This window comes from Amphiura filiformis, chromosome 2, assembly GCF_039555335.1.
Source record: "Amphiura filiformis chromosome 2, Afil_fr2py, whole genome shotgun sequence".
Lineage (NCBI taxonomy): Eukaryota > Metazoa > Echinodermata > Ophiuroidea > Amphilepidida > Amphiuridae > Amphiura > Amphiura filiformis.
This window is the reverse complement of record NC_092629.1, coordinates 31,838,229-31,982,407: the sequence shown is the minus strand read 5'-3', so window position 1 is coordinate 31,982,407 and position 144,179 is coordinate 31,838,229. Positions and strand designations below refer to the sequence as shown.

The 144,179-nt window shown below is 38.0% G+C and overlaps 2 protein-coding genes and 1 long non-coding RNA gene across 4 annotated transcripts; 1 reads left to right on the top strand and 2 right to left on the bottom strand.

Moving 5' to 3' along the window:
* The first annotated feature begins 20,403 nt into the window (after positions 1-20,403).
* Positions 20,404-26,715, top strand: LOC140135914 (allatostatin-A receptor-like). The gene is given in 5 exon segments (XM_072157591.1): positions 20,404-20,832; positions 24,057-24,110; positions 24,113-24,357; positions 25,957-26,122; positions 26,125-26,715. Coding segments are annotated over 5 exon segments (1,197 nt in total). The 5' UTR covers positions 20,404-20,492; the 3' UTR covers positions 26,517-26,715.
* A 32,926-nt stretch (positions 26,716-59,641) lies between these two features.
* LOC140146093 (arginine-binding periplasmic protein-like) lies at positions 59,642-128,604 on the bottom strand. Of its 2 annotated transcripts, XM_072167845.1 has the most exons (9): positions 128,035-128,604; positions 127,373-127,695; positions 118,703-118,793; positions 113,788-113,840; positions 111,385-111,513; positions 110,235-110,431; positions 64,086-64,163; positions 62,999-63,209; positions 59,642-61,073 (listed from the first exon to the last, which is right to left on the bottom strand). In XM_072167845.1, exons 2-9 carry the CDS (start codon positions 127,521-127,523, stop codon positions 61,027-61,029), a joined length of 957 nt encoding a protein of 318 aa, XP_072023946.1. In that variant the 5' UTR covers positions 127,524-127,695; positions 128,035-128,604; the 3' UTR covers positions 59,642-61,026. The 2 variants fall into 2 exon arrangements, with proteins under 2 accessions (XP_072023946.1, XP_072023947.1); XM_072167846.1 differs by lacking the exon at positions 128,035-128,604 and having other exon boundaries at positions 127,373-127,709.
* LOC140146091 (uncharacterized) lies at positions 96,360-110,022 on the bottom strand. Its single transcript, XR_011858186.1, has 3 exons — positions 109,767-110,022; positions 98,019-98,116; positions 96,360-96,930 (listed from the first exon to the last, which is right to left on the bottom strand). It is a non-coding gene; the product is annotated as an uncharacterized lncRNA (long non-coding RNA).
* Positions 128,605-144,179: the final 15,575 nt, after the last annotated feature.

Here is a 144,179-nt window from a genome sequence, read left to right as displayed (position 1 = left end):
GCGAATGACCGGAAGGATTAACATGGGAGGAAAAAAAATAACGGGGTTGATGAATCCAACCGAGCCACAAGATGCAGCTACTATGGGTTCCGTGACCAGCCTAACCTCATGGTTAAACGACAGAAAAGTTTCGAAGGATGGCGACTCGATGACCGGCGAACTCGCTATGAGCGGCAATAGAGTCACGGGTCTCGAACTCCCACGGACAACGAGGACGCTGTGACGAAAGAGTACGTAGACCAGCAAATTGGACACGAGCACGATACCAGCTTGCATGTTTTGGGGAGATTCATGGTATGGATGAACGAAGACGGAACGCACTATGTTTCCATCCGAGCCAAAAAAAACATCGACTTGGAGAGAGACAAGTTGATCGAAATTAAAAACGGAATGAACAACACTTTCAACGCTAGGCCTATGCAAATTGGCATCACTGCTGGGTTTACGAATTTGCCGAATCCCGGAAAAGATTTGACCCCATGCGACTCACTAGACCTTTAGAAATTTTCTTCAACAACCCACATTTTATTGCTCAGCCTTGGAACCTCTCTTTTTCGGGAAAATCGGGAGTGAACCCGCCGAACGCCCCAGCGAACGCTTGTTCTTTGACGTTTCAGTCTAATCAGAATTTCTTCATGTACCTAAATATTACTTGGACCGACGACTCGATATCGTTCAAAGTGTTAAATAACGCGCGGCAAACCTTCTTTTCCACATCCGTTCAAACGGACACTACGATTATGCATCATGTCTCGATCGAGTACGTTGAAAATAAGCTTTGCTTTTGGATCAACGGGTTTCAGCAGATGTCTACAGAACTCAAGCCCTGGTAAGTCTCCTTGGAATCAACATGAATTTTGAGCAACTGGGAATACTTAGCTTCTACGAAAAAATTTAACCAAGCAAGAAATCATACAGCATTTCGTTGAAAATCACATCTCGAATTTTACGGAGCACGAAGTTTTGCTGGACTAACGTGATATAAATAAATAAGCATGAAGAAACCTAACGCACTGCCACTTTATCCCGATCTTCCTCAGGAAAGCGAAGATCGAGGAGTTGAATTCCGACTAAAAATATCGAAGAGATTAGGAATTTCTTGGACAACGAGGTTAACGAGAGGGAGAAATTGAGGAGAAAATACAAGGCAGCGTGGAACATGTTCTACAACACGGCTCAAGTTTCCGGGCTCATCGCGGTCGGATCTGGAACAGGGGCTGTGGGGACGCTGGCCAGTGGAATTGGCGCGATCGTGAGCATTCCACTCGGTGGAATCGCCATCGCTGGTGGTCTAGTTAGCGCGGCATGCGTAGCTCTTGGAAAGGCTACCATGAAAAAATTGGAAAAGCACGAAAGCGTAAAACGAACGGCTGAGTCCAGTTTGAATACGGTAAATGATCTGGTGTCCAAAGCCCTCGAAGACGGACGGGTCAGCAACGAAGACTTCCACCACATTCGGCGAGAGTTGGAAAACTACAGAGGTCACAAGGCTGGAATCAAGCACAGAACCAGAGCGGATCTAATTGAACTTACGGCTGATAGAGAACGTGAAATTCGCACAAAGGCAGAACAGGCTGGATTGGAAATTTGTAAAAAAGAAGCTTTGGAGAGTCTCCGAAGTACATTGAATCCGTAGAAAATAAAAAATTAGAAATCAAACTTGTTTTGTATAAATAAAAAAGAAATGGATATTCCATATTTAACGGATGACAACTTTGTTGAGGACCTAAAAGCGTATGGAGAGTATCGAAAAGAAATGTGGGACGATAAAGGAAAACCACACGGCGTTTGGAGATGGTACCATGACAAAGAAAAAACAAAAATGAAGGCTAAGATAGTGTTTGATGACAACATTCCCACGTATATAACAAGTTGGCGCAAAGACGGATTAGTAGAAGCAGAAGGTAAATACAATGAAGATGGTGTACCAGCTTTTACTCTTTTCGGTCATAAAACATGGTGGGACTCTTGTACTGAGTGTGACCCTTGATTGTTGTATTAACTGCATTTATAGCAGGGTACGGTGCTACATCCATTGCTACATCCTTTATGAAATGGAAGTGGTAAACTATGGCAAAAAAAACCTCTTGTGATTATTAATCACAAGAGGTTTTTTATTTTTTGTACTCATTCTGCCTAAGATAGAATTTAAGTTCGTTTTGTACAAATAACCACGTTTAAATAAAATGGATCTTCCAAATCTAACGGCTGACAACTGGGTTGAGAACCTGAAAGCGTACGGAGAGTATCGGAAAGAAATGTGGGATAATGAAGGAAAACCATGCGGCGTTTGGAGATGGTACTATGACGAGGAAAAAACAAAAATGAAGGCTGAGATGGTGTTTGATGACAATTATCCTGTGTATATAACATGTTGGTACAAAAACGGGTTAGTAAAAGCAGAAGGTAGATACAAAGATGGTGTACCTAGAGAACCGTGGGAATTTTGTGCTGGACGGGATCCTTTAGTTACTGGATACGTCGCATTTGTAGTCACCTACTTGATTACAACCATTTTAAACTTGGTGTGGTAAACTACGAAAAAAAAAAAAAAAAAAAAAAAAAATCCCGTGGCACTTAATTGTGCCACGGATTTTTATTTTAGTTTAAAAAAAAATATTGTAAATAAAAGTATGGAAACTCAACAAATGCTGTACGAACGTTTGGATGGAACTGAAAGGAGGTGGTACAAAAATGGTCAACTGATGAGTGAAAAATTGCCGGATGGAACCACGAGGGAATGGTACGAGAACGGTCAACTGGAGTTTGAAATATTTCCTGATAAAGCATCAAGGAGATGGTACGAGAACGGTCAACTGGTGTTTGAAACATTTCCTGATAAAGCATCAAGGAGATGGTACGAAAACGGCCAACTGAAAAGTGAACGTTTGCCTGATGGAACTATCAAAAGTTGGTATAAATCTGATTAACTGTGCAAAAAAAAATCATTTGTAGCAGCCTACTTGATTACAACCATTTTAAACTGGGTGTGGTAAACTACAACAAAAAACCTCTTGTGATTAATAATCACAAGAGGTTTTTTTATTTCTGCACGACCTACTCATTCTGTCTTTTAGCATCGTTGTAGGCTTTTAAAATTTCTGTCATGCGTTTGGCTTCCATCCTGATTCTTCTCTCGGGAGAATCCAAAAGAGCGCTCGTAAGAATCCAAAATGCTACGATCATCTTTTTATTTCATGAAATTTATTCACAAAACCAAATTTGTCTCGATAATTTTTTAACGCAATCGTGTCTTTTTTCCCAATTGGTAGTTCATTCATAACAAAATCTATTAACTTTTCCAATATTTCTATTTCTTCGGTTCTCTCGGGAAAAATCCATGGTGGTCTCATACACAATCTCATCCTATATCTATCTTTGTACCAATTGACAAAACACAACATTAAGTTAACGGCTTGATGTCTAATCTTTTCTCCGTTGTACCCGCTTGCCGCGACAAATAAGTTTCCAAGACTAGTCCCATTCCACATGAAAAAATTTCCCTTAGACGCATCTTCTAATTGTTGAAATATTTCATCATCGGAGCATTCAAAATATAGAGAATCAGCCATTTATTTTTTGATAATACAGGACGTGGTCAAGAATTGGTAGTGCTCCATTCTTTGCAAAGTCTGACTATGTTTTCGCGTCCACTCAACGCTGCACTTTCTATCGCGCCGTCAAGATCGGTAGCGCCAGATTCTTTGCAGAGTATGACAATATTTTCGTATCCACCGAATGCGGCACCCCTCATCGCGCTGTCAAGATCGGTGGCACCGAACTCTATACAGAGCTTGACGATGTTTTCGTGCCCGCAGTATGCGGCACATTCCATCGCTCTGTCAAAATCGGTAGCGCCCCATTTTATACAGAGTCTGACTATGTTTTCGTGTCCGCCGTACGCGGCATAATACATCGCGCATTCAAAATCCGTGGCACCGAATGCTTTACAGAGTCTGACAGAGTTTTCATTACCGATTATCGCAGCACCTATCATCCCAAGGTCAAAATAAGTAGCTCCCGATTCTTTACAGACTTTATCTATGTATTTATAACCCTTTGATAAGACGTAAACTGTTTCATCATTATCATTCTTTACAAGGCATCATAACCCCTGGCTAAGTGACTCCGGTGACCGATGAACGTTTTCATCCATGAGTTTTGTAATCCCAGCTAGTGTTTGTAATTGATCCATTTTGTTTTTTATTAATTGGGATTTTCTTAAACCAAAAATTATTTTTTATTAATCGGGGAAAAAATTAAAATAATTTTAGGATGATTGTTCATACCTTACCATACACACAAGTAGATTTTTGATAGCCAATGCATTGGCTGCTACTTCCGGTGTAGACATGTAACCTTTGACAGCCACTGCATCGGCTGCTACTTCCAATACACACAAGTAGATTTTTGATAGCCAATGCATTGGCTGCTACTTCCGGTGTAGACATGTAACCTTTGACAGCCACTGCATCGGCTGCTAGCTGATTAAAAATATTACCCATGATGCTTTCAGGATGAATAATCATACCCATCCTTAAACATAAAATGTAAATGCCTCCAGGCTATAGGTTTGGAGTTAGATAAACATTCTGCCTATAGTAAACAAAACAAACTGGATTCTTCCCGCTTAGCATAAAACCACTTTGTCTCACTTCCTGCAACTCAACAGTGTACATAAGTGTGCTAGTCAAGGATTTGTGAGTTGCCTCCAGGCTAGGTTTCCGGTTAGACAAATTGATTGTTCCCCTACTTGGGTCAGCTCAAGGTCATAATAGTTGAAGACAGGATATGAGATACAGGGGGATTTTTTTTGTGTGTAGAATATCAATTTTTTTTGATTTGAGATGCAGGGGAATTTTTTTCCCTGCATTTTTTTTTTTTTCGGATAAGTTGAAATGCAGGGGAATTTTTCCGTGTAATTTGGATTGGGGTGAATTAAAAATGCAAGGATGTTTTTCTGTGTAATCCTGTGTACACGGCAGTTACACAGGTTTTTGCGATTTTACTGTGTATTTGGTGGTTGAGTCGATTTACACGGAAAATGACTGGTTTATGTGATTTTACTGTGTATTTGATGGTTGGGGCGATTTACACGGCAGTTACACAGGTTTTTGTGATTTTACTGTGTATTTGATGGTTGGGGCGATTTACACGGGTTTTTGTGATTTTATGTGTATTTGATGGTTGGGGGCGATTTACACGGGAAAATACACAAATGTGCTAGAATCGGCAAATTCCCCCTACTCTTTAAAAGAAACTTGTTGAATCATGTCCGTTAAATAGGATCTAAACCACTTAACAGTGTTCTCGGTAGAACCAATGTCGTGCAATTTATTTAACAAGATATCATGATTGACCGTGTCGAAAGCCTTACGAAGATCTATAAAGACGATTCCAGTCAGTTTACCAGAGTTCATATTAACAAGCCAACCATCAATCATATCAGTGAGAGAAGTTTCAGTGGAGTGAAATGGCCTAAAACTCGATTGATGATGATTAATTAGGTTATATGCTCACTGAGATAAGAGTAAACGTGCTTATGAACTGTCTTTTCAATTATCTTACTAACACATGATAAAATGGAAATTGGCCGATAGTTGTTGGTGTTATTCAAATCGCCCTTTATGAAGTGGCACAACTTTTTCAGCCTTCCAAGCATTTGGAAAAATACCTGTACACAAAGACATGTTCATATAAGTTTGACTGTCTACAATGACAGGCCTGGCAAGTTTAAGTAATTTACAACTAATATCATCAAAACCAGTTGCCTTCTTAGTACTCATACTAAGGATTTTATTGTTAACGAACTCACGAGTAATATATGGTAAATTGAGTTTAGGTATTATTACATCAATTCATCACCACCGTTTGAAATATCATCATTACAATTAGGAACATCATCAATATTATTAACACAATAATTTGCATTAATACATCTTTAACTTCAACATTTATAGGTTAATGAACGCGTATTACTTGTTGGAAGAGAAATTAGACAAAATAATGCACTTGCGCTGATGTTGATGCGTCTAATGCACGAGCCCCAAAGGCCAAAGGGGGGAGTGCATTAGACGCATCAACATCAGCACAAGTGCATTATTTTGTCTAATTTCTCGAGCAACAAGTAATACAAGTTCATTAACCTATAAATGTTGAAATATCCTTGCCCGCTGTGTACCCTTGCATGCAAGTATATGGTCAGACATGTGTGCAGTGCGATTCCTGTGATGAATGGTATCACACAGAATGCATGAATATGGATACCATTTCTTTCCAAGAGGTTGACAGATCGGGATAACTGTGGATTTGTCACAGTTGTGGCGGGCCAAATTACTCCACCTTTAGTTTAGGCTGCGGTAGCCCTTTCGAGCTCAGCAACAGTTTTAGTAGCCTATCATCAATGGGCACGAGTGAGTTTGCACCATTTGATAAATCATCACCTAAAAGTCATAACAATCCAAAATTGCAAAAACCAGAAGGTAACCAGAAGACCTAACGGGCCTTTAAGGACATTGGTTGTAAACTGCCAAAGTAGCTCAAAGTGTAAGAGGCAGGAAAGAGGGGTTTGCCACATGTATTGAATCCCACAACGCCCATATTGTGATTGGTACGGAATCCTGATTAAACGGCAACATTTCCAGTAGCGAGGTTTTCCCTGATAACTTTACAAGATTCAGGAAGGACCGTGACTCGAGTGTTGGAGGTGGCAGCGTTTTCATCGCGGTGAGGAATGATCTAATAGGTACGCATGAAGTCGACATGGACACGGATAGTGAAACCATATGGGTTCGAATCCAGTTGATTGGATGTAAAAGCATGCTATTTGGAGTATTCTACCAACAACCGAATGAAAAAGATCCCAGATACCTGAACCAGTTGAGATTAGCGATGGATAGAGTGAAGGCGGATAGTGGTACGGTGATATGTCTTGGTGGAGATTTCAACTTGCCGGACATCGCATGGGACACATTATCGTTGAAACCTGAGTGTAAAAACCCACGGGTCTCTCAGAGGATGCTTGATATGGTGAGCGACTTTGGTCTTGAACAGTTGGTTAAGAAGCCTACAAGGAAGAAGAACATCTTTGACTTGTTTCTAACGTCAAACCCTTCGCTTGTAGAGCACTCAACAGTAGCTCCTGGCATTTCAGATCATGATGGAATACCGATAATTGACATGTCAACCAAACCTAAGATCAACAAAACCAAACCCCGTACCATTTACCAGTACCACAAGGCAGATACTGAGAACATCAAGAAGGACTTAGTGACAGAATGATAAACAGAGATAACTCAAATAAAACCACAGAGGAGCTGTGGCAGGAGCTGAAATCTGGCATCACCAAGGCGATGGATGATCACATTCCTACCAAAAACATCACAAAGAAACATCAATCTCCGTGGATCAACAGAGAGATAAGAAGTAAACTTCGGAAGAAACATCGTGCCTACAATAGGGCAAGGGAGTCGCAAAAAGATGGTGACTGGGAGAAGTTTAGAGAAATTAGGAAAGATGTGAACAAAAGCACAAAGAGATGTTATCTTGATTATGTGCGCAACAAATGCCTTGAGTCTGAGAAACAATTTTACAGCTTTATCAAGAAACTCAAAACTGAAACAGTTGGCATACAAAGCCTGAAAGAGAATGGACATGATGGAAGGCTCACATCGGATAGTAAAGGAAAGGCAGACATACTAAATAGACAACTTGAGTCCGTATTCACTAACGAGGATCCAATTGACAGGGTGAAAAACATCACCACACACTCATACCCAGCTATGCCTGACATGGTGATCAACAGTGACGGAGTAGAAAAACTACTAAAGGAGCTGAAGCCAAACAAGGCAGTTGGACCCGATGGAGTTTCAGGGAGAATATTACAAATGGCAGCACAAGAGCTTGCCCCAGGACTCACACTGGTGTTTAACAAATCTTTATCTACTGGTAACCTGCCTCAGGATTGGTTAACAGCTAATATAACACCCATATACAAAAAAGGTAACAAAACAACACCAGCTAATTATAGACCAGTGTCAATCACATTAATACCATGTAAAATCTTAGAACACATCATCCACAGCAATGCAATGAAACATCTGGACAGACACTCAATACTAACGAGTTGCCAGCACGGTTTTAGGGCTAAACATTCATGTGAGACACAATTACTCCAAACAATGCATGATTTCTCTACTTCACTTGACAAAAACACACAAACAGATGCAATAATAATCGATTTTAGCAAACCCTTCGACTCGGTACCCCACAATAGGCTATTGCTGAAGATGGACAGATATGGAATAACCGGAAGTACGCATACTTGGGTAAAAAATTTCTTGACAAAACGTAAACAGAGGGTGGTTGTTGACGGAGAGCATTCAAATTATGTTGACGTGCGTTCGGGCGTGCCACAGGGCACCGTGTTAGGCCCATTACTCTTCCTGCTCTTTATCAACGACCTCCCTCTGAACACAAAGCCAACAATCAGACTTTTTGTTGACGATTGCGTGATGTATAGGAACATTAAAAATGACACAGACGCACAAACACTCCAGAATGATCTTGGCACCCTTTCTGTATGGCAAGACAACTGGCCACTCACGTTCAACCCTGACAAATGTTATGTGCTTAAGTTATCCTGTTCAAAGAAACCAAAGACTCATCAATATAAATTAGGTAACACCATATTAGAACAAACATCATCACACATGTACCTAGGTGTTGAGATATCTGAAGACCTTAAGTGGAATAATCATACCAACAAGATTACCGCTAAGTCTAGTAGGGCTCTCGGTTTCATCAAAAGAAACCTGAGATATTGTCCAAGCAATTTAAGATCAAAAGCTTTCCAGACACTGGTCCGTCCTCACTTAGAATATTGCTCAACAGTTTGGAATCCTCATACCAAAGAGTTGATTGATAAAATTGAAACCATCCAGAGAAGAGGAGCAAGATTCGTATTCAGTGATTACAGACGTACCAGCAGCGTTACCACCATGCTGGAGAAACTAGACTGGAAACCACTCCACCTGCGGAGGAAAGTCGCATGTGTCTCCATGTTCCACAAGATAGTCAACAATCAGGTAGCCATCCCGGCACCCGAATTCGTGCAGCCGGTCCAAACGCGCAAATCTTCACGCCCTGGCCACACTCAATCATACAGCAGACTAACTGATCAATACATGAACTCCTATTTCTCACTTACAACCAAGAGTTGGAACAACCTACCGCAACAAATAGTGGACATTAAACTAACTACACAATTCAAGACAGCCGTAGCTGAATTCATCTACAGCCAGGAAGAAAGCACGCAACGAGATTAAGAAACCGAAAGCACCCCACATCATCCTCTCGTCTGACCTCCGAAAGAGGTGTTGAGAGTACCTATCAGATTCAGATTCAATCAATTCATCACCACAGTTTGAAATATCATCATTACAATTAGAAACATCATCAATATTATTAACACAATTGGCATTTACATCCTTAACTTCAACATTATCAATCAATTCATTAGCAATACTGGCAATTAAAACCATTACACATGTCATCATTAGAAGACAAAACTTTACCATCTACAACAATAGATGGCGGGTTTGCAGATGATTTAGATGGAAGGATATCATTCAATGCTTTCCACAGTTTATTAGAATTTCCAGCACCATGACTTACAGCATGATTAAAATACTGCTTTTTTAAAGATCTTAACATTGCAGTTACTTTATTACGGTAAGCCTTATATGCATCCCAGTCTGATTTTTCACCAGACCGTACAGCATTTCGATGTAAAAAGTCACGTGTCGACATGTGCTTTCTGCGAGGGAGTAGCTCGAACCCGCTTTCTTTGCCATGTGTTTGTCAACCTCATTAAGGGGACTCGATCTTTTGTGCATAATTATAGAGGGCCAGGGGATTCACTCTATCATTAAAAAAATTATTTGAAGAAGTCAAAGAGCCCTAGGAATAAAAACTGTGGTGTAATTCACGCCAGATACAATTTCTTTATACGACAAAAATTAATTTTTGTAATCGATCAAAAAACAAATGTTTTATATCAATTTCAAATTTAGCCTGAATCCGTAAATATGGTACCTCTCGCCCTTTTTTAGGTCAAGGCTATTTTTACCATTATGCAGCGAACCATGGTTGAAGCTATTCCACATACATGCACAAAACATTATAGAGAAAGAATGAGGACATATAGTGTTGAAATATCTTTTGTTGATTTCGAATGATAATGTCAAGAAGTCGTAAATTTTAAGGTCAAATTCCTAAAACCAAAACAAAACATTGCGACGCAGATAATTACCGACTTACGCAATTTCATCATCACATCAGTGTCTTTATTATTTGTTTGAAACCTTTCCCAAACGTTCGTGCTATTTATGCATAAAACGGCTAATCTATCTTTACAAAAAGCGTCTTTTTTTAGTAAACAAAAGGCTAAAGATGGCATTATGAGATTTATCTTTTATCATTACACTCATCCTCTCAACTGCCACGGTGGCCGAGCGGTAAAGCGCTAGACGCGTAATCGAAGGAAGTTTATAATCGCTGGTTCGAGTCCCAACGAAGCCTGTGGAAACTTTTTTTTCTTCAAAATTCATGATCGCATTCCGAAATGAGTCACTTGTCGGTAAATCATGTATCGTATCCTTAAACATATATTGTCACAAATCTAAAGCAACATTATCACAATTCTCAATATGGAACATTTAATAGATCATTAATGAAAACATTCTCCTCAAAACCTTTGTAGGAACGATACTCCATTGTTCTGTGAACACCTTTTATCGGTTTGACTTTTCTAATTCCATATCATAAAATGATCACTTTAGTAGCTGTTTGGATTACGCCGCAATTAGTACAATTCAGGTTTGGAAGTGAATAACAGATCAATTATTGTACTACTATGATCAGTAACCCTGGTTGGAAGATCAATCATCTGCTGCAATAATTGATGCATATCAGAAACAAATTTCAACTCATTTACTTCTCTAGAATTAACATTAATAGTAAAATCACAGTTAAAATCACCAAGGAGAACAATTTCATTGTCTCCTGAAGAAACATTAGATAACATAACAGATAACTTATTAATAAACTTAAAGGAGTATTTAGTGATCCTAGCATCCTCTTTTTATGACATTTTTCAGTACATATCCACGAAAAAGGCATATTCCTAAAATTTCAGTTGATTCCGATTTTGTGTTTGCGAGTTATGCATGATTATGTGTATTACACTGCTCCATAGACAATGCATTGTAATTTCGTTCTGGTGCACCAGAACGAAATTCAAATTTCGCGGTATCTTTGCTAAACGAATTAATCTGCAAGAAATATATTGTACATAAACATTATGTAGCCAGAGTATTCCAGTGATATCAAAAATCTCAACTTTTTTTGAGAACAGTGGGGGGATGAGGCTGTGGATCACGAAATGCCCTTTTAATATCTTTCCCATTTGGATTATATACGGCACAAATTATACTACGTCTATTTATAGGAGGTGATAATTCAACACAAATACATTCAATATCTTTATCAATACATAAATTATCTCTCCTTGTAAAATTAAAAACATCATTAATATACAAAGCAACCCCTCCACCACTCTGTACCTGTCCCGCCACAGCAAATTATAACCAGGTAGGTGGAAGGAATCCTCATTTCAAATATATAGTTTTGGTTTCTCTTTTTGTTCAGAAACCAAAAATCAAGGGATTAAAAAGTAGAGCTGATCTGATCTGCAATCATAACACTATTATGCTGGGAGGACACAGTATAGGGTATATAACCAGAAGTATACAATAGCCTATTGTGCTAACATAATTATTATCATGATTGATATCGGAAATCTATCCCGCGGACGACAGTTGATGCTCTCTGTCGAAGGTAGGTGGCATATTACACTCACGAGTTCTAGGCCTAGAAATCATATACATGCGCGTATACTGAAGGATGGGGTGGGGTGGGGGTATTTGTTTGTTTGTATGAAACATAAACGATGCATGGAGATGATTTGATTATGAATTAGTTTATTATCCCCGGGAAGCACAACCCATACCTCTTTAAGAGGGGGCTCCCCTCCCTATATAACCACCTCTTTCCTAAATTACCCCTTTCCCCCTCCTCCTCCCCTACATTCGATATCTTCATCTCGAGCTCTCCTCCCCTTCTCTTTCACTTCCAATGCTCTCTCTCATATGTTTCTCTCTCTCCCGGCCCATATCCCCTTGCCCTTCAACCCCCCCCCCCACACACACACACACACCCCAATCTTCTCCCTCTATCTTCTACTTTTGCAGTAAAAATTGCTTCAGTAAAAGTCATTAGGTTATTAGAGGTCATATAATGGCCTTCCATCGATTCTGGTACATGGGATTAAGGACATGAATCGATTTTGTTTATAGCACCTATACAATTCAGTATCGAAGTTACGTAATGTTACTATGTCAACGGGATCACGCGCTTGAGTTATGAACCACGATCGAAACAATCACCACACAAAGTATATGGCACTTGAAGGCATATCAAAATAGCGTGATCCGGTAACCAAGAGAATTACGTAACCACTTCGATGCTGAATTACAGTAGTGGCCCTTTTGTAATGTCGAATGCAAATATTTCGATGGTCTATATATTTTCACAGTGAAATCAGCTTAGGCTATTTCGTAGTCTCAAGCCAATGCTTTCAAACTAAATCAATGCTTTCAAATGTAGACTGTTTTGTTCGACTTCTCTGCTCGTGAATATTGCACTGCGAAATTTAAACATTTCTTTTGTATACTTAGATCAGGTAACTCGAAAATCCTGTAATTTTATTCGTCACACCACTTATAAGAAACTGAAACCAAAACCGAAACTACCTGTCACAAATGTTTAGTTTTAAACAAAAGGTAGAAACAAAGAGATCGATATCTTGTGATTCAAGTGGTTAGGCAGGACAATAGGAAACCACGTGACCAAAACCAAAACCAAAACTAAAACTATATATTTGAAATGAGGCAATGCCTCATTTCAAATATATAGTTTTGGTTTCTCTATTGTTCAGAAACCAAAAATCAAGGGATTAAAATGTGGAGATGAACTGGTATGCAATCATAACACTATTGTGCTGGGAGGACACAAGAGGGTATTGTGATGTGCCCTGAGTAATTTAATTTGATGATTTATCTTTGTTTACAAAGTTACATGAGTGATGACATTTTAGGGGAATTCCCCTCTCAAGTTGAGCAAAACAAGTTGAATCATATCTAATTTGGAATATTTGGAAACCCCCTTCAGATTGTAAAGAGATGACATCATATATGGATTCCCCTCAGGAAGTGATGTAATGGGATTTCACGTTAGGAAGTGATGTCATGTGAAAGGTTAATGTTATAATTAAGACTTTGGAATTTCCCAGATTGAGCATAATGTGAAGGTAGTAAATGGCCCATAATAGAATGGGGTTTTTCCCATGCTTGATATATAAGAAATGTAAACACAATTATTGTCACAGTTGATAGTGTTGATCTGGGCTATGCTTACAGTCCAATTCCTTGAAAGAAAGGAAATTACAAACCAGAAATATTTTATGTAGTCAAAGTACTACTATTTACCAGTGTTGTCGGAGAAGATCTAAAATACGTCAAAGAACGTTATTCTTCCAAGAAAGGAAATATATTCTTCTGTCGACTTGCTGAAGTCTGGTATTTTGATTCAACGCAACTGTCAAAATAAGTGGGGACAACTGCATCGTAGTCCTGCTTCCTGAAGATATTGTGTGAAAGGTGGAAATAGCACCAAGTTTGGAGAAAGCAGTGCAAGGAGTCAAATTTGGAGAACTGCGCAAGGAGTTTAGCATAGGAGAACGGCGCAAGGAGTTTAGCATAGGAGAACGGCGCAAGGAGTGTAGCATAGGAGAACGGCGCAAGGAGTTTAGCATAGGAGGACGGCGCAAGGAGTTTAGTATAGGAGAATTGCGCAAGGAGTTGTAAACGTGTTTGGAGAACACCATTTTCGTGTAAGGATTTTATACACAAGGAGTTATCAATGCAAGTGTACAAAGGACTTCGCTGATTGTCGCAGGACAAGTGAATAGGGATATATTACATCAGTCGTCCAGAACATTACAAGAACTTTATGATCACCAAGAAGAAGAATGCTGGCTAAGTACAAAATAGATAAAGAGTGATTATATTTGATTAATGTATATGTGCATTTGTAGTCATTATATTGTACCAAACGAAACTTGCTTTCAATTAAAGACTTAGATTTTGTTAGCTTAAACGAACAGTGTATTTGTGTTGTGCATTCGTGTGAGTTCGGGTAAAAGGTGATTTTGGCCTTGAGTCAAGTACGACTCGTAACAGTATATATAATCAAAAGTATAATGGCCTATAACCATACGTAGCCTATTGTGCTAACATTTTCATTATCGATATCTATCAACGCGGGCGACTTTTGATGCTCTCTGCCGTAGGTGGCACACTTCCATGACACCATAAAATTACACCCGAGTTCCGAAATTCGTTTGGTAAGTTATGCATAGACATCGTTGAGACATAAAGGATGGATATATACGAGGCCTAGGCCTACATGTAGAAATCATGTGCATATATTGAGGGGTGGGGGGGGGGTGTTTTGTTTACTTGTCTGAAATATAAACGATACATGATGATGTAGATGATTTGATTATGAATTAGATTATTTCCCGGAAAGCACAACCCATACCTCTTACCTATGTTCCCTCCGCCACCTATATATAACCTCCTCCCTCCCCCTCCCCACACTCGATATCAACTCTTCCCTATTATTCCACTCCACTCTTGAGCTCCCCTCTCCCCCTCCTTCCCTTCCCACTTCCAATGCTCTCTCCCCTCTGTTTCTCTTTCTCCCTTACCCTTACCCCCCTCCACCCTCACACACACACACCCCCACACCCTCTTTCCCTGTCGATCTCTTTTCTCTCTCTCTCTCTCTCTCTCTCTCTCTCTCCCAAATAAATAAATTGAATAAAAGTCAGTTTAAACCAGCTTTCTATGATATTGATCTTCCGTCATGCGACATGCACATAAATAGAGTTGTGTATAATAGTGTTTATATCACTGAAGTCATAATCTGTCAAGTGTCTATTGTAATGTCTGTGGAAATATTTCGATGGTCTTTATATTTTCACAGTGAAATCAGCTTAGGCTATTTCGTAGTCTCAAGTCAATGCTTTCAAACTAAATCAATGCTTTCAAATGTAGACTGCTTTGTTCGACTTCTCTGCTCGTGAATATTGCACTGCGAAATTTAAACATTTCTTTTGTATACTTTGATCAGGTAACTCGAAAATCCTGTAATTTTATTCGTCACACCACTTATAAGAAACTGAAACCAAAACCCAAACTACCTGTCACAAATGTTTAGTTTTAAACAAAAGGTAGAAACAATGAGTTCGATATCTTGTGATTCAAGTGGTTAGGCAGGATAATAGGAAAACAACGTGACCAAAACCAAAACCAAAACTAAAACTCAATATTTGAAATGAGGCAATGTCACTTATTGTATATATTATCACACAAGGTCGGACATATTATATCAAAAACATCTGTACACATGTGACGGAATTCGTCAATCTTACCAATCAGGCTATTGATGTTGATATGCCCAAATTTGAATAGTCCAAGCTTGTATGTGAGACGATGCTCGGTACTTGTAAATATATTTTTCGTTAATGTTGATATAAATATTGCATAAAGAATTGTTGCATAAAGATTTCCAGCTGGCTTAAAAATTTCTCACACACATTAATGTTTTTGGAATATTTCTAAGAAATTGTAATGTAAAGTTTAAATCTTTTAAAACCTCAACATTAATGTTGCATGGTATCAAAATCACATCACACGTAAAGCTGTAAGCACTTGATCATTGTCATTCTTGGCTCAAAAATGTTCTCTGGAAAGTTAAAATATAACATATTTGCACAACCTAAAGCAGTAAAGTTGGAAAGCTTCCAATTGCAGAAACCAAAGTTTTCTCGGACAACATGTTATTCATCTTCAGTAAAAGCATGAATAACATAACACCGTCGGATTATAAAATAGATAATGTGGACTAAATTTAATGAGATACACAGACTTTAAGAAGCGGTGAGCGAGTATAAATAGCGCATGTTGATCAAACTTCATTATTACTTCGCGCATTATGTAATCGTTAATTTCTTCGCAACCAGTCAACCAAATCACATAAAATTTTCGTATGTGATGCACAATAAAATCGGCTATGCGCTACATTTTAATTTTTTTAAATTATAAAGTCTATATTTCGACTTACATCCAACTTTATTCACTCGGTAATTTTTCTGGGACACCCTGTATATCTGATATTTGAATTCTTCTACACACTCGCTATGAAATGATCAATGCAATTTTTGCCAAAGCTTACTACCATTCGCAAGATGCTGTGAACTACCAAATTGCAACCGTTTTAAAATAGTTGCTGTAGTGATTTCTACTCTTATTCTTTTTCGAGTAAAGTCAGTCCCTTACCTTGAAAGAGTAGTTTCCACTCTTTTAAGAGTGATTTTAACTCTTTTTGCTAGTAGGTTTGTGGCTCTTATTCGTCAAGATATAGCACCAGTTTTCGTTATGTGATACGGCACACAATTCAAATTCAAGCACCATCATTATTTTCTCAAAACAATGCACTTTATAATAGGCTTATTATACCTATATACCATTTAATACACGCAATTAGGCTATGCAAAAATTATATGTTGTATTTTGCATATGTTTGGCGCAAAATGTATTATACTTATCATATAAAAAGGCAACGAATGAGCCAAGCAGCGTTCGAAATAGGGCCGGTCAGCCGGCCATTGGCCTGTAACGTTTTGGCCGGGCCGGTTACTTTCATGATTTGTTGTCTAGTTGCCGGCCAGGCTGGCCGGGAACTTTGTAAAGCTCAAAGTTTTAGTTTTTAAACATGATTCGTGAATAATGCATCGTCTATCTCTCATTATTTATTAAATCACATACGAAGAACGGTACAAAATAAATAGTTTCAATTCGAAAAAAAAAATCAGTCCCGATCTTGCATGAAACATTTCAACGGTTCAACCACCGTTTCTATGTTTATTCTGTGCATTTTATATTATAACGAGATGCCCGTTTTGAACAGCCTTAATCGGACTCTACAGTCTATGACATCAGTAATATGGATCATAATTTAATTATGTAAGAAGTTTACGGTGGAGGGGGCGTACTTGAATTACATTTTGACAGAGCGTGCCGCTGGAACTCTGAAACTTCTACAGTGTTTACGGATTTTTCAACCTAAAAAATGCGGCTGATTCGACCGTTTTTGACCATCTTATTTCCCAAATCTGGACCCATGTTTGATTTTTTACCTAAAAATCGGCTGATTAAACAGTTTTTGACAAAATTTTCTCAAATCAGGACCCTGCATGTTTAGGGATTTTTTTCTCAAATCGGGACCCATGTTTAAGTTCAGACTCCCAAACTAGCCGTAGTAGCGTACACGTCCCTAAAATACCTATTCAGAATTATAATTATACAATTCATTTTAAATATCATGACAAATAATTCCTTGGTTTAAAACGTCACTACCCAGCAAATACAAAACGTTTTGGACATCATTCGCATAAGGTTAGAATAGGTTGCCAGAAAGCGTTTAAATGTCGAGTTATATAAAGGATATACCTTTTCATGACATTCATAAACATTTTTTGATAACTTGTTTGCAGAAAATATTTCCAATAACATTTTGAAAACATTGTAAAAATATTTTTGTTGTATGTTTTAAAACGTTTCCATGGACTTTATATAACCAATATTTAATGTTATTAAAACGTTTTTACCCAAAACCAAAATATAACCTGTTTAAAACGTTTTAAAAACGTTTTTGTGTTTGTTGTGTACTGAACTTGCTATAACTTGACGGAAATATGTTGAAATGTGTCCGGTGGACTCCGGTCCCAGCTTATAATTTCCCGTTTCAAAGCTCTAAAAAGTTTTGGCCGGTAACTTTTCACCCGGGTCTGTCACTTTTCAGAGTTACAGAGCCGGCTGGCCTGTAACTTTTCGAGGCATATTTCGAACACTGGAGCCAAGTAGACCATTAAACAATTAGACCACTGGATTGCATAACGGATTGATGTAAATCCATTTAATGATCAAATTGATGGGGAAATCCTACTAATTAATTTGATTAGAATCATCAAATTGACAATCTGATAGAAATTATCATTTTCACCTTTTACCTTGACTTGGGTTTAAGAAAAAGATTTATTGCAAGTATTATTAATCATGTTAATTGGAATTTCACAGACTTATGATGTTATTGTAAATATTATACAGAACTTAACTGATCATTCATTCATTCATTCATTCATTCATTCATTCATTCATTCATTCATTCATTCATTCTTTCATTCATTTATTCATTTCAACAATTCACATAAAAATACAAAATACGCACTAAAATATCATTACATCAAAATACCATCAAAGAATCATGGAGGAGATGGCAGAAAGGCCAGTAAGGCCAGAGGTAGCCACCCCCTTTTACAGAAAAGTTACCAAACAGAACTAACGCAAAAGCAAATGATAAAAATTAAAACAACAAACAAACATACAAACAAGAACAAAAAAAACTACAATGCTCGTCAATTAATCATATTTTGAAATTAAAGTGTCTTTTGTACACGTTCCGGAAATGTTTCATTGAATAAGACGCTCTTAAAGATTTTTGTAATGAGTTCCATATAGGACCAGCTGTACCATGTGTACGGACAGCGTGATCGGTGAAAACCCTGGTTTAGTTTAATAATAATTAGCGTTTCTTGTTTGGTAATCATGAATATTAGATCGTAGGGTAATTGGGTAAATAAGCTGTCAAATAAGCTCGGTAATTTCTTTAAAGGGCAGGTCTATTGCAAAAACATCATCATATTATTGGCAAGCTAATATTATGAGGACAATGAAAATGACTTCTTTTTTGAGAAAATAAGACGTTTAAAATTGATATTCCGCAAAACCAACTTAAGCGGTGAGTTCCTTCGAACGAGACAGATTTGGGCTAGAAAAAAGTGACGTCATGAAATGAGACGTGCGTGCCTGCTTTGAGAAAAGGGACTATAAACTCTCTCAATGGACAGAACGTACCGGTATACTGTTGTTGTTCACAGAAAAAAACTCCAAATTAAGTATAACAAATTTAATGGTTTTTAAACATATGGATAAAATCAGCCGCTTCTTTTTATATATATATTTTTGTAAATTGTGATATTATAATTTATATGTATATCAATATCATGAGAAATATTGGGCCTAAAAAATAAATACATAATTTGAGCTTAGAATTTCATCTGAGACTAGCATATAAACCGTTTTAAGTCCACAAACTCATGTATCTGATTTCCCTGTATATTGCACTGCTATAGTTATTATAGTTTCAGTTGGATGAAATATTACAAAGCAAACGCATAGTAACAATACTGTGTGAGCTTTGTTCCCGAAATGAGAACAATAGTTGTTATTGTTATGCAGCATTGTTATGGTAAATGATAGTACAACTCATTGTTGCTAATGTCAAACTTGTCAAAGTGATTGTGATTTTGATTGTATGACGAGAACATGATTATTATAGTGTCCGCTTCATTTACCTACGTCATCAGCCAAACGGGGGGAGAACACGTACGCTTAAAACGGAGGAAGAACACGTACGAGGCTGAACTTCACCCACACAATTTCTCCTTTTTCAGGAGAAATACGCATAAAAAAATTGCAGCAAGTGTCAAATTGTAATGTAATAATTATTCTCTTCGCATAGAGATAAACTTGTTTTTGCAATAGACCTGCCCTTTAATACTGTACTTATACATAAAAACTCCCAATTATTTATAGGTGTCATTGTTTGCTTAAATGTTATATTTGGCAAACAAGGGGGCTGTATGACTTCTGTAATGACTATTGGCTACTGTCAGTATCGCCAATTTTTGGAGTTTCACAATTTTATCCAAATATGTTTTGCACGTGATTCCCCAAATCAATATTCCATAGTTCAAATAAGGTTGAATAAAGGTACAATATATGTGCAATGCAATGATACACTGTACACATGTCACCTACTTATTCTGTGACATTAGAAAGTCCAATTTAAAAATCTAAAATTCAAAAAGAAAGCTAAATATACAGCACTTTAATTCAAAACAATGCCACCAATAGTAATGCTATTCATACCTAAAACAATTCCCATTTCCCGGTATAGATCATTCTGGGACACCCTGTATTTCTGCTATGCCGTTTGTTACATGAGCTATCGCACAAAGGCGTATCAATTATTTTCAATCACAATGAATATTAATTAGTTATATCCGATCATATAACCAGGGAAATGATATAACAATGTAAGGTTCAGTTGAATAGATCGTTATAAAAGTTGTGATAGGCACTGGAAAGAGTCATAAGATCAGAGTCCTATTGTGCAACGTTATCATGGCATTAGCAACAACTGATTTCAAACATCTTTCGACTAGTGCCAAAAATACTCCGACTACAACTACAGATTTTTCTGAAAATGAAGTGGTTTCCACCGTCTCAATTTTTGACAAGATCTTGGTTGATGACAAAGATTCATTTTCAACCATCACATCTTCAACTGGTTTTGGTGATTCTGATATAAAGATTGCCTGGAATAATGTGGAATTTGAGGTGCCGTTTCTTCTTGCCGTTGCGATCTTGGGAGTTCTTGGCAATGCTCTGGTGTTGGCTGTTTATTTGCAAAAGCGAAATCGGAAATCCAATGCCGCACTTTACATCATCAACTTAGCCATAGGTATGTGAACAAGGTTCTTATAATATTTGTTTCTTTTCCCTTTTTTCCCTTCCCAGGTTGGGTATTATGCCTACTATTCAGCATCGAAGTGGTTACGTAATTCTCTTGGTTACCGGATCACGCTATTTTGATATGCCTTCAAGTGCCATATACTTTGTGTGGTGATTGTTTCGATCGTGGTTCATAACTCAAGCGCGTGATCCCGTTGACATAGTAACATTACGTAACTTCGATACTGAATTAGAAGCTGACTATAGTAGGAATTCCAATTGAATGAACGCAGCTTTCAACAGTTGTACTCGATCCAAACGCGATTGTGCATCGCGTATTTCGAACTACAACGCGAACGCACGACCTTGGATACAATGCTAACCAATCACGAGCATGGCTGGATTCACTTCCGCGCACAGTCGCACACGCTGGCGTATATCGCACAGTGTACGTAAATGTTCGTCACGCTATTGAAAGCTGCGCATAGTGCACTTACGTCCACGGCGAATTCACCCAGAGAAAATAAAGGTAGAGAAGCGACACTCCGTACAATTAACGTGCAGACGGCCTATACCGATGTGAGGACAGAAAATGTGACTCTCCTGCTAGTCTCGGGCGCGGGCCAGACTGTATGCGGTATGAACAAAAACATAATTAACTGGTTGTGTAGGAGACTAGCAGGAGAGTCACATTTTTCTGTCCTCTGCTGTCCTCCGGAGTGTCGCGGTCCTGATTCACCGTGACCTTTCCAGCCATAAACCGCTTAGGCCTATTGAAGATTAAACCGATATATGCAGTACTAAACCATTATATAGTAATCTATTGTCCAATGCAAATTTATTCCCACCTGATAATATTGATCCAATGAGCGACCGAATTGTCCGCTACGGACGACTAATCCAATCGATAATGACTCTATTGACATGTAGGCCTATACGTGCGTATCTCCACTGACCGAGTTTTGGGATATTTTTCACTGGTTTGCAGCTGTTTGCTGTCATTTACTCATCAAGGCGGACCACCGTTATTATAAGGACTATGCCAATTATTTAAAGATTGACATGTAGAGAATAAGCCATAGGCCTAATTGATTGACAGAAAGTACTAAATTTGTACCTATGACGGTTTTATGACACCAATCTTCAAAATACGATCAAAAAATGGCTGCCCGGTGAAGTAAAATGTGCATTGGAATAACACGGCGAGTTTGGATAGATGGTAGGATTTCTTTTTAATAAAAATGTATGTTCCCCGTTATTAAAGCTTGTACCGGGTTGAAGATTCAGATATTTGGAAAAGAATAAGTAATTGAAACATAGAGAAAGTACTAAAATCATAGCTTTTATACTTTTTGATATATGATACTAACTAGTTCAACCCGTATAGCTACAACACAGCGCTACCAGTAGGGTTCAATTGCCTATTGTGAGTGCCCCTGTGTTGTGTGCATACATATAGTTAACAATAACTGCATGATGGTTCATTCAATTGGAATTCCCACTAGTGTTGTCATGTCTTAGAGAGTTATATATAGGTTCATACATACACGCTATATAACAGGGCGCGTGATTGGTCGAGAGCCGGATGCCCGGTGTCCCGGATGCGTTATTTCTTTCTGCAACCATAATGGGCCGCAATGCGATAACACATAGTACATACATGTAATTAATAGGCCTATGAGGCTAGATATAACACGAGTTTATTACCATTATTATTTCCTCTTACTTAATAAAATAAAAAGAAATCGATAGAATTAAAATTCTATAACGGTTTACCTGGGGTTCGAACCCACAACCTTTGTATCCATAGTCTAATGCCTACACGACTGTGCTATGATTCGTTGTGCCAGAAAGGTGTTTGTTTATGATACTTGTTGATTACGGAATAAACTGCATACACTATTACTAGTATAATAAATACGAATATAATCCTAACCCTAACCCTAATCCCTAACCCTAACCCTTACCCTAACCCTAACCCCTAACCCTAAACCCTAAACCCTAACCCTAACCCTAACCCTAACCCTAACCATAAGACCCTAACCCTAAGACCCTAACCCTGACAATAATGAACCTTGCCTCGGACTATGCGGTTAGTGATATATTGCGGCCCATTATGGTTGCAGAAAGAAATTACGCGTCCCGGATGTGAAATCGCCGGTTTTTTTTAAAAAACAATGTTACATGTAATTTTTTGTTATTATTTTGATGAAATAAGAATCACAAAATGTTCTGGTATGTATGAACGGGCGAGCGGCCCCTCAGGCATAAACAACCGTTTAGCTAATAATTACCAACGACTAGGCTAATTGGTATTTTCTGTGCTGAGAAAATGCACTCATAGAAATGACTTGTTCGCCTTGTTGGCGCAATTCAAAAGGAGTAAGTTTGGACAACTCAAAAATAGTGTAAAGTTGCCAAAACAAAATTCATTTTAGTTATCCGAACTTAAAAAATGCTGAAAAAGCTCAAAACGTTCCGTCAACTAATCAACTTTGTTGGCATTACTTAGAAAGTTGATGTAAGTCGTTGCGTCAACTTTTTAAGTAATGCCAACTTCTGAATTCAAGTTCAGGGAACTTTAAAAAAATAAACACGGTTCAAAGAACCAATTAGTTGAGTTATTGTAACTCAACATGTAAGTTGATGTAACTCGTTCATATTAAGTTACTGGTACTTATTGTTTTGAGTTATTCCAATTTGGTACTTTGTTACTTAATTCACGTAATTGGATCATTTTCTGCACAATTAGCAGTATTCAAATATTTATTTTTGTAATCAGTGCAAATTTTTGTATACTATAGCACACATCTAGAAAATTATGCTAGGCTAGTTTCATTTTCTGTGTTGTAACAACTTAATAAAGTAAGTGCAAATGAGCCTCGGTGCGACCAACATAATGATATCGAGTCAGCGTTACGCAAAATTGTACGCGCGTTGGCATTACTCGGAAAGTTGACGCAACGACTTACATCAACTTACTGAGTAATGCCAACGAACAATTTCTATGAGTGTGGACTTGAACTGAAAGGCCCTGTACAAACCAATAGGGATTTCGCCGCGAGGGTGTCCCCTTTGACAGACGTGAGAAGTGGGTAAGTGCAAAAGATGGAACAACCCCGACCGAAAGAATACTTTCCCCCTCTCTCGGAGTCGAACAGTTTGCAAATGTTTTGTCAAAATCTCTTAAAAGTTGTTATTTCACATTTTCTCTTTATGATTCTGTGTTGTTAGGTGATCTCTTCATATTACTCGTCGTCGTTGTAATGCACATCACAGAATTCTTCCCCAGACGTGGCCTTATCTTTGGCGTTATCATGCCCAGTGTTGGCTTCACAGATTTGCAAGATTTCTAGGCTTTAACAGCACTATCTTTACTAGTGTTGCTATTGCTTATGATAGATTTCTTGCCGTTGTAAGACCACTGGAGTTCAGGAGTAAATACATGTACGCCACCAAACGCACCGTACGCATCATTATCATTGTATGGATCGCCGCATTTCTTGCTGCTATTCCATGTGCTTGGAATTTTCGAGTAAGTGCTAACATCAAAATCACTTTTTCTTTAATAAAGGTGCTATATATAATTACCAAATTTGGTGTGTAGGACATTTGGGTCAATAAAATGAAAAAAAAATCACCTAATTTGCCTATTTAATTAGCGGCCATCTTGGATTTGAAGATGTCAAATTTCAAAATAGTCTTTGGAACCACAAAAATGAGCTAGAAACTTGGTTTTTATTTTAGATGAAAGAGAATAGTCATGTTGAAAAAATGGTGGAGTCAGTTTTTAAAAAAACCAACAACTTTATTTTGGTCAAAAATGGCAAAAAAACACAAAACACTAAAAAAAAGGACTTTTTTGGATAAAAATGGCCTAAGATAAAAAACATTGGGGGAAAATCAGGAAATCTGACTCCAACATTTTTTGACAATTGGCCGGACGTATATTCTGGGCAAATTTCGTAAAAATACATTAAAAAATGGGGTCCACTGACTATTTTAAGGTTAAAAATCTTCATTTTGGGAAAAGTGCATTTATATCTTGAAACACCTTTTTATTTTTTTATGCAAATTAGATGAAAACTTATTTGTACATGCAACATGTAAAAAAGCAGGCAGGCACTTAATGTATGACAATTTGTTGTGAAGATAACATGATAAAAGTTTATTTGCTTTTTGAGATACAGATTTTTTACTGTAAAATTGTTATAATATCGCCACTTGAAAAACAATAAAATACATAATAAATATCACTGCTTGAAAAACAATAAAATACACAAATAGTATAATACATTTTATTGCGCAAGATGCTTCACTTCAAATTTCTCGGGAACCGTAATTGCGATTTTTGTGGAATAAAAAGTATGTGAAAGAAAAAAGTTACTGGAAGGACAATGAAATACGACTATAAATGGGTGTTTTTGATGAGGGTCTTTCCCTTTAATTAGGTCAAGTAAAATAAAAAACATGTTTCACGTCCGGGTTTTTGAAAAAAAGGAGGAAGAGGGGGCTTTTTATTTTTTATTTTTTATCGCAAAATAGGTGTAAATACCCATAATTAGAGCTGTTTTATCGTATACAATAATGCCTGGAAAAAGGAGGAGGCCTCTTTTTATTTGTTGTTCTGAGAGATAGGCGCCTCTAACTATCACAAAACCTTATAAAAAGTGTTTCTTGTATATTAGCAAGGCTATAGAAAGCATCTCTACTTCCTAGACATATTTTTTGAAAAGTTATAACTGAATTTCAAAAATTAAAAATAAAATTGAAGAAACCTCAAAAAGGGGGACGTGAAACATGTTTTATTTTTTATTTGACCTTAACTATTTCAGTGCAATATCAACGTCATTATGATAACAAAGTTGTGATATTCCAAAAGTACCACGATGTCTTTTTGAAAAACAGTTATTGTCAGCTGAGTGATGTTTGGTTTTGAGTGCATAATAGATTTCAGCCCAGATTTCAGCCCATGATAGGGGGTCATAAAAATTGACTCCGGTCCCGATATATTCATGACTCCCCTTCCGAAGAAACTGACAGTCCCTAAGTATAGGTCCCTTGAACTCCATCTTTCTCTTAAAGGATCATTCTGAATATCTCATTTCCTCATTACACGCTTTATCTTTTACAGGCAAAATACGTAGATGATTACTACGAGAATTACCATGGTAAATTACCCTTCGCTTGCTGGCTAGTCGATCTCGGCAAAGTTTTCAACGATTTCAAGATGGTCTACATATCTATTCTGTTATTCTGCGTGCCACTCGCCATCACCTTCATCTTCTATACTCTAATAATTGGTTTATATGGCGAAATAACACGCAAATGAAAGCTAAGACGACTGTGGAGAAGATTAGGCGTACCCATTGGCAAACAGCACGTACCTTACTGATAGTCTTCATCGCATACGTTTCATGTTACATCCTATTTGCAACCTACACTATAGCCAGCGCCCGGGCCACCATAGCTCAGCAACTGTTTCTTAAACCAATGGTGAAAAACGTAGGTTTACTTATGCCGTATGTGAACAGTTGCCTAAACCCAATCGTCTATTCGGTCATGCATGGCCCCTTCCGTTCTGCCGTCAAACAAATGTTTTGTCAGACTGTTGTACAAGATAAGAACAGTAAAGGTAATGACCCAAATAAGGTCCAAGTCCAAGAAACATTAGGAGCAAAGTCGTCAAAATAATGATAAGGAAGCACTTAAGACTGATGGTTGCCAGGTTTAAGGTCATACGATCATATGCAATGCTCAGTTAAGTTCATGTGCGCTGGCTGCTCTGGGGAAATATTACATTTTGTTCATCCTACCAACGCAGTGAACTAAGTATAATAACTTTCATTAGTATCTGATGTCAGACACATTATTGGGCACCCATGTACAGGAAAAACAACATAGGTATCTGATGTCAGACACATTATTGGGCACCCATGTACAGGAAAACAACATTAGTATCTGATGTCAGACACATATTGGCAACCATTTTCAGGAAAACAACCTAAGTGTCTGATGTCAGACATATTATTGGGCATCCATGTGCAGGAAAAACAACATTAGTATCTGATATCAGACACATTATTTGGCACCCATGTACAGGAAAACAACATTAGTATCTGATGTCAGATACATTATTGGGCACCCATGTACAGGAAAAACAACATTAGTATCTGATGTCAGACACATTGAGCACCCATGTACAGGAAAAACAACATTAGGCCTAGTATCTGATATCAGACACATTATTGGGCACCCATGTACAGGAAAAACAACATTAGTATCTGATATCAGACATAATTATTGGGCACCCATGTACAGGGAAAACAACATTAGTATCTGATATCAGACACATTATTGGGCATCCATTTTCAGGTAAAAACCTTAAGTGTCTGATGTCAAACACATTATTGGGCATCCATGTACAGGAAAAATAACATTAGTATCTGATATCAGACACATTATTGGGCATCCATGTACAGGAAAAACAACATTAGTGTCCGATGTCAGACACACTATTTCGCACCCATGTACAGGAAAAACAACATTAGTATCTGATATCAGACATAATTATTGGGCACCCATGTACAGGGAAAACAACATTAGTATCTGATATCAGACACATTATTGGGCACCCATGTACAAGAAAACAACATTAGTATCTGATATCAGACATAATTATTAGGCACCCGTGTACAGGAAAAACAACATTAGTATCTGATATCAGACACATTATTGGGCACCCATGTACAGGAAAAACAACATTAGTATCTGATGTCAGACACATTGAGCACCCATGTACAGGATAAACAACATTAGTATCTGATATCAGACACATTATTGGGCACCCATGTACAGGAAAAACAACATTAGTATCTGATATCAGACATAATTATTGGGCACCCATGTACAGGGAAAACAACATTAGTATCTGATATCAGACACATTATTGGGCATCCATTTTCAGGAAAAAACCTTAAGTGTCTGATGTCAAACACATTATGGGCATCCATGTACAGGAAAAATAACATTAGTATCTGATATCAGACACATTATTGGGCATCCATTTTCAGGAAAAAACCTTAAGTGTCTGATGTCAAACACATTATTGGGCATCCATGTACAGGAAAAATAACATTAGTATCTGATGTCAGACACATTATTGGGCATCCATGTACAGAAAAAAAAACATTAGTATCTGATGTCAGACACATTATTGGGCATCCATGTACAGGAAAAACAACATTAGTGTCTGATGTCAGACACACTATTTCGCACCCATGTACAGGAAAAACAACATTAGTATCTGATGTCAGACACACTATTTGGCACCCATGTACAGGAAAAACAACATTAGTATCCGATGTCAGACACACTTGGCACCCATGTACAGGAAAAACAACATTAGTATCCGATGTCAGCACACTATTTGGCACCCATGTACAGGAAAAACAACATTAGTATCCGATGTCAGCACACTATTTGGCACCCATGTACAGGAAAAACAACATTAGTATCCGATGTCAGACACACTATTTGGCATCCATGTACAGGAAAAACAACATTAGTATCCGATGTCAGACACACTATTTGGCACCCATGTACAGGAAAAACAACATTAGTATCTGATGTCAGACACACTATTTCGCACCCATGTACAGGAAAAACAACATTAGTATCTGATGTCAGCACACTATTTGGCATCCATGTACAGGAAAAACAACATTAGTATCTGATGTCAGAAACACTATTTGGCACCCATGTACAGGAAAAACAACATTAGTATCTGATGTCAGACACATTATTGAGCACCCATGTACAGGAAAAACAACATTAGTACCGATGTCAGACACACTATTTGGCATCCATGTACAGGAAAAACAACATTAGTATCCGATGTCAGCACACTATTTGGCATCCATGTACAGGAAAAACAACATTAGTATCCGATGTCAGACACACTATTTGGCACCCATGTACAGGAAAAACAACATTAGTATCCGATGTCAGACACACTATTTGGCATCCATGTACAGGAAAAACAACATTAGTATCCGATGTCAGACACACTATTTGGCACCCATGTACAGGAAAAACAACATTAGTATCTGATGTCAGAAACACTATTTGGCACCCATGTACAGGAAAAACAACATTAGTATCTGATGTCAGAAACACTATTTGGCACCCATGTACAGGAAAAACAACATTATAGATCTGATGTCAGACACACTATTTGGCACCCATGTACAGGAAAAACAACATTAGTATCCGATGTCAGCACACTATTTGGCACCCATGTACAGGAAAAACAACATTAGTATCTGATGTCAGACACATTATTGAGCACCCATGTACAGGAAAAACAACATTAGTATCCGATGTCAGCACACTATTTGGCACCCATATACAGGAAAAACAACATTTATAGTATCCGATGTCAGACACACTATTTGGCATCCATGTACAGGAAAAACAACATTAGTATCCGATGTCAGACACACTATTTGGCACCCATGTACAGGAAAAACAACATTAGTATCTGATGTCAAACACACTATTTGGCACCCATGTACAGGAAAAACAACATTAGTATCTGATGTCAAACACACTATTTGGCACCCATGTACAGGAAAAACAACATTAGTTAGAGAATAAATGATAGGATTTTGTCTTTTGCCTATCAATATCGTGTCATAATGGATGGGCTGGCCAATATTTTGAGTAGTGGATGCCGGCGCAGCCGTATCCACTACGATAAAATATTGGCCAGCCTATCCATTATGACACGATATTGAATAGGCAAAAGACAAAATCTATCATTTATTCTCATTCTTATTCAGTTTTAATGTAATTTTGCGAGAAAAACTGCCTTTTTCAAAAAAATAAAGTTACTTTTGTGAGGACATCCCCGTTGTTTTAAATGAACGAAACCATCACGAACATCTAAGCCGCCGAATCGCGTTCTTAGTGGTCGCACGTGTATACGCGAACGCATTATCGCGCGATCATTGAGGAGCAACAAGCGTGCCGCCGTTGCGTGGCGGCGCGCGCCCTGACAAATATCACTATCAACTATTGTGAGATATTATACACCCGAAAACCAATCAAATTACGTGAATTCTTTACAAGACGCACCCATTGAATAAGAATATCCGATGTCAGACACACTATTTGGCACCCATGTACAGGAAAAACAACATTAGTATCTGATGTCAGACACACTATTTGGCATCCATGTACAGGAAAAACAACATTAGTATCCGATGTCAGACACACTATTTGGCACCCATGTACAGGAAAAACAACATTAGTATCTGATGTCAAACACATTATTGGACATCAATGTGCAAGAAAAACTACATTAGTATCCGATGTCAGACCACAGAATCAGAGTCGGACACATTATCGGGCACCCATGTTATGTACAGGAAAAACAACATTAGTATCTGATATCAGACACATTATCGGGCACCCATGTTATGTACAGGAAAAACAACATTAGTATCTGATATCAGACACACATTATTAGGCATTAATGTATATAGAGGAAAAACGACATTAGTATCTGATGTCAGACACGCTTCTTTTTTATGATACCTATGATCTTGAACTAAGTACTATTATGTATAAACATTTTACCAATCAACTTCTAGAAGCCTTTAAAATAATTATTATTTGATATGCAGAGTACTCTGCACAAGTACCACACGGGAAATAATGAAGCTAATCACCCGGGGACCCCAAAAAGTATGTACAAAACAGTCACAATAAGCACTGTTACCAAGGAAACCAAGAGGATATTATTTCTTAAGGCGTTGAATACGTTGTTCGGTGTCCTTCCGAACCTCATCAGGACTACTGCACTGGGCAACACCAGTAACATTAATACCATCTTTAGTATGATTGTGAGTGAAATGTTGAGCAATTGGAAGGCCAGGCATTTTCAATCTAATAGAGCGCAAGTGTTCTTTAAAGCGATCAGCCATTCTCATCTTGGTTTCCCCGATGTAGGCCTAAATCAGATTATATTTGGTACATTTTTTTGCGTATTTTTACGACGTCCGTGTTTTGTAGATATATATTTCGCATTTTGTTCTTTTTTTTTTAGACAAATGGAACACGGGTGTTCGATGTGGCCCCGATTGGTTTCCCTAGCCCCTTGAATTTTACTTTTGATCTTATCAGCAGGGTATCCACGTCTTAAGTGATCTTAGTTGGGCCCCAGAGTCTCAGAGCATATTCTCCTGATCCGTAATGCCTGGCTGTAAATAATACTGCCAAAGGTATGAGGAGGATGACACGATGTAGGGTGCAAATATAACTATAGGAGTCAGTGGGTTTGCAAAAGAGACTGGTGGCCAATTGATGGTTTTCTAGGTATACCATAAAGTATAGGATGGGACTTGTGTCTTGGATTCTTCAAAGGTGAATTTTATTGTTTCATGGTAAGAGTTGAGATGATTCTGAAATTTAATGAGCGATTCCTCGTTGTTTTGCCATATGAAAATAATATAATTAATTGCAGCTTGAGGGTCTTGGGGGCTGCCATGAGCATTATAGTCCATGAAGATAATGGCGAATGGAGGTGCGGTGGCCATTCCCATCGCCGTAGAAAAGAAAAAAAAGAAAAGTTAAAATGGATCAGGAGAATATGCTCTAATCCCCAAGACTCTGAGGCCCAACTAGATCCTTATAGAAGGTCACTTTGAAAGACGTGGATAGGCTAGGGAAACCAATTGGGCCGATCTTCTTCAATATAAGACCAAGAAATCGAACACTCGTGTTCCCTGTGTCAGTACATATTCCCCCCTTCTCAAAACCGTTGAGTCTATCTTTCACAAACACCTCCACATTCTCCATAACTTTGTTCCAATCACATCCAACCTCAAATGAAAATGCTCCTGACTCATTTATTTAATAACGTGCAATAGATGCAAGAAGCAGTATACGTGTCGGCAAGACCAAAGAGCTTTTAATAGAAATAGAGTCGCAATAGATTATATAATGCTTTGTTCGTTTGATGCCGATTAGAAGTTGCGACAGGCTATTCATAAAAGTGGTACCATCGTTTCGAACAAAGGGGTTCCGCCATTAAATTGGTCACTGATCCGGCATCATATTAACGCTCTACACAACAGGCGAGTATCAATAAGTGACCACAATACAGTCATGTGTAAGGGCTGTCATGTGTAAAGTGTTCCCACGTATCCCAAATGTGTGCTTGTGTGGGTCTGAAGTCTATAAGGCTGCGTTCACATATAGAAGTATACTATTCGGGTATACGGTGCACGTTTTGCAGGTGCACGCGTATAGCTCAAATCGAGCAAGGCAATTTCATAGTACCGGGTCACATAAGGCTACGATCGCATAGAAGTATACTATTCGGGTATACGATGCACGTTTTGCCGGTGCACGCGTATAGCTTAAATCGAGCAAGGTAATTTCATAGTACCGGGCATAAGAGCTATTCGAAAAGGCCGTATACCTGCGTATAGTTTAGTATAGTGGGAATCGTGCGTGTTCGATTTTAGTGCTGCGTATACCGTCCTAATTTTAAAAACCTAAACCATATTTGGGTAAATTCATTTTTTTAATAGATGCACTATCTAATTCTGCACATTATGACACCTCATTGAATGCAATGTGACCTCAAGAAGTAAAGTTACAAGCATTTGATAAGACGAAGAAAATGGGTAAACTGACATACTCGCTATCCGCTATACGAAATACGCTCATTCGATCAGGCTGAGTTCACATAGTATACTCCTATATGAACTCAGCCTGATCGAATGAGCGTATTTCGTATAGCGAATACCGTATACCGTATACTTCTATGTGAACTCAGCCTAAAGGAGCCTTTAGCTGTCGATGCAATCATCTTTACCACCCGCCTGACTTTAGGCGCTTCATTTAAATAAATTGAATGCTCTTGCTGATCGATTAGGCCTACACATTAGAATGTATGAAGGCTGCCATTTCCACATATATATTACACTATAATGGTAATCGCTATACGTAATACATGTAAGTATACATGTAAGCATAAGTATAGGCCTATAAAGGTTGTTTTAAAGAAATTTCCATTTAATTTTATTTTAAGAAGGAGATTGGTATAGAAATAGTGGCGTACCCAATGAGGGGAGGGGGATTGGGAAGGGGCAGATTCACCCCTGTGAGAAGTTTTGGGAGGGAAAGAGGGGCGGAGGGGATATGGATATTAATGAGAGAGGACTGGAGGAAGGGAGAAATGAAAAGATATAATAAAGACAAGTAGATAAATAGAAATATAAGGAAAATGATGGGAATGAGAGAGAGACGGTGAAAGGGAACAAGGAGAGCGAGGGAGTGATAAAGTGTAGGCCTAGGAAAGAATAAGTACAGAGAAGGGAAAAGAAAGGAATGATGAATACATTTAATAATAATTATTATGCCTAACTATTATAATAACTAAACACATAACAGCACTGGGCAGCCATTCGATGATGTCAATGCCTTTATTCGTTACGTAATTAAAACCCTCAGTCAGATGTATTTCACACCTGCCAAACACAAGTCACCCAATTTCGAAAACTGGACGTTGAATGTACACTCTCATGAATATTGATTGGCAACATTTTCCAATATGTCAGCGCTCTAATCGGAAACAATAGAACAAAAGACCCTGCAGAGCGTTGGGCAAGACAACCACATCTCTATACACCAGGTTCAACAACACAGGCTCAGAAATTAAACACAACTCCAAAGGCGGCAAAAGTCTTCCCTATGTACGTCACCCACTTCAAATCCGGTCAACACTCCGTGCACAAAGGCGGCGATTTTTTTTTACATCCGATACTATTACCGACGTAATTTAAGTCCGGTAATAAGTGATTTATGTCCGACTGTGTGAACACGACTATAGTCAGGAATAATGAATGACAATGTATTCAAATTGGGCCGTACCTCGAGAATCCTTGGCCGTACTTGCTTATAGTCGTGTTCACACTGACGGACTTAAGTCACTTAATACCGGTAATAAGTCACTATTACCGGTTATAAGTTGATTATTACCGGTAACATAGAGAGATTGTGATTTCCAAACGTACGTATCGAACGTACGTGGAATCTATTCAAAATCACTCTCCTGTGACGGGATTTAGAATAGATTCCACGTACGTTCGATGCTACGTTTGGAAATCGCAATCTCTCTAGTAACTCACCGTGTAAAAAGACCGTGTAAAAGTGCTCTGGTTATTCGCTGGCGTAGTGCACGTTAGAATATGACCGTTGTCAGGTCAACGGGCTCACGCTTTCTTTGTTACAAACCACTGATCGAAATGATACAACACAACGCCTATGGCATATCATAATACGGAACAGGTGTACTATGAGCACAGGCTTGAACCAGCAACAAATGGTTACTATAGCGAATACAACGTGGCTATATAGTCGTTAAAAATTCTTTTGTGGTGATTTTTATGTGAAATTGTTGCTGCAAAATAGCTTTGAAGCGTTTGTGCATCAATCAATATGTTAACAAATGAGGCTCACGACGTGGATACGGTCTGGTCATGGATGATAATGACATCTTGTTGCGTAACTCTATTTCTGTATGAAGTTACGCTGAAATCGTTGGCAGTTCTACTCCCTACTTTGAAGGACCAGTTTCAAACTTATACCTGGGTAATCGGCACCATGATATCACTCATGATCTCTGCACGAGACTTAACAGGTAACTAACTGCATGCTTTTTCAAGATTCTCTGTGGAAATATTTGCATTCGCATTCGAATTTCGAATCCCTATCTCTCTACTATTTTAACAAGAATTAACAAGTTCACGGATCAGGTGTATAGTACATGTACTTTGAGCTACTTTGGTCTAACATTTAATATTCATATCTAACCTACTCTGCACTTATTCGACAATAAATAAGTGATATGAGGCTTAATAATGATACCTGCGTCTTGACTCTGGAAAACAATATTTTTTAAAAACCTGATTTTGCATTTTTAAAGCCACCTCGCGAGCCACCTATCAGGATCTCATTTTTGCATTTAGGTTTTTATTGCGTTGCAAAGTAGCAAAACTTTCTTTACAATTTATATGGCCCAATTCGTGCCTGGAAAAGGCTATCCCCTCTTACAACCTATCGACAGGTCTGATTTCTATAATGAGGTGTCACCGGGTTTGCAAGAGATAATAATACCAAATCTAAACACCATGAAATTCACCACATCACGACCAAGCTCACATTGAGCGCCCCATTCCTTGTTAAAGGAATTTTTATTAATATTAAACCACCTACAAAAACAAATTTGGCTATAACTACGAAGAAAATTGTATTCAAGATGCCTTATCACTAAAGTAAACAAATTACACAGCCATTTGCTCTTGTTAGCTTTTGTCAGGGTCATGGATATTTATGAACACCAATATTATACAGGTTTATACACATGGGTTATTATAATTATACAAGAGTCAATAAACATTCAATTAACTAGTATATTATAATGGACTTATAGTTTTGTGCAATGTAGTTATATTGAACTTTTTCTGAAGTAAATCGCCTGCTGCATAGTTTACTTTGTGATTAGGCCTGGCCATGACCTGCTAGTTTTGATTAACCAATCAGTTATGTGTATTGTCAGCATGTGATAGCTATAAGCCAATTGCAAACATGTTTATAAAAAGGCAAAAAATCCTACACTAAACAGACTCTTTGTTAGGTTTAAGGGCTAAATAGCAAGTTGTCATGTGGGGCAAGATTAGATAAAGGCATACAAACTAGGGTATGAGATATTAGGAATTATTTCCTAGCCTCTTAACCACAGGGTTGGTGGGCTATATAGCTATTCAAGACACATGATATGTAAGGGATTAACTGTGCATATGAGATGTGGGGGCAAGTGGCATCATTTCACTGCCGTGAAAAAATATGCTTGTTATTATCGAAGCCCAGTAGGGGAGAACGGGGAGTGTTTTCTGACCAGCCTAGCGTTAGGAAGGATTAGCCCATGTGAAAGCCCTATTTCTTGGCTATATGCAACCACAGTCTCAGAACTATAGGCCTTACAATAGCAACAGAGTAAAGGAAACAAAAACATTTTGCAAAGTGGCGAACACGCCCCATTTTGGGGCAGGTTCGCCCCAGTTGTAGTAACGTTTGAGGACTTGTTCTCAAGTTGTAGAAGGTGCCATAGGGTGTCTTCAGTGTTAATTGTTTTCATTATAAATGTCGCAAAATATCAATATTGACAATAATTAACAACATGTTTCACCTTTCCATGAATTTATACATTGCTCATGTGTTTTTATATCATATTTTGTGGTGAAAATTATTAGAAATGTGTAATTTGCAATCATTTTTGGAGCAACGATTTCTTCGCACCGACGGCTATAGTGTGTATGTGAATGCACAATAAACACATATACTGCGCCGATAAAGTATCCTTACTCTTGGAAAAATAATCACAAATTCCAAACTGAACAATATTGGGGTAAATTTGTTTTTTTAAATAGATGAACTATTTAATCCTGCACATTATGACACCACATTGAATCCAATGTGACCTGAAGAAGTAAAGTTACAAGCAATTGAATAGACGAATATCAAGTGACAAACTGGCCTATACAAGGCGCAAAAAGATTCCAACAAGCGCAACACAGAGACAATACAGTTTCTTCAATGAAGCGTTATTTAAAGCAGTTTTAACTTCAGTTTTTACTTCTCTGTACTATTCCTAACTTTCATTTTATTTGTCAGTTCTTTTGTTTCAGCTTTCTTTTGTTCCTTTTGTTTTAAATTAAAGCCAAACGCATAATTTAGCCATTCGCCACTCTCAAACCAGATGTCTAGTCTTTGAAGTTTTGAATAGGCCAGTTTGTCACTTTTAAAACGGGACCTTCGTCTAATCAAATGCTTAACTTTGCTTCTTGAAGTCACATTGGATTCAATGTGGTGTCATAATGTGCAGGATTAAACAGTGCATCTATTAAGGGGGTACTACACCCCTGCCCAATTTTGTGCCTATTTTTGCATTTTTCTCAAAATTTATAGCGCATTGGGGACATGTAAGATATGTATATTATAGGGGCAAGGACTACAACTACTGCACTGGTAATTTTATTTCAGCACAGACAACAGTAGTGTAGTTACAGTCAAAAATGAGAGAAAACCAATATTTGATCAATAAATCAATAACTACTTGCTTTGAGTTGCTGAATTTTCAGTGCAGTAGTTGTAATACTTGCCCCTATCATATGCATATCTTACTTGTCACCAATATGGTATAATTTTTGAGACAAATGCAAAAATAGACACAAAATTGGCCAGGGGTGTAGTACCCCCTTAACACAACAAATTTACCCCAATATTGTTCAGTTTGGAATTTGTGATTATTTTTCCCAAGTGTAAGGATACTTTATTGGCGCAGTATATAAACACATACACAACACCTGTTGGAACTCCCGGTCGGAGCCGGTAGCAGGCGGCTGACACTGAAAAATGTGCATGGAAAAATGACCCGTCTCCTCCGCAGCCAATTTGGTTCCGCTCCATCGAAATCAAGCCGGTCACGGAGGAGACTACCCTCCTTTGTGTTTGTTCATTTGTGTATGGAGAGCCCTTTTTGGAGTCCGGAATGACTTAGGCTACGCTCTCAGCTAGAGTCCGACGCTGCATTGCACTAGAAATACCTTTTCTGTGAAATCGCTATAGAGCCAACCGGGAGCACGTATTCGTTTTGAAAATATAGCATTAAAATTAGTATCACCCTTGTGGCCACCGTGCAGTGGAAAACCTTAATTCTTTCATTAAAAGGAAATGAAAATTAAAAAAAACACGGATCTACTTGTGCACCAATAAAATTGGCACAGCAATTTGTCTCAAATATGAATGAATGTTAAGAAACATACGGGGTATGATGAACATTGACCTGACGCCATGATAGTAGGATCTATTAGTCGTTTTATATACAATGTATATACCGTATTGTCATAATACCAATATTTGTCATTATATATAATGAGTAATATCTAGCAACGTAAATGTGCAGTTCATATGCACAAACGAATACTGATCTTTATGATATTCAGGTTTTGTACATCACATATAACATGTCACATAGGAGGTCATACGTGTTGACCTTCATCTATTGTATTTGTTCATCTGTGTATGGAGAGGATTAGCGCCATTAAACGCCATTAAAACGCCATCAGTATTAGGGCGTAGTTCAGTGAACTCACCGGATTGCTATTCCAAGTACTTTGATAATACAGATAATATGTATTAATGGGTCGAGGCGATTGCATTGAAAAACCTAATAAATTATTCATAACAGTTACGTAATCAATCGATAGTGCGGACACTTTTTATTTGCAAACCACCAAAATTCGTGATCTTTTAGCGTTGAAAAAGAAACCACGTGAATAGAGTGCCCTCTCAAGAATATCAACTCTCTGCCGGTAGTTTCAATTATTGGAACTGGGTCCGCCCATATTATGGTGAGGTAAGTTCACCCTAATCAAAAAAGGTTAAAATATTGGATAACAATAACATATTCAATGCAAACATTTAGCAAGAGTATATAGGGCATTAATTCTCTTCCGGAGAGTTACTAAATTTATTGGAGGGGTCGGGGTCAGGGTACAGAGCAGGGATTTAAGAGAACAGGCCCTGTCAGCATTGTTCGAAAATTCGAACTTGAACAACCGATACGAGGGGCGGTCAATAAGTTCGTACAACAAGTTACTTGAAAGAGTACTACACTCAGAGAAATATTCACACGTTATGTAAAAAAAACACGATGTAAATTAAATTATACACAGTATATGTAAAAGTTTGTCAAAAACTTTTACCATGCCAGTTTGTAAATGCTTCAAATACATATTTGAACTGTAACGAAGCTAGTTTACCTAGTTTGTGTAATCATTGCATTAAATGAAGTAAAATGTCAGCCCAAAATACTTCGCTGATTGGAGAAAATCTACCTAACGTGTTATGTACTTCGACACACATGTAGTTTTTACCTATTTCATGTAAGAAATTCCGCAAACCGAAAGCAATGGCGGACACGATGTGTGTGTGATCGTGTAGCGCATACCTGCTGAAACTTCAAATATGTAGGTTTCGGAGTCGTTAAGCTTGAACCAAACTGGAGATTCGTTCGATAAGTTATGCATGGATTTCTTTGATACTTTAAAATGGCTATTTATGGGTTCATTTTGCTAGATTGATCAACATTAGAATTGACATGCACCGGGACATTGCAGCGATCATGTGCTACGAGTAGGACAACCATTACAGTACAATACTGTAATGTATACTGCGCCCGGATACTGCGTGTATCTAGCAATGTGTGTACGTGTTGAGATAGATCACAAATACCACAGAAGATCTTCTCTGGTAATACGGACAGTGTAGCCGTGATATGCATTGAAATGACTTCGATGTAGCCTAGTGTACCAAGTGTCACGAATTATAGGCTTGAAGCCTTGAAGTGACAATGCATTAGTGTACTATAGCATTGTATCGTACATGTACACGCGCGAGAGAAACGCTTGTAAACATTGAACATTAACTAGATAGCGGGTTACCATTTACAACAACTGTACATTGTTAAAGTTCATTTGAATTTTCACTACTGTCGGGAGAAATTTCCATGATGTCCCTGTATTCACTTCTGGCAGTACCTGTGAATTCATGGAGGTAGGCTTCCTCTGAAGAGTGCCCTGCCCATATACAGTGATGCAAAAATCTAATATCTTTGTAGTAATGTTTTGAAGGAACAAGCTTTCAAATGAGACCAAATTCAATACCGTGCGACAAAGTAGCATACCGAGTTCTACGAACTTTATGACAGCCCCTCGTAGCTTCTATCCACACAGTAACTGTCGCACACCGACATCGCCTGGCTAATAATTACTTTCTCTGCAGATATACTAAAATCAATACCCGGGATCGATACACATGAATGTCCTATGCACGAGTTTGATATGAGACGAAAATCTTTGGATACCGGGGTAGAAAATGATGAATAACTCCCGTAAATGATTTCGTATAAAGAAACCAGATCTGGTTCCTTGCACATGAATATATATTTTGAACAGATATGATAGTCGTTAGCTTGCGTCTTGAGAAAGAACCGTGCGTCTTGAGTAAAAAACAATAATTCCGGGCAATAATTCTGATTTATATGTGCCGAATTATATAGCGCAGTGTACAGGCCAATCGTTGAGGTAGTCTAAAAGAATATGACCTATGGCGTACAATGCACGACAGGCACACAGCGAGGTCAGTCACCGGGTTAATCGGGGCTATTGTCAGTAGCCTTAGTCAGATGTCCTTCGGCCCATATGCGACTCAAAATTATTAAACAGGTCGATACAAAATGGCCATGCGTGGCGGTGGATTCAACCTACCATGGCGATTTCTGCATGAAGATATCGGGGCGATGACACGACATGTCGTGGATAGTAGATAGATTTCTCGATCAATATCAGCAAAGTTGCCTGGGGCCAGCAGAGAGGTGGATCCAGGGCTTCAAGTTCCACTTGAAAAATTGGAAAACGGATCAAAATTTCAGGGTAGTTGCCCTGGTATTAGATTACTTTTCCAGCGTTTTTTACTACATAAACAGAAAGTACGTCAGCAAGTAAAATTTCAGGGAAATAATAATCATGATAATGTATTGTTGTCGTCAATTTCATATGAAAAGATGATTTGAAAAACACATTCACAACTTCGTAACGATCATCCTCTGGGACGTTGCAACACACAGTTAATAGGGTTTACAAAAAGAAACTTCGCAGTCAGGAAATGTTCGATCACTCAACTTTTAAGCGAATCATTTTTTGATCATCATCAATTATACTAGAAAGTTAAAAGTTTCGTTATAAATTCATAAATATCATTATGATAATTTTCGATTGCACGGGCAAGCCTTACAAATAAAACTTCCTAAGCTTTTACATTTTTATGGTTACTTTTGATATTAAACTTTTAATTACTTCATTGATTTTTTTATCATAAACTTTTAATGAATTGGTTGACATAAGGGAATTTCAACGTTTCGTTATAACATCATAAAATATTATTTTATTAAGTATGAAGAAAGAACATTAAAATTAACAATTGCAATTATTACCATGAAAATTAAAAAAAAAAAAAAATACGTACGTTTTATATTTTGATGGTTATGTGCATGGAAAAATGACCAAACCAAAATAATATAAAGCTGAATTTATACTCAATCGCTTTTGCAGAAAAGCGATTCTCTCGCATGCTCAGTATTTACTTATATACATTTGCAGAGCGTCGAGCCGATCAATCGATTGAAATCGCTGAGGCAAAAACGACGTCACTTTGCGAGTTGAAGAAATCTCAACTTCCCAGCGATATCGCTTGGCACGTGACACTGACGTGAATGCATCAACCAATCATTTCCAATCAACTGGATCTATTATTTTGCTAATTAATTTCTTTCTCGATTATTAACTTTCGGTGATGAATTAATTCAAGGCAATAATTATTGACAGTAATGGATGTTCTAAAAATGTATTTTGTGACATTTAGAACATTTTAACCCTATTCTATTACCCCCACAAAAGTGGTATAGACGAATCCAATTTGACGCATTCCTACACCTCTATGGCAGCCATAGCTGGGTCCCCGCTGAGTATATTCCACCAGAAATGTGAAATGATACGTCCTTGGCGGGAATTTTAAGCTGCATTTCATCACCCGTGTTACACGTAGACAAAAGAATGCTGAAAGTTTACAACAGAATACAACATAACATCGATTTTTAAGCGGCTTTGCAGTCACAACACCAGTTTGGTGCGCCGGGCACCCAGTCATGGCCGACTAATTTCTGACCATCACTTGGCTCGTTAGATTCGTCTATATTTGAGTGGTGTGGAGGCATGTGCGTATTTTTTTTTTTTGGGGGGGGGGGCTTTGGGGACGCCAGCCCCGGGGTAAAAGCAGGGGCGGCCAAAACGAAGGGGCGGCGGAAGAAGAAGGGGCGGCAAACGAAGGGGCGGCGGAAGAAGAAGGGGCGGCAAAAAGAATTAGTATAAAGAAAAAAGGGCGGCAAATTTTGATAAGTAAAACAAATTTTTTTTTGCTCTTCACTTTTTCAAACGACCGGAAAAAAATTGGGTCAACCTTTTCGGGCTGTTGAGGAAGGGCGGCAAAATTGAATTTCCTTCAGCCCCCAGGGTAGGAGCGGTAGTTATATTAGGAATAAAAGGGGTCGTTATATTAGGGGTAGTTATATTAGGAATAAAAGGTTTTTGTTGATAGAGAAGTGATAAATATTATCAAAAACTGTTCAAAAGACCTTATTTGTGTAAATATTTTTTTACATGCATTATTAAGCCATTTCTGCCATATGTCACGAAATTGATGGGGGTAATAGAATAGGGTTTTAATTGTCGTCTGCAATCACTATCGCCGTGGTAAATATAGATATAATACAAAAGCGACGAACGATGCATCGCAAAATTCGGCGATTGCCTATCGCTTTCCAAAAGCGGTGCATCGCAATCGCTCGGCGATCGAGTATAAATTCAGCTTTATGATCATGATGATGAAAGAAGTGAGTTTGGGTGAAAATTACTGAATGAATTAGATTAAACCCGACAATATGCAGCGTCATTCATATTTTGTAAAGAGAGCATGGCTGCAGAGGGATGTTTAAATACTTGTTTGCAATTATACAATATTTATACACGCCTAGTAATTTACTAACGTTTGCTCTGATTGGTTCTCACTATAGATAGTGAAAGGATGCATTTATTTGTTTATTATGACATCAGGGGGGAAACCCAGATGAATGCAATAACAACATCATTTATGAAGACTATTTATGTCAAGGGGAAAAATCCCCTGAGACAGATTGTGAAATGGACATAATAGTGGGAAAAACCCACAGGAAGTGATGTAAGGTGAAATGTTAATGTCTATTATTAGAACATTGGGAAAATCCCAGATTTGCTACAAAACATCATGTTTGCAATAATTCTAGGCAGACCTGTATCGATGTGATTGTAATAATATATGGTTGGTGTAGTTACCTCTCAAAGATGAGAGCAATAATAATTAAGCTGGGTACTCAGAGAGTATTACCAAGTGTGGCCATGGAGAATTCCTACAGTGCTACAAGTTCAGCCTTAACTGAAATTATGATTATTATTTCGGAGCTACGAAAATGGACCAAAGTAAGACATAGGGTCTACTGCGGATGGCGTCGGACTTTATGGAAAAGGTTACAATTATTATCATCTGGATACGGATCTGACAGGCTGCAATAGCCTTTATCATTGAGACAGTTTGTAGTGTTGATCTGGGCTAGCTAGCAAATGTGCTTACAGTCCAATTCCTTCAAAGAAAGGAAATTGCGAACCAGAATTAATTTAAGTAGTCAATGCACTACTACCTGCCAGTGTTGTCGGAGAAGATCTAGAATACGTCAAAGAACGTACTTCTTCCAAGAAAGGAATATAAATTCTTCTGTCGACTCGCTGAAGTCTGGTTCATGCATAGATGACCCAAATATGATGATCTATGGTTTTTGATACAACACAGCTGTCAAAATAAGTGGGGACAACTGCATCGCAGTCCTGCTTCCTGAAGATATTGTGTGAAAGGTGGAAATAGCACCAAGTTTAGAGAAAGCAGCGCAAGGAGATAACGGCAAGGAGAAAGCAACACCATTTTTGTGTGAGGATTTCATACGCAAGGATATTTATAAACTCAAGTGTACACTGGACTTCGCTGATTTTCGCAGGACAAGTGAATAAGGATATATTACATCAGTCGTCCAGAACATTGCAAGAACTTAATATGATCACCAAGAAGAAGAATGCTGGCTAAGTACTAAATAGATAAAGAGTGATTATATTTGATCATTGTGTATGTGCAGTTGTTGTCATATATTGTACCAATCATAACGTGCTTTCAATTAAAGACTTAGATTTTGTTAGCTTAATTAAACAGTGTATTTGTGTTGTGCATTCGTGTGAGTTCGGGTAAAAGGTGATTTTGGCCTTGAGTCAAGTACGACTCGTAACAGTTCTCACTATCTTAGAGTGTATGAATTTATATTTTACTTGCAATATCCAAATTTTTAGTGACAATTTTTTTTCTCATGTATGAAATTGGTTAATACATCTCAGTAAGCGTGCATTATTATGCCTATAAATGCAGAATGCGGAATAACGATATCTTTCAATTCTTATGTTGACTTTTTATCCCAGCACCAGTTGTTGGAATACTTGCAAGTAACTTCAACAACCGTGTTCTTGGAATGCTCGGTGGCATCGTTATTGGAGTTTCAACTGTGTGTACGTCATTTGGATACAGTGTTTATGTACTGCTGCTTCTTTTGTCAATTATAAACGGTAAGGACAACAATATGATGATAAGGATAATGAACTGAGTGCAATGCATTAGTCAAGATAATCGCACGCGCCGTGGAGTTATTGCATTTAGCTCGAGAGCCGATAGGCTCGAGAGCTAAATGCAATAAATCCATGGCAAGTGCGATTATCTTGACGAATGTATTTGCACGAGTACATTATCCGTCATATACTTTGAGTGTATTAAAACAATAGGCAATATTAATTGCTGCATTCATTATATTAGTTTGAATATTAGGTAAAATATCTTAAATTTTAAAAACACCGTCAGGTCATTGACCAGGTAGCATTTACTAGTAACTGGTCAAGAAAATCAATCACTGTATAAGTTAGCTATCAATGGTATCGATTGCGCCATACATCATAGGCCTACTTTAGTAACTTATTCACGCATGGTTTGTAACCAATTGACTTTATGTTGTGATCGTTTAATATCGTGGTTCCGAACACAGAGAGCACTGAAGCAGTTGACCTGGAAACAATCGATTTTGACGTCCCATCTACATGTAGTACTACGGTGAATGGAGATGAGAGAATAAACTTATATATCAATATCAACTGGACCTTATAGTTCTACAATTTGAACTTTAAAATCTACTAATATTGTTAAAACACACGACAGTGGAGTTTTTCAATTTGTTCATGATATTATGCGCTAGTGTGTGTTTCCCGGGCGTGTTTATGTATATTTATGTAGATATAGGCCTACAGGTAATTCATTTGTAAAATGCTGAATATTTTGTAATGGTGTCATCTTGTATAATTATGGTCCACCTGTTTTTAGCCCTTTTTAATTAATAGAAGCTCGATTATTCTCATTTGATGTTTGATTTATTTGAGTTCATTAATCATAATTTATGGCAATGATAGTTGCAAAATAGAACAGTTTGTAACCTAACTTTGTAACCGTGCGCATGAAAAAATACCATACCCTATAACTATTTTAACACCACAGAATGTATATTCGTACTTTTTTGGTGGTATATATATCGAACATACAAGTTATATAGTTATGTGAAAGTAGTATTTCTAGTATTTGAGCGTGCACGTATTATCTAAAATCTATTGTTTAGCGTGCAGGTTTTAGATAATGTATTGTTTATAGCGTGCAGGTTTATATAAACCTGCACGCGAAGAAGTTCGCGAAAATAATGCACGGAAGAAGAATACATAATGATGAATAGAAACGGGCACTAGAAGTATATCATGAAATAACTCTATTTTCATTAGCAAGTAGTGCAGATTATTTTTCCATTACAATCCCAATATGCTGATGCTGCGTATGACGTATAACGTGGTTTCTGAACTTATTTTTACTTTATTGATGTATTGCTATGTCGACAAATTGTCGATGTCGGATCTTGAGATTTGACAATAATCGTCGACAATGGAAGTACTACTCGATAACGGTATGCATATGTTCTAGTTCTAGTCGGTAACGACTCAACACCCCTACACTGCAAAAACTCCGGTGTTGAATATATGCAACACCTAGCTGGTGTTGAAGTTTCTGGTGTTAATTTACGGTGTTAATTGGTTAAATCTTAAATGTGCACTGCTTGGACCTTTTTGTAGATCTAAGTGATCTATTATTTGGGTGGAAACCAACAGAAGCAACAGAAACAATTCACGCTCATTGATTAAGATGTTAACAATGATTAAAGATGATAATTTCAACACCCGTACCAGTGTCATTTCTACACCAAAGAGTGTGGACCTCTCAGAACACCGCCGCAGTGTTAAATATGTTCCATGAACACCCAGTGGTGTTAAATTTACACCACAGTGGTGTTGAATATAGTCTCTCGCATTTATTAACCTATTTCATACATGAGAAAAAAATATAGTTATGAGTGCATGTCCATCTTAATAATAAGTCGGTTCGTACTTTTCATTAACTACTTTTTGAATCATAACTTTCGTGACCGAGGATATCTTGCAACTACGTGAAGCTTGTCATGCAAATTCTAGAAATGAATAAATTCGCTTCACGTAATGAGTAAGTCGTATTTGATTGGTCAGTTTTACCTCCGCGTAATGAAAAACACTAACATGATTGGTCAATTTGGCTCCGCGGAGCAAAAAGTAAGCTACGCGTAGCAGCTCAACGTTGTGGCGGTTGCGGCCTACCATATGTTCAGGAATCACGTGGCAACATTTTAAGATTTCAGGCTTGTTTACTAGTTAATTGCCATTTTTACTCTTTATTATTTATCTTTAAAATGCTGATAAATCGTGGTTGGCTGCCCATGATATCTGTTAAATTCAATTTTGTTTAATGAATATAATTCTACTACGCAGAGGGAGTCACGCAGCAGATTTCACACCACCTGACTTAGCTAGATTTCGAAGCTCTGCTCTTCAAATTCACGTAAATTACAAAGTTTATACACTTAATAGGCCTATATTTAATATGATACTAATTTTTTGTTATGACCAACTGGTACACGAAATATACTACTGTCTGTTCAATTAGCTTAGATTCTTGAATTTTTAAGATATTTGAAAAAATTAAAATTGTGGTTAAAGTCATCAAAGAAAAGTGTTAGCACAGCCTTAGACCTAACGTGATTTATACTTTTCAAATGCTAAAGTTCAATTTAAAGCCCCATTTCTTTTCAATTTTGGTATTTTCCCGCGATATTTTTATAAAAAGTCGTAGAACGTCGGGTACCATAAACTTTTTTGAATCAATCCATTTAGAGCAATGGGGACGAATGTCACAATGCGCAGATAGAGATAGTATTTATTCGACCATCCGCATCAGGAAGTATTGTCCAACAACATATTTGCCAGTATGCCTTATTTGTGTTGAAACCCTACTGTTGAAACATTACGTTATTATTTATGAACTTAGGTTTTCTAAAATAGGCCCAGCTTATATAAATACATTCCTTGCGTATTTATTTGTTATTTTGTTTATTTATTTATTTATTTATTTATTTATTTATTTATTTATTTATTTATTTATTTATTTATTTATTTATTTATTTATTTATTTATTTATTTATTTATTTATTTACGGGTCTGAGAATGGGTCTGAGAAGGTGTAGGCCTATAATAGGCCTATTATAAATCTACACATCTACACGTTAGGAAATCCAACGCAGCGCCAGAAAGCATTTCGTTAGGTGTGAAGAGGCACGCTTGTTAGGGTCTGAAAAGCTATAGAGTATAAACAGGCCCATAGCCAGGATTTTTTGGGGGGAGGGGGGTGATGATTTTGACAAAAGTGGACTTTTTTCCAGGGGGTGGGGGGAAATTTTGTGAAAAATTTTTTTGACCAAAAATTCTGGGACTTTTAATATACCTTTACATTGGGGGGGGTGCGTCGCACCGCTACGGCTCTGAGTATAAATTCAGCCAAATACGATGAACTTGTTCAGGTGGCACACCACTAAATAATCGTCCAATTGAAATACACGTGAAAATACAATAAAGTTGAGAAAGTTTCGTATGAATTTTCTTAAAGTATAATGTCTGAAATTTAATAAAAATTTAGGTTTTTTTTTACCAATCTAGTCGAACTTTTGAGCTACGGGCCCTCACGATTTTGAACCGACAATCGCACCTAATTACCACTTCCGGCCTTCAAATTATTCTGTCACTAATTCACAAGCGATTTGAAATATTTGTGAACAGATTTTTAATGCTGAGGTCCTTTCTACTCTATTGTTTTCATTTAAAAAAACAAAACAACAACAACAACAACAACAACAAAATAGTACCCTCGAGAGGCTGATATATTTCGCCCAGGCGCAATTTTTAACCGGGACTGTACGGGGTTACACTAAATGCGGAAGGATTTAGTGTTGTGCCCCCTTCATACAATTACATGTTGACCTCCTATATTATTTTGATTGTTATTAATATTGGCATTATTTCCTTCTTTTAATTGTTTTTCACAGGGATTTCATTCGCTCTCTTACTGGTTCCAGGTTATGCTCTTTTGGCTCAGTATTTTGAAAGACACTATTCCTTAGCAATTGGCATTGTTTATGCAAGTTCTTCATTTGGGTTAATGGTAGCTGCACCCGTTGCTCAGTTTCTCCTTGACACCTATGGATGGCGAGGAACGCTACTTATTCTCGGTGGCATTAATTTCCATCTACTATTTAGCGGTAGCTTATTACGTCACCAAGCAGTGTATCAACAAAAAGCCGATGCAACCATTAAGACAAAACTTGCAAAGAACTTGCAAAATGCATATTCGTCACTGTGTCAAAATTTGGACGATGTCGATCAAAATGTAGCCTTTGGTTGGCAAAGCAAATCATTAAAATCTTCTAAATTCAATAGAATAGATGCATTTATGAAGTTTTCTGGTTTGGATCTATTTGCAAATTTGTCTTTCTTGGCATGTAGTGTTATTACTACCAGTGTGACCGCCATTTTTACAGGTTGGATTGTATACTTTATACCACATTGTTTGGTTAAAGGACTTACCCCTTTCGAGGCTGCATTCTTGGCAACCGCTTCTGGATTTTGTAACTTAATTGGACATGTTATCTATGTACCTCTGTTATCAAACAATCTAATAAGTCTTCGAGGGGGTTTATCCCGGTGTTGTCACTTAACATTGACTATGTGTACGCATGATCGTTCCCAATTTCGCGAAAAAAGGGGTTATTTTTAAACTATGTTCGCGAACATTTTATGTTCGTGATATTTAAAAAATAGGGTTGTTTTTGACGACGGTGTACTCGAAATTAAAAAATAGGGTACATATTTCTGTGAATCATCATCATCATAATGTTGAAATCCCAAGAAATCTTACCATTTCTCGCTCAATTTACTCCCCGATTTCACTTTTGTGAAACTTTTGCCTTCCTAATATCCCGACCTAAATATTCAGCAACACGCTCGACTCGGTTTTATTTGTTTCATGGTTTGTTTACACCGATTACGTCACTGGGGACTTACCCAGTTTGGCCGCTGATTCCATGAGACTTTTTCATTGGCTTTATTAATGACGCACCCGGCCTCCGGAGCCTTGACAAACTGGGTACCCACAAACCGAGCCACAAACTCTTCAAAATGGCACCTGATCATAAAGGAATTGTTCCTTCTCAACCTTTTGAAGTTGTGGTCAGCAGGGCGAAAACCGCAAATCGCTCACTATTTGGTGACCAGCAAGCTAGAGGTTTTTCTTGAAAATATCTAAAGATGGTGCTGATATAGTGGTTTGAGATGTTGAGTGAGGGAATTCGTGGCAAATGCCAGAGTTCGTAATTTTTGTCAGTCAGTTTATGTATTGGTCACATTCAAGCTTTATTTTGCAAAAAAAAAAAAACGGGAGGAAAGATTACATTGTTGATAACTGTATCATAAAAAACACATGATGCATCCTATTGGATGTATTTGTATATATTTTTCTGTTATTTTCCTTATATATTAAAAGGACAACGGAGTAAAACAATGAATCAGAACAAGTGTTTTTGTGTGTGTTCTTGAAATGTTAAAAAAGGGATACTTTTGTAAAAGTGTACTTGAAATGCAAAAAATAGGGGTATTTCTTAAGGCTAATTTGTACGCGTTTTCGTGTAAAATAGGGGTAAAAAATGACGCAAATGTTCTTGAAACCGCGCAAAATAGGGGGGTATTTTTGACTTAGGGAACGATCATGTGTTACGCCTTTGAATGTTAAGTGACAACACCGGGGGGTTTATATTCTTCAGGCATTATTGCAACAATTGCGCTCTTGGCAGATAGATATACATCGACTGTTACTACCATTTTCGCCAGCCCATTCGGGGCTGGTACCTGTTTCAGGTTTGGGGTCAGTTTACTCAAGAGATTATATTTTAGTGGTATTGGAATGATTTTTTTTTTTTACTTTTTGTGGTTACATTTTTTTAAAAATATTTTAATTCGATTTGTTAGGAAAAGTAAGTATGTTTTGCCGTTTCAACGAACGAAAACGAGTGAGTATTACCAAAGTTATGTTTGAACTAATTAATTATGACTTTAAAAGTTTAAAGGCCTAAATGTAACAATAATAGTTAATATATATAGCATCATATGGTCAGCAGAAGAAAATCTGACATCACCTATGATGTCATATCAGTGTCCTTGACCGGGGGTCCTTACTCCTTGACCACTGAACAGCGTGATATCATGTCGATAACAGATCTATAGAATCAAAATCTTCATCATATCCTCGGATCATATCACAGATTCTCAACAATCTGTGATCATATGGACCATATTGATGTGAAAGTAGTTATCTATCATATCCTGTGTCGTTTTATGGATAAAAATGACTCAAAATGTTATTGATGAAATGGTTGCTATCATAAACATCAGTTTTGTCTTTTCAACGGGAAAAATCCGATGCAAAATAAAGTTTTTAGGGCCTAGCTATAATATGGGCATAATTTATGCATATAGTATTGAACAATGTACCCCATTTGACATGCACTTATAGATAAATAAATTGTCTTACTTTATTAATTTAATAACTTCTTTATTATAAATAAAATGACACATAACTATTTGATTCATAAAATTACATTCAACAAAATGATTGAAGAGAAAACACACAAGGCACTAGGCAGACTGTTATAGAATGGAGTATGTAAGATGCCATGTCCATAGCTTCGCAGGAGTTTCCGACTAGCAATCAACATGATCAGCACATTCAGAAAAACACAGTTTAAGAGTGAAGATTGTAGTGAGTAACCAGTCCTTTATAAATGTGCTGGCCACTATCTATTATAATATAGTAGGCTTAAACTATACATTGCGAATTAATTAAGTTATTTTAAAATAAAATGTACATGTAAGTTAACTCAAACCGGCAGTGTATATATCGAAAGCAGTGAAATCGGACATTCCTAAGCGAAGATATTGAGTTCGTAAGTTCTGGTATTACAAAATTGGAAATTGAGATATCGTGGGTAAAAAGCTGAAAAGACAAAAAAACCAACGACAACAACAACAACAACAACAACAAAACAAACAGACCAGAACAATTTGGAGTACATGTAATGAATTAAAAGAGTTGACATGAGATTAGGAATTAATGTTTTCTGCTGTTTCAGTGTGCATGTTCTCATCGTTGATGGTTTGGTGGACTGTCATGTAGATGTAAGCGTGATCATAAAAAAGACAAACACATTGACCAAAACTAATTGCAAGACCACTCCTACAGAGAGGCTGGCTTTCCCTTTTAAAGGGAAATTTTATTATATCGAATATCATTTTGCTGTTGGCAATAGGCATAGAATACCCACTATGTGATATTTATTTGAGGTCCGTCGTGGAGTCAAATTCGTTGGCGAAAGCACACGGATGGCGAATGGGAATGTCGGGAGTAATTAGAATAATACCTGGATTCGCGCTTGGTAAGCATAATTCTGTCAAGATAATCACCCACCGCACCGTTAGAACACTGTTTAAAATTTTGCTGTTTAAAAGAATGTTGTTCAGAAAAGTAAACAGAGTTGTTCAAAATCAAAAAATTGGAGCTTGATTGTTTTAAACAACAACAAATGAAAAGGCAAAATAATCAATTTAAACAGAGTTGTTTAAAAAATGCTAATTTACCTCCAAATCGGCATTTTAAACATCGAGTTGTTTAATATTATTTGCATAATCCAAGATGGCCGTTTTGACAAGCATGCATGTGTGGAGAGAAGCGAAGGAATTTTATTGAACTTTATACAGCAAGTGTACAAGTTTTAGGCCTGTATCGCTCTCTATTTATGTAAATGTTTGCTGTGCACAAACTGGAAGCAATTTTGTGATCCACATGTGGTTAAAAAAATAGATACTATGCCTGTAAGCTTCCTGTGTTGTAAGATAAAGTATGCTTGTACAGGTAAGCTTATAGTTAACATCAGCAATATTATGCTCAGTTTTTTACCACACAGATCACAAAATCACATTCAGTTTTAGCAGCAGCATGTATACATAGAATAGCGAACGATTTCAATGTAAAACGTGTACACATACAAGTAAAATGTTTGATAAAACGTAAACAACATTCAGTGAATAAAAACATATTTTTAAACAACCTTCTTTAAACAACCGTTTACAATTTAAACACTGTTGTTTAATCTAGGCTTACACAACTAAGTTGTTTAATTATACCACTAAACAACAGTTGTTTAAATCTTGGTCAACATTTTAAACAACAAACTGTTTAATAATTAAACAATTTTGAGTTGTTTAATTTTTAAACAACTATTGAGCGATTCACCTGGTAACTTGTGGTTGTTTAAAATTTTAAACAACTTGTTTAATTTTATTTTAACAGTGCGTAAAGTTGGTTTCTTTCTTTCTTTCTTTCTTTCTTTCTTTCTTTCTTTCTTTCTTTCTTTCTTTCTTTCTTTCTTTCTTTCTTTCTTTCTTTCTTTCTTCCTTTCTTCCTTTCTTTCTTTCTTTCTTTCTTTCTTTCTTTCTTTCTTTCTTTCTTTCTTTCTTTCTTTTTCTTCCTTTCTTCCTTTCTTCCTTTCTTCCTTTCTTCCTTTCTTCCTTCCTTCCTTCCTTCCTTCTTCCCTTTCCTTTTCTTTTCTTTTCTTTTCTTTTCTTTTCTTTTCTTTTCTTTTCTTTTCTTTTCTTTTCTTTTCTTTTCTTTTCTTTTCTTATTTCTTTTCTTTTCTTTCTTTTTTCTTTCTTTCTTTCTTTCTTTCTTTCTTTTTTATCTTTTTCCTTTTTTCTTTCGCTCTATCTGTTTATCTGTCTTTCTTGCTTTCTTTTTCCGCCTTTCGTACCTAAATTTCTTCATTTTTAATTCTTTCTTTCTTTCCTTCCTTCTTTCTTTCGTTGTTTGTTCTTCTATCTCTTTATTTATTACTCTTTCTTTCGATAAACTGGATGGTTTATATTTAGTTCGTCATTTTAACCCTTTCATAAGTAGCACCACTAATAACAATTCACTGTTTCTTTGTAATTTTCTAGGTTGGATATACGACCACACTGGAAGTTATGACGCTGGTTTTATATTTTTAGGTGTCATTCAAGCCATAGGAGTACTTGCCATTGCAGCAGATCATATGCGACTAAAGATAACTGATGAAAATATTTAAAAGTTAATGAAGAAATGAGCCAAGGAATCCGTAAAAAACAAATTTTGCTCATTACATCCAAAATAATTGCATTATGACTATACTCGCCGTAGAAGTAGTGATGTAACAGGATAGATTACCATAGCAATGGGTTTACACTATTTTTCAATGTATTGCCCCGCACTGGACGTTGTGGCATTGCACATTATACAGCACATAGATTATCAATGAATAGGGATAAAGATCTGGATAAGAATTCTATAGAATTGTCACATCATGCTGATCACTCGCACCTGTAAGGTTAGTGCATTTGAAAAGAGCGGTATCGTAGTAAATCTATCATTGTACACATACACAGGTGGTGACTGCATCCTGCTTAAAGTGTGGGGCAATACATTCAAAAACAGTGTAAACCAATTGCTCTCCCAGCAAACACAAAACGGTTTTAAGACGTTTTATACATGTTATAGTTTGGGTTTGGGTTTTGGTATGAAACGATTTTGTAACATTTAATGCCGGGTTATAACGGCAATTTCGGCGCGGGAATTTTGAATATCGTGTGTTGAGAGCCGGCTGTTTTTATTCGTTTTAAGGTCAATATGAGTTTGTTTCAAATCAAACCACGTGATTCTTGCTTGATAATTGTAACATATGAGGCATAATTTTGTGATTGCTGGAGTGTTCGTAGCTGAAAACATCAATTTTGAGATGAATGGTTATATTTTTTATGAATCAATTACAGGTATATAAAAGTATACATTGCTGGAAAGCATGAAGAACATAGATTACAATGACCCAAACCTAAAGTCAATATTTAGGATGTACCATAAGATATACAGGGTGTAATAATTAACTTTTTACTGAACATGTGGTATAGTTTGGGAGTGCCTATTTCATTACAGGGGTATATTTTCAATCTGAAGACCACAAAATCAAACAGGACTTGAAAAAGCCCACCAGAAAAATAATACTTTGAAAAGGGTGCGATGCTTCCTTCTGTGTATACAGGGTGATACAATTTTAATCTATTATTCAAAAGGTTTAATTAGTGCTAATTAGCAGATTAGGTACTAGATAACTGCTTCCAGTCATAAATAACCATTCCAAACCAGAAAGAATACATTACAATATCACTTTGTCACCTTTAGACTAATTACTTGCAATTCTGCAATTTATTTATTTATTTATTTATTTCTTATTTAACCTGGGGTGACCAATCAATGCACTGGCACTGTTCTCCCTTGGTTCCCATAGAAACCTATAGGAAAAGGCATGGGCGAGCCTGTAAAAGATATGTGATCGTTAGTCTAATTAATGAGATGAAATTACACAAAGTACATAATAATTTACTTATATAATTACTGACATCAAATCATGGAATCATGGATTTTAGTTTTCACTTAAAAAGAAAAAAAAAGTATGCCATCAAATTGCTACGAACTTTTTCTATATACTTTCTATGGTAGCGTGTCCTCACATCCGCCACCCTGCAACCTCGTTAGCTTAATTAATTGGCATCAATGGAAAAATCCTGGTTTTGATGTCAAATTCAAAAGAAAGAACTAAGCTTTAAAAAAGTGTTTGAAAGAATTCTCATTTTAAATTTCCACTAGTGCTATACCGGTATGTAGTTAGTTTCAATCATTTGCTGTAATATATTTATAACGTATTATATACCTCATATATAGATTCCTCTCATTTGATTGGTTAAAAGTGGAGTCATTAAAATAGCTGTTCCCCCTTTTTCTATCAAGATGACGTCATACAACAACTGTGCCCCGGCACAGTTGTTTCTATGCCCGGAAAATAATTGGATATTCGCAACCCCGAATACACAGATCGCTCGTATACATTGCGCACCCACTATACGGCCGGCGTTGATTACGAGTGTTGAGACTATCGCGGTCACAGTTCGCAATGAATTTGACCTCTCCTTGCTTGACGACGATCTTTCACCGGCCACCGTAGTGAGTGCAGTGATTGTTTGCAAAATGTTACATGTCAAGGATTTATACCTGCCAAATGTCACTTTTTAGACAAATTACTACGACCTGGAGACTCGGCAGTGTGTGATGTTAGCACAGAAACGGTAGGGTTGTTTTAGATTATGACATCGGTAGATATCAGTCCAAATTCTGCACCGAATTGCTCTTGCATGCACTGTCATGCTGTGTGCATTTAAGCCTAAAGGCCTATGCAGTTAAAAGCTTGTAGGCCTTGTCAGTCAGGAAATCTTTTAACCAATCAAATGAGAAGAATCTATATTATTCGGTATATAAAACAAATATTGACTGCTTAATATTCGGGGCACAGTTTAAAATTATAGGCCCTCGGTGATGTCAAAACCATGACTATGCCCTCAGCTTCGCTGCGGGCATAGTCATGGTTTTGACATCACCTCAGGCCTATAATTTTAACTGTGCCCCTCATAGCAGTCAATATTTGTATACTGTTATAGACTTGTCATGATCAGACGGATTCCTCACACCACACCCACCACCCCGAGCACTACACTCATCCCCCACTCGGGCTATTTCACATGCCCAATGTATTACATCTCTAAGTTCCTTATTCTCCAGGAAAGGATCAGCGGTAGAAAAAGGTCAAGATATTTCGAGAATAATAATCGGAGGGGAATAGCAGCTACAATCCAGGAAAAAAAGGTTGGCATACTTTGCCTGTCTTTTGGTATATCTCTGCCCCCGCTCCCCCAATTCAATGTTGGACCAAGCCATGTTGTCAACAGGCCCGTGAGACCCTCCAACATTGAAAGATGGGGAGTGGGGAAGGGTGAGATATAGGGTAGTCTGTGCTTCACATTATACTGCATGTATGTTTCACTCGCCTAGCTCCAATTTTGATAGGGCACGCATTTCAATTGTTTAGTGCAAGTGTGCCAACTATTTTTTTCCTTGATTGTAGGTCATGGCTGTATGATGCATAAACCACGGCATGCGGTACAAATCAGCCTTTTTCGACGTCTTGCAGGCGTCAAGCGGTTTGTTTCAAAAATGTTAAATCGCAACCAAGTTTTTGCGCGGGACATCTCATACACAAATCAATGGGTAATGTGTACGTACTTGTATGAACCGCACGTATGAATTAAGTCATATTTTCACACCTCACTGTTGCTTTATTGCAATGATATCAAACAAAATGGATCATATTAATAGTTAGTCTTTTTTCAGTTCAGTTAGTTCAGTTTATTTCCTTCCAGACTTTGATTGTCTAGAATCATTATATTGTAAAAGGGACCAAAATGATATAGTGCATTTCTGCTTTTTCCGCGAGTTCATTTCATACTTGCAAATACTGGCTAAAAATGAGCGACCTCGCTTCCTCACAGAAGAGTGGTTTTGAATAGTTAGACGAGTGCACGACCAGGGCAATCACAACAACACTATTAAATTTGGTATGATGCGTAAGCCTCTGTCTCTGTTTGCAATCAAAGATCATCTGCAAATGCATGTTTCACCATAGATAGTTTAAAGCCTAATCACAACTGGCATTTGAAATGAGCATTTCAAATTATCAACCAATCAGAAATGCTTTTAGATGACAAGTAGTGACAAGTAGTGTCCAGGGGGTTAAAGGTACTACTATACCAGTGATTTGCTAAAACTACAATACAATACACTGAAATTGATCAAATTCAGATTTGTCAATTTTTGGTACAAACACCGATTTGCTAATAATATAAACAATATAGACAATCTAACTGTGTATAATTATATAGACTCTTATTCATCTCTGGGTATCTTGAAATTAAGATTTAATTTAAATTTGATCAACCAGACATGCCTATTTTGACGATGAACCGACGTTGTGACTGAAACCTTCAGCTTTCAGCTGGGTTTTGATGCAAATGCGGGAGAGGGATACGGCTGCACCGCCCTCACCCAAATGGCCTCTATCACACCTCGCTCAAACCATCGATGCTTACGATCCGGGTAGTTACTGGTACTCAAGGTCATTTGCATCACAACCCAGCTGAAGACCAGATTTAAATTAAGTCTAAATAGACAATCAAGTAAAGACAAGTCTGATATTCAAAATGAAGATGGGGAAAAATTACATACTTTTAAAAGGTTGTCAAATTCGGAAACCATGGTTAACGTTCGTACGCAAACAGTCGAATGTTTGGCGTGCTTCCTTATACTTTACTAATATTTACGTAAACAAAACTTGGTGATTAAAATTAACGCTTACTAAGTAAATTCAACCTGCCCATTGCCCAAAAAAGCACACATAGTAAATTATTGGACACCATATAATTGTCATAAAAACATTTATTAACTACCAAATATTAAAAACATTTCAACTCCTATAACCCTGTATACTTTTATTTTTACATTTTATTTTTTGAAGACTATACATACAATACATGAAATATTACGTATAGCCCCCTCTCGAAAACTAGTGCATTGCATACACACTATACTTTAATTAGCATTTTGTGCAAATTTTATTACACAATTCGATGCCCTTTTTTTTTTTAATGGACCTTTTCATTTTACACGTAAAGTCTATGGAGATTGATATTAGAGAAGGCTGGAAAGGGCTCAAAGGCCACATTTTATGCCGTTTTAGGCACTAAAATGCTCATAAAAACCGCATCGAATTGTGTAACCGTAATTTGCATCGAATGCTACTTGAGCAACTGTACAAATATAAGTAAATACTTCTCGAGAGGGGGCTAGGCTATATAGCTAAAACAAAAACGTCCTATACCTTAGTAGCTCTTAGTGGTTATAATGTTTTTATGTTCCCGTGTGCGATGCATAAGCCTCTTCCCTTGTTTGTATGTTATATGATTATATTTCTAAGTATACACTCTAAGAAATAAAGGTTCTAAAAAAAGTTGTCCTCTCAGGAAAGAACTAAAAATGGTTCCAGAACCAACGAAATGCCCCCAAAATGTAATACAGAACCATTTTCGGTTCTTTAGAGAACCTTTAAGGGTTCTCCAAAATTAAAGAACTTTTTTTATTATTAATCGTTTGAAATACACTTTTTTTATTAGTGTTTCCCAGAATTTCCCGCCGGGTATTTGCGACTTCAGTCAAGATTCACTCCGTGGTATTTATTGGTAAACCAGTATTCACCGGCCAACTGACATAATTGACTTTTTCGGTAAATCCAATAATTCCTTGCGGTTAGACCCGAGATGTCGTGATTTGACGTCACGTCGACTTGCAATGCGCAGTAACGATGTTCGCCAAACGATGTGCGCATCGGCGTGACGTCAAATGACGACATCTCGGGTCTAACTGCAAGGAATTATGAGATTGTGGCCATGCCCAGGTGGCCATGCCCAGGTGGCCATGTGGAAGACTAAGACTATCAAGTTCAAGTTCAAGTTTATTTCACCATCATCATATCATATAGGTAACAAAATATAGAGAAAAGGATGGTAGGACAATCACAAGAGCAAAGCTCGAAAGACGTGATTGCCCTCAGTGCAAAAACGAAAAGACGCCTACAAACAACAGACAAAGACGGGGGTGAAAAATGGCAGACTGACAGTACTAGTGCAGACAGACAAAGACGTTGGCAATGGCATTTAAGGAAAATTATGGACAGGGATAGAAGTATGTATATGTTAACTTAAGTACAACTTACAATATTATGATACAATTCTGAATACAATATATCTATGAGTATGAAGAAATTAAGTAATCTTTATAGTTGCGTTTAAAAGAATAAGGAGACAAAGCCATTTTGATTACGTCGGGGATAGAATTCCAAAGCAATGGACCCTGCCTCCTAATAGTGTTTCTAGCCAAATCATATTTGAATATTGCAGGACGAAAACAATGGGATGAACGAGTGGAATAACTATGGATGGCCATATTTTTAACGAAGTAATTGTAGTAATTGATTTTCTGCAACTGCATTTTTACTCGGTTCACAAAAATAGCCACCAGCTGGGTCATTGACAATGGTCACACGCCAGTGATTTTACCGTTCTGGGAGGTCAATATGTTAATTAAGCTATAAACTCAGGTCATTTTGACCAAATACCTTATACTTTTTAATCTAGTAGCATTTTTCAAACTGTTTCCTTTATTTTGATACACCCTGTAAAGGATTTTTTTACCTTCAAAAAGGAGAGGCGTGGCCTGTGACGTCATTTACGTGGTTGAATTTTGGGGCATCCCTTTATAAAGATTATTTACACCTAAAGTCCATACCGAGTTCGGTACTTTTATTCAGAAGCGCACCGTTATTTGAGTTATTGACTACACTATAAATTAAAATTGCCAACACCAGTAAATTATTCTAACTTAGAATATTTTCATTATCATTTATACAAATATTGACTGCTGTGTGATGAGAGGCATGGTCAAAATCATAGGCCCAAGGGGATCTCAAAACCAGGACTATCATGCCCCGTAGCAGTCAATATTTGTTACCAAATCTTAAGATTCTTGTCATCTGTTTGGTTAAAAGCATATTTTTTGGAAAGAGAAATTAATTTCAATGCGAACGGCACAGATTACAATTTGCGATCACCGCGGGCCTATAATCTTAACCATGTCCCGAATAAAGCAGTCAATATTTGTTTTATATACCGAATGGATATGTAGATGTTGCGATTGCGCAGTTTGATCGGGACGCACGTGACCAGTCCATAGTTCATTTCCATGGACCGGTCCATAGTTCATTTTGAGGGCACATACTGTAGTTAATTCAATGACTGCACATTCAACCAATCAGATGAGAGGAATCTATATATGAGGTATATAATCAAAATTATATCCTTCATTAATAGATTCTTGTTCATCGATTGGTTAAAAGTGTGTCACGTGATCAAAAATAAACACACTATTCTGGAAAGAAGTGGAAAAAGTATTATTTATACGTCCGTAAATAGTACCTCCAAGCAAGCCGTAAATAGTAGGCCTACTTCTGGATAATACTATTTACGGATAGCAGAATACCCACGTCGCAGTCCATAGAGCATAAAAATAACTTTGAACATCGACATTGACTATGAGAATATTTTGTCACTGCCGTAAAACGACAACCATGACGACACAAACATGGCGAAATATTAAATCAAGCTGGAGTGGCTGCTTCTGCTGAAGAAGATTCACGATTTCAGCTGTTTAATTTGAACTTTTTTACCGGTTCTAGCGCAGGAATATTTACTGAATTCATACCACAGACCAACACAGTCAGATTCAGAGCGACTGACACGGTAAGCTTAAAAACAAACACTGACAGTGCGAGACCAGTCTCGGACCACCTAGGCCATGCATGCATGAAGGTAGCTGGCCTAGTACCGTGCGTATGGACGCCTATCCCGATTGCACGATGGCCTTCAAGTTTACACATGTAAATCTTTTTACATGTAACAACTTGAACAAATAAACACTGACAGTGAGTAAGCTTAAAAACCACTAACACATGAACATTACAGCGCGAGTCCTTGGACCGCCTAAACCGGCCTACCGTGCACAGGCCCTACCTAGGCCTATCTTGAAGCATGGTGGAGTTTTCATATAATCTTATAACCAATCAATGAACAAAAAAATCTATGAATGAAGGATATAAAACAAATATATACTGCCTTCATTCGAGGTTCTGGTTAAAACTATGGTCCCTTGCTGAGATCAATAGTACTATTTTAAATAGTAGGCCTACTATTGATCTCACCTCGGGCCCATAGTTTTAACCAGAACCTCTCATGGCAGTAGGCCTATATATTTGTATACTATGCCCGCGCTTTTAACCAATCAGATGGCGGGAATCTTTAGATGAGGTAGGCCTATATAAAATAATTTATAGACCAATGCAGAAGTCTTCAGGGTCATATCCGGCCTGGTGACCTGTAAAAATAGAACAATGAATACGAAATTGTATTGTATTACAAAATACATAAATGGTCACAAATTTGCATAGATATGCAACAAATGTGCGTGTTGGGTGGGGGTGGGGTTGGTGTTGGGGTGTGATTGGGGTGTGTGTGTTGAGGGGGTGGAGGGTGTATGTGTTGGGGTGGAGCTGATGGCACATCAAAAGGTGAACAATATTTAATTATCACATAATTGTAATTATCCTGAAATGTATCTGCCAGTAAATACGGTATAGTAAATGAAAACTATACTTAAAATAGATGTCAAAATCAATTATCATAATTATTAAAGCCGTGTTTGAAAACAATGCATATGCAAGTTAAGCAATGAACATCGTAATTATGATCATAATTGAAACAAATTGAGTTCATTTTCATTATTCAATAGTTTCATTAAAGGCCCATCCAGTGATTTGCTCATCCGGACGAACGTAAAATCAGTCATCAAAATTCAGATTTTGGTACCTTTGTCATTGTCATAGATGTGCTAACACAGCCTGCTAGTGGTTCAGCCGAAAGCCGTATATTTAAGTCAAAATAAAGCAGTTACATGATTAGCTACGTGTATTTGAATGGGGCTTCAATTTGGATGTTTTCTTCGTTTACTGCTAATTTTTTCATTTCAAAAATACTATGACAAATTGAATGACTTATCCTTCACTTTTAAGCAATTTATAAACAATTTTGATTTGTTTACACTTGCGCTGGGATCACTGAATTGGTCTTTAAAGCCATTATGTGTGATTTGCTCCACCGCCATCATTTTATCTCCAATTTCTACTTTTTGCATGATTGTAATGCCCAGTGGTGTACTAAAATACCACGTGAAAGACTAAGACTGAAGTGCTCTAATTGCAGTACAATTTAAGTTTTTATATTAAAACTGAAGATCTCCGGTTTTATAATAGAGTTCACCAATCAAGTGCTTGCTAACACGTACGATCAATGTCAGCTTATGTGTACACACGTATCATTGAATCAGTGACGTATAATATATTGAATGCATATCGCTGTTCGTAGTACGTCTTGACGTATAAACTGTGTGCATATCGCTATATTCGTAATGCACATTGTGTTTAGATTTGGTGTGTTTACTTTCTAAACAATTTTGATAGTAAACATGTTGAATGTTTAGAATCTAAATAGGCCTACTGTGTTTACTCTGTGTTTATGTGTTTACTTTGTGTTTACTTTGGTGTTTAGGTGTTAAGGCGTCCTATATGCCTAACTTTACTATGTGAATGAGAAATTAAACATCTTGCAGTGTTTAAAAAGTGTTACAGAAACCATAAACACTTGGATTTACAGTATACCAGTTGTAGTCCTACTAATGCATGGCACTTTTGATGGCCCAGGGGAAAGTCAGCCCATATTTGCAAGACTATACACACCTTAAAAGATGAAATAAACCTATTCATGTTATCGTCTGGCCATGGTCTAGTCTGCTGGCTGATCTTTCCCTGGGAAATTAGGTTTTCCAAATTGGGCCTGTAATAAAAAATGATCCCCTAATAACCCTAACATGTTGAGCCCTATAGACCACTTGACATCACTGTTTATCAACAAAGGCGAGGGACTCGTCTATCGATATGCTCGAACGAGCCGCTACACTGTTCAATGGATTTCCTGTACTATATGAAATGTGGCGGGCGATTTAAAATGCACATGCCCTTAGCAGACTACGATGCGTACGCACACTGCAGGGCAAAGAACAATGGAAATAGCCATAATGCGCGCGCATACTGCCGGGCAATGACGTCACATGCCAAGTGGTCTATAGACCTAAGCTTTACCGTGCGTAACACAATCTTTGTATAAGCTTACCGGCGTGCGTAACACGATCTTTGACCCCTATAAGCTTACCGTGCGTAACACGATCTTTGACCCCTATAAGCTTACCGTGCGTAACTTTGACGTCATTACATATCTCATGGTATTCCTTGCTTGCGATCAATGTAGCTTGGGCTGGATTCCACCAATCGACGAGTTTCGAGTCTAACCGAGTCATCATAGCGGAGCCGCCGACTGGGCAAGCCTGAAGTCTGTTTGTTATCTCATCTACATCTGTCCTACCTCTGACATAGGTGGCATCACTAAAAAAAGCGTCTATCTATACACAGGAATAAAATAGCCTCGTGAGTCTGAAAGAACTGTATGATAGACCTACTCTCGAACAAAATATGTTTTGGAAAATTAAAATGTTCCACACACGGAATCGTGTTTGCGCTTTACTAAAGCTTTTAATAGTGCCCTTGTATACTCTTAATAGCCCTATACTGAAAATAAATAAAAACATTTAATTTCATTAGGCAAAAAAAAAAAAAGGTTTGTCTCAACGCTTGCACGCGCATTTGTAAAATCGCGCGATTTGAAAAAAAGAGAAATGCGGACATTTTGTTTCCCATCAAAATTTTCTTTTCAATTTTTTCCGAAAAAATTCGGCAAAAATCATATTTTTTTCTCAAAATACCATAAAAATAAAAGTAAAAAAATAAATAAATCGCATATCGCATTTGTTTTCAAACTACTCGTGAGCTTTTTTTGCCTTATATGAGGGGGTATCCAAAAGTTTTTGACATCACCCAGAAGGAAAAGAGCTATATTGATGAAATTTTGTCAGTGTAATCACTGGTCCTTATGTACATTATGGTCCAAAAATGGTCTCATAAGTATGTTTTCTTTCTTTACAGGTGGCACTAGATGGGCTTATTCAAAACTGATACTCCCTCTGTGGCTGACTTTAGTTAAATCTTCCCCTAGGGGTAGTGTGGCAACTGGAATAGCCCAATTTTACACAATTTTATACCCAAATCAAGATCTTTACCGAATGTGTGCGCACTTCCGGGGCGCACGTGCGTATTTAAACAGTACCAAAAACAAGGAATATTTATTTTTTATTTTTGTTAGGGGAACCCCCTCCCTGTCATGTACGCCACTGCGGGAGAACCCACTCCGGGTCTCGGAATAGCGACTTTATTATACTCACCGTTTCGTCTACCAGCAAGTCGTAACACTCTTCAAAAGTCGTGCAATGTCGTATGTTTTCTGTTGGAAGTACCGCTCCCTGAAGTAGAACAGAAATACGATAATAATTATCAAAAACCCGGAGCTTAATGTATCAGAATCTTGAAAATATCGACAAGTTTTAAGTTAAGTTTGACGCTTTGAGAAAGAAAACGGCACCATGCGAAGTTTGATTTCAATCCCATTTAACATACGCCATATTATAGCATTTGAGGACGCCCTCAAGTTTGGTCACAATTCGTTTTTTTACATGATTGTATTAACCCTAACACCCATAAATACCACAAAATACCACGATGAAAACAAATGCGCATCCGTGAATCCAAGGGTCTGCGATGACGCAATCACCAATTGCTAGCTGCCCGGGCAGCGTTAACCGTGTAGCTACCGGTCCGTGATCGTGTGATTGGCATGTGCGGGGTGTCTAAGGTTCGAATCCCGGGGGTGCCAAGTGACTTCTTTGTTCATCTTCTCTCCTCTTTCGTAACTTCTAACTTCCGATATCAAAAAGCTCGGTCTGGTGTTAGGGTTTAGGAACTAACACACCCTACAAAAATCATGACTTTAGGCGTTGTATTTGTGACAAAATCCGATATTTACGATGTGTCCCGTAATTTAATTCATACGATCGAAATTTAGTCGAACGCAATCGCGACGTTGATAACACTGTACGTACATAACACATCTACAGGATCGACGTCAGTAATGATCGACGGAGTGACATGCATTGGCGACATCTGCGTTGGAATGAAATTGCGGGTTGTTTTGCGTTTACCTCACTTGTTCGGTTCAAATTAAAATATCTGACAGTAAAAACTAACATTTTGTGGGAATAAATAATACAAATCTATTTTAATGGAAATGTTACAATAAGGCTATAAGGTATAACAACGAGTTAAGTTTCGCAACAATTCTTTTTTTATTGTTACCTTGCGATTTCCAGATAGCATCAGTGGCGCGCGGGGGAAATAGGGAAAAGATCAAGAAAATTGGGTAAAAGTGGGCAAGGAGCGGTAAAAGTGTGGAAGTTTGCCTACAATTGGGCAATTTTGGACCCAAATAGTTCAGTTTTCGTTGCTTTAGTTTGCCTCGTGTAATGCTCCCGTGGTATCATCACCGGGTATAGTGCAGTGATACTGTATGGCGCTGTGTAGTGATATTTCAATTAGCATTTTGTCTTGTTATAGATTAGCGGAGCAGAACCAATGTTTTTTTTTCCGCAGGCGGATATAATACGGAATTTGCTGGGGATAAAATATAATTATTTGACACATAATTGTGACTGTGGAAATTGTTTTTGTGTTTGGTAGCTTTATGTATAACAAGATTGACTTATGTAAAATTGTTGTTGTATATGTGTTGAGTTTGTGTACGATAATTTGGAAAAAACATTCATTTTAATATACTGTTTTTAGAAACACACTTTCTCTGGCCTCTTCACTGAGCTAGACGCATGCGTGGTGTCAATTTTGTATAGAATTGGGCTCATTTGCATATGCATAAGTTCGTTGATAAGGCTGTGGCGTACTTAGTGATAGTAGAGTTCCAGTAAAATGAAGTTGCACGATTGCGTTTGATGATATAATGCGTATATATTTAAACTGTTGAAGCATTTGTTTTTGTAAATCTGCACAATGTCCAGGCATGTCGCAAATGGCAAATATTGTATTACGTGTAATAATATGTCCTAGTGTATTGTATTTGTTCGAAAAGTTTAGCCCCGCTAATTTACTTCGCGCAAGGCATAGTTAAAGTTGGATAACTTAATTCACGATAAAGGTAGGGATAGAGATATGACGTCATCGAAAAGAGATTTGTTTTAGATTGAGAAATAATGCATGTCAAGTAAAATTTTCGCTGACATTTTTATTTTACTGTTGTATTCATTGTTGTCAATGAAAGTGACAGTAGAATTTCGAAAATAACCGTGTATTTATGACGAATTTATGTCATGGGACTATTTGTTATGGTTTTAATGCGGAGGGACATGGAGCTATAGAGGTCAGTAAACGTGAAATGGTCAAAGTCACGTGGACAGGCACATGGAGTTGCAGACACGTGCAATAAATTATGCATGTCAAGTAATAAGGCCAAGTAAAAATAAAAATATGTTTCTCGTCCGGGTTTTTAAAAATTATGAGGATGAGGGGCTTTTTATTTTCTATTTTTTATTGGGAAACGATGCACACCGTCGACGTCCTATACGATAAATATAAATTTAATACTCCGTTGGTGAGCGACGGGCGAGTGGTAGTGAGCGACAGGCGAGTGGTATTTCACTGAACGCAAGAAAAGGAGTTCTATCTGATTGGCTAGCAATCGATCGTTAGGTCGCTCAGTAGTCAACTACAAACTCATGCATTCAATTAGATTGAAATCGATTATTCTATTATTGACGAAGATAAAGAGCGTGATAGTGTGTCAATAATGTACATTGTATTGCACCTGGTTTTACCAGCATTCCTTTATAAAATAATTTTCTCAAAGAGTTAAATATTATCAAAATTTTTACCCAGGATTTCAAATGTTTTACATCAAAATTGCAGTTGAACATATCCACAGCAAAATACCGGTCCTCACTAATTAGTACATTTAATTTCCAGTTAGTACATTTAAACGAAACCTGTGATTTACGTGACAACAAATAAAATTTTCTTACAATAGAAATATCATATGGGATACTGATATGGTAGGCCGCAACCGCCACAACGTGGAGCTGCTACGCGTAGCTGACTTTTTGTTCCGTGGAGCCAAATTGACCAATCATGTTAGAGTTTTTCATTACTCGGAGGTAAAACTGACCAATCAAGTACGACTTACTCATAACGTGAAGCGAATTTAGTCATTAAGAATTTGCCAGACGAGCTTCACGTAGTTGCAAGATATCCTCGGTCACGATAGTTATGATTCAAAAAGTAATTTATGAAAAGTACGAACCGACTTATTATTAAGATGGACATGCACTCACAAGAAACTCATACAGTATTGTACACAACTATATAGCTAGGCAGAGTGGTGGTAAACCATGCACACAATTCTGCGATCTGCAGTGTATCGCCGGGAGCTGATTTGTACATCTTGCGCGGCGTGGCCTGCGGAATTCGACCTTCAGCAAACCAGTTCGGATTTACTTTATATACTAGTAGTAGGCCATACATACTGTAGTTACGGTACTGCCCGTTTTCCTATACACAATACTCAGTGCGCTCACCATTGACGCGTGACCTAGTGTATGTTAGAAGTATTATGCCATTGCCTATATGACGTCACTGTGTAAAAAATAACCAGTCAATATTTAAAGTATTCTCTGAAATTCTAGAAAATATAGTTTTGTAACATTTCCTAAATTTTTAGCTAATTTAGGTGTTTGGAAATATTGGTACTTTTGTGTTTTAGGAAGGATATGTAAACGACAGATAACACCAAAAAATATGAACAAATTATTTCTAAACCGTGTTAAGTCTGCAAACCATTATGCTTCTCATTTTCAAGAACGCTGGTTAACAATAAGCAGACTATTGTCTCATTTCGTAAACAAAAGCCCAGAGTGTATTGTTACCTTGCGTTCGCTTTATAATCATTCACCCAACTGAAACTATAATACCAGCTCATTGTTCATTGCACAGGTAAAACAGACACAAGTGCAGTGTGTATTTGACCAGAGAAGATCTGATGTAACATAGTTGAGCTGTTTTCATTGAGTGTTATCTTGGTTTAATAGCTTTTAATGGGGTTTAAGTCCTTCAAAGGTCGTGGTGAATTCTACTGTAGACATGACTGCATCATGATTATTTTAAAGTCAACAACATTCAACAATATGATCACCGTGATAGTATGACAGTATCAGTACCGTGGGTGTCAGTGATCCTGGCCTGACACAGTAGACAAACAAACAAACACGCCACACACATGGCACATGCATGCAAGGTAACATTGACTATACACTAATCAAACAATGGTATTGATCCTGTACAACTGTTGGTGGTTTATTTACACTAGCGGGACACCCGCGCTTCGCGCGGGTCCCCGCTAGATGAGTAAATGGAAGCGTTCACTCAAACCGGAGGAATTACTGTACAGGTAGACTCATTGAAAATTCCTCATTCCTTCCGAATCATCTTGGTAATCTAGTAACCCCATCCCGTAGGCCCCTACCCTAAACCACAGCCCCGTACCCGTAGGACCTATAATCCATCCAAAGTAGGCCTACCATTTTGTGCCCTTCTTTCTTCCCTCCCGTACCCTTACGATATTTATGTCTTCGTAGGCCCGTGAATCCCGTTATCCCATTATCCCGTATCACCATACCATAGACATTTGTCTGGGACCATAACCCCGTGCATAAGTTGGCTAAGCGCACGCGCGGCACCCGTGCGTGCAAGTCAAGCGGCGCGCGTCGTGTACGCCGACGCGCTAACGGCGCGGTTTATGCTAGACATGTGGACGCGTTGGTTGGCATAGGCCGTAAACAAACTACCGCTATAAATTTGCCCGAAAAACTCACTTTTTTACTTATTTTGAGGCCAATACTTGACCGTTTTCAACCAAATAAACTTTAAACACATTGTGGTATATTCCTCTATTTCCCGTGTGAATTTGGCGACATTTGCATCGAAACTGACGGAGCTTTTGCGTGGACACACATACAACATTCCCCTATTTATAGTAAGATTCGATTCATTTAAAATCCACATAGTAAACATTAATTTTGGCAAGAGTTTTCTCTCTCTGGAACGATGATGCATCAACTGGCTCCGCGTAATGAAAAGATCTAACATGATTGGTCAAATTAGCTCCGCGAAGCGAAAAGTAAGCTACGCGTAGCAGCTCCACGTTGTGGCGGTTACGGCCAGCCATATACTGATCATGCGAAAATCGTAAAACATAGAATAGAAACAGTGTGGCCGGCTCTCAAAATCTCAAATTGTATGCATAGCCTGAGTCGCACGGCCTATCTCAAACAAAATCACCATGCGTAGTTGTTGAAAAACGTGAGGATTTATCGTACTACCACGGCAATTTTTAACACGAACATAGGGATGATGATGGTGTGCGATGCTAAATACCTGTATTTGGCACCATATTTTGGGTATTCGGCATACAGATTGATATCTGAGAAAAAGGAGGAGGCCCTTTTTATTTTATTGTTTTGAGAGGTAGGCCACTCTAGTGGTCACAAAACTCTTCTTAACTGATGTATTATGCATTTACAAAGCTGTAAAAACAGTTTCAACTGAAACATCTTTTTCAACAAGTTATAACTGAAAGTTTACAAAATAAAAAGAAATTTGAAAAATCTTCAAAAAAGGAGGAGGGCGCGGACGAGAAACATGTATTTTTTTTTACTCAGCCTAATGATTGTGGGACATGTTAAATTGTTTTATTGTCGTATACAATTGTTGTATAGGTCTACTGAAGCTGACAATCAATTCAAAGAAGATAATGAAGAATGATGAGGAAATGTTTGTCATGGGACTATATTTTGCTTTAACGGGACATTAAGTTAACGTTCAGATAAAGTGAAACGGTCAGCATGGATGACACGTGAATTGAAAAAGTCTTTGTCTCCGGTTGTTTATTGCGAGTTATCGGCATGGTTCCGGGTTTGGAGTAAACTTATTTTCTCGTTTTATACACAACGTGTGATCACTGTGATGTAATCGGAAACCAGCGAATAACGGCTGGCGTAACATTTTGTGATGGGGTTAAAGGAGTAGTGGGGTTAATATAGAAGGTTACCATGCGAAATGACTTGACCAGGTCAGCACGTCAGTGCATACTGCGAGTTTGTTATCAAGATTTTTTATGAACCCAAGCTCAAGTGCACTAATTGCTTCTTGTAGCATCACCAAGGTTAACATTCGCATGGCCTTGTAAGTTGTGCATGTTCTCTCACACAGTGGACTTGACATGTACGTTCTCTGTATGCTGCTTTCAGCATAATTATAGACCTTTACAGGGTCTATATCAGGGCTCCGCAAATAGCGGCGCGCGCGCCACATGTGGCGCGCCGTGGCTTCCCGAGTGGCGCGCGGCGCCGTTTAGGGGGCGCAGCACTAATTCAGCGCCCCATAGGATAACGTGTGAATTCGGCCTACTTCAAGCGCCATTCCTGGCGTCCCTGCAATACTTGGCAAAATAAATTTGGTATCAAATTAAAGCTCTGTTTCTCTAGATTCCAAAATTTTTGTCGACATATATCGATGACCATTGACTTTTTTCGCTATTTTGCGGTGCAAAAAAAAATAGCTACAAATATACTAAACTCACCACTCACATTTCAAAATGGGGTTTTCTCTTAATCCGCCACAGAGAATTGCTTTTGAGATCAATTGTCCAGTTTTTTTCTGCATGTTATCATTAAAGACACTTGTCGAATTCATATGAGCCAATATTGAGTGATTTAAAGTGAACATGTCGGTAGATATGGTCGCTACAATCTCATATTCACTATGGACTATATTAGCCGAATTTCGTTGTTACATAAAATGCGGAGTGATTTAGTGTTGCGCCCTCTTATAAGGTGTTAAAAGGTTTTAAAATCCACATTTATTACTCATTATGTAATCTAGAGAAAATTTGAAGCTCAACACCGAAGATTTCATGTCTCTGCGACATTCCGTTCAAGAGAAATGATGTTTTAAAGATCAGTGCCGAAATGCCGCAAATCGAATATTTCGACTTTTCCTCCAATATGCGAAAGTTTGTACAAAACCCACAAAACTAGTGACAGACGACAATTTGAGCACGTCTTTGAACCAAGTTTAATTTCTTTTCTAGATTATCAGTGTTGCCATTTTCTTTTGCAAATCATTTATTACTGAGTTTGAAGTATAAATACCCCCGCCCCCCGTTCCAGTGGTAACAATTACGATCTTTTTGCGTAGGCCTACTGAATATTCAGCAAAACGGCTTCATGCAGATTAACAATGTCTATTAACCTTAAAATCCATTTTTGAGCCTTTTTGAGGATTTTTGGACGCATATCTAGACTTTGTAGGCGCCTACTCGGCCAATAAAGTGTTTTTTTCCAATAATTTTTCATGAGGATGACTTTTTGTAATCTTTGTTTATCATCATGATTGAAATAGAACACATTTTGTGAAGCGCATCTCTTATTTTGCGCGAAGAATGTAAAAGGAACGCGTTCATAACGACGGCCGTTACAAGGTGTTAAAAGGTTTTAAAATCCACATTTATTACTCATTATGTAATCTAGAGAAAATTTGAAGCTCAACACCGAAGATTTCATGTCTCTGCGACATTCCGTTCAAGAGAAATGATGTTTTAAAGATGTTTTAAAAGGTTTTGCTGCTCATAGATGGTGGATGTGCTCATTTTGTGCTCTCTAAAATTATCTTTACTAGCGGGTACCCGCGCTTCGCGCGGGCCCCGCTAGATGAGTAAACGGGAGCGGTTAGTAAACGGGAGCGGTTAGTATAAACGATGGAAATGGTAATCATGGCAATTGGTATCGCTTTTAACAGCTCAATTATTACGCGGTTAGTGATGTGGTAGGCTTATATTTGTTGCCTCTATTTTGCAAACGACTTCCTTGGCATTAATTCTTTTGCGTAATTTTTGTACCAAACACCCTTTTTACTTATTTTTTCTTTGTCTTTCCCTTTTTTCTTTCAGTTTCTCTCTCTATCTCTGTCTCTTGCGTACCATTTCTCTCTTTCTTTTTCTTGCTTGTTCACTTTCTTTCTCTCTCTCTCTTCTTTCTTTCTTTCTTTCTTTCTATTTTTTCTTTGTCTTTCCCTTTCTTTCTTTTCGTTTCTCTCCCTTTCTCTTTCTAGCTTTCTTTTTCTCTCTTTCTTTCTTTCTTTCTTTCTTTCTTTCTTTCTTTCTTTCTTTCTTTCTTTCTTTCTTTCTTTCTTTCTTTCTTTCTTTCTTTCTTTCTTTCTTTCTTTCTTTCTTTCTTTCTTTCTTTCTTTCTTTCTTTCTTTCTTTCTTTCTTTCTTTCTTTCTTTCTTTCTTTCTTTCTTTCTTTCTTTCTTTCTTTCTTTCTTTCTTTCTTTCTTTCTTTCTTTCTTTCTTCCCGAGGTGAGTAATAAATAATTCCTCAATATTTTGATAAGGGGCATGGTCTACTGAATCACCTCTATGTTGACGCCTCCTGGATGGCGCATGTATGTGGGTTTCTTTCTTTCTTTCTTTCTTTTTCCCTTTTTCTTTCCCTCTTTCCTTTCCTCTTTCCTTCCCTCTTTCCTTCCTTCCTTCTTCTTTACATAGGCATAAATCCCGAGGTGAGTAATAAATTCCTCAATATTTTGATAAGGGGCATGGTTTACTGAATCACCTCCATGTTGACGCATGTGAGTTTCTTTCTCTCTTTCGTTCGTTCTTTCTTTTATATTTGTTTCTGTTTCATCAAGTAGGCCTATAGCAACATTGGGTTTCAAGAAGGTTGAGTTAGGCCTACATAGGCGGTGGGGTGGGGGGGATAACCCCCCCAATATTTTGATAAGGTCAATGCATGGTCCATACAATCACCCCCAAGTTGACACATGTAAATAATGTATAATATATGTAGGTGTCTGACAAAATTAACCTCATTTTTGGTCAAACTAAAACGTGCCAATTTTTGCGGTCTTCGTGCGAATTTGTTCGTTTTCCCTCTTTCTTTCCCTCTTTCTTTCCCTCTTTCTTTCCCTCTTTCCTTCCCGCTTTCCTTCCCTCTTTCCTTCCTCCTTCCTTCCTTTTTTCCTTCCTTCCTTCCTTCTTCTTTCTTTACATAGGCATAAATCCCGAGGTGAGTAATAAATTCCTCAATATTTTGATAAGGGGCATGGTCTACTGAATCACCTCCATGTTGACGCCCCGGGTTGACGCATGTATGTGGGTTTCTTTCTTTCTTTCTTTCTTTTTCCCTCTTTCTTTCCCTCTTTCTTTCCCTCTTTCCTTCCCTCTTTCCTTCCTTCCTTCTTCTTTCTTTACATAGGCATAAATCCCGAGGTGAGTAATAAATTCCTCAATGTTTTGATAAGGGGCATGGTCTACTGAATCACCTCCATGTTGACGCATGTGAGTTTCTTTCTCTCTTTCATTCGTTCTTTCTTTTATATTTGTTTCTGTTTCATCAAGTAGGCCTATAGCAACATTGGGTTTCAAGAAGGTTGAGTTAGGCCTACATAGGCTGATGGGGGTGGGGATACCCCCCAATATTTTGTAAGGTCAATGCATGGTCCATACAATCACCACCAAGTTGACATAATGTATAATATAGGTGTCTGACAAAATTAACCTCATTTTTGGCCAAACTAAAAAGTGCCAATTTTTGCGGTTTTCGTGCGAATTTGTTCCACTTTTGAATTCACCAGTAGGCCTAATTAGCTTGCCATAAATTATTCTGTAGCCACAAAGATGCTGGCTTCACGGTAGGCCTATTTCAAGAAATTGATTTAAACGGACCCCATCCCCCCATGTCAAAAGAAATCTACGCCATTGTTAATGTTGCCAAAAGATGCCGGATTCACTATTAATATGCCTACTTCAAGAAATGTTTTCATCCCTATCCCCGGCCCCAATGTCAAAAAGAAATCTACGCCATTGTTGAGATATTATAGCGATTGCGGTTACCATGCTAATAATGCCCCACCCTCCCCATCGAAATTCATCACAACATGACAAACGAATAAACTCAAATTACTTTCCAATATATGCCTAGGCCTACCTTGTTATTATCTTCGGAAAGTCGTCACAAAAGAAGTTTCCGAAAGTTATCATAAACTAATGCAGTTGATTTATATAGGGTTGCGGTTACCATGCCGCATAATGTCCACTCTCCATCGAAAGTCACCACGATCACGAACGCATCATCTGTGTAGCGGTTACAGCATAGGCCTACCATTGCAAATGGTGATAAACTGGAAGTTTTGTTACCATATTAGCGCGTCGAGAAGTTGCCACGACCTGTGCGTAATCCGCGTATATAGCAACGCAGCAACGGACCGTAAATAAGCGGGCCACCATTGGTTGATCTACCGAATAAATCCAAATAATTATTTGTATTTATTAATTTATCTATCTATCTATGCATTTGTACCTTTTCAATGATTCTACCTGTTCAGTAATTCTTCCTGTAATATAGTGAACGCTCCCATTTACTCATCTAGCGGGGACCCGCGCGAAGCGCGGGTATCCCGCTAGTCATGACAATTGGTATCGATTTAACAGCTCAATTATTAGGGCCTACTCGGTCAGTGATGTGGTACAATTTGTTGCCTCCATTTCCTTTAGCATAATCTTTTGCGTAATTTGTGTACCAAACACCCTTTTGACCTTTTTTTCTTTGTCTTTCCTTTTTTCTTTCAGTTTCTCTCTCTATCTTTCTCTCATGGGCTCTCTCTTTCCATTTCTTGCTTTCCCGTAGTTGAAAGGGGTGGGGGGGGTTGTTCAGTTCCCCGCATGGAGTCTGATTAGGAGTGTGAAGGGGCAAATTTTTTCCCGCGAATCCCCCGAATGACCAACAAAAGTGGGGGAGGGGAATTGCCCGCCTGCCCCCCCTTTTTTTGCGCGCATCGCTGCTTTCCCGTTATTTCGTTCCATTTCTCTCCTTTTTATTTTCTTGCTTGTTCCCTTTCTTTCTCTCTGTCTCTCTCTCTCTAGCTCTTTCTTTCTTTCTGTCTGTCTGTCTTTTTTGTCTTTCCCATTCTTTCTTTTCGTTTCTCTCACCCTTTCTCTTTCTTGCTTTCTTTCTTTCTTTCATTCTTTCTTTTTTCTTTCTTTCTTTCTGTCTGTCTTTCTTTCTGTCTGTCTTTCTTTCTTTGTCTTTCTTTCTGTCTTTCTGCCTGTCTTTCTGTCGTTGTCTTTCTTTCTTTCTTTCTTTCTGTCTTTCTTTCTGTCTGTCTTTCTTTCTTTCTTTCTGTCTTTCTGTCTTTCTTTCTTTGTCTTTCTTTCTTTCTTTCTCTCTTTCTGTCTTTCTTTCTGTCTGTCTTTCTGTCTTTCTTTCGTTGTCTTTCTTTTTTTCTGTCTGTCTGTCTGTCTTTCTTTCTTTCTTTGTCTTTATTTCTTTCTTTCCTGTAAACATATGTACATGTGGGTTTATGATTAACCTCATATTTGGCCATAGGCCTACTAAAAAGTGCCCATTTTTGCGGTCTTCGTGCGAATTTGTTCCACTTTTGCATGCATGTATGTGGCCGTTTCTTTCTTTCTTTCTTTCGTTCGTTCGTTCGTTTTTTCTTTTAAATTTGTTTCTGTTTCATCAAGTAGGCCTATACTATAGCAACATTGGGTTTTAAGAAGGTTGAGTTACATAGGCGTAACTTCAGGTGGTGGGGTGGGGGAAATGGTAATTATGGCAATTGGTATCGCTTTTACCAGCCCAATAACGCGTGTTTGCATATTAGAATTTGACCAAAACACAAATCCATTTTGCGTATTTTTGGTAGGCCATACCTTTTTTAAACTTCTTTCTTCCCTTCCTTCCTTTCTTTCTTTCTTTCGTTCGTTCGTTCGTTCTTTGTTTTCTTTGATCTCTTTTCGACACATCCTTCCGTCCTCACTTTCTTTCATTCCTACCATTTATATATTTATTTCTCGCCAGGGCTCCATTAAACCTTTCTTTCCTTTCTTTCTTATTTTACTTCGTTCTCAGTCCTTCTCTCTTTACATTTGCTCACATCATTTCTTTACTTCTTTCTCATTTTCCCTCTCTGTGTCTTTTTCCTTCTATCTATATCTCTTACGTTAGGTTTTTCTTTCCCTTTCTCCTACTCTGTCTTTCTTCCTATCTAGGCCTACTCAAGTTATAGTCAAACGCATCAAAACTCAAAATTTATTTTCAAATTACAAATTTACATACCTTTAAATCAGTTGCGTGTAGCGTGATATGGGCAGGCATGTGCCTCCGATCATCTGAAAATTTAGAAAATTGCACAGGAAAATTGCCGAAAAACTGCGGCCATCAAGATAAATCCCGAGGTGAGTAATAAATTCCTCAATATTTTGATAAGGGGCATGGTCTACTGAATCACCTCTATGTTGACGCCCCGGGTTGACGCATGTATGTAGGTTTCTTTCTTTCTTTCTTTCTTTTTCCCTCTTTCTTTCCCTCTTTCCTTTCCTCTTTCCTTCCCTCTTTCCTTCCTTCCTTCTTCTTTCTTTACATAGGCATAAATCCCGAGGTGAGTAATAAATTCCTCAATATTTTGATAAGGGGCATGGTCTACTGAATCACCTCCATGTTGACGCATGTGAGTTTCTTTCTCTCTTTCGTTCGTTCTTTCTTTTATATTTGTTTCTGTTTCATCAAGTAGGCCTATAGCAACATTGGGTTTCAAGAAGGTTGAGTTAGGCCTACATAGGCGGTGGGGTGGGGGATAACCCCCCCCCCCCAATATTTTGATAAGGTCAATGCATGGTCCATACAATCACCCCCAAGTTGACACATGTAAATAATGTATAATATATGTAGGTGTCTGACAAAATTAACCTCATTTTTGGCCAAACTAAAAAGTGCCATTTTTTGCGGTCTTCGTGCGAATTTGCTCCTTTTCCCTCTTTCTTTCCCTCTTTCTTTCCCTCTTTCTTTCCCTCTTTCCTTCCCGCTTTCCTTCCCTCTTTCCTTCCTCCTTCCTTCCTTTTTTCCTTCCTTCCTTCCTTCTTCTTTCTTTACATAGGCATAAATCCCGAGGTGAGTAATAAATTCCTCAATATTTTGATAAGGGGCATGGTCTACTGAATCACCTCCATGTTGACGCCCCGGGTTGACGCATGTATGTGCATGGGTTTCTTTCTTTCTTTCTTTCTTTTTTCCCTCTTTCTTTCCCTCTTTCTTTCCCTCTTTCCTTCCCTCTTTCCTTCCTTCCTTCTTCTTTCTTTACATAGGCATAAATCCCCAGGTGAGTAATAAATTCCTCAATGTTTTGATAAGGGGCACATATGGAAAAGTTTTCCTATGAAAGTCTCTTTAAATAAATTATACTCGACTCCAGTGTGTGCATGCTGTGTGTACAGAGGCGTTCGAGGTCAATGCACAATGCATACATTACCACACAGCACACTATAGTGGGAATTCCAATTGAATGAACGCAGCTTTCAATAGCGTGACGAATTTTTGCGTACACTGCGCGATGTACGCCAGCGTGTGCGACTGTGCGTGAGTAACGCGGAAGTGAATCCAACCATGCCAACGCACTTGTGATTGGATAGCATTGTATCCAAGGTCGTGCGTTCGCGTTGTTGTTTGAAATACGCAATATACGATCGCGGTTGGATCGAGTGCAGCTGTTAAAAGCTGCGTTCATTCAATTGGAATTCTTACTATAGGCAGGGCTGTACGGAAGAGGGTATGGTTTTTCCTACTGTACGACGGCATTTTGTAACCAATCAGATTCCTTTTTAGAGAGTAGAATCTGGCAAAGTATTTCTAGGAAATATCGTGTGAGCCAAGTCAATCGGACTGACTATTATCAAGTGAGGGCCGTCTATAGCACGCTACTTTAATAACACGGGGTGCATGTCAGTGTATTTCGCAGTAAATTGAGTGAGATTTTGGGAATACCTTGCGGTGTTTAGTGCTCCTGTACGACGAGGTCTTTCATCAGATTTCCTTGAAAATCGGGGAAAGTAGAGTTTAATATATACATGAGACAATTAAGAGTGAGCCAAAAATAAAAGACTTTCCTTTATAATAATTGAAGTTGAAAGTGAAAAAGACAATTTTCTCCCATTGCTTAACTGTGGGACCCTTTTATTTGAGCAAAAGAGACTACTTTTCCATATGGGTCTACTGAATCACCTCCATGTTGACGCATGTGAGTTTCTTTCTCTCTTTCATTCGTTCTTTCTTTTATATTTGTTTCTGTTTCATCAAGTAGGCCTATAGCAACATTGGGTTTCAAGAAGGTTGAGTTAGGCCTACATAGGCGGTGGGGTGGGGGATAACCCCCCCCCCAATATTTTGGTACGGTCAATGCATGGTCCATACAATCACCACCAAGTTGACATAATGTATAATATAGGTGTCTGACAAAATTAACCTCATTTTTGGCCAAACTAAAAGTGCCAATTTTGCGGTTTTCGTGCGAATTTGTTCCACTTTTGAATTCACCAGTAGGCCTAATTAGCTTGCCATAAATTATTCTGTCGCCACAAAGATGCTGGCTTCACGGTAGGCCTATTTCAGGAAATTGATTTAAACGGACCCCATCCCCCCATGTCAAAAGAAATCTACGCCATTGTTAATGTTGCCAAAAGATGCCGGATTCACTATTAATATGCCTACTTCAAGAAATGTTTTCATCCCTATCCCCGGCCCCAATGTCAAAAAGAAATCTACGCCATTGTTGAGATATTATAGCGATTGCGGTTACCATGCTAATAATGCCCCACCCTCCCCATCGAAATTCATCACAACATGACAAACGAATAAACTCAAATTACTTTCCAATATATGCCTAGGCCTACCTTGTTATTATCTTCGGAAAGTCGTCACAAAAGAAGTTTCCGAAAGTTATCATAAACTAATGCAGTTGATTTATTATATAGGGGTTGCGGTTACCATGCCGCATAATGTCCACTCTCCATCGAAAGTCACCACGATCACGAACGGATAAACTAATAATCACTTTCAAAATATCACTTGGACCATTTTTCGAAAATCATCTGTGTAGCGGTTACAGCATAGGCCTACCATTGCAAATGGTGATAAACTGGAAGTTTTGTTACCATATTAGCGCGTCGAGAAGTTGCCACGACCTGTGCGTAATCCGCGTATATAGCAACGCAGCAACGGACCGTAAATAAGCGGGCCACCATTGGTTGATCTACCGAATAAATCCAAATAATTATTTGTATTTATTAATTTATCTATCTATCTATGCATTTACCATTCATCTGGAAATGCTAGAACTTATTTATTTATCTATTTATTAATTTAAAATTTATCTATAATCTCCGAGATGATACCGATGAATCGATCAGTTCCTCTTCAAAGTATCGATTATCGGCAAGTTCCTCTTTAATAGTATAGATTTTCACCTTATTTATGCATCTATATATCTCTATATGGAAGTTTTCACATGGAATATCTATCCTACCATCTTACTGATGTGATTTTTGGTCATAATTGATTGACTGGAAAGTGGTATTTTTGTGAGACTGCAGTGTCTACTTGGACCTGTTTGAAGCCCTCTGAATTTGGCAGCCTTGGCAGAATTTAGTGTGTAGGCATCTCCACCATGCCAGCATAGGCATCATAGTTGTGTTTGAATACCATCAGCCTTGAACATACGCAGGTCAGTTATACATACTTAATGTGTTCCACAGGACTTCTCCAGCTTGCAGACATTATCATCATCACCAAATAGAGCTGTACGAACTTGAAAGATTTTAAATCCAACTACATGTTGTACATAATTTGACTTGGGTGTGGCAGCCATATTGATTCTGGAGTTCTTCATAGTCATCTCTCTGGACTATCAGGTGATCGTATGACTTGCAAGGGACATCAAATAGATTAACACCATTACTCCATACTGTGGCATTTTTCCAGCGAACATATATTTAACCAGAAGCCTTTGTCTGACATTTTCCCGCCATAACGGCGGCCATATTGTCTTTGTTGACTTTGTATATTTAGACTCTGTATATTTATTGTCATACACAAATTGTTGTAGTTATATTAAGTGTTGGTAGCTTGCTGTATATAAAGCTTCTTTTAGTGGCTTATTCACAGGCAAAAATGGATATCCTTGCCAGGTTAAGCTTTCTTATTGTAGCCATTTACTACCTGTGGTGTATGATTTATCCAGCACATCATTTGAATGATCAATATTCTGATACTGTAGTGTCTAATTCTAGTTTCACGAGTCATAACCATTCTCTTGCATACCTTACCAATCATACAAGGTTGCATAAATTTCTGCCTAAAGGTCTAATCAAACCAATGGTTAGGTCCAACTCCACATGTACCCGTCAGACAATAGTTATGATTTTACTCCTTAGCTGTGTTGAAACAAATCCAGGTCCTACAACTACCAACTATCCCTGTGGTATCTGTAGTCGCAAAGTGGAAAATGACCAGCAAGCTATCAAATGTGATAGCTGCGACATATGGTACCACCGGGAGTGTGCCGTTGTAACGGACCACATATCTGATGTGTATACTCATCATTCCAATTTGTCTTGGATTTGTATACAATGTGGCTTGCCTAATGTTGGTCCCAGTTTCTTTGATAGCAATTACTTTGCTACTGGTAATTCCTTTGAGTCACTAACCGATGAAGTTACTGTCGATGAGCCTGATGTGTGTGACTTTGTTCCACATGATACGTCCACACCAATTAAACACCAGGCAAACAAAGTGTACAGATCCAGGAAGAATTGTGTTCCTACGTTAAAATCAATGGTCATTAACTGTGATGGGCTAAAAGGGGAGAAAGGAAGATTGGATTTTCAAGCTTCAATCAAAGAGCATGCTCCTGATATAATATTTGGATGCAAGTCCAAACTTGGTTCAGGTATTCCATCTTACTCCATTTTCCCTGAAGATTACAATGTTATGCGCAAGGACCGTAATCAATCAGGGGGAGGTGTATTCCTTGCTGTTAAGGGTAACTTTGTTTCTGTTGAAGAACCAGAGTTTGATGCACCTTGTGAAATTGTTTGGTCCTCCATGGAGTTTGTTAAAGCCGGTAGAGTTTTTATAGGTAGTTTTTATCGAACACCAAATAATGACTTTGACCCAGTCAACCATCTTTCTGATAGCCTTGCCAAAGTTTTGAGTAAAATCAAAAGTCATTGTAATATCATCATCTGTGGTGATTTTAACTTCCCAGATATAAACTGGGAGACATGTGAAACAAAAGGTGACAGTAGACGTAAGAAACTTCATGATGATTTCTTAGATTTTCTATCTGAGTCAGGTCTTACTCAGCTGAATACGTTGATCACAAGACCAAGATCACAAAACGTTTTAGATTTGATATGTACCAACAACCCAAATGTTGTGAGTAATATTAGAACAAAACCAGGAGTGAGTGATCACGACATAGTGCTCTTTGACTTGAATTTAAAGCCCAAAAGAATGTGTAAGCCACCACGTAAGATCTACAATTTTAAGAAAGCTGCTACACAGAGCATCAAAGAAACTCTGGAGGCTAACTCTAGGGATTTTTTCCTGAATGAACCCATGAACAAATCTGTAAATGAAAACTGGACCACATTTAAGAACTATGTGTTAAATACAACAGAGAAGTATGTTCCCCATCATTTCTCCAAGGGTAAACAAAGCCACCCTTGGATAGATCATAGTATTGTGAAACAAATGAGGAAAAGGGATAAGTTGTATTCTGCTGCAAAGAAAACAAAATCCAAACGCCTTTGGACTAGTTACAAAAAACAGCGTAACAATGTGACTGCTACCCTACGTCAGTCTTACACTCACTACATGGAAGAAGTGCTTGGGCCAAGTCTTGAAACCAGTCCAAAGAGATTTTGGTCTTTTATAAGATCCCAAAGGAAGGATGCAGTAAGTATCCCCACATTAATATCAGATGGGGAAACATGTGTCTCTGATTTATCAAAGGCTGAAGCTCTAAACAAACAGTTTTCCTCCGTATTTACTGACGAGAACTTATCTGCAATTCCTAACAAAGGGCACTCTGCCTTTTCAAGTATTCAAGATCTTGACATAGAGTTACAAGGAGTAGTAAAACAACTTACTCAGATAAACATCAACAAGGCAGGGGGACCAGACAGTATACCAGCCAGGATGCTTCATGATTATGCTACAGAACTTGCACCGATGCTGCATTTCATCTTTCGGCAATCCTATGCAACAGGAACTTTGCCAGATGATTGGAGAAAAGCTTTTGTCACTGGCATATACAAGAAGGGAGTAAAATCTTCCCCTGAGAATTACAGACCTGTTAGTTTAACTTGTATTTCATGTAAATTAATGGAACACATAGTCTTGTCGCATATCTCCAAACATCTGGCCACATATAATATCATAGTAGAAAATCAACATGGTTTCAGGGAAAAGCGCTCATGTGAAACTCAGCTGCTGGAAGCCATCCATGATTGGGCAGAATGTCTAAACAGAACCAGTCAGACTGATATTCTTATGCTAGATTTTAGCAAAGCCTTTGATAAGGTGCCGCACCAGAGGCTTGCTGCCAAATTGCACTATTATGGCATTAGAGGGAAATCGCTCCAATGGATTCAAGGTTTCCTGTCAAACAGGGAACAGAGTGTTACCATGAATGGAACTTGTTCAAACTGGGCACCTGTAAAATCTGGTGTGCCCCAGGGGTCAGTGTTAGGACCCACCCTCTTCCTTATCTATATCAATGACATCACTGAAGAGCTGGAATCTACCATTAGACTATTCGCTGACGATAGTGTTCTATATCGTGAGATAAAAGGACCAGAAGATCATGTAGCCTTACAGAAAGACCTGAATGCAGTGTTTGCATGGGCAGACAAATGGCAAATGTCTTTTAATGCCAGCAAATGTCAACACCTCACTGTCACTCGTAAGAAACTGCCGTCAATTTTCAGCTATTGTGTTTCAAACCAAATTATTGAGAAAACGGAAAGTCACAAATATCTTGGTGTAACTATATCTAATGACCTATCATTCAAACAACATGTCTCAAACATTCGTACAAAAGCTCTCAACACACTTGGAATTATTCGTCGTAACCTTGGGCCATGTTCCAAGGATGTCAAATTAAAGGCATACCAGACTCTTGTCAGACCTCAACTTGAGTATGCCGCCACAGCTTGGAGTCCATACACAGCTCGTGATGTAAAACCCTTGGAAATGGTCCAGCGTCAGGCTGTTAGGTTCATTTGTGGAGAATTTCATCGAAAGACAAGCGTAACACCTCTTCTGGATCAGCTGCAATTAGACCAGTTAGCCACTAGAAGAGTGATGTCTCAATGTACAATGTTTTATAAAATCCATCATGGTCTAGTTAACATCAGCTTTCCACCAAACATCAGGCTTCACCCAACCTCTGGAAGATCACACAATTTACGCTACCTTCCAGTCTTGGCTACTCGCAACACCTACAAATACTCTTTCTTTGTGAGGACAATTCCAACTTGGAACAGGCTACCTGCGGAAGCAGTTGCAGCACCATCTGTCAACGTTTTCCAGGCCATAGCTCTGCCAACAGTGAGGGTCTTGCAGCCTACTGCTACTCACCAAGTCATCTAAATCAGCTCTCCAGTTCTTTTTACTTGCACCGTTTGTTGTTCTGCACTCTGCACATTTATGAGCATCATCACCTTACTCCTTGGATAAGCTTCGCTTTGTTAGGAGAACAGCACTTGAAGACTTGAAGACTTGAAGTGCCGAAATGCCGAAAATCGAATATTTCGACTTTTCCTCCAATATGCGAAAGTTTGTACAAAACCCACAAAACTAGTGACAGACGACAATTTGAGCACGTCTTTGAACCAAGTTTAATTTCTTTTCTAGATTATCAGTGTTGCCATTTTCTTTTGCAAATCATTTATTACTGAGTTTGAAGTATAAATACCCCCGCCCCCCGTTCCAGTGGTAACAATTACGATCTTTTTGCGTAGGCCTACTGAATATTCAGCAAAACGGCTTCATGCAGATTAACAATGTCTATTAACCTTAAAATCCATTTTTGAGCCTTTTTGAGGATTTTTGGACGCATATCTAGACTTTGTAGGCGCCTACTCGGCCAATAAAGTGTTTTTTTCCAATAATTTTTCATGAGGATGACTTTTTGTAATCTTTGTTTATCATCATGATTGAAATAGAACACATTTTGTGAAGCGCATCTCTTATTTTGCGCGAAGAATGTAAAAGGAACGCGTTCATAACGACGGCCGTTATAAGGTGTTAAAAGGTTTTAAAATCCACATTTATTACTCATTATGTAATCTAGAGAAAATTTGAAGCTCAACACCGAAGATTTCATGTCTCTGCGACATTCCGTTCAAGAGAAATGATGTTTTAAAGATCAGTGCCGAAATGCCGAAAATCGAATATTTCGACTTTTCCTCCAATATGCGAAAGTTTGTACAAAACCCACAAAACTAGTGACAGACGACAATTTGAGCACGTCTTTGAACCAAGTTTAATTTCTTTTCTAGATTATCAGTGTTGCCATTTTCTTTTGCAAATCATTTATTACTGAGTTTGAAGTATAAATACCCCCGCCCCCCGTTCCAGTGGTAACAATTACGATCTTTTTGCGTAGGCCTACTGAATACTCAGCAAAACGGCTTCATGCAGATTAACAATGTCTATTAACCTTAAAATCCATTTTTGAGCCTTTTTGAGGATTTTTGGACGCATATCTAGACTTTGTAGGCGCCTACTCGGCCAATAAAGTGTTTTTTCCAATAATTTTTCATGAGGATGACTTTTTGTAATCTTTGTTTATCATCATGATTGAAATAGAACACATTTTGTGAAGCGCATCTCTTATTTTGCGCGAAGAATGTAAAAGGAACTCGTTAATAACGCCAGCCGTTACAATGGGGCGCAGCACTAATTCAGCGCCCCATAGGATAACGTGTGAATTCGGCCTACTTCAAGCGCCATTCCTGGCGTCCCTGCAATACTTGGCAAAATAAATTTGGTATCAAATTAAAGCTCTGTTTCTCTAGATTCCAAAATTTTTGTCGACATATATCGATGACCATTGACTTTTTTCGCTATTTTGCGGTGCAAAAAAATAGCTACAAATATACTAAACTCACCACTCACATTTCAAAATGGGGTTTTCTTAATCCGCCACAGAGAATTGCTTTTGAGATCAATTGTCCAGTTTTTTTCTGCATGTTATCATTAAAGACACTTGTCGAATTCATATGAGCCAATATTGAGTGATTTAAAGTGAACATGTCGGTAGATATGGTCGCTACAATCTCATATTCACTATGGACTATATTAGCCGAATTTCGTTGTTACATAAAATGCGGAGTGATTTAGTGTTGCGCCCTCTTTAGATTTTTAACAAGTACCGTCGGATCCGTAGCGGTCGCTGCGGGACAAGGAATTCAATTTTGCAGTGTTGGTGTCTTTAAAAAAATTTGGGAAAAAAAATTCGGAAAAAAAAAATTTCAAAAAAAAAAACTTGGGAAAAAAAAAATTCGGAAAAAAAAAAAAATTTCGGAAAAAAAAAAATTTCAAAAAACAAAATTTCGGAAAAAAAAATTTCAAAAAAAAAATTCGGAAAAAAAAAAAAAAAAATCGGGGAAAAAAAAAAATTTCGGAAAAACAAGAACAAAAATTTCAATTTCCCTTAATTCTCTTTAAAAAAAATCCCAATTTCCCTTAATTCTCTTCAATTTCCCTTAACTTCCCTCAATTTCCCCTCATTTTCCCAAATTTCGGGACGAAACTCTTTTCCAGTATGGGGCCGGTATAGGCCCTCCCCCTCACCAAGTATCATAGCCATGCGACAAACAATGTAGACGTAACAGCATTTTTTAGCGTTTGTTACTAACGGACTAACGGACGGACGGACGGACGGACAGACGGAGAGACATGGTGACTTATAGAGCTGCTACCCGCAGCCGCAGCTAAAAAAACAAAAAAAACAATGCGATTCCCATGTTATCCTTGTAAAGACAGGCTAAAATAGTACAAAATGTTGCACCAAATGGCGTCATTTGCACCTCAAATTTAAAAAATCGATAGCTTCAGAGGCGGGCTCTGACTCCCCCGGCGACTTCGCAGCCATTGAGTGGCGCTTTGCAGGGTTTTTTGATTTCATGTGGCGCTTCAACAAATATATTTGAGGAAGCCTGGTCTATATGCTTTCAGTTGACAAAAATCTATTACTGTACTTAGTATGTGCATCGCCTATTTCTATTACCAGTGCACACATGATTTATAAAGCGCGTTCATCTATGTGAACTGTTAGTATTATGTTAGTATTATAGTTTCAAATATTTTACAAACCTGTTACTCAGATAAAAAGTATCATAACTCCAAAAATGCTGTTCTAAAGAAAACTAAAAACCACATTCTTGTGATTCCATTGAAATTAAGTTATGTGTAGTACTGATTTAAAAGCAACCCTTTGAACCCAATACAAAGTCTGTGAAATTCCAGAAGTTACGTAGGCCTATTAAATATGTCACAATCTGATCATGCAGAACAAAGGAAGCATTTTTCACAATTCATTTCCCGGAGGGGGGGGCACTCCTATTGTCGCCTGTACACCATCCGCGATAATCAACTTTTGAAAGCACCCTAAACAAGGATTTAACCCTTGGCAAAAACGACACCCTAAACAGGTAACACGCGCCTGTTTCACACCCTAAACAGGGATTCCTTGTATCAAATTTCATACCCTAAATTTCATTTCCGCGTATTAGCAATGCAATTTTGCTACCTTTTCCCCCAATTTTTCATGTTTATTACACCCTAAACACGAAACGCGCGTATCGCGCCTACCCACAAAAAGTACCTGTTTTACGCATTTTTATTTATTGCGGATGGTGTACATGCCACAGTGGGCGTGACCCCTACCGGGCAACCGCCATACTTCAATATGCTTGGTTCTAGAGTTCTGATGATTTGTATATGCCCCTACACCATATTTTTGCCTTGATCTCAATTACAAATTTGGCGGCTTGGGCCCTAAACCAGATATCACACATTGTTACAAAACATTCCAGCAACCTGTTATTTCAATTACTTGCCTTTATATGAATATACTAAACCTTTCAATTAATATTAATTAACAACATTAACAACATTGAAGACAAACCTGCAGTGACAAAATCATTAAACGGAGACGAATATAACTATTTTCGTCTCAGATGTGACATGTTTTCATTCAAAGATTATTTATTCTATACTTCTCTTAAGTTAAGTGCTTTCAGTGATCCCAGCGAAAGTACAAAGAAATTTTGTCTTAAATACATAGCCGCTTTCAGCTGAATTACTATGTTAGCACATCTATGACAATGCAAAGGTACCAAAATCTGAATTTTGATGACTCACGATACGATCGTCCAAATGAGCAAATCGCCGAATGGGCTTTAAAACCTGTTACTTTTAAATCAGTGGCTCCGGAACCGAGGCAAATCCATCATGTTTCCTTTAATCACTGCGTTGTCTTTTTTAAAGACATTTCTTGTTTGGTATCTTTACACCTCAAATAGAATTGGTTTCATTTTTGGGGCGCCCGCAACGGCGGGCCCCTTATTTGGCATGTCTTTGTAAAAAGCTTCTAATTTCACTCTTGCTAGATTTACTTTGTAATTGTTTTGCGTAAAGTATGCGCAGCTTAGAAATAAAACCACAATTTGCTTGGATTTTATTTTATTATTGTTTACTAATATGCACGAGATGAAATCTTGTGCGTATATTCTTTGTTTAAAATACAAAATTAATGGAATTATAAAAACACCAAATAAACCGAGACCTTTGTATGGCTTAAACCAGTTTACCGTCTCTTAGAACCCGATTTGACCAGATCAATAACGAAGCAGTGAAACGCCTCTTAAACCGATGGCCTTGGTTTGTTAATTACCATGCTTCATAGAAATTGAATACATATCTACCCCCTTATTTTCTGTCAATAACTGGAGCCCTATATAATGACAAATTTGGACATTATTATCTCATCTTGCCCTGGTTTTTTATTATTTAGTTCAGTAGAAACATAGCAAATTTTCGGACGTTGTGCAGTCCTTCTTCAGGCTGAACCTGGTAGAAACAATATAATACAAGAAAATAATGGTAGACCCTATGATACAAGTGATCTTACAAACTCATGAACATACATTAAGCTGATAGCACTTAGAGAGTATGAGTAGCCAAGAAGCTCAAAAAAATATATTAACTGATGATACACCAGCTAGTGTCTTAATTGTACACAGTGATGAAATATCATATTAAACTTACTCAGAGAGTTGCATACCAAAAATATGTACAGCAAAAAGTAGATGTGGATGTGTGTGTATCGTGTGTGGATGACAACAACAACAAAGACGAAAAAGATGCGAGGGCGCTCGAACATGCAACAAGAGCAGGCGAGGGTGGGTCGGTGGTCACTCGTGAGCATTAATACCATGGGGACGGAGGGTTTGAAGTTTGGCGATCCAGAAAGATTCTCTGTGAAGGATAGCGTTTTGGGATCTCTTGTGAATTTGCTCGATTGGCATGAGACGGATGTCGTGCACGGAATGTTGACCGGAGTTGAAGTGGGTGACGTAGGGAAGACTTTTGCCGCCTTTAGAGTTGTTGTGTTTTATTTCTGAGTGAGTGTTGTTGAACCTAGTGTATAGAGATGTGGTTGTCTTGCCCACATACTGCTTCCTGCATCTATTGCATGTTATTAAATAGATGAGCCAGGAGCATATATATAACCTCTACTATATAGTAACGCATTGTACCCATGTTATCAAATTTACAATGCATGCATAACATGAATTTAATTTTTATGATTGCAAACACAGGTAGCTAACAAAATGCTACCTATTGCGCTACACTGTGTTAATAGGTCGTACCTATTTTGCTTGTTCTACACGTACTTCATATGACCAAACCACCAGTAGGCCTATAACCAAAGCAATATTATCTATTCCTTCTAATCACATTCATGTTTTGTCATGCATATGACTTATGCATGTACACTTATTTTAATGTTATGTCAACGTAATGACTACTGTGTTTCAAGGCACCACCCTACATAATCACAAATTGACACGAATGCTTCATTCCAATTCAATTTATTTCATCCAAAACGGTCCTGTCATATACACCTTCCCCATGCAATCGAACACATTTCTTTTGCATTTGATCATCTTCTACTCTTCCCTAGAAAAAAATCATTATAATACCAAATCTAAACACCATGAAATTCACCATATCACGTCCAAACTCACATTGGGCGCCCCATTCCTTTTTTAAAGAAATTTTTATTAATATGCTCTCTATGCTTCCCACGAGGGATCAAAGCTCATGGGGCCAAAATTAAAAATTGTTGTGTCGTTTCGTATACCTCGAAGTCAATTTTCATCTAGTCCTCAGTTTGGGAGTTACAAAGTAGATCGGGGAAATTGCTTTAATTTATTATTCATTCATTTATTGTTGTAATAATGTTATCATTAAAAATATTTTTAATAATTAATTCATGAAATAACAATAATTGCTCTTTTATTATCTGTTTTTATTTTAGTAAAACATTTACAATATTTTGTACGCACAAAAAACAATTTTCCCGATAGATCAAAGGGCAAAGTGCCCAAAAGGTGCAAAAACTGTCCCACAATGCATTGTATTTAATGCCGATTTGGCTTAAAAAATATAGCCCATGCAATGCACATAATATATCAAATCATATTCACAATGCACCGAGTCAATCGTGACTTGTCTGACTGTCTCAAATTACTCCTCTAGGCAAACGAAATAGGAAACATTTTTGAGAAATATGTATATAACTTCAGAATCGGTTGAAATTAGTAGTGGTCAAAAGTTAAGCATTTACATATTTCTATTGGACTTTAGCTGCATTCACTGTGAAGGGGAACATGGCAATAGAAATTGCATGACATTTCTTATGTTTATGTGAGTAATCGCACTCCTAACAGCTCCTAACACACAGCGCCATGTACTGTATCCCCGGTGCTGCGCGATGATCCCGTTGCCATGAAAAACCAGTGGTTCATCACGTTTTGACCGTGACAGAGTCGTAGTATACTATGATATCATGGTGATAGTACTTATATACACTCGGTGTGCATTGAGGTTAATTTGCATGTTGGTATTTTCGTATTTGCATAATGTTAGGAGAAAATAACCCGTTCATTTGATGAAGGTATCCAAGGCTGTATTTAACAGATTGGTACTGGCGTCTGCTCCGGATTGATACTTGCATGGGATCTGTGTTTAGGGCTTAGGGGGCTCTCATTTTCTTCGGAAAGGGGGTGGTCCCAATTATACGGAGGGGGGGGGGGGGAGGTTTTAAAGAAAAACAAATTGATGACCAAAATATAGAGAGTCACAAATGACCACAGATAGTGTGTTTAATTTATTCAAAAGACTGATTTCAATAAAATTTTAGCCTAGGGTAAGTAGGTGTATCGGTGAGGGGGGGTCGCAATTTCATTGACGCTCACTTTTTGTAAATTTGGATCCCCACATCCAAAGAAAATTCTAACCATAGGTGGTATAATATTTAGGCCTACTTTCGTTTGTTTGTTTAAATGGTCGTTCCGTGCGAGACACGCTTGGGTCTTGATATGACCAAGCTCAAACAAAATGTTGAAGCCAGGCTAAAGAGCATTGGCCTACAGAAAAATAGGAGGCACGTGTGTTTTGGGCATCTTGCAATATTATACTTCATAAAAGGCACAGAAAAACAATAGGAAAACGGTGGCAAATAGTATGCACAATTTCCTGCTCGCTGTTGTCACGTTTTTAGACAATATTTCTGTGTTTTTAAACTATGCCACAGAATTAAGCCTATGCGGTTTCCAAATTCCAAAATGATCTGGCCTGTCATTGTGTGTCAGGTAATGGATGGGGGCATTTTAAAGGTACGCGGCCCTACATGGGTTTCAGGGGGTTGGTTTGGAGTTTAAAGGGTACATGTTGGAGTTTCGTAGATGTCATGGGGTTTAAGGGCATGTGTTGTGGTTTACAGCTACAGGTACAGGTTGGGGATTTAGGGCAGGGCCTTCATATTGGGGTTTAAGGGTAGGCCTACAGGTTGGGTTTGGGTTTTAAAGGCAAGCCTGACTTTAGGTTAGAGTTTTAAAGGTACATATGTTGGGGTTAGGCCTACGTATAGGTCTACAGTTTGGGGACAAGGGCCTACATGTTGGGGTTTAGGGAAGGGTAGGCCTACAGGTTGGGTTTGGGTTTAAAGGGCAGGTCTGACTTGTGGGAGTTTTTAAGGTACACGTACATGTTGGGGTTTAAGGGTAAATGTTGGGCTCTAAGGGTATGCCTACGTTTGGGGGTTAAGGGTACGTGTCGGGGTTTAAGGGTACATGCGGTTGGGCTTTAAGGGTACATGTTTGTATGTTGGGTTTCAGGGACTGGTTGGGGTTCAAGGCAGTTCAGGTTGGGTTTAAGGATAGGCCTTGGCCTACGTGTTGGGGTTTAAAGGTGCAGTTTGGGGAATAATGGTACCTACGTGTTGGGGTTTAAGGGTAGGCCTACAGGTTGGGTTTGGGTTTAAAGGGTAGGTCTGACTTGTTGGACATATAGGTACATATAGTTTGGGGACCAGGGCCTACATGTTGGGGGGGTTAAGGAAGGGTACAGGTAGGTTGGGTTTGGGTTTAACGGTTAGGGCTAACTTGTTGGGGATTTTAAAGGTACATAGTTTGGGTTTAAGGGTAAGTGTTGGGGTTTAAGGTTAGTCCTGCGTTTTGGAGGTTAAGGGTACGTGTTAGGGTTTAAGGGTACAAGTAGTTAGGCTTTAAGGGTACGTGTTTGTTGGGTTTAAGGGTACTGTTTGGGGTTTAAGGTAATTCAGGTTGGGTTTTTAGGGTACGGATTCTAGGTTTAATGGCATGTTGGGGATGGGCTGGGTTTTCATTTGTATCCATCAATTTTGTTTGTGGAAGTCATAGTACTTCCATTGGCCTCCAAACACCCATTATTGATCTGATATATTGCTTCCTTCTTGAATGCCTGTCTTTAACAAGTTTGATGGTCACTTTCTCTTTGAATTTCAATTAACAATACATTCCACATTTATTTATGAAATGTTTGTAATTTAAACCAAAATTCATGACTTTTCAAGGCAGTACAGGACACGCATTATGAAAGCACAAGCCTTACGAAACTACAATGCTGAAAGTGGTTTTGGAATATAACATAATTATTTTTGATTTAGCAAACACATAACACATTTTATGATTTAGAATTAATTATTTCATGATAGTGACCCAATAGTGATGTCAAAATAGACATATCACATCCAGTCTCCTCCCTGAACTTTTCCATGATTTTTGTGCCTTTTTCAAAAAAAAAAAAAATATGTCATGAATTTTGCCGACATATTGCAACACTGGTGAATATATTTATAACCCTGATGATAGTCATGATACCTGGTAAGAGACAGTAAAACATGCAATAATTACACTGGCTAATGTTTAATTTCTCTCTTGAACTGTTTATTATTATAGCATCATAATAGAACACTTAAAATTGAAATACTAAAAGTTACATAATTTCTCGTTTACATACAATAATAGCAATCATGTACTTGTGCAATTATTAGAACCACTCAACCATCTGTTTTATGCATGTCACAATATACATACACATGCAATTTACTAACAATATTTTTCTTTGTTCCCATCAAACAAATTTGGTTTGGTACACAAACTCAGTCAAGTAATAGATAACTTTATTTTTCTATAAATGATATTTAATGTAACTGGTATGTTTTCAATTGACTATGATTTATATTTTCATTTAATTTATTATATTTAAGGGGGTACTACACCCCTGCCCAATTTTGTGCCTATTTTTGCATTTTTCTCAAAAATTATAGAGCATTGGTGACAAGTAAGATATGTATATTATAGGGGCAAGGACTACAACTGCTACACAAAAAACACAAAAATAGGCAAAAAAAATTGGTTAGGGGTGTAGTACCCCCTTAAAGGGACTGTGCATTCTCAGATATGCATAATGGGCTAGTATTCCAGTTGAAATCCACAGGGGAGTATATTTTTCAAATGTAACTGCCTAACTGGTCAGGGTTTATCATTTTGAAACCCATACTCCCCTGTATTATGGCTTTACCCAGCTTTACCTATATCTTCCACAGCTGGAGTGAGTATTTCAAATGAAGTTACCCAATGGTTTATTCTATTCAAAACTCATACTCCCTCTTTGAAAGACTTTAGCTAAATCTTCCACAGGGGTGGTGTGGATTTTAAATGGAATGGCCCAAAAGTTACTAATCCAAGATAAAAGTATACATTTTTGGAAAGGAAATTATCTAAATATAAATACAAATTTGGGGTGAAAAGAACAATTTTGAAGAAAATAAGAAAAAACCTCATGATTTTGCCTAAAATTGTTTGGAACACACTATAGGAAGGAAAAATCCAAAATTTGGATTTTGTGTTTTTTGTAACCTAGACTCGCGCTTAGGCCTTATTTTGAATTATTGACCAAATAAGACGAAAATTCAAAAATTCAAAAATAAGACTAATATCCAAATCATGAAAAACCGTTCCATGAATGGAGTGTCTAATTACAAAAAAAAAAACCCATGAAATCCAAATTTGGGTACAGTGTGTTCCAAATAATTTAAGGCAAAACAATGTGCTTTTTTGAAGTTTCTTCAAAAAAATACTTTTTGCATAACAAAAATATATACTTGCATTAAATTTTGTTTAATTTAAAGTTACAGCACTTTTAATTAATGCATTTCTGAGAATACACAGTCCCTTAATATGACACTTTGAATAAAACTTACTTTTAATCATATATGGCAGATTTATCCAAGATTCTCACTCTGACTTGATGCTCATTCATTTGAAACAAAAAATGTTGGGGGGAGGGGGGCTCAAATTAAATTTTAACAGGGGTGTGCTGATGGCAATCTGAAACCCCTACCCATCTTAAGGGATTTTTTTTACCTAAAAACTGCTGATTTGACAATTTTTTTTAAATCAGGTCATATTGTAACATTTGCTGAGGAGAACAACCTCATGTTTTTCAAAACTTAACACACAATGTTCACAATACTCTCCATACAAGGCGTGCGGGACCGACACCAGTCACATTTGAAGGAGTGGCTCACATTGGCGGCTTATGTGCTGGTATTATACAGTGATTTTCTTTTTATTGCATCATTTGCTCAGGCCAAATTTAAAAGAGGACATATCTGACAGTGAAAACTAACATTTTGTGGAAAAGAAGTTAAATTATATCTCTAATGGAAATGTTATAATGTTGCAATGTGGGTAGCTGTAAGGGCTATCTAGAAACACATTACATTTAACTTTTTGCTAATTTCAATCTGCAATTCTTTTTATTCTTCTTACACAATCTGTGTTTTGCTAAACATGTAATAAACTTTTGTTAAAATGTGAAAATACTATGTGATATTAAAGCTTGAATCTAAAATGGTGCTTGGTACTAGTAAATATATTTTTCGTTAATATTAATATAATTATTGCATAAAGAATTATTGTATAAAGAATTCCAGCTGACAAAAAAGTTTTCTCACACAATAATTAATGTTTTGGAATTTTCCAAGAAATGGCTATGTAAAATGTAAATCTTTTAAAATTTGAACATAATGTTGCATGGTATCAAAAATTACACGTAAAGATGTACAAGCACTTGATCATTGTCATTCTTGGCTCACATGTTCTTTGGAAAGTTGCAATATAACATATTGCACAACACAAAGAATTAAAGCTGGAAAGCTTACAAAAATCAAAGTTTTCTTGGACAAAATGTTGCTTCAAATATTGCCATGAATGCAAAGTTTTAACTTTAAAAATTAAAACATTAAACATAATATAGCACAGTATAAAAATTAGAAGCTCTAAGCTTAATCATGTATTTCTTGGGTTTTTGAAAGTTTAACATATTGCGTAAAGAATTAAATCTGTTAATTGTATAGCTATCCAATTTCTGCAATCCATGTTAAGTTTCTTACAATTCAGGCACTGTGTATCAAAGTAAAGGCAGATCAAATGTTATATTCACTCACGTTTTTCACCTTCAGTGCAAGCATGAGTAACATAATACCATCGTATAAAATAGATCAGAGGACTGAATTGAATGAGATACACAAACTTTACGAAGGGGTGAGCAAGTGTGACAAAAGTGCCTGTTAATCAAACTTGGAATGAGTTGTTGATGTGTGCATTGTGTGATCAATCACTCATTTCTTTGCATCCAGCCAACCGAATTAAAATAAAATTTGTGTATAATGTGCACAATGAGCTACCCACTGCTTTTAAAATATTTTGATGATATTGTCTATTTCTGGAGATGTTTTCTGGGACACCCTGTACTGTGAGAATATAATTATAATAATTTGCATCCCTTTCAGTGTTTGACTTTGCTAATTCCAGCCTAATTGGAGTTAGCTGAAAGTTATGAAAGTTCCATGTCTGAATTTCATTGCTGTGTTAATGAAAATTGATCAAGAAACCATTACATTCAAACCAATTTTTTTACCCAAATTATTTTTGGCAACAACAAAAACATTCTTCAGTAAAAATTTTTATTTTTAAAAAACTAGATATACGCTGGCGAAGTTACGTAATTAATCGGATTAACTACCATAGCAATAGGTGCAAACAATTTTGAATATACCGCGCTGCACTACAAGCAGGTTGCACTCATCACCTGTCGTCAATCATATAGTAGATTGAATACAATACCGCTCTTTTCAAAGAGACTAATCTTACAGGTGCAAGTGATTAGCATTTCTTTGACATCTATGGTTCAATGCAGAGGTACCGCATGAACGTAGTAGTGCAGCGCGATATAATCAAAAATTGTTTGTACCTATTGCTATGGTAGTTAATCCGATTATTACGTAACTTCGCCAGCGTATAGATATCTAGGACCATTTACTTTTTAAAATTTTGATCAACTTCACCAAAAAAAAAAAATGAAAATTGAGCGAAAAATCAGGCTTTTTTTCATGTTTTTTTTTTCGGCAAAATTGAGCATTTTTCAACCAGTTTTGGTAAAAATTTCTCAAAGTTGGTCAAAATTTAAAAAAATGAATAAAACATAGGATTTTAAAATTAATTTTGTAAAGAATTTTCTTGGTACAATGCCCATGAAAATTTGGGTAAAATTGTTTTTTTATTTTCTCCATAACTGAGCATTTTGCCCAAATTTGACCTCGCATATGAATTCATCAAGTCTTTGTCATTTTAAAAGACCAAAATTTAGCAGTTATGAGGCCCATAATTCCCTGAGGGTTAAGACCAACCTTAAGAATTATTTTTTTTACTGTTATGTGACTATATGGTAATACCAGTTATATTCACCAGATAGCCAGCTCACATAAAAATCATCACTTCAAATCACAGATGTTCCAATATCTGTGTTCAAATACAATGTTAACAGCTCTCCTAGCAATCATGCTAGAGAATGATTTGACCACTCGCCTAGCATCATACTAGAGAGTGAGTAACCACTCCCCTTTAAAATCTAGACGACAAAGCCTGTCACAAGGATCCATGATTGGCCCTGTTACATGTATGTCATTCACCATAATATTATACACTTGTCAATCAAGAAACCTCTCTATATGTTACGGTGATGACATTCAGTTATACAGATATTTTAATGTATCTTATCCAAACTCCATGAAAACAGCCTCATCTAGCATCACTGAATAAAACACTGGATGACCATAAAATCTCTGGAAGCTAAATGATGAGGAGATAGAGTTTTCTATTGGCGCATCAAATTATCATACACATAGCTTATCTCCTGCTATGCTAACAGTTGGCGATGATTCCATCAATCCAGCTCTGCAATCCAGTATGCAACCTCTGTGTTATATTTGATACACAGATGACAGTGGCTGCACATATCATATACATTGTATCCCTGTAATCTATTATAAATTAGCAACTACATAAAATATCAATTGGTTTCAAGGACCATGGCATCTACTATCTGGTGGTTTGTGCCTTGATCTTGTCCCAAATGGACTATGGCAATGGATTGTTATTAAGTTCCAATAATGACATCCAAAGACTTCAGGGCAGTTCTTATTTGCTGCATTCTTGATTCTCTATACTCTCTTGTTCTTTGTGTTGTTGCCTGTTAAAAGGCTGCTTCAATCTGCAAACTATTGAAGGAATCCTTACTCCTTAGACAGTGCTAGTGCCTGCAGAAAAGTTATTAATGAGAATAACATGAATATTAATAATAATTAACACAACATTTTCAGACCTTCCTTTTATTTAAGAAATAAAGGGTAATGCATTATCCTTTACACCCAAATAATGTGTCCTCACCCATTATTTAGACGTTTTACTGCCAAGGACACATTATTTGCGTGTAAAGGATAATGCTGCACCCTTTATTTCTATTCTATTACCAGAAAATAGTGCGATTTAAAGAGAAAATATCATTTTTTGGCACAAATATTTTCAGTTGTTTACTTCAAGGTGGAGCGTGTATCGCGGAAATATTGCACAGCGTAATGCTGTGCGTAGAGTGTGTTACGGCGCTTGACCCATTATTGCAGAATAATGGGCTCTCATGTGACGTGTTTTAACAAATCACAGTGCGCGATTTTGAATAATGGGTCGTAAGAGTAATAGAATTATAAATAAGTCACAGAATTTTTAAAAATTATATACGGTAGATATTTAAGGTGGCAAACTTAACTATGGTGTTGTGCACAGAATTGCTTTAAAATTATCGTACAGGATGTGATTTTTCAAAACAGCTTCTTGACTTATGCAAATTCACAAAATCCCATTTAAACACTTTTCTTTGCTGATTTAAGTTAAATGAACATTTGGATTTGACATAGCTAGCTATTGTATCTGTAAGGTGTAGTATTTGAGTTAGCTATCTGAAAATACATATAGACAAAATGCCACCTAAAATGGTCAATATGTTCTATGTACGTCTTTCATAAGGCGAGTTAGATGGTAGCATGAACTAGCAGCATTTGCATTCGAATATTGAGACAAGTAAAGCTGACACACATGAGGAATGGTATTGGTTTTATTAAGGAAATCCCAATGATTGATATAAGTAGTGTCATTTCCACCCCATTTGCATGATGTTTTTTGGGAGGGTTAAAATGGCAAAACTATTGCTTAGATATATTAAAAAATAAATCAAGAAATATCAAGAAATAATTGCAAATTTTCATTTATGAAACTTGCAAATCTAAGCTAAACTTATTTAACATTCGGCCGAAAATTCTGCCCAAAACATATAGTGTAAACCTTAACTCACCTCTAGGAAGATCAATTGCAAAACATCAGATGCCCTGACACCCGAACTCGCAGCCAATGGCTTCACATGTTCATTTACTTCATGAAGTTTGCACCATTCTTTAAAATATAAAACACAAAAAACATAAATGTTACATGTGGGTAAAATATAGAAGATTAAAATTGTGCTTTACAAGATACCCATGAACACCGCAACTTTGTCACAGGTGGGATAGGATAGTAAAGATGATTTGATTTAAACAATACAACATTCCTTGTATACCACAACTTTGTCACGGGTGGGAAGGGACACCTAAATCATAATTTTAATTGTGCTATACAACATTCCTTGTATACCACAACTTTGTCACAGGAGGGACAGGACACTAGAAATAATTTACATTATAGCACAATAGATAGTGTCCTGTTCCACCCATGATAAAGTTGTAGTATACATGGGAGTGTTGTATAGCTCAATGGAAATCATCTTTGTGCTCTGTTCCACCCATGATAAAGTTGTAGTATACATGGGAGTGTTGAATAGCTCAATGGAAATCATCTTTGTGCTCTGTTCCACCCATGATAAAGTTGTAGTATACATGGGAGTGTTGTATAGCTCAATGGAAATCATCTTTGTGCTCTGTTCCACCCATGATAAAGTTGTAATATACATGGGAGTGTTGTATAGCTCAATGGAAATCATCTTTGTGCTCTGTTCCACCCATGATAAAGTTGTAGTATACATGGGAGTGTTGTATAGCTCAATGGAAATCATCTATAGTACTCTGTTCCACCCATGATAAAGTTGTAGTATACATGGGAGTGTTGTATAGCTCAATGGAAATCATCTATAGTACTCTGTTCCACCCATGATAAAGTTGTAGTATACATGGGAGTGTTGTATAGCTCAATGGAAATCATCTACAGTACTCTGTTCCACCCATGATAAAGTTGTAGTATACATGGGAGTGTTGTATAGCTCAATGGAAATCATCTATAGTACTCTGTTCCACCCATGATAAAGTTGTAGTATACATGGGAGTGTTGAATAGCTCAATGGAAATCATCTTTGTGCTCTGTTCCACCCATGATAAAGTTGTAGTATACATGGGAGTGTTGTATAGCTCAATGGAAATCATCTACAGTACTCTGTTCCACCCATGATAAAGTTGTAGTATACATGGGAGTGTTGTATAGCTCAATGGAAATCATCTACAGTACTCTGTTCCACCCATGATAAAGTTGTAGTATACATGGGAGTGTTGTATAGCTCAATGGAAATCATCTTTGTACTCTGTTCCACCCATGATAAAGTTGTAGTATACATGGGAGTGTTGTATAGCTCAATGGAAATCATCTTTGTGCTCTGTTCCACCCATGATAAAGTTGTAGTATACATGGGAGTGTTGTATAGCTCAATGGAAATCATCTTTGTACTCTGTTCCACCCATGATAAAGTTGTAGTATACATGGGAGTGTTGTATAGCTCAATGGAAATCATCTACAGTACTCTGTTCCACCCATGATAAAGTTGTAGTATACATGGGAGTGTTGTATAGCTCAATGGAAATCATCTATAGTACTCTGTTCCACCCATGATAAAGTTGTAGTATACATGGGAGTGTTGAATAGCTCAATGGAAATCATCTTTGTGCTCTGTTCCACCCATGATAAAGTTGTAGTATACATGGGAGTGTTGTATAGCTCAATGGAAATCATCTACAGTACTCTGTTCCACCCATGATAAAGTTGTAGTATACATGGGAGTGTTGTATAGCTCAATGGAAATCATCTACAGTACTCTGTTCCACCCATGATAAAGTTGTAGTATACATGGGAGTGTTGTATAGCTCAATGGAAATCATCTTTGTACTCTGTTCCACCCATGATAAAGTTGTAGTATACATGGGAGTGTTGTATAGCTCAATGGAAATCATCTTTGTGCTCTGTTCCACCCATGATAAAGTTGTAGTATACATGGGAGTGTTGTATAGCTCAATGGAAATCATCTTTGTACTCTGTTCCACCCATGATAAAGTTGTAGTATACATGGGAGTGTTGTATAGCTCAATGGAAATCATCTTTGTGCTCTGTTCCACCCATGATAAAGTTGTAGTATACATGGGAGTGTTGTATAGCTCAATGGAAATCATCTATAGTACTCTGTTCCACCCATGATAAAGTTGTAGTATACATGGGAGTGTTGTATAGCTCAATGGAAATCATCTTTGTACTCTGTTCCACCCATGATAAAGTTGTAGTATACATGGGAGTGTTGTATAGCTCAATGGAAATCATCTACAGTACTCTGTTCCACCCATGATAAAGTTGTAGTATACATGGGAGTGTTGTATAGCTCAATGGAAATCATCTACAGTACTCTGTTCCACCCATGATAAAGTTGTAGTATACATGGGAGTGTTGTATAGCTCAATGGAAATCATCTTTGTACTCTGTTCCACCCATGATAAAGTTGTAGTATACATGGGAGTGTTGTATAGCTCAATGGAAATCATCTTTGTACTCTGTTCCACCCATGATAAAGTTGTAGTATACATGGGAGTGTTGAATAGCTCAATGGAAATCATCTTTGTGCTCTGTTCCACCCATGATAAAGTTGTAGTATACATGGGAGTGTTGTATAGCACAATGGAAATCATCTATAGTACTCTGTTCCACCCATGATAAAGTTGTAGCATACATGGGAGTGTTGTATAGCTCAATGGAAATCATCTATAGTACTCTGTTCCACCCATGATAAAGTTGTAGTATACATGGGAGTGTTGTATAGCTCAATGGAAATCATCTTTGTGCTCTGTTCCACCCATGATAAAGTTGTAGTATACATGGGAGGGTTGTATGATAAAGTTGTAGTATACATGGGAGGGTTGTATGATAAAGTTGTAGTATACATGGCAGTGTTGTATAGCTCAATGGAAATCATCTTTGTGCTCTGTTCCATCCATGATAAAGTTGTAGTATACATGGGAGTGTTGTATAGCTGAATGGAAATCATCTATAGTACACTGTTCCACCCATGATAAAGTTGTAGTATACATGGGAGTGTTGTATAGCTCAATGGAAATCATCTATAGTACTCTGTTCCACCCATGATAAAGTTGTAGTATACATGGGAGTGTTGAATAGCTCAATGGAAATCATCTTTGTGCTCTGTTCCACCCATGATAAAGTTGTAGTATACATGGGAGTGTTGTATAGCTCAATGGAAATCATCTATAGTACTCTGTTCCACCCATGATAAAGTTGTAGTATACATGGGAGTGTTGTATAGCTCAATGGAAATCATCTATAGTACTCTGTTCCACCCATGATAAAGTTGTAGTATACATGGGAGTGTTGTATAGCTCAATGGAAATCATCTACAGTACTCTGTTCCACCCATGATAAAGTTGTAGTATACATGGGAGTGTTGTATAGCTCAATGGAAATCATCTATAGTACTCTGTTCCACCCATGATAAAGTTGTAGTATACATGGGAGTGTTGAATAGCTCAATGGAAATCATCTTTGTGCTCTGTTCCACCCATGATAAAGTTGTAGTATACATGGGAGTGTTGTATAGCTCAATGGAAATCATCTACAGTACTCTGTTCCACCCATGATAAAGTTGTAGTATACATGGGAGTGTTGTATAGCTCAATGGAAATCATCTTTGTACTCTGTTCCACCCATGATAAAGTTGTAGTATACATGGGAGTGTTGTATAGCTCAATGGAAATCATCTTTGTGCTCTGTTCCACCCATGATAAAGTTGTAGTATACATGGGAGTGTTGTATAGCTCAATGGAAATCATCTTTGTACTCTGTTCCACCCATGATAAAGTTGTAGTATACATGGGAGTGTTGTATAGCTCAATGGAAATCATCTACAGTACTCTGTTCCACCCATGATAAAGTTGTAGTATACATGGGAGTGTTGTATAGCTCAATGGAAATCATCTACAGTACTCTGTTCCACCCATGATAAAGTTGTAGTATACATGGGAGTGTTGTATAGCTCAATGGAAATCATCTTTGTACTCTGTTCCACCCATGATAAAGTTGTAGTATACATGGGAGTGTTGTATAGCTCAATGGAAATCATCTTTGTACTCTGTTCCACCCATGATAAAGTTGTAGTATACATGGGAGTGTTGAATAGCTCAATGGAAATCATCTTTGTGCTCTGTTCCACCCATGATAAAGTTGTAGTATACATGGGAGTGTTGTATAGCACAATGGAAATCATCTATAGTACTCTGTTCCACCCATGATAAAGTTGTAGCATACATGGGAGTGTTGTATAGCTCAATGGAAATCATCTTTGTGCTCTGTTCCATCCATGATAAAGTTGTAGTATACATGGGAGTGTTGTATAGCTGAATGGAAATCATCTATAGTACACTGTTCCACCCATGATAAAGTTGTAGTATACATGGGAGTGTTGTATAGCTCAATGGAAATCATCTTTGTGCTCTGTTCCACCTGTGATAAAGTTGCAGCCTAGTATACATGGGAATGTTGTATAGCACAGTGGAAATCATCAATAGTACTCTGTTCCACCTGTAATAAAGTTGTAGTATACATGGGAGTGTTGTCTAACACAATGGAAATCATCTATAGTGTTCAATTCCACCGGTGATAAAGTTGTAGTATACATGGGAGTGTTGTATATCACAATGGAAATCATCTATAATGCTCCGTTCCACCTGTGACAAAGTTGTAGTATACATGGGAGTGTTGTATAGCACAATGGAAATCATCTATAGTGCTCTGTTCCACCTGTGATAAAGTTGTAGTATACATGGGAGTGTTGTATTGCACAATGGAAATCATCTACATGTATAGTACTCTGTTCCACCTGTGATAAAAGTTGTAGTATACATGGGAATGTTGTATAGCACAATGGAAATCATCTATAGTGATAATATTGTTGTACACATGAGAGTGTGGTATACACATGTAGCACAATGGGAATCATGAACTTCAATGTCCTGTTTCACTTGTGAGCATGATAAAGTTGTGGCATACACTAGAGTGTTTATTCTAGTCTTTTGTTGCCTACTGAAAAGTTGAACGAAGATAATTTCTGTTTTCGGTTTCGGGAGTTATGTTAATTTCTGACATGAAAACGTGACATGAGAGAGTTGATGCTAATACAGACAAGAGAAGTGTCTAAATTTTATGGTCGTAAATTAGCGATAAATTGTACGGCTTCAATTGACTTGCGTAGGGTGTATAGGTACTTCCGCCTAGGCGGGAGTGGCTCATGAAAAAAGCCCAGCATAGAAATATACACTAATCAGTGTTGCCACGAATTACGTATACTTGTTCGTGCAATCGCGAAAAAATAGGTCATATGATTATGTAGAGATGAAACAGGGAATTCTTTTCGTCCAAAATACACCTTAAAACTTGTGTGTCCGAGATAGTAACTCAGGGCCCGACTGTAACTCGGGCCCGACTTAGTAACCCGGGGCCTCAACTCGGGACCCGAGATAGTAACTCAGGGTCCAAGATAGTAACTCGGGCCCCGACTTAGTAACTCGATATCTGAGTTAGTAACTCGGGCCCGGATTTAGTATCTTGGGTCCAAGATAGGCCCGAGATAGTATCTCAGACTTAGTAACTCTGGGTCCAAGATAGTACTCTGGGTCCGAGATAGTAACTTGGGGCCTCGACTTAGTAACTCAGGGTCTAAGACAGTAACTCGGGGCCTCGACTTAGTAACTCGGTGCCTCGACTTAGTAACTCGGTGCCTCGACTTAGTAACTCGGGGTCCGAGATAGTAACTCGGGGCCCCGACTTATTAACTCGGGGTCAGAGATAGTAACTTGGGGCCTCGACTTAATAACTTGGGGTCTGAAACAGTAACACGGACCGCGAGATAGTAACTCGGGGTCTGAGATAGTAATTCAGGGCCCCGACCTAGTAACTCGGGGTCCGAGATAGTAATTCAGGGCCTTGACTTAGTAACTCGGGGTCCGAGATAGTAACTTGGGGCCTCAACTTAGTAACTTGGTATCCGAGATAGTAACACGGACCCTATATAGTAACTCGGGGTCCGAGATAGTAATTCGGGCCCCGGACTTTATAACTCAGGGTCCGGGATAGTAACTCGGGGTCAGAGATAGTAAGTCGGGGCCTCGACTTAGTAACTCGGGGTCTGAGATAGTAACACTGACCCCGAGATAGTAACTCGGGGTCCGAGATAGTAACTTGGGGCCTCGACTTAATAACTCGGGGTCTGAAACAGTAACACGGACCCCGAGATAGTAACTCGGGGTCTGAGATAGTAATTCAGGGCCCCGACTTAGTAACTCGGGGTACGAGGTAGTAACTCGGGGTCCGAGATAGTAATTCGGGGCCTCGACTTAGTAAATTGGGGTCTGAGATAGTAACTCGACCCCGACTTAGTAACTCGGGGTCTGAGATAGTAACTCGGGGCCTCGACTTAGTAACTCGGGGTCCATGATAGTAACTCGGGGCCTCGACTTATTAACTCGGGTCTGAGATAGTAACACGCACCCAGAGATTGTAACTCGGGGTCTGAGATAGTAACTCGGGGCCCCGACTTAGTAATTAGGGGTTAGAGATAGTAACTCGGGGCCTCAACTTAGTAACTTGGGGTCTGAGATAGTAACACAGACCCCAAGATAGTACCCAGGGTCCGAGATAGTAACTCAGGCCTCGACTTAGTAACTCGGGTCTGAAATAATAACACGGACCCTGATATTGTAACTTGGGGTCCAAGATAGTAACTCAGGGCCCCGACGTAGTAACTGGGGTCAGAGATAGTAACTCGGGGCCTCGACTTAGTAACTCGGGGTCCGAGATAGTAACTTGGGGCCTCAACTTAGTAACTTGGTATCTGAGATAGTAACACAGACCCAAGATAGGAACTCGGGGTCCGAGATAGTAATTCGGGCCCCGACTTAGTAACTCGGAGTCCGAGATAGTAACTTGGGGCCCGAGATACTAATCGGGGGTCCTGAATTACTATCTCAGACCCCGAGTTACTATCTCGGGTCTGTGTTACTGTTTCAGACCCCGAGTTATTAAGTCGAGGCCCCAAGTTACTATCTCGGACCCTGAGTTAATAAGTCGGGCCCTGAGTTACTATCTCGACCCCGAGTTAATAAGTCAGGGCCTGAGTTACTATCTCAGACCCCGAGTTACTATCTCGGGGTCAGTGTTACTATCTCAGACCCGAGTTACTAAGTCGAAGCCCCAAGTTACTATCTCGGACCCCGAGTTACTAAGTCGAGGCCCCGAGTTACTATCTCTGACCGCCAGTTACTACGTCGGGGCCCTGAGTTACTATCTTGGACCCCGAGTTACAATCTCCGGGTCCGTGTTATTATCTCAGACCCGAGTTACTAAGTCGACGCCCGAGTTACTATCTCGGACCCCGGGTTACTATCTCGGGGTCCGTGTTACTATCTCAGACCCAAGTTACTAAGTTGAGGCCCCGAGTTACTATCTCTAACCCCCAATTACTAAGTCGGGGCCCCGAGTTACTATCTCGGACCCCGAGTTACAATCTCGGGGTGCGTGTTACTATCTCAGACCTGAGTTAATAAGTCGAGGCCCTGAGTTACTATCTCGGACCCCGAGTTACTAAGTCGAGGCCCTGGTTTACTATCTCAGACCCCGAGTTACTAAGTCGGGGCCCGAGTTACTATTTCGGACCCCGAGTTACTAAGTTGGGGCCCTAAGTTACTAAGTTGGGCCCCCAAGTTAGTAACTCAGACCCGAGTTACTATCTCGTTGTCCGTGTTACTATCTCAGACCCCGAGTTACTAAGTTGAAGCCCTGAGTTACTATCTCGGTACCCGAGTTACTAAGTTGGGGCCCCAAGTTACTAAGTTGGGGCCCCAAGTTACTAACTCAGACCCCGAGTTACTATCTCGTTGTCCGTGTTACTATCTCAGACCCCGAGTTACTAAGTTGAGGCCCCGAGTTACTATCTCGGACCCCGAGTTATTATATCTCTGACCCCAAGATATTAAGTCGGAACCCTGAGTTACTATCTAAGGGCCCCGTGTTATTAAGTCGGGGCCCGAGTTACTATATCAGACCCTGAATTAGTATCTCGGGACCTTGAGCTACTATCTCGGATCCCAAAGTAGTATCTCGGGGCCCCGAATTACTATCTCGGACTCCGAGTTACTAAGTCGGGCCCCCGACTTACTATCTCGGACCCTGAGTTACTATCCCGGAGCCCGAGTTATAAAGTCGGGGGCCTGGATTACTATCTCGGACCCCGAGTTACTATCTTGGGGTCCGTGTTACTATTTCAGATACCAAGTTACTAAGTTGAGGCCCCAAGTTACTATCTCAGACCCGAGTTACTAAGTCGAGGTCCGTGTTACTATCTCAGACCCGAGTTACTAAGTCGAGGCCCGAGTTACAATCTTGGACCCCGAGTTAATAAGACGAGGCCCTGAGTTACTATCTCGGACCCCGAGTTAATAAGTCGGGCCCCGAGTTACTATCTCGGACCCCGAGTTAATAAGTCAGGGCCCGAGTTACTATCTCAGACCCCGAGTTACTATCTCGGGGTCAGTGTTACTATCTCAGACCCGAGTTACTAAGTCGAAGCCCCAAGTTACTATCTCGGACCCCGAGTTACTAAGTCGAGGCCCGAGTTACTATCTCTGACCGCCAGTTACTACGTCGGGGCCCTGAGTTACTATCTTGGACCCCGAGTTACAATCTCCGGGTCCGTGTTATTATCTCAGACCTGAGTTACTAAGTCGACGCCCGAGTTACTATCTCGGACCCTGGTTACTATCTCGGGGTCCGTGTTACTATCTCAGACCCCAAGTTACTAAGTTGAGGCCCCGAGTTACTATCTCTAACCCCCAATTACTAAGTCGGGGCCCTGAGTTACTATCTCGGACCCCGAGTTACAATCTCGGGGTGCGTGTTACTATCTCAGACCCGAGTTAATAAGTCGAGGCCCTGAGTTACTATCTCGGACCCCGAGTTACTAAGTCGAGGCCCCGGTTTACTATCTCAGACCCCGAGTTACTAAGTCGGGGCCCGAGATACTCTTTCGGACCCCGAGTTACTAAGTTGGGGCCCTAAGTTACTAAGTTGGGGCCCCCAGTTAGTAAAGCAGCCCCGAGTTACTATCTCGTTGTCCGTGTTACTATCTCAGACCCCGAGTTACTAAGTTGAAGCCCTGAGTTACTATCTCGGTACCCGAGTTACTAAGTTGGGGCCCCAAGTTACTAAGTTGGGGCCCCCCAAGTTACTAACTCAGACCCCGAGTTACTATCTCGTTGTCCGTGTTACTATCTCAGACCCCGAGTTACTAAGTTGAGGCCCCGAGTTACTATCTCGGACCCCGAGTTATTATATCTCTGACCCCAAGATATTAAGTCGGAACCCTGAGTTACTATCTAAGGGCCCCGTGTTATTAAGTCGGGGCCCCGAGTTACTATATCAGACCCTGAATTAGTATCTCGGGACCTTGAGCTACTATCTCGGATCCCAAAGTAGTATCTCGGGGCCCCGAATTACTATCTCGGACTCCGAGTTACTAAGTCGGGCCCCCGACTTACTATCTCGGACCCTGAGTTACTATCCCGGACCCCGAGTTATAAACTCGGGGGCCTGGATTACTATCTCGGACCCCGAGTTACTATCTTGGGGTCCGTGTTACTATTTCAGATACCAAGTTACTAAGTTGAGGCCCCAAGTTACTATCTCAGACCCGAGTTACTAAGTCGAGGTCCGTGTTACTATCTCAGACCCGAGTTACTAAGTCGAGGCCCGAGTTACAATCTTGGACCCCGAGTTAATAAGACGAGGCCCCGAGTTACTATCTCGGACCCCGAGTTACTAAGTCGAGGCCCCAAGTTACTATCTCAGACCCAGAGTTACCAAGTCGGGGCCCGAGTTACTTAAAGTCGAGTTACTATCTCGGGGTCCAAGTTACTGTTTCAGACCCCGAGTTACTAAGTAATTAAGGGCCCAGGGTGTAGACATCACCCTGGGTGTAGACATAATTATTGCACAGTCCCTATAGTATTGTGTTGTCGTGGATACATGGTAGTTGATAAATTACTCGATCAAATCATTTGGATAACAGGATACTACACCCCTGCCCAATTTTGTGCCTATTTTTACATTTTTCTCAAAAATTATAGAGCATTGGTGACAAGTAAGATATGTATTATAGGGGCAAGGACTACAACTGCTACACTGGAAATTTTATTTCAGCACAGACAGCAGTTGTGGAGTTACAGTCAAAAATTAGGGAAAACCAATATTTGATCAATAAATCAATAACTACTTGCCTTGAGTTGCTGAATTTTCAGTGCAGTAGTTATAGTCCTTGTCTCTATAATATACATATCTAGGCCCTATATCTTACTTGTCACCAATGCACTATGATTTTTGAGAAAAACACAAAAATAAGCAAAAAATTGGCTAGGGGTGTAGTACCCCTTAAACATAATAGATCCCACACAATTTAAAACCAACATAACCCAACATCTACAAGAAATCTATAGACTAAAATTTGCATGCATGCGCATATCAACCTAACCGTTTTACTCCTCTAGGACTGTTGGGCAGTATCAAGATCAAGATGATGTGCAAATTCCAAGTTAGACTTCATCATGTTCTTGCTGTCATTGACATATTTGTAGAGACGACTAGAGTCCCCGCTATATGTCGAATGTATGGACTAGGGTAGCCCGAAACATCATGGCCCTGTTCCTTCCTCACTAGGGCCATGAATGCCCTACGTACGTAAAAACGGGGCACCGTGAACTCACGTCGCGGTGATGACGTCACACTGACGGCATCTATTTATAGAAAGAATTCAAAACATTTTCCATCCTCAAATGTGCTCAAAATTTACGAACATGCACCAAATATGTTTTGTTTAAGTCTCATCTTCACGTGAGGAATGGTAGGAAGTGGTATTTATGAGAAAACGTGGTATTTTATGTGTACCCTGGACCAGATATGCTCAGGAGTCTCAGACCTTCGTACGGAGAAGGACAGTGGAAATCAGGGGTAGGCCTACAGCATTAAGGCCCAAAAGTCGGGGTTGTTTTCCTGTGTTTTTCACTCCAGAGCTTGCAGAAAATCCAAATACATGGGGTGAAAATTAAATCTTGGGGGTGAAAAATATTTTGCAGTGTAGTCAGGGGTAGGAGTACGGTCCAAAAGTAGCTAGAGGGTCAGTTTTCACCCCCAAGCTTGCACATATTCCCAATAGAAAAATTAATATTTTTTAAATTTAGGGGGTCATTCACCCCCGCTACCCCTGGTGGAAATCGTAGTGACGGACGTGTGAGTACCTCGGGCTAGGACTAGGGAGCCAATTGTCAAAAGCCGTAACTCACACATATTATACGATACACCTATCGAATGTGTGTCATCGGTCCAGTCATCGGCCTTGTAGGAACCCATGGATTAGGTCCATGTACATACGATGGGTGTACCCGCTAGAGTCCCGGACTAGAGTTTTAAATTATACTATGTAGTATGTACAGTACTCGGAGAACGTGGTTGTGTATATTTTTTCTGTATACGTCGCTATTTATAGAAAGGATAAATCAACTTGAGAAAATATTGTGACTTGCTCAAGTTGTTATACTCGCGTACATACTCACACTGTACAGAGTTGTACAGTATGTACAGTGCAGAAACTATCACAGCTTTAAGTTTTGGTATTAATATTGGTAAGCTTACACTACCATAATTCATTGCAACTGGTAAGAAACTGGACGAAATGTACACTTACTGTTGTTTAAAATGCTTGAATTCCGAAATTACTGGTTAGAAACTGGAACAAAAGTACATTTTTCTATAATACTGTGGTTTAAAATTCAACCGCCGTGTGTGTGACTGTGTGTTAATTAATTTCACTGTGGTGACGAGCTAGATCTATTAATAACATCATTCACGATCTGTACGAGTCGATTATTAAAAAAATGTATGACGCGGATGACGTAGAGTTCATTAATATTCATATATACTACTACGATTTCATCATGAGAGGGGTCTGGCACACGACACCGGGACTGTATCAACCAAAGAGAATAGAACCAAGGAGTACCGACCCCACCATATTTGTGTGTCAATCATGGATGGACGGCAAAATAGTCAGACCCTGAAAATAGTGTACCTTCTTTCGCCATGCGCCACGTTAACTTCGATGTGCATGTTTACGTTTCCGTTGTGCGAGTAGGCTTTTTACCCCTATACTTACAACAATTTCTTCCGACTTTGCAAGACAATGTTCATCACCGGAGCCTCCGTCGAAGAAACCAATGGTCTTCCCAGTTATATCTTGCCAGTCGAAGCCCCTTGGATTGCCTGGCAGCGTGGCAAATGACTGATGCGGGGATACGGTAAATGGATCGCTAAAGGCGAAGGTACGTTGTCGTTCAGGCTTAACTCGATATCCTAAAATAGTAATATAGAGGTATATTAATTAATATATAATCATTGATGATGATGATGATGATGATGATGATGATGACGTTGCAAGTTATTCTCTAGCTATTATTGTACATATGTTACAAATCGTGAACACCTAATTTTGTTTATATGATACATTTTAAGGCATGCGCAATAGAAAGATTAAAATGTAAATATATTACATTTTAAGAAAAATCAGACTTCTTAGGGCTTAGTTAGGGCTAGCGTAACCTTAAGGGTGACGGGATGTCTCTACTAGGTGACGGGCTGTCGATAACCGAATGGCAGCCCGTCACCCATATACATACTTAGAGACAGTCCGTCACCCATTTCAAATTTTTTACAAATTTTTACCCCATAATTTCCCTCATTCTTCAGGCCCTGCCCTCTATCGGTGGCTTATTTACAGTTTAAGCTTGTTTGCTATTGTATTGGGAGCAACATTGTTTCTTTGTAGGCCTGCGGCGCAACCTTGAACAATATTGTCTTTGAGCTAACGCCCCGTAGCCACCCCATACCTCATTTCAGTTTTTAACTTAACAAAATTCTGCTTTTTATATTTTATAGTGGCACTGAAAATTCAGCAACTCAAGGAAAGTAGTTATTGATTTTTTGATCAAATATTGGTTTCCCTCATTTTTGACTGTAACTCCACAACTGCTGTCTGTCCTGAAATAAAATTTCCAGTGCATTAGTCCTTGCCCCTATTATATATATTTATCTTACTTATCACCAATGCGCTATAATTTTTGAGAAAATGCAAAAATATGCACAAAATTGGGCAAGGGTGTAGAGTACCCCCTTGATAATACGGCAAGGAACATCGTATTACGGACCAAAATGATGCAGTCGGGAATTCTTATTAAATATTTACCCCTCCCTTTTGACCCCTGACCCCTAATACAGCACTGGATTGTACACGTTATAATATATCTTACCACCGCAAGCGTCATACCACCCAGACATCAGCCCCGTCCCACCTCGCGCTGTCTCTCCGGTCACGGTGTCCCAACAATTAGTCCAGATGTCGGCCACCAGCTTACAATTCTTGTTGGCTATTCTGCAAACTGTTATATGTTACAAAAACTAGTCAATTAGCATGGGGATTAGTGGCGTAGATTTATTTTTACATGGGGGGGGGGGGGGGCCAAGGGGAATCCCGCACCATTTGGCGACAGAATAAGTTAATGTTACAATTGCGCGCAAAAGACTTTGCATATTGAAGCTAAACTGATGAAATTTGGTGCAAAAGTGGAATAAACCCACGCGAAGCGCGCAAAAATATACACTTTGGGGGCTAAAATGACCAAATATGAGGTTAATTTGGTCAGAAACACACATACAGGCGTCAGCATTGGGGGGGGGGGGTGATTGTATGGACTATCCCCCTGACAAAATATTGGGGGGATTTATCCCCCACCCCGGGATCTACGCCTATGATAGGGATTGTTGCTGGCTACAAGAGCGTATGGGGCGTCACCTTTGTTTCACAACAACTAAAAAATATAGGACATTTTTGTTTTAGCTCTAGCCCCTGGTATAACACCCTCTCCAGAAGTATTTAATTGCATTTGTCCTTGCTCAAGTAGCATTCGATGAGAATTGTGTTACACAATTCGATGCGGTTCTTGTTTTATGAGCATTTAAGCGGGTACTACACCCGGCACCCCTGGCTAGTAGATAAAGACAATTTATCGCGTCTGACGTCACCTGTCAATCAAACTCGAGCACGGTTTGTTTACAAGTGTCGTGATGATGATTTGCTGAACGCGGATTTATAACCGGGCGCCTTATTGTTAATTTTGCACCTTTCGACATGCAAACCATCTCAAAAGTTAGGTCTTTATTGTAGGAAACTTTCTTTGGTGAAGGCACCATGTCGACAATGCCTAGAGCTGCTTTTTGCCTTGCAAGTACGTAATTTTTCGCCATTTGCTGCTATTCCTTTTCTCCGATCAGCACCAGATAGATCGGTCTTCCTTTTACGCGCTGATTAAGGGCGTACTACACCCATGTATTGGTTTGATTGGTCTAAAAAAATATTTTTTCATTTATAGCTAGGCGATATATGCACGGATCATGTGAAATAAAGAAAAAATAAAATAATAATAAAAAAGGTGCTTTTAAACCATTGTATAGTAAGTCATTTTAGCCCTATATATTTTTTGTTTACATGTATCCTGGTAACTCAGATGCGTGTTTCATAACAAACCATAATATATTCTTTTCAACATGTTCAAGTAGGGGGCATGAATAGAATACATTAAATCCTTTGTTATACCATCTATAGAAATGTACTCACTGATTATAACACTGAATAAATTAAATAGGCCTAATCTCTTCCACATAGACAATTTAATAAGTACTACACCATGTATTTATCTTCTATAATGTGGTGTTAGGAAAAGAGATTAAAAAAGGCTATAAGGTCATCAAAGGTCAGGTTATAGGTCAATTGGTTCAGGTCAAATTCAGGCATCAACATGTGGTAGTCTGTGATATCATACATGTCATAATGAGGCATCAATTTTGATATTTTGTCTGTTACTGGATATATAATGGAAATATGTGAGGTGGATATACTAAAATACCTTGGGATGTAAATGGTGAGTACAATTTAGATTGCCTAGTTGAGATGAATTGGGCAAATAAATATAAAATAGTTACCAAAATCACAAAAATGAAGCTTACGGAAAACTACCTAATATGGTGGTATGGGTGACAAAAAATACAATCTTTTTCAACATTGCTGTAGTGTGGTTGTGGTAACCTGTTACCTATGGCTTAATTAAGTTTCAGTGAAATAGTGTCGCAAGTTCAAAATACAAAATATAGCTCAACATTGAAAATAGAAGCATTTTAACCGGTTCGTTTTTGTGCAATATTTATGATCTGGGAGGGATACAATTTCCGAACGGCCCGCCAAAAATTAAAATCGCTTGCCCCTCCCCCACCTCGGCCTGCCAAAAATCGCTTGCCGCCCCCCCGGCCCGCCAAAAAATCTTTGCCCCCCCTTTACACATGCCAGATTTTTTAGATCCAATTTTGCAAACTTTAAATGGTCTAGATATGTCGCGAGCGCAGCGAGCTGGAAAATTTGCATATAAAACGTTTCTGTACTATTTTCCCCAAGTATTTTTAGAGCGTTTTATTTAAAAGGCGCCCCATGAATGTGTGCCAAAATCGTTTGCCCCCCTCTCGGCTGGCCAAAAATTGCTTCCCCCTTTTCGGTTCGCCAAAATTTCTTACCCTCCCCAGGGCTCATAATTATTGCACAGGCTGTGCAGCACAGCCCCTTAGCATTATCTGAGATATGGGTAGCATCGTAGTATATACTTTACCTGCATTAATAATGTCCACGTCGAAGCCTTCTATCCTGCCCGTTTTTTCGCTTCTGTATATTGGGAAGAAAAAAGAAGCTGTAAATGAACAGACTCGACGGAACTCAGACCGGAGAGTCTCGGTAAACGGGTATGTGTCCAGGTGTAGGGGTATATTTTCGGTAAAATCAAAATTATTTGATATCAGAAGGGCATTCTTCGTATTCAGAATGCAATTCGATATGTCTGATGTGCTCTAATGTCCCACAATAAATAAAGCTGCATTGAAGAAACTGTGTTGTTTCTTTGTTGCGCTTGATGGAATCTTTTTGCGCCTTGTATAGGCCAGTTTGTCACTTTTAAAATTGGACTTTCGTCTATTCAATTGCTTGCAACTTCACTTCTTGAGGTCACGATCATTGGATTCATGTCATAATGTGCAGGATTAGATAGTGCATCTATTAACAAAACAAATTTATCCCAATATTGTTCAGTTTTAAAATTGCGAGTATTTTTCCAAGTGTAGGATACTTTTTTGGCGCAGTGTAGTTGCATCCTTCTCATTATTAGCTATTATTTGCAGTCACTTACGTGTGTGCTGTCTCGGTGTATTTATTTGTATCACAGTATGTATACTCGCACGTGTCACAATATTCACATGTTTTAAAGATACATTCATTTTTCTGCCGAAAGCAGTATGTATTGGAATTGGAACCCAAAACACGACTATTGGGTGGAATAATAGCCGGATTGCCATGACAAATCATTCTGTCAAGTACTCTAAATATTAATAGCGCTCAGGTTTGGGCTACGTTTTCCATGTTGCCACGAAGTTCTTACGGTACAAAATGCTGAATGTGTCTGCATGTCGGGCTAATGAATTATGCATTAGAAAAGAAAATGGCAGGGACGGTCATAAATTCTTTATACGGGGTTGTTGTAAAATATTTGCCTTGAAGAGTGATTATAAAAAATGTTTGACTTGATTCTGGACTTTGAAAAGAATATAAAGCTTTGAATGTGTAAAGTTTTTATTGTTTTAAAGAAGTTAATCTGAAATAAGTATCTGTGAAGGATTTTAGGGATATTTAGAGGGCATGCACCCCCCGTCTTACAAAAATGTCGATTTTTTTTTGGTGAACGGCACCTAAATAGTTCAGCCTGAGACGAATATTTAGGGGAGACCGGGGCAAAGTGGAACACGGGGCAAAGCGGAATATCCCCATTAACTTTTGTATATGCGGCCCTCAATCGCCAAGCTCATGTAATAAGAACATCACACTCACGCAGTTAACCCTCTATCTTTTTAGCCAATGCGTTGTAATTTCGTTCTGGTGCACCAGAACGAAATTCAAATTTCACGATATCTTTGCTAAACGAATTAATCTGCAAGAAATATTTTTTTGGAAAAAGTGGGAGGATGAGGCTGTGGATCACGAAATGCCCTTTTAATAGAGCTCGATGGGTTAAGGGGGTACTACACCCATTGATTTTTTTTTTGCATTTATTTGCATTTTGTTAAGAAATTACAAAAAAAATTGGACAAAGTGGTATGCAAAATGAAGGGCAAATCTTCTCGTTTTATTGGTGGCATCGGTATCAACGTAGCTTACATGCTTTTAAAAGTAGAAGCCAAAAGGTGGTACATCACTGATGATTTAAATTCACTTCATTTTGGAAAGCTTACTATCAACGGATTTCGTTAAAATTTTGGATATGTGTTGCTAACACGTTAGGGAAATAAAGTTGATATGTAAAATGGGAATAAGTGGTTCCTGATTTCTTTTATGACTTCATGAACTTGGTGCTCCACAACTATCAAAAAGGAACTGGTTAAAATGCTTCTATTTTCAATGTTGAGCTATATTTTGTATTTTTAACTTGCGACATTATTTCACTGAAACTTAATTAAGCCACAGGTAAAAGGTTACCACAACCATACTACAGCAATGTTGAAAAATATCGTATTTCTTGTAACCTATACCACCATATTAGGTAGTTTTCCGTAAGCTTAACTTTTGTGATTTTGGTAACTATTTTATATTTATTTGTGAAATCCATCTCAACTAGGCATTCTAAATTGTACTCACCATTTACATCCCAAGGTATATTAGTATATCCACCTTGCACTTCTCGATATATATCCAGTTAAAGACAGAATATCAAAATTATTCCTCAGTTTGATACATTTTGTATCACAGACTCTCACATGTGTATTCAAAATTGATGCTTAAATTTGACCTGAACCAATTGACCTATAACCTGACATACGGTGACCTAATAGCCTTTTCTTCTCCTAACAACACATTAAAGTATCAAATTGACTAATGACTATTCATCCATTGTGTAAGTGTTTATTTAATTTATTCAGTGTTATATATTTTGCAAGCACCACTAGATTTTCTATAGAGAGTATAACAAAGGATTTAATGTATTCTATTCATGTACCCTACTTGAACATGTTGAAAAGAATAAATTATGGTTTGTTATGAAACACGCATCTGAGTTACCAGGATACGGTAAACAAAAAATATATAGGGCTAAAATGACTTACTATACAATGGCTTAAAAGCACCTTTTTTATTTATTTATTTATTTATTTTCTTTTTATTTCACGTGATCCGTGCATATATCGCCTCGCTATAAATGAAAAAATATTTTTTTAGACCAATCAAACCAATATATGGGTGTAGTACGCCCTTAAGGGGGTACTACACCCCTGCCCAATTGTGTGCCTATTTTTGCATTTTTCTCAAGGGGCAAGGACTACAACTACTGCACTGGAAATTTTATTTCAGCACAGCCAACAGTTGTGGAGTTACAGTCAAAAATGAGGGAAAACCAATATTTGATCAATAAATCAATAACTACTTGCTTTGTGTTGCTGTATTTTCAAAACAGTAGTTGTAGTCCTTGCCCCTATAATATTCATATCTTACTTGTCACCAATGTGCTATAATTTTTGAGAACATTGCAAAAATAGGCGCAAAATTGGACAGGGGTGTAGTACCCCCTTAAGCTTACTGATTTTCTTTATTTTATTACTAGTATATTGTGACAAACTAAGTAGCTGTGGTGTTAGCTCAATATGCTAGGAATATATTATAACCGATGACCCCATGTTCACTTTGGCTAAATCAGCTGTATTTTTGCTGATAAGGGTACGTAAAATAGCATTCGACATCCGCCATGTTGGAGAAATTTGCCGTCAATCAAATGGGAATAAGTCTGTTTCACTATTGAAGTAGTCAGGCGGCGAATGGCATGATCGAGCACAACGTTCGCCGTACACACGACGAAATGATTGCAAATTTAAACATTTGTAATCATTTTGATCACAAAATATGATGTGAAAATACAGGTTAAGCAATGAGAACAAGTCCTCAAACATTTGAAATTTGTAGCCGAATTCCTACTGAAGACATAAATCATATACACATGTCAGATGTATATTGTATTGGCAAATATCCACAAAAGCGTTCATTATTTTGATAAATTGTCATATTTTATGCCATGTATTATATCCTTAAAACTAAACGGTGGATTTGCGAACAATTTGTCGACATAAATGACGTTATTTTTGGTAATATGCAGACGAATGGCCAAATTAATAGAAAAATACTTGTGATAAATTTATCTTCACAAATTGTCGCACTCCGAGTGACACATGGTATATTTGCAACCCTGCTGTGGATTTGCGAACAATTTATCGACATAAATGACGCTTGTGGAGAAATTATTAGGAAAAAAGGGTGTTTTTTTAGCCTAGGTCTGTCCTCCATGCTAGGTATGATCATCAAATTTCCAAGTAGCCTTTTTAGTACTTTTTTGGTCCAGTGACAACCCTGCAAGTAGGATATTTCACATTGAAATTGTTTTCTTTAGAAAGGTGATTATTTAACTTAAAAAATGAGGGGTCAACCATGTCTGTAGGAAAAAAATTAGCAAAGTTATCGGCAAATGTATTTTCCAAATTCTGTGACCGTCATTGACGGTACCGGTACCTTACAATGAATTACTGTACAAAAAAGCAAGTACCCATTATGCAACCTTTTTCAGCACAACAATCAATTTTACAGAAAAGAGATTTTATTTGAAAAAATCTTACTATCACTGTATCGTAACTTCTGTATATAAGGTGTACCAATTGACACTTTTTGACTTTCAACCTGAAGTTTCTGGTGTCCAAATTTCAATTTTTTTGTATTTCCTACACAGTTATTAAGCTATTTCTGTGGTCACAAGTTGGGAGTTGAAGGAGGCTCTCTATTATCTATACGCATCCGGGACACATGATACGTGATTATAGCCTAGTTTCCTTGTGTGTAGCCTTCTTCACTCAGTACGAAGGCTACAGCATCAATGTATTGAAAAATGCAGGGTCCATCGATCATGTCAGTAAATGAATATTTTGTTTTGGGACTGATTATTCGGACTACCACCCGGCATGCAGGTATTCCTGCATTAAATACATCAGAATTATTACCATTGCAAGATGGCTTAAAGCTAGCATTTCAAGTATCTCTTATAAGCTAATAACAAATGGTGCCTGCTGGAATCTCTTGAGGCATTGTCTTTTTTAAAGACATTTCTTCAAGTGTTTATTTTGAATTTGTTTCGCTTGTATCAATGATATTCCTGGTGAAGGTCGACTGGACCGAAAGCTTGATTTAAAAGTGATAAAGACTGCAATGTATTGACCCAGTGGTGGCGCCACGGGGGGGGGCATGAGTAAAAATCCCAAATTGATTTCCCCACCCTCCTGAAATTCACTTTGCTCCCTCAATGCCCCCAGGAAAAAAATCCTGGCGCCACCACTGATTGATCCGGGAGGGTGGGGTGCAGAGAGGGGATATCCGGATATGTGTATATGGTTGTTTACAATATCTGACGATAATAATTGGGATAGAAAGCAAAATTATACTTGGATACTTGCATATATTGAACATTGTATCCGGAGTGTCCATTATGTATCATCCAGACTTTGTCATCGTCATAATCTTCAGATGTTAATCCAGCAGCACTACCTACGAATAATAACAGGAATAGACATGTAATGTCATAGTAACAAGGAGTTTGTAATAAACATAGAGATACAACTAGATTACGTATCGTGTTGTTCCTTCTAGACTATGCCATAGTCGAATTTTATTAAAAATATGTTATTATTAGTCATGATGAACCCATTTCGTTGAACTCTAAATTATACTGATGTTTATTAAAATTAAAGTATTCAATAGTAAAATGGTCATAAGGAGTTAAAAATATCAGACGATTAGTGACAATAAAAGTAATTGAATGCAACATCATCTTGCTTAATTATAACGGCTCACTTTAATACTGCACAATTCTGATTTTGGAATCTACCAGTTTATTGATAGCGAACCCCGAAATGTATTGTGCACACATTAATTAAATCAGAGTTTTAAGCTTAAATACAATATCCAGAGTATGCACAATGGGCAAGTGGACTACGGGTAGTCTATGTTCCTTCGTGCCCAATTGACTTGGCGACAGGCTATTCATTTTGTTTCGAACAAAAGGGTTCCACCAATAAATTGGTAACTGCCCCGACAGCATTAACTGGCAGGTGACTGTCATTAAGTGATGAATAGAAAGTTATGTCTAAGCGCACCACTTGAGAAAGTGATACCATTGTTCTTGTTCATATAATACTGTATAATGATAATCGCTACATCTACTTGGATGTGTATTCGCTAACGTAGTGCACGTTAGGCCCCGTATCCATAGGCTGTTTCCTTGTGGCGTGTGCCCTTGTTCCGTATTCACTTGTTCCCATGTGACCTGCCACACAGACAACGAACCTTTGTTTTGCTTAGTGGCCGTAGCGGCCACTAAGCAGTCTGTTTGTTATCCGTGGATAGAGTGAAAAACGGGTACTTATTCAAAAGAGCATGATCTTCAAAAGTTGTGAGCCGATTGAAATAACTGTTTTGGTTTATTAAAGTTAACGATTAAAGGTTTCTTTGCATACCAAAATATATTTAATCAACTTTTCAGAAATAGAAGAAAAAGAGGGCACAATGAGGGGCCTCTTTTTTTGGGACACCCTGTACATCTGTTCCGAATTATGATAATGCCATAAACTTTGTGTTGTGATCATTTCGATCAATGGTTCTTAACAATGAAAGCATGAGCCCGATTACCTATCAACCGTCATATTCTAACACTTCAGATATTCAAATTGCAAAAATTGTGCCTAAAAAGTGTTTTTAGAAATAATTGTAGTATATTCATTTTTTCACGGTAGTGAAATAATGCCACTTACCCCCCACATCTGCTAGGCACAGTTTATCCCTTACATACCGGTATCATGTGTTTTGAATAGCTATTGTAACCCACCAACAATGTGGTTAAGGGGGTACTACACCCATTGATTTTTTTTTGCATTTTTTGCATTTTGTGAAGAAATTACAAAAAAATTGGACAAAGTGGTATGCAAAATGAAGGGCAAATCTTCTCGTTTTATTGGTGGTATCGGTATCAATGTAGCTTACATGCTTTTACAGATAGAAGCCAAAAGGAGGTACATCACTGATGATTTAAATTCACTTCATTTTGGAAAGCTTACTATCAACGGATTTCGTTAAAATTTTGGATATGTGTTGCTAACACATTAGGGAAATAAAGTTGATATGTAAAATGGGAATAAGTGGTTCCTGATTTCTTTTATGACTTCATGAACTTGGTGCTCCACAACTATCTAAAAAGGAACTGGTTAAAATGCTTCTATTTTCAATGTTGAGCTATATTTTGTATTTTTAACTTGCGACATTATTGCACTGAAACTTAATTAAGCCATAGGTAACAGGTTACAATAACCATACTACAGCAATGATGAAACAAAATGTATTTCTTGTCACCTATACAACCATATTGGGTAGTTTTCCGTAAGCTTACCTTTTGTGATTTTGGTAACTATTTTATATTTATTTGTGAAATCCGTCTCAACTAGGCATTCTAAATTGTACTCACCATTTACATCCCAAGGTATATTAGTATATCCACCATGCACTTCTCGATATATATCCAGTTAAAGACAGAATATCAAAATTATGCCTCATATGATATCACAGACTCTCACATGTGTATTCAAAATTGATGCTGAAATTTGACCTGAACCAATTGACCTATAACCTGACATACGGTGACCTAATAGCCTTTTCTTCTCCTAACAACTAATGACTATCATAATGCATCCATTGTATAAGTGTTTATTTAATTTATTCAGTGTTATATCATGGTAGGTATTTTGCATGCACCACTATAGATTTTCTATAGAGAGTATAACAAAGGATTTAATGTATTCTATTCATGTACCCTACTTGAACATTTTGAAAAGAATAATTATGGTTTGTTATGAAACACAGATCTGAGTTACTAGGTTACAGTTAACAAAAAATATATAGGGTTAAAATGACTTACTAAAATGGTTGAAAGTCACTTTATATGTAGATATATTTTATAAGTTAAGGACATGAGGTGATAAACATATATATGTACTTAATAAATTTGCAAGAAAAAAAAGAAGAGGGGTACTGATGAAAATCGGGGTATTATATCGCCTTAAGAGGCTAGGAAATAATTCCTAATATCTCATACCCAAGTTTGTATGCCTTTATCTAATCCTGCCTCACATGACAAGGACTATTTACTAATAATATAGCCCTTAAATCTGGCAGTGAGTCTCTTCAGTGTAGGAAATTTTCAGCCTTTTTTATATACATGTTTGCAATTGGGTTATAGCCATCACATGCTAACAATACAAAATAACTGATTTGTTAATCAAAGCTAGAGGCAGGTCATGGTCAGTATACTGAATGTTTATACTTTGTAATTAGGCCTATCTGTATAGAAAACTATGCAGCAAGCTACAATGGGCGATTTACTTCAGAAAAGTTCAAAATAAGTACATTACCCAAAACGAAGTCCATTATCTATAGTTAATTGAATGTTTTTTGACTCTTGTAATAACCCAGCAATGTGTGTATAAACCTGTAAAATATATTTTCTGCTACAAAATAAAAATTGGTGTTCATAAAAGCAGGGCTATGAGACAAATATCCCTGACAAAAGCTATAGCAAGACCATACTGGCTGTGTAATTTGTTTACTTTAGTGATAATGCATCTTGCACTGCATAGAAAATTATATTTAACAAATTTGAGATATTGCCAAGATGCAATAATAGTGGACATTTTGATATAATTTTCTTCGTAGTAATAATTTTGTTTCCTGTAGGTGGCTTAAAAACCTAAATGCAAAACGAGATCCTGTAGGTGACTTAAAACTTAAATGCAAAATGAGGTTTAAAAAAATGTTTTCACGAGTCAAGACGCAGGTATCATTATTAAGCTTCATGTCACTTTCTTATTGTTGAATGTACGTGCAGAGTAGGTTAAATATGAATATTAAATGTTAGACCAAAGTAGCTCAAAGTAGTAAGTACTATACACCTGATCCGTGAACTTGTCTTTTTTAAAGGCAAATTCTTGTTGCCCCACATATTGTTTACAGTTGCTAGGTGAGGGCAATTGGCATTGTCAGATCAAGCCATAAAGATTTCCCCTGCAAGATTCACTATAAGGCTGTTCTTATTATTATCCGCCAACATGATACTAATTTCCATCTTTGTTGTATTTACAGCCGGAAAGTGTAAAATAAATGTGTTTCCATATATGCAAGAAAAATTCAGAAAAACAGAATCTCCCCTTCGTAGTCCGTGTTACAAAATATGGCTCAGTAGTTCTAGGGTTAAAGTCATATACTTAGGGTTAAAGTCATACTATAGGTTAAAGTCATGTTATGACTTTAAATACCCCGTTAAAGCACCACAGTTAAGCGGCTGAGATAGTCAGTTTTCTTTCATTTTACCTCCTAAGTTTAGCTTAAAATGACCAGAAAACTTTCCTGACAGTTGTTACTAATATAAATAATACTGTACAATTTTATGGCAAAGAATGAGCAAATTAAAATTTGACCGAAATCATATAGGCCTATTTAGGCTTTAATAAGAAACACTAGGCTACTATTTCAAACACAAAAAGTGCACGGTACAGGGAGCCATGCACGCACGAGTGTACTTTTAATACAATTTCCAATGTCAAATATTTTCTATAGAAAATTGAACGGACTACGGCCCAGAACAGGCAAATATCTAAATGTCATTGTTGACAGTGAATGATTCATATCCCCGGGATTTATGTACAGGGTGAGTCAAAAAAAGTGCAATAGAGAAAAGAATCCATTTTTATTTAAGAACCGATTTGAACCTTTTAGGTTTTAAAACATTTTATAAATGATATATCCATTAGTAACCTTTTGTGAAAAAAACTAAGGAATTAGCATTTACCGTTTTGTTTTTATGACCCATTTTATAGCGATACCCAATTTTAATGTTTGTCCAAGAAACGTCTAAAATTTGAATGACAGCCCACTCTGTGTATAAGGTAGATTTGGAACAACTGCTATTTTCTTAACCTCATTGGCATTGAAATAAAATGGAGCACCCAAATTGTTATTGTCCTTGGTCTTGTTTAAGGAAAAGAAACATTATTTGTTTTTATTTTCATTTTACCTTTACTTTAAAGATGTTTATTCTATATCAAAAACATATACATATGTAGGCGGATTTTTTCAAATGTCGAAATAAAATGCGCGAAAAATTGAAGTGGAGTGAATTATAAAACATCCAGTAGTTGGACATATTGGGATTTAAAAAACTGGAGTTGGAGTCGAGTGAGGTATGAAGGACTTATAAGTAATGTTAGAAAGTTTGTTTGAACATAAAAAAAGAAATTGAAATAACGCAAAAATCAACCTTATTAAGGTAAAGTCAGTTTCAGAGCTGGTGCCTTTATCGTGCATTGTGTGCTCTCATTCAAAATACATGGTACCTCGTGGACAAATAATGAAATTGGATATCGTAGCAAAAGGACTCATAAAAATTAAACGGTAAATGTGATTGACTTCATTTTTTCACAACAGGTGACTATTGAGTGTGGTATTTATAGAAAGTTTCAATAATTGGAAAGTTCAACGTGGTTCTTACACAAGTATCGATTCTTTGCTCTATTGCACTTTATTTGACTCACCCTGTATACATTACTTTTTCAAAGGTTTTCATGGGTACCTGTCACCTGATACATGGAAAGAAATTTGAATAATTTCCTTTGTGTTTTTCCAACTTAAGGATCTACTGACCCGTGAATTCTGTACAGGTAAGAATTATGTTCATTACAGGTAGACTTAGCAGTCTAAACGCAGGACAACCGTTCTTTTGTTCTGCTTAGTCGCGCTAAAAGTCGATCGATACATGTTAAAATCAGCACAATTCCGAGATACACCTTTTTGCTATGAAATTTATTTTCTCGGTCAAATATAAAGCAAAATTTTTTTTTTCTTCAGTAATGTCAAATAAAAACATAGTGCTTGGATGAACATTTTTTTAAAATCCTGGTGTTAAAATTAAGCATCAAATTGTGTCTTTTAGTGTGATATTTTTGATTTTTATAGGCCTTTAGTTCGCCCGTGAGCTTTTTGCAGAATTCATTTTTAGCGTCTCAAACTAATATAGTTTGCTAAAGAAAGATATTTCCCACCTCTGTAAAGCACATCGTGTGGGTCTATATATTATAGTTTTGTCAGAATTTCCGTTTTTATTTTACCCTTTTCCCCTCCATGCTCCGAAAATGTCAAACTTAGTACTTTACCTCGAGAGCAACCAGCACAAATAATCGATATTTCAATTGTTGTCAACCTAGGTCCCTTTTCCATTGAAAACCAGGATTGCCTGACCAGCGATTTGGTAGCCCAAATCCCCAATTCTGGTAAATGAGGTGGATTTTGGAAATTTGCTCCCGTGATAGCCTGCAATTTCAATTTATAGGGGCTATGGATTCCATGATTATGAAAACCATTTTGTCTGTTTGTTTGTTTGTTTGTTTATTTATTTACCTAGGATGAGGTCCATGGGAAAATCCACTGTCCAAACCTAGAAAATTTCGCGTGTTATTAGAGGGGATTTTAATTTTCTGTCCCTCCTATCTCCAGGTGAATTTTGAATGACCCCCCCCCATCGCGGGTTGGCATTTTCATTACACCCTTCAGACTTGCGTTCGGGTTTGTGTAGGCCTATTTGTCATAATTTAGCGCTATAGGACCTACTTTCTAAATGTATAGCTATAGCCGTGCTATATAAATATTATAAGGTACCGGTATGTAATATTATGTAGGCCTATATGGGGGTGGGGTGGGTACTCAACACATTTGAACCATGACTTACAATGCAAGGCTCATTGTTACCATAAATGATTTTTCCTTTAGGTCATTATAATAGGTTGTTATAAACTTCCGTGTTTAACCTTGTATTGTTTTGGCTGCTTCATTATGACTTTCGGTGGGTTTAAGCAATTTCAAACAAACACAAACAAAAGGCACTATACCGAAACACTAGGTAATTTCTTTGCTATATTGAAGTTCTGGCAAAACTGTATCCAGGCCGGGCACCCAGAGATATCGATCCACAATGCTAGTATTTCACGCGTGGATTTGAAATTTTTCAACTGGTATTCAAAATTATGGAATCAAAACGGAAATTCTGACAAAACTATAATATATAGACCCACACGATGTGCTTTACAGAGGTGGGAAATATCTTTCTTTAGCAAACTATATTAGTTTGAGACGCTAAAAATGAATTCTGCAAAAAGCTCACGGGCGAACTAAAGGCCTATAAAAATCAAAAATATCACACTAAAAGACACAATTTGATGCTTAATTTTAACACCAGGATTTAAAAAAAAAGTTCATCCAAGCACTATGTTTTTATTTGACATTACTGAAGAAAAAAAAATTTGCTTTATATTTGACCGAGAAAATAAATTTCATAGCAAAAAGGTGTATCTCGGAATTGTGCTGATTTTAACATGTATCGATCGACTTTTAGCGCGACTAAGCAGAACAAAAGAACGGTTGTCCTGCGTTTAGACTGTTAGGACTATTAAATTTAGTTACGATGCTAAAAAGTATATAGGCCTATATTAAGCGACTTCCTTTTCCAATTTTTGCAGTTATCAATATCAATGTTTCAAAATTCATAACCATAGATCTGGGCCAAGAATTATATAGACCTAAGCAAACATGCAAACATTTATTCAGACAAAATAGGTAGAAAATTAAATGAATTTTGTTTGAAAATTGTATTGAAATGCTCTTAATAGTGAACTTTCAAAATAAAAAATTGTGCAGCCCGTGCAGTTTTTATATTACTTTATATATCCCGGTAAGTTAGGTTGCATACCTCTGCTTTAGATTGACGAGGATGACACTCTCATCATCAATGACAGGTGAAAAAATACGTTCACATCATTGCCGCATTTTGAAATTCGCGATATACATGATATAATACACATTTTATGGCAAATGATTAAAAACTGATATACCTTTATGTACAGTCCTCGAAGTAAACTTTTTAAATCTAAAGATATGTACTTAAAGTGTATGTAGCTGGGATGAAAAGCAGACGATCAATTAAAAATATTGACCTTTCGTATTGAAGATATCATATTTTTCCCCAAAACACCAAAACAAATTAGGCATTTTGGGGGGAAAATGTCTATCATCGGCTTGTCATCCCAGCTACTTTTTACACTTTTTCATTAGATTTATAAAGTTTACTTCGAGGACTTTTATATATCAAGAAAATTGTATTATATCACGAATTTCAAAAACTCAAGATTATTTGATATCAGAAGGACATTCTTCGTATTCAGAATGCAATTCGATAATGTCTGATGTGCTCTCATATGTCCCACAAAAAAAACTGTCCAAACGCTCATAACAGAGCCCTTAACAGCGGTCTTAAAATTCATGTATATTATACAAAATCGGGATTAAAGATACATAATTATAGAAAAGCGAGTCTCAAATCGCCATTTGCCAATTTATGAGATACAATCCATATAATTTTGGGCCACCTAGTGTTTTTTCGGGCCAGTTGGAAATACTTCCAGCTAGCCCGGAGGCCTAAAAAGTTTTGCCTTTAATTTGAGTCATGTGATTAGTTCGTAATCAGACATAGACTGTAAGGTACTAATTTCGAGGAGCATAACAAACACCAAATTGGTGTCATAACAAACGCCAAATTATTGTCGTATGACCTGACATGCATGCATTCTTTTGTCGAGAGTCCCGGTCGAGAGTTGACATGGTCTTTCAATTTGTGCCGAGTGGATTCAATAGATAACCTCTGCCCCACTAATCCCCAGCTATTGTCTGAAATTGCTCCTCGGAAAATATATTATAACAACTCAGTCCTCAAATGATAACGACCAAAAGATAAATGACCGACTATCATTGAGGACTGAGTTCCGCAGTCTAGCTCGTAAGTAGGCGACAATTATTCGGTTTTGGTTACTGCGCGCTGCGCGACTCAATTAAATCCCAACATAGGGATAGGGCTATTAATAAAGGAGATGTTACAAGGGCTCCTGCTCCTTGTCCATGGGCCCCGGGGCTCTTCGCCCCTGACTGGTACCCATAATTTTAATGAAATATTAGCAAATTAATATTGAGTCATATCTTACCTACGTTAACCACGCTAGGTGATGCTGATCCATTCTGCATGGACAAACTGACAATGGCAATAATGAAGGCCGCTAAGGCAAAACATACCGCAGCAACTAACAACACAAGATACAGTTTACCATTTCCACTTTCGGAATTAGCAGATTCCATGATTACAGATAGGTTTTGTCCTCTTGTATTGTTCTTATGTGCAGTAGTAAAGTAAAACGTTCTGTCTGTCTCTCAACGTGCGTTTAGTATGTGACCGTTATTAATCACGATTATCGCACTTTCAGTTTCCCACGCGTTTGAACGGGAATTGGATTGCGTACTTTTTCGATGTCTAGTGAGCAAATTTTTCAATATTTTGAGAAAATGATGTCAAATTTTCTATTCTGTATTGTTTGGTAATAATGTCTTTTGCCAATAGTATGTTTAAAGTTGTAATTTTGTGTTTTTGATCGCAAAGATCGGATATTTTCGTTCCCGATTCGAATTCTGAACCCTTCGCAAGGGTGCCGATTTCGGCAGAACTTTGACGATAATTTTGCCTTTTTGAACACTAAAATGCTTTCGATCCTTAATTTTGTTTCAACCGAGTCTTAAATTAGCAAGCACAATACGGTTGGTACCACTTTTATATACATTGATGAAATTTTAAAGATTTTTTCAAGTTTCTAACCGGCGCAAATCGTTAAGTGTGTATTTCCCATTGACATCCAAAATGGCGTAAGCCAGTCCTCAATATACATGTACATAGGTACGGCGTATATAGGACTGGCAAGCGAGTCTAACCGTTATGCAGTCTTCACTGTTGCATTGGTTCTTATGTGCAGTAGTAAAGTATGTTCTGTCGGTCTCTTTGTATGTGAACGTGCGTCTATTTAGTATGTGATATGCAGTATTCACTGGGATGATACGTCACATGCAAGGCCTCTATACAGTAGGCCTACTGATATTCGCCGTCGAATTTCACGCTCCCTGGCTTTTATGCTCGATCGAAGCTTGTTCCTTTGTTATGCTAAATCCTTTCCCTATTTTATGCTGGATCTTGAAGCTTGTTCCTTTGTTATGCTAAGTGAGCGTCCTCCTTTTTTCTCAACTTTCCTGGTCCTTCCTATCACAAACAAAGAGGGTCTGTGTTCCTATACAGCTGAATGAGCATGAAAATAGTGTATCCCACTATCAAGCTACTAGTAGAAGACGATTTCACAAAATAATCCTAATCCAGAGGGAAAAGCCGATCCGGGAAACCGATTACGCTATTCAACGCGAGTCATGGGATGACCAGCACAACTTCAACAGCCCACTCATTTGGACATCTTTTGTGTTTACCATGCAGCACTGAACAGTACACACACACAATCTCAATGGGGTTGTCTATAGACCACTTGACATCACTGTTTATCAACAAAGGCGAGGGACTCGTCTATCGATATGCTCGAACGAGCCGCTACACTGTTCAATGGCTTTCCTGTACTATATGAAATATGGCGGGCGATTTAAAATGCACGTGCCCTTAGGGGGGCGCAACACTAAATCACTACGCATTTCAGGCGGTGGTGGAAGCGATATCGCAATTTTTGACGTCGCCATTGGATTAACACATAATCATGAAATCTTAACAAACAATTCTAAATTTGTTATGTGGTGTCAAAGAAAAATTATCTTACTCTAAAACCGTTGGGGTACGACAATGTACCACACTGTACGTATGTTATTTTTCAATTTATAAATGCTAACCGTGTATTTTGAATGGGGCTGTCAGCCTTGTATTTTCGCCAGCCTCGAACGTCACGTGTCGCGTGACCTATGCCGACGCATTTTATGTAAGAACGAAATTCGGCTAATATAGTCCATAGTGTGTATGAGATTGTAGGGACCAACGCACTGAATGGTCTATTGTTCTATTGTGTCCGATTTGAGCGCTGACATATTGGAAAATGTTGCCAATCAATATTCATGAGAGTGTACATTCAACGTCCAATTTTCGAAATTGGGTGACTTGTGCTTGGCAGGTGTAAAATACATCTGACTGGGCGTTTTAAATACGTAACGCATAAAGGCATTGGCATCATCGAATGGCTGCCTATAATGCTGTTAGTGTTAGGCCGGTGGGGGTGTGTGTGTGTGTGTGGGCGGGGGGCTGTGTTTAGTTTCTATAATAATTATTATAAGGCCTACATTTATTTGTCATTCATTTCTTTTCCTTTCTCTGTACTTGCTAAAGTATCACTCCCTCTTCTTATCTCCTTCCCTTCTCCATCCCCTCTTACGTTTTGTCCCCTCTCATTCCTATCATTTTCCTTACCTTTCTATTTATTTACGTCTATTTATTTATTTCTCTTTATTTCTTCCTCTTTCTCTCTTCCTCCAGTCCCCTCTCATTCTTCATATCCCCTCCTTCAACCTCATCCCCTCCCAAGACCTCTCACAGAAGAGCTGCCCCCCTTCAGTATGGGAGAGCGGGGAGTGTTCGCCTTAGGGGTAGGTTCGCCCACCCCTTGTTTCTCAGCACTACGGCTATCGGGGAATTTAGTGATGGCAAAATTAGGTGACAAAGGTCATTATAAACTTCTCATATTAGCTACGTGACATATAGGGGACGTGTTCATCGAACTGCAGCCAAAACAAAAAATTTACACCAAAACATAACTTTTTCTTGCATTAATAATGTTGTATTATCATTGATACATAAATACAGATGGTTTTAATGGAAATCTGTATTGGTAACATATGGGATTTGTCAAAGATTACATACAGTTATAAACTCCTTATTCGATTTGTATTTTGCATACCCTTAAGAAAATACAAAAATGTGCACAAGGGGCACGTTCGCCCTTTTGAGGATGGGGCATGTTCGCCCTATATCTTCCCCAGGCGGACTTACCCCCAAACTGGAGGGCGGACCTGCCCCATCCGCGTATTATGCAAAATATTGATAATTATACCATTAAACAAGGTAAAACAACTGAAAAGCATGTTTTTAAAGTTATGTGGTATCAGTATTGCTCATACCACCGATTATTTCCTAATCCATAATCTCCCCGAAGTTGTAAACATGATACGTTTAAACTCATTTTGGACCCCTACGTTTTACCCTGACCCGACCCCTGCAACAAATTTAGTGACTCCCCAGAAGAGAATGAATGCCCTGTATACCCTTGCTAAATGTTTGCATTGAATATGTTATTGTTATGCAATGTTTTTAAACCTTTTGGGGGGATTAGGGTGAATTTAGCCCACCATATGGGCGAACCTGCCCCAATATGGGGCAAGTTCGCCACTTTGCAAAACGTTTTTGTTTGCTCTATCCTGTTGCTATTGTAAGCCCTATAGTTCTGGGATTGTGGCCGTATATAGCTAAGACATAGGGCTTTCACATGGGCTAATCAGGTCATCCCTAACCTTAAAATTGACATCGCTAGGCTGGTCAGAAAAAAATAGGGCGAACACTCCCCGCTCTCCCCTACGCCACTGATTATGACATTCTCCTTCTTAAAATAAAATAAAATAAAATCTCAATTTGTAAAACAACTAGGCCTATACCGGTATACTTATTATATGTTACATGTATACGTAGCTCCCGGGACGTAGCTATTTAATACCATTATAGACATGGCAGCCATGATGTGTAATCATTCAGCAGGCGCATTCAATTTATTTAAATGAAGCACCTAATGTCAGTGGGGTGACAACGAACTATGCATTAGCGGCTAATGTGTGCCTTTTGTGCTTACGGCTACTCAATCACACCCTTGGGTTTATGTATAACAATAGGTACTTTTCATTCCATTAAGCGCTTTCACGTGACTTGCATTTGATCACTTATTGACAGTAGCCTCCTAGGTAAAGCGTTAATACACTGTCGGGTCAGCTTACCGATTTAATGGTGGAAGCCCTTTGTCCCAAACAAAAGGTACCTTTCGATGAATAGCTTGTCAGATTTCAAATCGGCACAAGGTTTCAATGCGTTACGTAATCTATTTCCTCTCCATCTTATAATAGCTCCATGGTAGGGACCATATCTACCGACATGCTCACTTTAAATCACTCAATATCAGCTCATATGAATTCGATAAGTGTCTTCAATGATAACATGCAGAAAAAACCGGACATTTTATCTCAAAAGCAATTCTCTGTGGCGGATTAAGACAACTTCCGATTTTGAAATGTGAGGGGGGAATTTAGTATATTTTTAGGCCATATTTTTGGCACCGCGAAATAGCGAAAAAAGTCAACGGTCATCGATATATGCTAGACTCGCTTGCCAGTCCTATATACGCCTTGCTCGAGAACTCTAGCCAAGAATTTGCTCACCGATAGCTTCACATTCTAGGCTAGAGACCTTTGCATTCAAAATCTAGTCGGATTCGCTGAAGCATGACACCGTGTAAAGCAATGGAAGGTCAGAAGTAAACACAGCCGATCACGACAGGCGATTGCATCAAAAATGCTGCTAAAATTACACTTCAGCAAAATTTTAGACTGTCCAAAATACGCAAATCTTGCTCAAAAGATACAGTTGACTCATCGAAATAACTTTCATTCAAATTTCAACATGAACAGAATAAATAACCTCCGGTGTAAAAAATTGAACCGCTGTCCGACCGAAAAACCATAGTAAAGTACTCTAGCATCGAATGCGTAACTATCGTGTGCAAATTCGAAGCTAGAGTTCTCGAGCAATATACGCCGTACCTATGTATATTGAGGACTGGCTTACGCCATCTTGGATGTCAATGGGAAATACACACTTAACGATTTGCGCCGGTTAGAAACTTGAAAAAAAATCTTTAAAATTTCATCAATGTATATAAAAGTGGTACCAACCGTATTGTGCTTGCTAATTTAAGACTCGGTTGAAACAAAAGTAAGGATCGAAAGCATTTTAGTGTCCAAAAAGGCAAAATTATCGTCAAAGTTCTGCCGAAATCGGCACCCTTGCGAAGGGTTCAGAATTCGAATCGGGAACGAAAATATCCGATCTTTGCGATCAAAAACACAAAATTACAACTTTAAACATACTATTGGCAAAAGACATTATTACCAAACAATACAGAATAGAAAATTTGACATCATTTTCTCAAAATATTGAAAAAATTTGCTCACTAGACATCGAAAAAGTACGCAATCCAATTCCCGTTCAAACGCGTGGGAAACTGAAAGTGCGATAATCGTGACTAATATATGCCGACAAAAGTTTTGGAATCTGCAGAAACAGAGCTTTAATTTGATACCAAATTTATTTTGCCAAGTATTGCAAGGACGCCAGGAATGGCGCTCGAAGTAGGCCAAAATCACACGTTATCCTATGGGACGCTTATTTAGTGTTGCGCCCCCTTAGCAGACTACGATGCGTACGCACACTGCAGGGCAAAGAACAATTGAAATTGCCATAATGCGCGCGCATACTGCCGGGCAATGACGTCAGATGCCAAGTGGTCTATACGCCGTAGAAGTGATGTCATAGATGAATACAATTTTTGAATAGACCGCCCTGCACTACAAGCAGATTGCACTAATCACCTGTGTATGTCAGCAAACATAGATTGGATACAATACCGCTCTTTTCAAAGATATTTATCTTGCAGGTGCGAGTGATGAACCTTTCTTTGACATCTATGGTTCAATGCATCGGTACCGAGTGAACGTTGTAGTGTGGGCGGTATTGTCAAAATTGTATTCATCTATTGCTATGGTAGTTAATCCGATTAACTACGTCACTTCTACGGCGTATGACTATCTCACTGAACTGACCAATGGATCTCGCTTGAGTGCACACACAGTGCATCCAGTATTATTATTATCAGGCTGTTTGTCAGATAGTCAAAAACTAGTGCCGTACTATTACGCTATGTTTTGTATTCGGCGAGGATGACGATATTTACATCCTGAACTTGCAAACGGCCACAATGTGTTTTACTTGATATTTTTCACCCCTAAATAATCTTGTATAATTCCCTGCAATACCTATTATGTGATAATAACTTACTTATCTCTCGAGCGCAATACTTCAAGCTTCTGGATGGGCACTGAAATGTGCAAAAAAATCCAATTTCTTGCGCTCTCACCTTCGAAATTTCCTGCTCATCGCGAATCTTGTTTGCATGGACAACGGAAATAAATATGGCCGACCCCGCATTTAGGGTTCATCCCATTAGTCTTCAACTGCTACGCACGGTCATCGAATGAGAAATGGCCATTTCGTTCCACTATGTTTACTAGCTTCAAAATCGGGGCCGGAAGACTTAGGCTAAAACTAAGTTTATACTACATCGCTAGGTAGACCACTTTTTGTTGCGTTGGAAAATGCGCGTATCTCATTGGTCAAGTACTGATCGGCGATGGAGTATAAATTCAGCTTAGCCGCGCATGCTCCATATGCCAGTTTAAAAGTAAATCAGGGAACTTCTATTAGGCCTATTATCGGGAATTGCCTGTCACACATGATCGCACACAAGGTCGTAGGTAATTGGTGGGACCTCATCTGCCCAGAACATATTGACCCAGGTCAGCATACCGCCATATCCTTCCCGACATGCTTAGTAGCCAAGTCCGTAGAAGAGTGGAGCCACACGCTATGTACACAAATATACATTTGGCCACATTTTATTATACGATTAATACGAATTTATTAAGCATGGTAACAAATATTCTCTAGCAAATCGGTTATAGATGGAACTGGTAGGCATATTATAAATTCGGGATATTAAATATCTTCCTGACCAGCCAGATCTGCGCATGGTCAAAGACGAGGATCAGACCGACGCAAACTGGCTTAGTCTCCACATCAGCTAGTTTGGTTCCGCCCCTCCACAGGGAGCGTAACCTGTGTAGGAAACTCGGTCGGACCTGGTGGGACCTCATCTCTCCCCATCGATTGAAAAATTGTGATCTATAATCCCCGACATTGCTCTTATGAACTCACATCCACCTTGGATTTGCAAGGAATTAATCCCCCAAGCATCAGGCAAATTAATCCCCCGAGCAACAGGCAAAAAGGTAGAGACATGCTCTACTTTCAAGGTTGTTGCATGCAATCTGACCTCCTTCAGCCAATCAGCTGAGTGAACACCAGCTGGTCGCTGCATTCATTTGGGAAATGTAGGGACCAACTTGATTCACCAACATTGTAATGTGTGCACATGGTATGCTACATTGTAGGCCTATGCTGTTGTTACCCCTGGGTTGTTGCTGTCAAATTCTTGCTAGTCAAATAAAACATGGCCAAAGCAACACCTATGGCCCAAAAAGATAAGTTGTATAGATATACACAGGACGGCGATATTTTGCTGTCTAGACAGCACAGGTGCCATTTTGATATGATTATGAAAATCATTAACCACTAAATATGTTTTGAGTATATCCCCAAATCTATGAGCACGCTCAAGGAATTGCAAGGCCATACATTGCTTCGTGTATTTTGCTCAATTGAATACCTGAGTGGAAGAAGGGCCCAACTCCAATTTTTTTACCAAAATGAGTTAGACCCAGCATTTTATTGCCAGCAGACTGTTCTTCCTTGTGTGTGATAGATGAGCCAAAATCCACTTTCCAAATAGTCTTCCACGTACACTTTCATGGAAGAAAGGCCCAACTCCACGGAGTTGGGCCCTTCTTCCACAAATATTGGGTTAAAGAGGAATTTTGTTCATCCATGAAATTTGCTTTTCACTACAATAAATTTTCTTGCTAACATATTACATGCTTCTATTTGTGCAATGAATGGATAATTTCCAAATTTCTGTAGCTTTTTATAACACATCTGCTTACGGAACAGACACTTGCAGTATATTAGTGGAAGAAGGGCCCAACTCCAGCTCGTATTAAGACCTGTACCATTGCCATGGAAACATCATATATATTTCGAATGTATGTAATACTGTGTGTTGATGTATTAAAGGTCCCCTAAAGATGAAAACATTCTGTCTATAAAACTTTTCCAAATATTCAGTTTTTTCTTAATATCTCAAAAACAGTTTTGATGGAGTTGGGCCCTTCTTCCACTCAGGTATTCAATTGCTTAGCTTCATGGTCAGTGAGCACATAATCTCACCCACTAAGTAATGGGCCTTGCAATGGAAAATGCCTCGTGTACGCCCACCTTTAAAAGCGACTGGTATATGTGCATGCGGTACTGCACACTTCCGCTTACAGTCCCGCATGCGGAACTGCACATTCCGTCACGCACTTCCGCATGCGGTACTGCACATCCCGACGTGCATTCCCGCATGCGGTGATGCAGGTCGGGATGTGCACTACCGCATGCGGTAGTGCAATATTTTTGGTGCATGCACGTCGGGATGTGCAGTACCGTATGCGGAAGTGCGTGACGGAAGGTGCAGTTCCGCATGCTGGACTGTAAACGGAAGTGTGCAGTACCGCATGCGGTACTGCACATAAACGGGTCCCAAAAATAGTTCAATATATCTATAACTTGGCCAATCAGCTGACAGGAAGTCCCCCTCTGGTAAAGCCGAGTTTATGTTTTCAACCGGGGGTTTTCAACTCCCCGTAATTTTTCATCACATCTGTAATACGTTTACGGGACCTTTGGACGTCCAACCGATCGATTTGAACGTGCCATTGGCCTGGAGAGGAGGCATCTCTGTAGACGATAAATCAATATGACCTTCATCAAGTGGTGTGTTGCTAATCTTCGAGTATCGAGTTTCGAGTTCGAGTATCGAGTTTCGAGTTGCAATTTTCGAGTATCGAGTTGCAATTGTCGAGTATCGAGTTGAAATCTTCGAGTATCGAGTTGCAATTTTCGAGTATCGAGTTGCAATTTTCGAGTATCGAGTTGAAATCTTCGAGTATCGAGTTCAATTTTCGAGTATCGAGTTGCAATTTTCGAGTATCGAGTTTCAAGTGAGGATCAGCCAAGCACGAACAGTTTCTTGTTTAGCGTAACTAGCATTATCTTAGAAGTATTTTTACCGTAGGGCTATAATCATAATACAAGCCTGTCTCAAGTGTAATGTTAGACTACACCGTAGTCCACTTGCCCATTGTCATGATTGTGCATACTCTGGATATTGCATTTAAGCTTAAAACTCCGATTTAATTAATTTGTGCACAATTGATAGATTTTAACAACTGATCATCTTTTCAGTCACCGTAGGCCTACTCCCTCTGTATGTTAGTTTCCCAAGTGAACTGCTGACTTTGGATTGCGGTTAACATTTTTAACATGGGACTCTATGGAGAGTTAGGCCAATTTCTGGCCTAACTAAAATTGGTCATGATGTAATGCATCTTTAAATGAATCTGGCTTGTGATTGGTCGCCCAGATCTCGTTATTGTTTAAATCCTCCCGACACGTACCATTGCCATTAACTATAGAGGAATCCAAATCCACGCATTCCTACACCTGACTAGCAGCCTTTAGTTGGGTAGCCGTCGGCTACAATGCACCCAAAATGTGAAATGATTCGGCCTTGACGAACATTTTAAACTGCATTCCATCACCCGTTTTACACCTTCCGCGAAAACACAGGTAGACAAAAGAATGATTAATAACAACACAATACAGTTCCCTTCGACAAAACACACAGCTTCTATGTGGTCTATTCGCTGTTGAAGTGACATAATAATCGGATTAACTACACGCGGTATCTATGCATCAGATGTACTTGCGAACAAAAGGACTATGTATGAATAGATGCGACGGGATGACCTGCGGAATTATCTCCATTATATATTATTAGCTATTATTCTATTAACCCTCCTCGTCCTTGCATCTTCTCTAGGTGTTAGGCGGCTTTTATTTGCACAATTGGACGCTCAAAACACCAGGTTGGTGCTAGCGGCTACCCAAAGATGTCCGACCAAATCCTGACCATGACTTGGCTCGTTGGATTCGTCTATACATAGTACACATCTATCTTTGTACCACCATGCTTAGTTTTGTGGTTAGATTTGATTGATAAACAAGTATGATTGACAGTGTGTTTTAGAGAACGAAGTCCCTGTGTAAAGTTCTGCTTAAAAGTGAAAGTCCATAGTCGATTTTTAACTCGTAATAAACTGGCAGATTCTATTAATTAGAATTGTTCAGTATTGAAGTGCCATTATAGTTATACCATTATGATATGTTGCATTCAATAATCATGATAATAAACGGTTCCAAAAAAATAAGTCCCCCCTAAGAATTTTTGGTATAATCCAAAAACGGCTTGATCAATTCACTGTACTTGTTTTAAAGTTTAAAACATAGGCTGATTAGTTATGCATCAAGTGAACGGTGTTTTGTTGTAATCTTTTATCATATTCACTGAGAAATACAGCCATTTATCAAATTTTCGGCCAAAAAAAAGTTGCACTTTTCTACATAGGGCCCATTCCATGTCAACTCCAGGGATGTGCACCGCAGCACCTCTTCAATTTTTTTCTTTTTCTGTGTGGTGGTAGATATTGATGAGAAAGTAAAATCCTGAAAAATTGAGCTTCATACTCCATTTCGTTTTCCCGTGGCATCAATTTGAAATTTAGGGGGTCAGCGTAAAAATGTGTCGCAACGCGAAAGACGATGTTTGGAGGTCCGTAAGTGTATGAAGGGAGCCCTTTAAAACTTTGAAAAGTATGTATCCTGGGGTACTTTTTGGTGTAGAAATCAAATCTGGTATCAGGAAACTTGTAACCCCTTTACTTTAAAAGATATAGGGCCCTCAAAATGCAACTTCGTCCAACCAGGACCAACTTTGGGGGGGTCAGAACTCCAAAAGTAAAAATAATTTTATTGCCCATTTTTTTGCCAGTCAGAGCCCTTTGGTAGGACATTACTCTTATCCAATATTGAGCATATTAGAATACATTTAGCTGAGATATTACCCATGCAAAACCACTTTTTTACATTTTGACCCCCTGAAAACCAATGTCAGACAATTTGCCCCACCATCAATTTCAGGTATGTTGAAGATATGTTCTTGGACAACATTTCTGAGAGATATTGGCTTGGGGTCTTGATGGCTTCAACACATTAGTTAGGTTTGCCTTCTCCATAGAGTTGTACATTAAATCATTATACATGCAAAATCAAAAATGTGTACTTGTTTTAGTGAAAATATAGTCTAAAACAAAATGAGATTTCCCTCCACCTTTTCTTTTTCAAAGAAAGTTTTCAAGCTGGAAATAATGACACAGATATTTTTGTTGCCATGTTTAAAGATACGAAATACCTGTGTGATGGTTGCTCTGATATCAACTATAATGGCATGGGAAATATATCAATTGTGTGAAGAATACATTGTGGGAACAAGTTAATTTTAATGTACTATATGATTCTGATTTACAAAGTATTGGTTAGTACTTTTGTGATTTTTCCAATTGGCGTTAAACATGTTTAATGCACGCCTGCATTTGTAACGCTTGTTGGGGAGTAAACAAAATAGTCTGTTGGCGTGGCCTGAACTAAAGGTCTGTAGTGCAAATTTGTCTATTTATCCAGCGTTTAGAGAATGTGTACTCAACCGTTGCTGTCAAAAGACCTTTGATTCTGAATACTTGTCTGAGTGTTTAATGACATTCCCTCATTTCAAATATATAGTTTTGGTTTCTCTATTGTTCAGAAACCAAAAATCAAGGGATTAAAATGTGGAGATAAACTGGTTTGCAATCATGACACTATTGTGCTGGGAGGACACAAGAGGGTATATATAACCAAAAGTATAATGGCCTATAACCATACGTATATAAAATAGCCTATTGTGCTAACATTTTCATTATCGGATATCTATCAACGCGGGCGACAGTTGCTCTCTTCTCTATCGTATATGGCACTTACGACATCTAAATCAGTAAATAATGCATCGATTTATTAACTTTAACACCATTTAAATAGTTTATATTATTAAAATCAAATTGCTTTATATTCCCATGTCATTTTATGGCTACTTGGAAACAAACGGCTACGCAAAACACAAATATGCTCCTTCTGTAAAACTGTCCAAACTGCACTTACGATAGTGCAGCACTCTGCCGACGACATATAAATGTATAATACATTATAATACATTATTGTTGATTGACAGCAAGTACAACAATATCCGTCAAGTGGTTTAGTTTTAATGCCCTTCGCAATAGAGCGGTCCACAAAATGAGTGATAGTCACTAAAAGTTGCATTCGATTTACACAGGGAAGTTTGCAGGCCTTGCCGTACCCTTCCTTACTAAAATACAAAAGTACGAATATTTCCAAACATCTAAATTAGCTAAAAATTTAGGACATGTTATAAAACCATATTTTCAAGAATTTCAGAGAGTACAAAAATATTGGCCGGTTAGTTTTCACACAGTGACATTAACTAGGCAATGCTCTATACCTCTAACATACACTGTTTGTAGAGGTCACACGTCAATGGTGAGAGCACTGTGTATTGCGTATAGGAAAATGACCAGTAACTGCAGTATGGCGCAGGGGACCGTGACAGGCCCTCACTGACAATACAAAGTCCTGAGCTACTCGCTGCCTACTCGCTGCAAGCGGCTCGATGGCTGCTTCGCGCTTCGCGCACACCCCCTCGAGGAACCGGAACCAGTGCAATGCTATCCCGCATGTGTAGGTCAAACATGAAATGCACCACACTGTAGATTGAGGGTCAATCAATCCCTTGACGTGCATCTGTGATTTGAAATGTTGAACTTTTTCTCTATTAGAAAAAGTGCCATTTCTTTATTCCATACATTACTCCAATCTGATATAAAGGTTCTGTAAATAATTTATTTCTGATACATTAAAAAACCCGCCATTTTGGGTACTTTTGATCAGATAATAGAATATAAACAAGAGTTTAAGGCAGGTGTGGTGCTGTGCCGAAATCACGGGAGTGCCGAACAGACGGCATGCCTAAATCCCAGGATTTTACCAGAGCTTGAGCGTGCCGAAATCCTGGGATTTAGGCAAGCGAGATGAGGAGCGAAAAATAACGGGCATGTGCTGACACGGCACGGCTGCGTGATGTGATCTTTAATTTTTTTCTCTAACAAAACATTATAATGTTTAATTCTAGCCCTGGACCAACAGCTGTCACACTAATAAAATATACATACACATTATATTTTGTAGCAATTTTTAACATAGATTTTCGTTTCTATATCAAATTATTCATCTTTTTCTCCATTTTGTGGTAATTTTAATTCTATAAACTATACATTTGTGTGCAAATTGAGGGCGCTAATTACATATATTCTAAATCTACATTAACCAAATAATATGAATTATACCTTATACCTTATGTCATGATAAAAAGTTTTTTTAAAGTCCCTTGTCATTTATTAGTCTGTTTCCTGATGTTCTAATACCATTTTACAATTGTCTAAAGATGCAAAGAAGATTTTAGATAAATACCGCCATCATTGTTCAATTTTTCTTTAAAATGACTAAGTTTTGCATGCCATCAAACAACCGTAGTTAAATCCCTTTTGATGAACCCCAACATTAGGCCTAGGCCTTGAAACCCCAACATGTATCCTTAAATCCAACATGTAATCCTTAAACCCCAACACTCTCCTTAAACTGACTCCAACACATTTTATTTAGATACAAATGTGGCGAAACTTTGTTTCTACTCTTTTTAATCAAAATATTGTAAAAACCACAACTTTCTGAATTTTAAAGGCCCATTCAGTGATTTGCTCGTCCGGACGATCGTAAAAATCATCAAAATTCATATTTTGGTACCTTTGTCATTGTCATAGATGTATTAAGGGGGTACTACACCTCTGGCCAAAATTTGTGCCTATTTTTGCATTTTTCTTAAAAATTATAGCGCATTGGTGACAAGTAAAATATGTATATTATAGGGGCAAGGACTACAACTAATGCACTGAAAATTCAGCAACCCAAGGCAAGTAGTTATTGATTTATTGATCAAATAGTGGTTTTCCCTCATTTTTGACTGTAACTCCACAACTGTTGTCTGTGCTGAAATAAAATTTTCAGAAGCTTACTTGTCATCAATGCGCTATATTTTTTTGAGAAAAATGCAAAAATAGGCAAAATTGTGCATGGGTGTAGTACCCCCTTAACATAGCCTGTTAGTGGTTCAGCCGAAAGCCGCGTATTTAAGACAAAATAAGGCATGCTATTTTCTTAGTCTTTTGCCAAATTTTTCATTAAAAAAAACACCAAATAACAATGAAATAACAGGTTGAAAGTTGACAACACAATACAATATAGCATCGATTTTTGGTTGGTTTGGTGCTGCGGGGACCCAGTAATGGCTGAATGAATTCTGATCATGACTTGGCTCGTTGGATTCGTCAATTAGTAAAGATAATTAAGGGTAGACGAGGTATTGTTGGTCGAAGCAACCTAAAAATCGATTTTCATTATCTAGATCAATATATTATTGAAAAATAACACCTTGATGTTTTGCAAAAGTTCATTCTACAAATCGTATACTCTGCAAACTTGCTTAAATTATTGTTATTAATGAGTTATGTACGTTTTACAAAGGTGTTGTTGTTTCAGCCCTCTTTACAACGTAACTCAAGAACCGCAGCACCTATAAAAGTATATCTGTTATATTTTAATTTTTAATTTTCTACACACTCGCTATGAATTGAGCAATGCAGTTTTTTCTAAAGCTCACCTACCATTCGTAAGATGCTGTGAACTTGAACTACCAAATCACAACAGTTTAAAATAATTAATAACCTTAAGGGATCCAAAATGAGCGTTTATTGCGTTTCGACAGTATTTTTTGTGGAACATGAGAGCACCTCAGACCTATCGAATTGCATTTGAATACGAAGCATGTCTTTCTGATATCAAATAATTTTCATTTTTCAAAATCACAATATAATACAAATTTTATGACAAATTATAAAAATTTGATATTTTTCAAATTTTGATATATAACAGTCCTCGAAGTAAATTATATAAATCTAATGATATATTCTTAAAGTGTATGTAGCAGGGAGGAAAAGCCGACGGTCAATTGAAAATTTTGACCTTTCATATTGAAGATATGGATTTTTTCCCAAAAGACCTTATTTTTGTTTGGTGTTTTGGGGAAAAAATCCATATCTTCAATACGAAAGGTCAAAATTTTGAATTGATCGTCGGCTTTTATCCCACCTACATACACTTTAAGTATAAATCATCAGATTTATAAAGTTTACTTCAAGTACTGTTAAATATCAAAATATCAATTTTTAATGATTTGCCATAAAATGTGTATTAAATTGCGAATTTCAAAAATCAAAATTATTTGATATCAGAATGACATTCTTCGTATTCAGAATGCAATTCGATATGTCTGATGTGCTCTAATGTCCCAAAATAAATACTGTCCAAACGTTCATACCTGGATTTCAAAACCACCTCCTTCGGTAGACGTGTTACAAAACAATGTCTTAGGTATAGACGAATCAAACCAGCCAAGTCATGGTCAGGATTTGGTCGGCCATCTTTGGGTAGCCGCTAGCACCAACCTGGTGTTTTGAGCGCTCAATTGTGCAAATAAAAGCCGCCTAATACCTAGAGAAGATGCAAGGACGAGGAGGGTTTATAGTCCTTTTGTTCGCAAGTACATCCATTTGTAGCGTTTGATATGGTGTGTGCATAGATACCGCGTGTAGTTAATCCGATTATGGCACTTCAACAGCGAATAGACCATGTAGAAGCTGTGTGTTTTGCCGAAGGGAATTGTATTGTTTTGTATAATCATTGTTTTGTCTACCTGTGTTTTCGGGGAAGGTGTAACACGGGTGATGGAATGCAGTTTAAAATTTCCGCCAAGGCCGAATCATTTCACATTTTGGGTGTATTGTAGCCGACGGCTACCCAACTAAAGGCTGCTAGTCAGGTGTAGGAATGCGTGGATTTGGATTCGTCTATAGTGTCAAAGCATTTCTTGATATTTAACAGTATATTCCACATTCCATTCTAATGCTTGTACATTCTGAATAAACACTAGCAGGAACACCATATCCCCAGGGTTCACCTTCACACGACATGGCAACGGCAACGAAGTATGGGTGTTTTCAAGAATATCTGCATGTACTTCTAGTAGATAGTGCTTCCTGGAGCACTCCGAGGAGGCCTCTAGGGTCATACCGGATTGTGTTTTCCTTTCATATATGTAAAGACAGTTGTTCCCCGGGGGGGCCACTGGTCATTGACAAGGGGGTATCATGCGTGGCCAAAAAATCACGTAAAAAGGGTCTTTATTCACGATCAGGCACTGTACGTACGTATCGTGAATAGGGTGTCAAAAACATAGAAATTCGAGAAAAAGGGTATCTTTTTCACAACAGATTTACGTATTTAGGGTCCGTCCAGACTCCAGTCCTTTCATAAGTTTCATGTCCTTCATGTTTATCCCTAGACTTGACTGTGTAGTTCTCTGTTTAGTCTCTTCTTTAAGTCCATAGGGCCTAAAGATTGCCGACTTCGCCCAGCTGGCCCTGTTAATATTTTTCCATTAACCCATTCAATGCTACACAACCCTACAACATTCATCGAGATGTACATGCAGTACATGTACATTGTACATGCACAGCACGTGTATATTCTGATTTTAAGAGTTTCAATTCTCCTTTATAAAGTCCAAAGTTTCTCATTTCATTTCAAAATATTTATACTATTATTTGAATTTTCTATCTTGTATTATGGATAAAAATAAAGATTTTCAAGCTAATTTTCATGTTGTATACAATTACTTAATCACAAATATCTACGATAGAGGATTGATTGATTTGACCTGTGACCTATTATCCACAAAATAAATAAATAAAAACATGCATGTTATTATCGTCAAAAGCATCATATTTTTGTCAGAATTTTGTCACAATAAGTGATCTTGATTTTATTTAAAA

What these genes read in the sequence shown, in the direction of transcription:
- LOC140146093 (XM_072167845.1), bottom strand. Translation starts at nt 127,523, where the DNA reads ATGGAATCTGCTAATTCCGAAAGTGGAAATGGTAAACTGTATCTTGTG. An exon ending in GGATACAATGTTCAATATAT is followed by an intron (nt 113,841 to 118,702) that starts GCAAGTATCCAA and finishes CCCAATATACAG; the next exon opens with AAGCGAAAAAACGGGCAGGA. An exon ending in GTGGTATGACGCTTGCGGTG is followed by an intron (nt 110,432 to 111,384) that starts GTAAGATATATT and finishes TTACTATTTTAG; the next exon opens with GATATCGAGTTAAGCCTGAA.